General features: G+C 44.0%; 1 protein-coding gene across 1 annotated transcript; it reads right to left on the bottom strand.

The window, feature by feature from the left end:
- Positions 1-39,226: 39,226 nt before the first annotated feature.
- LOC120051195 (zinc finger E-box-binding homeobox 1-like) lies at positions 39,227-127,561 on the bottom strand. The gene is made up of 9 exons (XM_038997924.1): positions 127,497-127,561; positions 63,603-63,758; positions 54,752-54,910; positions 53,133-53,335; positions 52,680-52,785; positions 51,809-52,251; positions 49,772-51,124; positions 43,162-43,342; positions 39,227-42,260 (listed from the first exon to the last, which is right to left on the bottom strand). The coding sequence occupies exons 1-9, from the start codon at positions 127,552-127,554 to the stop codon at positions 41,356-41,358; spliced, it is 3,564 nt and encodes a 1,187-aa protein (XP_038853852.1). The 5' UTR covers positions 127,555-127,561; the 3' UTR covers positions 39,227-41,355.
- Positions 127,562-144,179: the final 16,618 nt, after the last annotated feature.

Here is a 144,179-nt window from a genome sequence, read left to right as displayed (position 1 = left end):
AATTCACCAATGGTGACTTTAAAACCGTTACAGATTTTAATGGCTGTTATAGGAGAAAACTGAGGATGGATTAACGATGTTGTAGTTACTCCACAATACTAACCTAAATGACAGAGTGAAAACAAGGAAGCCTGTACAGAATACAAATATTCCAAAGCATGCATCCTGTGTGCAATAAGGTACTAAAGTAAAACTGTGGAAAAGAAATTAACTTTAATTCTTGAATACAAAGTGTTAAATATTAAATATTAAAAATAAATGGAATAGAGCTAAGTACAGGTGAAATCCTAGAGGAAAACCTGGTTCAGTCTGCTGTCCAACAGACACTGGGAGACAAATGCGCCTTTCGGCAGGACAATAACCAAAAACACAAGGACAAATATACACTGGACATTGAATGTTCCTGAGTGGCCTAGTTACAGTTTTGACACCCTGCATCCCACTACTGGCTTGCCTCTGAAGATGAACAGGGTTGGTCCCTGGATGGGAGACCAGATGCTGCTGGAAGTGTTGTAAGGCCAGTAGGAGGCACTATTTCCTCTGGTGTTAAAAAAAGATCCCAACGTATAGGGTTCCGTCTTTCAGATGGGACATTAAACGGGTGTCCTGACTCTCTGTGGTCACTAAAGATCTCATGGCACTTATCATAAGAGTAGGGGTGTTAACCTGGTTTCCTGGCTAAATTCCCAATCTGACCCTCATACAATCGTGGGCACCTAATCATCCCCAGCTTCCAATTGGCTCATTCATCCCCTCTCCTCTCTGTGAGAATGTTTTCTCAGTCAACTTACCTGGTTAAATACATAAAAATGCAGTTTTTACTTAAATCAGCTTGAAAATCTATGGCAAGACTTGAAAATGGCTGTCTAAGCAATGATCAACTACCAACTGGACAGAGCTTGAATATTCTTTAAAATAATAATGTGCAAATATCTTACAATCCAGGTGCGCAAAGCCCTCAACATTTAACATCTCTATTATGACCTAGTTCACTGCAGGTGACAAAAGCCTTGTTTTCCCGTCCAACACACACACACACACAAATGGTGGCGTGCTAAACAGCTGGTCTCTGTCTGATGCCTAATTAATGTCTAATAAGGTGAGTAACTAGGATGTTCTTTCAAAACAGCCTGGTCATGTTGCTTCAATGAAATTTGCCAGGAGGAAGATGAGGGAGGCCTAGCAGCGTGATCATATTGGAAATCATGATGACCTATTCTTGTCCCCTCCTAATATAATTCGCCTGTACCTGAGAGAAAAACGTTCAATGTCAATATTTGAAGATAATATTAAACTTTACCAACAGTATCTCAACTGTGTAACCTACCCTTCTTGTGCTTATGCAGTCTGGCTTTCCTCTGTTTTGTCAGAACCTCTTCCCACTCTTCTGCCCTCTCCCCTCTCTCCTCTCCCATCTTCCCTCTCTCCTCTCTTCTTGTGCCTCTCTCCTCTCCCCTCTCCTCTACGCCTTCCCTCCGCTCTCTCCGACCTTTTCCCTCCAGCCTGATAGCAATATGATTTATCCTCAACACAACTGGTCAGAGAGTATACATGTATAGAAAGGCTGCAAACTCCTACTACCCATAAAAATGATTAAAGTACCTGTTGTTGCTAAATCAGTGCCCTCCCCACAACTGCATATGATTTCTGTGTAAACCAAAAACACGTGATGTTCCATGGATCCTTCAGACTCTTTTCTTCTGAGTTTCAGGAAATTAAAACCATGATGGTTAATGGGGAGGGTGCGGGCTCAGATGTGCTTTTGCTGTTCACCTCTGGCCAAGATGATACAAGATATACAAGATTATTGTAACGTGGAGCACATTTTCTTCAGTCCTCAGTCAACTTATTTTAATATCACTCAGACATTTGATATTCAAAACACCCGTAATAATAGATATCTTTAATATGGTTTATTCAGGCTATAATGCGACCGTTATCAAAAAATGCCACCATGTATTACACATGTTATTAAAGATATATCATGCCTGACCCAAGAGAAAACTCTTGGGTGATATTTACTACAAATACAGTGCTTTCAGAAAGTATTCATATCCCTTGACTTATTCCACATTTTGTTGTTTTACAGCCTGAATTCAAAATGGATTACATTTTTTTTAAATCACCCCCCTCTACACACAATACCCCATCATGTTTGCAAATGTATAGAAAATGAAATACAAATATCTCATTTACGTAAATATTCACACCCATGAGTCTTTATACTTTATAGAAGCACCTTTGGCGGCGATTACAGCTTTGAGTTGTCTTGGGTATGTCCGTATCAGCTTTGCACGTCTGGATTTGGGGATTTTGTCCCATTCTTCTTTGCAGAATTTCTCAAACTCTCTTAAATTAAATGGGGAATCTTCAAGTCGTTCCACAGATTATTTATGGTATTCAAGTCTGGGCTTTGGCTGGGCCACTCAAGGACTTTCACATTCTTGTTCTGAAGCCATTCCGGCGTTGCTTTGGCTGTATGCTTGAGGTGTTTGTCCTGTTGGAACGTCAATCTTCGCCCCCCAGTCGAAGGTTGTTTGCACTTATCAACGATTTCCCTGTATTTGGCTCCATTCATTGTTCCCATATCCAGTTCCTGCCACTGAAAAGCATCCCCATAGCATTATGCTGCCACCACCGTGCTTCACAGTAGGGATGGTGTTAAATGGGTGATGAGCTGTGCCTGGTTTTCTCCAGACATAGTGCTTTGCATTCAGGCCAAAGAGTCAAATGTTTATCTCATCAGACCACAGAATAATTTGCCTTAACCGGTTGCTCAGTTTGGTTGGAGTCTGGGTAGTTCCATATTTTTTCCATTTCCCAATGATGGAAACAACTGTGCTCTTGGAAATGTTCAACACTCTATTTTATACCCTTCCTCAGATATATGCCTCCATCTCCGAGATCTACACAGAGTTCCTTCTGCTCTAACATGCACTGTCAACTGTGGGACCTTATATAGACCGGTGTGCTTCTTTCTAAATCATGTCCAAACAATTGAATTGGCCACAGGTGGACTCCAATCAAGTTGTAGTGACATCTCAAGGATGAGCAAAGGAAATTGGATGCAGCTGAACTCAATTTTGTGTGTCAAAGCAAAGGGGTATGAATACTTATGGAAATTAGACATTTCTGTATTTAATTTTCAATAAGTTTGCAAACATTTCTAAACTTGTTTTCACTTCGTCATTATGGGGTTTTGTGTGTAAAACATCAATTGAATCAATTTTGATTTCAGGCTGTAACAACAAAATGTGGAATAAGTCAAGGTACTGTACATGCATCATGCTATTAAAATATTTAGTCAAGGGAATTAATTTCCACTATGTCCATTTCTATCAAAACTGAGCGGTGAAAAATGTTAGGGAAAATGTCTCGCTTTATTAAAAGTAATAGCTCTAGAAAAGAATACCTAAATAACATAAAGCATTTCATTTATTTAAGTAGTCTCAACGTTTTTTTTAGCAGTATTTTTTTGTCAATTTTGGAGATCAAAACAGGCATATGGAATGGAATAACCTTTTAAAACCAACAATGATTCAGTTTTCTCTGGCATAGAAAATAGTGTGCCGAGGAATCTTTAGCGAAAAGAAAAAAGAAAGAAAACAAATACTTCAGCTTTTTTTTAGGTGAGGGCCTCCGGTGCAGTGGAGGGAGTAGTATAACTTTTTCTTGTGCCGTGCAGCACTACGGCATGTCATCTCTATTTAGGTACACCTTAAAGAAAACAAACTCCTTCCAAGCACTGCCCTGTAAGAGATCTCAGGTGAGTCAGGACGTTACCTGGTGTGTTAGTTGTTTCCTATTTCCTTACCAATTTAGTTTTTTTAAGCTGCCGGTGTCATGGTACAGAAACTCGGGTGCCGCCAGCTAGCCCTAACAAGCCATCTCTCTCTTGCTTTCTACCTTTCCTTCTCTGCCTCTCTCTCTTTCTCTGCCGCTCTCTCTCTCCCGCTCTGCCTCTCTTCTCTCCCTCTTCTCTCCCGCTCTGCCTCTCTCTCTCTTGTTCTCACATGGCACACACGCTCGCACACTAGGCAGAAGAGAGTGATGAGAGAGAGTGTTGGCCCGTCTGTGCTCACAACAGGGCAGGGCAGTGCTGGGCCTGAGCCCTGCAGTATCTAGTAAACAGTCGCTCTCACACAGCCAGGGTGACCTGTTCTTAGCTAGCATGCTGGGACGACAGAGCAGCACAACACAGGAGACTCCGCCTGTCCTCTTTAGTGTCACAAAGAACACACACACTGCAGGCATGCACACAAACACACACTAACTCTTTTGACTCATCACATGCACTGCTGTAACTGTTTATTGTCTATCCTGTTGCCTAGTCACGTTATCCCTACCTATATGTACATATCTACCTCAATTACCTCGTACCCCTGCACATCGACTCGGTACTGTTACCCCGTGTATAGCAAAGTTATTGTTACACATTGTGTATTTATTCCCTGTGCTATTTAAAAAAATATATATATCTTTTTTTCTCTCTGCGTTTGTTGGGAAGGGCCTGAAAGTAAGCGTTTCACTGTTAGTCTACACCTGTTGTTTACGAAACACGTAACAAAGAAATGTGATTTGATTTGACATCCCCCCCCACACACACACACATGCTCTCTTTCTTTAGCTTCAGAGAGAACAGGAGAAATGAGGGGTTTTGCTGTAAAACCCAGGTAGCTGACACGGACAGCGCTACAGGCTAAATGATGTGAAGAGACGAGAATGATAATTCTGCTGTGTCGGCCATTTGTGTGGCTGACTAGCCGCCAGGCTAACAACAGGGGCAACCTATCTCCTATGTAGTGCACTACTTTTGACAATTTCTGTCCCAGTCTTCCCTGGCTGCAAATGAAAAACCCTGTGGCTGTAAAAACGCCACGCTCCCCTCTCTCCTCTTCTGCTCTCACACGACTGTGAAGCTGCCATCTTCTATCTACCCTTTAGAGGAGGGGGATGGCTTCAGACAACCAGCTAACCGGCAGGGATAGCACAGTCAGATAGCACAATCTATCTACCTATCCCCAAAAAGTGTCAGGAGTGCCTTCACACACGCACACTTAACCACACGCACAACCACACACACACACGGGAAGATTTACACTCGTCAGTGTGAAGGGCTGTGTGTCTCACCTAGGTGAGAGAGAATGGAGAACGGAGCAGAAGCAACATGGTTTTAAGATCTGTTTCACATTGGTTCCACCATGATTAGATCTGGCTGGAGTCTGGGTTTTCTCTCTCTTGCCAGTCAGACCTCAGTGGAACTCTACTTTAGCGTGAGTTTGGACGGTTCTGCCAGAACCTACAGTCTGAGCTGTGTGTTTTTATGATGATGTGTTCAGTGTGTGTGTGTGTGTGTTGGAGTTGTGATAGAGGATATAAGGCATTGATATTTTCCCTCGGCCGTCTGTGTCTTTGGGTCTGCCGTCTGCCTGAGCAGATAGTGGCATGAGATGTCTTGCATTTCAAAACATTTCGAGAAAAAGGCATCCGTGTCCTTGCTCAGTAGAGATGTTTTGAATGAGGAGAGACCGCATGAAACAGTAACATCAATTTGTTCTCATCTGGGAAAACCTCACCTCTGCAATTTGTCAGTGACATGGGTCAGAAAATGCAGAGACCATGCCCGACAACCTGCCCACTCAACCCCATCCCCTCCTCTCCAGACCATCTCTGGAGACCTTCTCACTTCCCTCATCAACTCACTTCCCTCATCAAAAATGGCCAGAGTCGCTCCCTTTCTCAAGAAACCAACACTCGACTCCTCTGACGTCAAAAACTACAGACCGGTATCCCTTTCTTTTCTTTCCAAAACACTTGAGCGTTCTGTCCCTGACCAACTTTCTCTATCTCTCTCAGAATAATCTTCTTGACCCTAACCAGTCAGGCTTCAAGACGGGTCAATCAACCGAGGCTGTTCTTCTCCAGACTGCCAAAGCTGACGCTCTCTCCTCTTTTTCTCATCCTCCTAGATCTATTGGCTGCCTTCAACACTGTAAACCATCAGATCCTCCTCTCCACCCTCTCAGGTCTGGGCGTCTCTGCACACTCTTGGATTGCATTCTACCTGGCAGGCCGCATCTACCAGGTAACGTGGAGAGGATCTGTGTCTGCACCACGTACTCTCACTACTGGTGTGTCCCAGGGCTTGGTTCAAAGCCCTCTCCTCTTCTCTCTGTACACCAAGTCACTCTGCGCCATCATACCCTCACATAGTCTCTCCTATCATTGCTATGCGGATGACACTCAACTACTTTTCTCCTTCCCCCCTTCTGACACCCAGGTGGTGACACGCATCTCTGCGTGCCTGGCAGATATCTCAGTTTGGATGCTGTCACACCACCTCAACCTCGACATGATGGAGCTGCTCTTCCTCCCGGGGAAGCCCTGCCCGCTCCAAGACCTTTCCAAGAAGGTTGACAACTCCACGGTGCCCCCCGACTAGCCCTGACTTTGTTGATAGCTACATTATTGAGGGAAAATTGAGTTACTATGACTAAGATATGTGGTTGTCCCACCTAGCTATCTTTAGATTAATACACTTAACTGTAAGTCACTCTGTGTGTGGTTGGCCAGTAAGTATCTGAGCGCCAATCTGCCCTCTATCTCTCTCTCTCCCTCTAATTAACCTCACACAGCAGGGGTTAGAACACAATGTCCTCTACATTTATAGAGGAGAAGAAGAGGAGAAGGGAAGGGCTGCTAAACAGAGAGAAGGATGGAGGGAGGGATGACGAGGAGTAGAGAAATGCATTCTTTGTTGCATGATTCGGTCCTCGTTCCCTATTGTAATTCTGTTGTTATTTGGATGTTAAAGGAAAGTGTTTTGCAACTTCCTTCTTCCTCTTTCTCTTTTCCCTCTCTGCTTTGTGTGATGGATGTTCCTTAAGCAGCCAGAAGTGCTGTTTATAAATGCATTGTGCCCCGAACATTTCAAAATCAAGTTAAGAGGGGAAGAAAAATTACCTCAGGAAAAGAACTAAACCTGAGCAATAAAAACGTCCTCTTAATCTTACCTTGAAAGCCGCCCGGCGATAGAGGTGGGTGCCTCCCTTTGGAAAGAAAAACAGGACTGCAGATTATTTCCATTTGAAAGAACACGCCAAATTACAGAAATGTGTTTTCAATCGCTCTTTTTCACAAGCAGAAACAGATGGATGGAAGCTGGGCTGTGTGCGTGTGCGCGCGTGCGTGTGTGTGTGTGTGCGTACATCAGCAGATCGTCTGTGTGTATGCGAAATGGAACTTTGCAGCCAGCACCTTCCTGTCTCAGTGATTATCACATACACTCAGATACATAATGAGTAAATCTCATCGACAACAGTCAGTGTCACGGAACAAGACAAAATATTATGAAATAACTATCTGTATCTCACAAATGAGAAAAAAAACTGAAGGATACATTTTTTGAGCGGATCTTGTCTTACGAAAATAAAGTCAGTGAACAGTATGGAGAACTAGATCCAGATATTTATTTATTTCACCTTTATTTAACCAGGTAGGCAAGTTGAGAACACGTTCTCATTTACAATTGCGACCTGGCCAAGATAAAGCAAAGCAGTTTGACACATACAACAACACAGAGTTACACATGGAGTAAAACAAACATACAGTCAATAATACAGTAGAAAAATAAGTCTATATACAATGTGAGCAAGTGAGGTGAGATAAGGGAGGTAAAGGCAAAAAAAAGGCCATGGTGGCGAAGTAAATACAATATAGGAAGTAAAACACTGGAATGGTTGATTTGCAGTGGAAGAATGTGCAAAGTAGAGATAGAAATAATGGGGTGCAAAGGAGCAAAATAAATAAATACAGTTGGGAAAGAGGTAGTTGTTTGTTGGCTAAATTATAGATGGGCTATGTACAGGTGCAGTAATCTATGAGCTGATCTGACAGCTGGTCCCTAAAGCTAATGAGGGAGATAATTGTTTCCAGTTTCAGAGATTTTTGTAGTTCGTTCCAGTCATTGGCAGCAGAGAACTGGAAGGAGAGGCGGCCAAAGGAAGAATTGGTTTTGGGGGTGTCCAGAGAGATATACCTGCTGGAGCGCGTGCTACAGGTGGGTGCTGCTATGGTGACCAGCAAGCTGAGATAAGGGGGGGACTTTACCTAGCAGGGTCTTGTAGATGACCTGGAGATGACCTAAGATATTGTTTAGGACCTTGAGCGTGGCTGAGGTGCACCCATGACCAGCTCTGAAACCAGATTGCATAGCGGAGAAGGTATGGTGGGATTCGAAATGTTCGGTAATCTGTTTGTTGACTTGGCTTTCGAAGACCTTAGTAAGGCAGGGTAGGATAGATATAGGTCTGTAGCAGTTTGGGTCAAGAGTGTCCCCCCCTTTGAAGAGGGGGATGACCGCAGCTGCTTTCCAATCTTTGGGAATCTCAGACGACACGAAAGAGAGGTTGAACAGGCTAGTAATAGGGGTGGCAACAATTTCAGCAGATCATTTTAGAAAGAAAGGGTCCAGATTATCTAGCCCGGCTGATTTGTAGGGTTCCAGATTTTGCAGCTCTTTCAGAACATCAGCTGCTTGATGGTCACATTGACATGCAAAACAAAAGCATAGCATGATGATGGGGTTGATGATTATGATGATGTTGATGATGACCATTGATGATGATAATAATGATGATGATGTTGATGATGACCATTGATGATGATAATAATGATGATGATGTTGATGATGACCATGATGACGACAACAACGATGATGACGATGTTGACGATGATCACAATGGTGATATTGATGGTAATGATGCGATTACACACTCCTGTTCCCCACAGAGAGAGTGAAGTAATAACAGCCAGACCGAGCATCAACAACAGTGTTAGCATGAGTCACAGGGAAGATGAGGTGAGTGAGTGGTAAATTACAGCAGTGACTGTAGATGAGTGGTGAGCTGCTGGCAGACTGAATGACTGTGAGTGGACGGTGACTAATGACCTGCCTAATCAATTTCACCTGAAAGCAGGAAAGGATGGGAGGAGGAGGAGAGGGGAAGGATGGATGGAAAGGAGATGAGGGAAGGAGAGTTTACCATGGTGGCAGGCGGCTAAGTGAGAAAAAGTGTCTCGTCTTGTTCTGTTCTCACTTCTGAGCAACCTGTCTGTCCTTTTCTTCCCCCTGAGAAGCACTGCCCAGGCTGAACTCTGACCCCCTCCCCTCCTTACCACACTCCTCTCCACCGGGTTGAGGGAGGGAGAGAGAGAGAGGAAAAAGGAAAGGATGGATGGATGGCGGGATGGAGGGACGTCAGGAAGATGGAGTGGTTTGTGAGAGGACACCTCTTCCCAGCGGCTCGTGGTCTGATTTGAATTATTCAACTTGTCATGCCCCCCTCCAATACTACGCTCTCTTGCTCCTCTCTCTCGCATCCCTCTTTTTCTCTCTCCTCGCTCTCTCTATTCACCTCTTTCTCCATCTCCCACTCTCTCTCTCACACGAGCGTTGAGCCAGGAACCGAAAGGTCGCTGGTTCAAATTCCCAAGCTGGCAAGGTGGAACAATATGCCGTTCTATCCTTGAGCAAAGCAGTTAACCCCCAACAACAACTCCTCCCCTGGCGCCGATGACGTGGCTGTCGATTAAGGCAGCCCCCCCCCGCACCTCTCTGATTCAGAGGGGTTGGGTTAAATGCAGAACACTCTTCTGTTGAGCGCATTCAGTTGTGCAACTGACTAAGTATCCCCTTTCCCTGTCACAGTCTCATGTCCAAATTAGACATGTTTCTCAAATGTACAATTTCAAAGTTGAACCAAACATAACATTTTGAAGTGTTTAAGTGGCACAGCGGTCTAAGGCACTGCATCTCAGTGCTAGAGGCGTCACTACAGACAACCTGGTTCGAATTTAGGCTGTATCACAACCGGCCGTGATTGGGAGTCCCATAGGGTGGCGCACAATTGGCCCAGCGTCGTCCGGGTTTGGCCGGAGTAGGCCGTCATTGTAAATAAGAATTTGTTCTTAACTGACTTGTTAAATAAAGGTTAAAAAAAATAAGGTTAAGTTCAGGCATTAAATCAGAATGGTTAAGGTTTGGGATGGGCTTAATTAAAAACAATCAAAAACAACTTTCTATCGCAGGATTCGAACTTGCAACCAGGGGCAGATGCTTACACCCATCCGCCATCCTTGTCCACAACTCCCAAGCAAAGCCGGAACCTACTTGAAGGTAACAGCGCTCACTGTTGCCCCTAGTGTCTGATTTCCACGTAATTTCCAGACATTCTCAGACATGGATGTCGAATGCTAACTTGTATCATGGGTGACCTGGCTGTTCTCTCTCGCTCTCTCTCTCTCTCTCTCTCTCACTCATTCTCCTCAAAAGGCTTGATTCAAAAGCGGTAATCAGTGAACTGTCAGGCTGACGAGGGCCATTAGTTCAGGTGAAGAGAGAAAAGATGGGGCCCTCCAGCTCTCCTTCCCTCCTTCCCTACCTCCATCCCTCCTTCCTCCCTCCTTCACCTCCTTCAGCTGACAAATGCAAAACATCCCCTCAGGGTTCCACTCCATAATCTCCAATCACCAACACCTTGCATGAGTCCCAAATGGCACCCTATTCCCTATATAGTGCATTACTTTTGACCAGGGCCCATTTGGGACACATCCCTTGAGGTCTGTCAGGACAGTCCTCCAACACAAATATATTCTCTCATTTGGGAGATGGATTACAGTATATTAAATGAAACCAACCTGCAACAGACTGATGTATCCAATGTGTTATAGAAACATATTTTACTTATGTCATGATGAAAGCCCTTTACAATGATGTAATATAATACATTTAGCAAGAAAGTTGTCACTTGACAGCCACGATTGTGAAACATGCTAGGGCCATGATACTATTCAGCACTTCGTCAAACAACCAGGCACTCAGGGGAATACTACCAGTGTGATGGAAATAAGAAGAAGAACATGCAGAGAAGGCCTTTCTGGACACGTCCCAAATGGAACCCTTTTCTCTAAATAGTGCACTATTTTTGACCCAGGCCCCTTAATCGATCGACATTGACATTATCAGGGGGCACAGTACTAAGTCAAATGCAGGCTAGGAAAGGTATCGCCAGCAGCCTGGCCTCTCTCCCCCTCTCCCTGTCCTCTCTCTTTCTTCTCTCTATCTCTCTCTCTCTCTGCTCTCTCTGTACCTTCTGCCAGGGGAAGAGAGAGAGAGAGAGGCATTGAAGTCGATCCCACTGTGAATAAAGCAGAGGCTCCTCTGAATCTAATTTGTGAAAGGAAACGTAGTCAGCAACATGAGGGACGTACTAAAACGGGTACAGTACAGGCAGATGAATCAAGAATATGAAGCTGCCTTCAGGTTTGAAATATCAAAGGATTTATGGAAAGGGGGGAAAGGCTGTTAGAGGTTTTTTGGAAGGTCTTCAGGGGTATTTTCCACCTCTGAGGTCCCTGGTCTGCCACTCAGTCTGCCAGTGCTGCTGCTGAAAGCCCACAACTAAACTACCAGGTTCCAGAGCCTCGGGTTCTTCTGAGGGTCATTATGCATGGTTAATTTTGAGTATTACCTTTTCCTTGTAGAGCTTTACCACATTTCCTGGATGAAGGGCCAGCGCATCAGTTTAGAAGTGATTGATTATGAACTTTCTGAGAGGTCTCAGTTATATGCACATCAAATCTACACCTCACATTCCAGGGTTAGAATGTATTTAGTTAATGATCTATTGTCTTATCAAAATTTGTGAAGTAGTGAGACAAAAAAAACAACACACTAAATCTATATAATCTGTGTTGGAGAAAGATGAGCCATCGTTCACCCCTGGTTCTGAGGAGCTATATGTAGCTGGTGATACAGGGCAGCCATATGGTCCCATGGTGCTGCCTGTCTTTCTGCCCACTACCCAGCCCTGCCCATGGCCATGGAGGAGATCCAGCCCTGTGAGGGGTGTGTCACCGTTTGTCTACCCGGTTGAGGCTGCCTGTAGCTGGGGATAATTTGTACCACCTGTGCCCTACAGGGCTCTGCCTCCACATGGGGACTGACTGACATAGGTTGTGTCCCAAATAGCACCCTATTCCTATATAGTGCGCTACGTTTAACCAGAGCCCTATGGACAAAAGAAAAGTCACAAAACTGCAAACTTGCCCACCTGGCACTGCAGACTCAAGCAAACGCTCAAAGTATTTGAAAATATTTCCATGTATTTGATCCCAGATCTGTGTCAAATATGAGGGATTCCTCAGGGTTATGTTGTGTCACCACTGGAGGTCTCTGTGGTGCTGTCTGTCTGTTTAGAAGAGGTGTTACAGTACAGGGTGTGTTGTCTACAAAGACTACGAACAGATGATTCTACTTTCAGTCAAAGAGATAGGATTGGGGTTGAGGCTAGGGTTAGTGTTACATACTGTAACACTGTTGATACTGTACACCGCCCTGCTTATTAACCTCTTTTTGTCTCTTAAATGGCACCCTATTCTCTACCTAGTGCACTACTTTTGACCAGGGCCATAGGCACTCTGTAATGAATAGGGTGCCATTTAGGATGTAGCAACTCTCATCAGAGACCAGAGGACAGGAGGGTTAGTGAGGTATTGTGGGAGTGAACAGAGCTGTCATGTCATGCCCTTTTATGGGCTTATCCCCTGACCTATAAACTGGGTGGGACAGAGATTACACGCTAAGGTCCCAGCATCCCTGAGGAGGGGGAAGATGAGGGGGAAGTGGAGGCGATGGGATTATAGAAGAGAAGAAAAAGACAATAGGTTAAATAGAAGATAGTGTTACGGAGAACAATTGATGTCAAGTAAAGGACAGATGCAATCCTTGTTGTGTGTGTGTGTATGTACTGTATGTGTGAGTGTGTGCTTGCGGAGGTATATTTAAGCAATAAGGCATGAGGGTGTGTGGTATATGGCCAATATACCACGGCTAAGGGCTGTTCTCATGCAAGGCTGATTCCAACGTGGAGTGCCTGGATACAGCCCTTAGCCGTGGTGTATTGGCCATATACCACACACCCTCATGCCTTACTGCTTAAATATACCTCCGCAAGCACACACTCACACATACAGTACATACACACACACACAACAAGGATTGCATCTGTCGTTTACTTGACATCAATTGTTCTCCGTAACACTATCCTCTATTTAACCTATTGTCTATTTAACCTATCTCGGCGCCGACCGAGATGGCCGCCTCGCTTCGCGTTCCTAGGAAAATATGCAGTATTTTGTTTTTTTATGTGTTATTCCTTACATTGGTACCCCAGGTAATCTTAGGTTTCATTACATACAGTCGGGAGGAACTACTGAATATAAGAGCAACGTCAACTCACCATCGTTACAACCAGGAATATGACTTTCCCGAAGCGGATCCAGTGTTTTGCCTTCCACCCAATACAATAGATCTGATCCCAGCCGGCGACCCTAAGCGACGCCGAAAAAGTGGCAAACGAAGCGGTCTCCTGGTCAAGCTTCGGAGACGGGCACATCGCGCTCCACTCCCTAGCTTACTACTCGCCAATGTCCAGTCTCTTGACAATAAGGTTGATGAAATCCGAGCACGGGTAACATTCCAGAGAGACATCAGGGATTGTAACGTTCTCTGCTTCACGGAAACATGGCTCACTCAAGAGACGCTAACGGAGTCGGTGCAGCCAGCTGGTTTCTTCACGCATCGCGCCGACAGAAACAAACATCTTTCTGGTAAGAAGAGGGGCGGGGGTGTATGCCTTATGATTAACGAGACGTGGTGTGATCATAACAACATACAGGAACTCAAGTCATTCTGTTCACCTGATCTAGAATTCCTCACAATCAAATGTCGACCGCATTATCTACCAAGGGAATTCTCTTCGATTATAATCACAGCCGTATATATTCCCCCCCAAGCAGACACATCGATGGCCCTGAACGAACTTTATCTGACTCTTTGTAAACTGGAAACCACACACCCTGAGGCTGCATTCATCGTAGCTGGGGATTTTAACAAGGCTAATCTGAAAACAAAACTCCCTAAATTCTATCAGCATATCGATTGTGCTACCAGGGCTGGTAAAACCTTGGATCATTGTTATACTAACTTCCGCAACGCATATAAGGCCCTCCCCCGCCCTCCTTTCGGAAAAGCTGACCACGACTCCATTTTGTTGCTTCCAGCCTACAAACAGAAACTAAAACAACAAGCTCCCTCGCTCAGGTCTGTTCAACGCTGGTCTGACCAATCTGATTCCACGCTTCAAGACTGCTTCGCTCACGTGGATTGGGATATGTTCCGCATTGCGTCCAACAACAATATTGACGAATACGCTGATTCGGTGAGCGAGTTCATTAGAAAGTGCATTGACGATGTCGTACCCACAGCAACGATTAAAACATTCCCAAACCAGAAACCGTGGATTTATGGCAGCATTCGCGTGAAACTGAAAGCGCGAACCACTGCTTTTAACCAGGGCAAGGTGACCGGAAACATGACCGAATACAAACAGTGTAGCTATTCTCTCCGCAAGGCAATCAAACAAGCTAAGTCCCAGTATAGAGACAAAGTAGAGTCGCAATTCAACAGCTCAGACACAAGAGGTATGTGGCAGGGTCTACAGTCAATCACGGATTACAAAAAGAAAACCAGCCCCGTCGCGGACCAGGATGTCTTGCTCCCAGACAGGCTAAATAACTTTTTTGCTCGCTTTGAGGACAATACAGTGCCACTGACACGGCCCGCTACCAAAACCTGCGGGCTCTCCTTCACTGCAGCCGAGGTGAGTAAAACATTTAAACGTGTTAACCCTCGCAAGGCTGCAGGCCCAGACGGCATTCCCAGCCGCGTCCTCAGAGCATGCACAGACCAGCTGGCTGGTGTGTTTAAGGACATATTCAATCAATCCTTATCCCAGTCTGCTGTTCCCACATGCTTCAAGAGGGCCACCATTGTTCCTGTTCCCAAGAAAGCTAAGGTAACTGAGCTAAACGACTACCGCCCCCGTAGCACTCACTTCCGTCATCATGAAGTGCTTTGAGAGACTAGTCAAGGACCATATCACCTCCACCCTACCTGACACCCTAGACCCACTCCAATTTGCTTACCGACCCAATAGGTCCACAGACGACGCAATCGCAACCACACTGCACACTGCCCTAACCCAACTGGACAAGAGGAATACCTATGTGAGAATGCTGTTCATCATGTTCATCGACTACAGCTCAGCATTTAACACCATAGTACCCTCCAAACTCGTCATCAAGCTCGAGACCCTGGGTCTCGACCCCGCCCTGTGCAACTGGGTCCTGGACTTCCTGACGGGCCGCCCCCAGGTGGTGAGGGTAGGTAACAACATCTCCACCCCGCTGATCCTCAACACCGGGGCCCCACAAAGGTGCGTTCTGAGCCCTCTCCTGTACTCCCTGTTCACCCACGACTGCGTGGCCATGCACGCCTCCAACTCAATCATCAAGTTTGCGGACGACACTACAGTGGTAGGCTTGATTACCAACAACGACGAGACGGCCTACAGGGAGGAGGTGAGGGCCCTCGGAGTGTGGTGTCAGGAAAATAACCTCACACTCAACGTCAACAAAACAAAGGAAATGATTGTGGACTTCAGGAAACAGCAGAGGGAGCACCCCCCTATCCACATCGATGGGACAGTAGTGGAGAAGGTGGAAAGTTTTAAGTTCCTCGGTGTACACATCACGGACAAACTGAATTGGTCCACCCACACAGACAGCGTTGTGAAGAAGGCGCAGCAGCGCCTCTTCAACCTCAGGAGGCTGAAGAAATTCGGCTTGTTACCAAAAGCACTCACAAACTTCTACAGATGCACAATCGAGAGCATCCTGTCGGGCTGTATCACCGCCTGGTACGGCAACTGCTCCGCCCACAACCGGAAGGCTCTCCAGAGGGTAGTGAGGTCTGCACAACGCATCACCGGGGGAAAACTACCCGCCCTCCAGGACACCTACACCACCCGATGTCACAGGAAGGCCATAAAGATCATCAAGGACAAGAACCACCCGAGCCACTGCCTGTTCACCCCGCTATCATCCAGAAGGCGAGGTCAGTACAGGTGCATCAAAGCAGGGGCCGAGAGACTGAAAAACAGCTTCTATCTCAAGGCCATCAGACTGTTAAACAGCCACCACTAACAGTGGCCGCTGCCAACATACTGACTCAACTCCAGCCACTTTAATAATGGGAATTGATGGAAATTATGTAAAAATGTACCACTAGCCACTTTAAACTATGCCACTTAATATAATGTTTACATACCCTACATTACTCATCTCATATGTATATACTGTACTCTATACCATCTACTGCATCTTGCCTATGCCGTTCTGTACCATCACTCATTCATATATCTTTATGTACATATTCTTTATCCCTTTACACTTGTGTGTATAAGGTAGTAGTTGTGGAATTGTTAGGTTAGATTACTTGTTGGTTATTACTGCATTGTCGGAACTAGAAGCACAAGCATTTCGCTACACTCGCATTAACATCTGCTAACCATGTGTATGTGACAAATAAAATTTGATTTGATTTGACCACAAACCCCAGAGGTGCCTTATTGCTGTTATAAACTGGTTACCAATGTAATTGGAGCAGTAAAAATAAACGTTTTGTCATACCCATGGTATACTGTCTGATATACCAACGGCTGTCAGCCAGTCAGAATTTAGGGCTTAAACCACCCAGTTTATAATTGCATTTAATCCTAAGCAAACATGTCCATTGGTTGGGTGTGGTTTGGTTGTACTGTCCTTGTGGGGACCAGAAATCCTCACAAGGATAGTAAAACAAGGAAAATTCGGACGTGTGGACATTTAGATGGTCCCCACAAGGAAAAGGGCTTTTTTTAGGCTTAAGTTTAGGGTTAGGGTTATAATTAGGGTTAAATTTAGGGTTAGGATTTAGGTTTTAGTTACTGTTTTAGGATTAGGGTTAGGGTTAGGGTAAATGGGATTTTGAATGGGAATCAATTGTTTGGTCCCACAAGGTCAAGGACAGTAAAACAAACGTGTGTGTCTGTGTGCACATGCTCAGGTGTTTCTGTGTGTGTGGGTTGGTGGCGGTCACACTTTAAAGGAGTAGTCATACCATTTAATTGAATTCTGCGGAGCTACTGTGCCTTGTTATTCCAGTCATGATTGAAAGCTCTGCTGTGTTTTCCTAGCAGTGTAGGAGTGCAGAAACAGACACACCTGGAGACAGTGACTAGCCCTAGGCGCGTACACATAGGCAGTCATAGGGCTGTTACAGTGACCATATTACAGCCACACCGGTGGTCACAAATCATGATGGCAGTCAAATTCCACATGATCGTTTTGTCACAGTAATTAGGCTTCTCCAAGCTCTGATGCTGCTGATGGTCATTAGTAGCCTACCTGTCACGACTTCTGCCGAAGTCGGGTCCTCTCCTTGTGCGGGCGGCGCTCGGCGGTCGGCGTCGCCGGTCTTCTAGCCATCGTCGATCCACTTTTAATTTTCCATTTGTTTTGTCTTGTTTTTCCTCACACCTGGTTTCAATTCCCTCATTTACTTGTTGTGTATTTAATCCTCTGTTCCCCCCATGTCTTTGTGTGGGATTGTTTATTGTAGTGCTTGTGCACATCCCCTGGAGCGCACAACGGGTTATATTACCAAGTTCTGCTCTCCTGCGCCTGACTTCTCTGCCGCCCATTACGCACCCCGCTACACTACCAAACTTGCTAACTGCCTCGTACTCAGCACTCGATTGTCCCTCTAATCACTCTGACATCAATGCAAATGTAATTGAAAATCTAATCAAACACTTCATCAGAGCCCATGAGCTCATGTTGCGCAGCATTTCTATAGGCTATGATGCAATTGCGTGAGAAAACAGAAATTTGATGGCCTCTATTATAAAGAGGAGGATCTCATCAGCTTTCTATACGCTATAGGTTATTTTTCAACTTTCCTAATATTAAGCACATTGCTTCACATTACAATATATCCTACCTGGCTGGCATGAAAACGAACCACTGGAAAAGCGTCCTCCATTCGTTATTTAAGTGCATAGATTACATATTCTTCCCCCTGCCCCTGTTCTGAAACAGGTGCATGATAATGGTCCATTCTAAATCAAAACTTATTTCACACATCTTATTTAATATATGTAAAGACAACATTAAATTAAGAATGGTCTGATGGGTGATATACAATATTAGCCTATCACTTGTGAATGATGTAGTAGGCTCTCACTTGTGAATGACGCCCAGCGTGTGCAGCAAAGCAAGAAACATTGCATGCCTTTTTTTGTGACTTTTTCAAATCATAGTAGCCCTCATGTATGTACTAGCCCATAGGCTTATGCGTTTTGATAAGGCTTGTTTCACAACTAAAGTAGCCCAAAAAACTCTTACAATTATGCACATTAATCCACTTTATAACCGGTGTAGACCCTAACTGGCATACATAGGCTACGTATGAGTTTCATGTTTGGGGAAGATAATTTTCACCAAAGAAATGTACATTTATAATAAAACGTTACATGCGTAATCGCATTTGGCGTCACTTTCGAGAACAGTGTTTTCCCGCTAATTGATTGCGTTTTGGAACGTTTGTTCTTATATCCTACTGACATGTTCGGCATCGCTGTGCTTATAATGTGAAGAAATAGCCTGATAGTTGATCAACATTTTAAACTAAACGTTCTGATCTGTTGCATCAGCCTCATTGCTTTTAAACGTTTTTTTTTTAATGTGAATGGTTGAATTAATTTGGGATATATTGCATCCCACAACTGTCCCAGAGTATGTTTGGAATATGTATTTCTTGCACAGAAGGACAAGTTGACCAATAGAATAGGTTAACTTTTGTACTGTGGAGAATAGTAGATTGTCATCTTGTTTGCTGATGAAAGTAAGCTAAATGTGGACAGTTCTAACATCTTCAATATGTGCCTTGGTGTTCGATATGAGGGACTCGTGCATTTGCGTCCGTGATGTGTCTGTCTTCATTCACTTGTAGCCTACTTCTTGTGAGAAGGACCCTATCACATGAGGGGCATTGGCTAATAAGAATTGAAATATCTGAGAGAGCCATGTGAGTGAAAGGTGCTTCGCAGTACGGCAGCCAGTAGAAGGGAATTATAATTATTATATTCAGCCTAGGGCACAACTGCCACTTTGACCACAAAAGGCATGGATTTTTTAGGGGGCATTACAGCCACACAAGGGGGATGCTGCCGGGAAATTTGAGGCCTGGTGAGAATATTATCAAGTGCTTGTCAAACTGTGAATGAGAGACTGATGAAGTGTGTGCAGCGTGCAACTTTTTTCAGATCATTATTAGAGTCCCATCATGCAGCCTTAGAATGTATTAAAAGTCTAAACATTGCCCAATGTTTGTATCACAACTAAAGTTGCATAAACAACTCTAAATATATGAGGACCAGTTTCTTTGTTAACCACTCAACACAGAATAGCCGCATGTGCGCACTTCCTTTGAAATCGATTGGAGAAAATATCCTTTCTAATTTTATTAAGCTATGTTCGATTGTATTCGTCATACTATAAAATAATAAAAAATAATTCCACGGAATTCTAAGCAAATCTTGTCTGCTAAATGAACTAGTGTAGCACACAGCCATATGGCTTAGCCATATCAGAGCCTAACATAAGGACAACTCAGAGTATGCTATTCTGTTCTTCTGAAATAGATTGCATTTTCTTCATATCATGTTTCTTTAGACCTGTCTAAAATAAATAATGGATTTATTGTGAAGGTGTAGGCTATATTAAATTGATTTATTAGACTTTTTTTTTATTGTAAATGTTCCAAAGGTGGTTTGTGTGGAAGCCAGGACATGCTACACGTGTTTATGTTAATTAACGGTCAATTACTGTGAGACAGGCAGTTATTTGCTTGACAATCAGCAGCTGACAAAATGGCATGACCTACACACACACACACACACACACACACACACACACACACACACACACACACACACACACACACACACACACACACACACACACAGAGAGAGAGATACTGAAGAGAGGGGAGTTTTGGATGGACTCTGGAGGCCCCACACCACTAGGTCAGTCAGGGCTTATAGGTACATTATGAGAGGGTTACGGGGTGGTTGTGGTTAATTGCAATGTTTTTCTAACAGATCTCAGAATCCCTGACTGGTAACTCCAGGGGAAGTGATGAAATTGAAAGCAGTAATCTCTGCAACTCTGGAAGGCTCAATTAGGGAGCATTTCAGAGTCTCAAAGTGGTAAAAGTCCAGTTCTGGAATGGAGCCCCAAAATGGCTGGAGAAAGTGAAGTGTATTAGAGGAATGGATGAGGAGAGTAATTGTGAGAGCAGAGAGGATGTGTTGTATTAGTGTCACTGTTCAGCTCTCTTAACTCACTGCATCATTTATCACACCTGGAGTACAGAAAACGGACTGGTCTGTACGCTACCACTGAAGTCCCGATGGGTTGTGTGTGCAATGTACTATGCACATGTATGTGCTGTGGTCTATAGATTTTTTTATAGATTTTTATTCAGATCCCCATTCAAGAAGCAGCAGCTATTCTTCCTGGGGTCCACACAGAACATAGAACATGACAAAATACAGATCACTAAAGGAAAATAACAGCAACACAAATTGTTACTTAGAACAATACGACTAAAGAACAATACGACTATTTAAAAAATAATAATAGGAAAGAAAAATTAAAGAAAATAAAGAAACAAATAATACTCATCTCAAACATTCAAGAATGTGTGTGTGTGTTAGTGTATGTGTGTGTTTCTTCACAGTCTGTGTTTTATCTGTTTTTTTAAAAACTATGAAATAACACATATGGAATCATGTAGTAAACAAAAAAGAGTTAAGAAATTCAAAATTAATTTTATATTTGAGATTCTTCAAATAGCCACCCTTTGCCTTGATGACAGTTTTGAAAACTCTTGGCATTCTCTCAACCAGCTTCATGAGGTAGTCACCTGGAATGCATTTCAATTAACAGGTGTGCCTTGTTAAAAGTTAATTTGTGGAATTTATTTCCTTAGAATCTCAAATAAAAAAAGTTTTTGATTTGTTTAACACTTTTTTTGGGTTACTACATGATTCCATATGTGTTATTCATTGTTTTGATGTCTTCACTATTATTCTACAATGTAGAAAATAGTAAAAAATAAAGAAAAACCCTTGAATGAGTAGGTGTTCCAAAACTTTTGACCGGTAGTGCACATGAAATATGGCATTTTGTTATTTGTTTGCTCAGTGTTAACTGGCTGAACAGACCATTTGGTACTTTCAGAATGTCAATACTTCTTACAAAGACAAACAGTGATGCAGACAATCTCTCTTCCACTGAATCAGGAGAGACTTACATGCATGTTATTGACATTTGCCCTTCATGTACATTTGAAGGCCAGACGTGCTGCCCTGTTGTGAACCAGCTGCATCTTGTCTAGGTCCTTTTTTGCCCCACCTGATCATACAACTGGGCAATAGTCAAGATGTGACAAACCAGAGCTTTCAGGACTTGTTTGTATGTGATGATATAAAAAAATCTCAGCATCTCTTTATCACAGACACAGTCCTCTCCCCATCTTTACAACAATGTAATCAATGTGTTTTGACCATGACAGTTTACAATCTAATAGAACACCAAGAAGTTTTGTCTCTTCTACTTGCTCAACAGCTACATTATTCATTACCAGATTCAGCTACCTAGGTAGTGATTTGTACCAAATACAATGCTTTTGGTTTTAGATGTCTTCAGGACTACTTTATTCCTAGCCACCCATTCTAAAACTGACTGCAACTCTTTGTTTAGGGTTGCAGTGATTTCACTAGCTGCCGGTGCTGACATGTACACAGGCTTTGTTTAACACTAATGGTAGATCACTAGTAAAAGAACAGTAAAGGGCCAAGACAGCTCCCTTGTGGAATACCACATTTGACATGTTTTACATTGGAGAAGCTTCCATTAAAGAAAAACCTCTGTATTCTATTAGATAGATAGCTCTCTATCCATGATATGGCAGATGGTGTAAAGCCATAAAACACATTTTCTTCAAAGACTACTTATGGTCAATAATAGGCTGCACTGAAATCTAACAATAAAGCTCCCACACTCTTCTTATCAATTTATTCCAGCCAATCATTAGTCATTTTTGTCAGTGCTGTACATGTTAAGTGTCTTTCCCTATAAGCGTGCTGAAAGTCAGTTGATCACCGGGAAGTAGCATTGTATCTGGTCAAACACAATATTTTTCCTAAGAACTGTCGACAAGCTGATTGGTCGGCTGTTAGAGCAAGCAAAGGGAGCCTTATCATTTTGGGGAAGCGGAAGGAGTTTAGCTTCCCTCCAGGTCTGTGGAAAAAAACTTTTCTCCAGACTCAGATTAATTTCTTGCCGCACGGATCATTTTCGTAAACAACCGCTGAATTGCAGAGCGCCAAATTCAAAAATAATACTAAAAATATTTCTAATCATGAAATCACAAGTGAAATATACCAAAACACAGCTTAGCTTGTTGTTAATCCACCTATCGTGTCAGATTTTGAAAATATGCTTTACAGCGAAAGCAATCCAAGCGTTTGTGAGTTTATCAATCACTAGACAAAACAGTAAGAACAGCCCCAAATTAGCTTGGTCACGAAAGTCAGAAAAGCAATAAAATGAATCGCTTACCTTTGATAATCTTCGGATGTTTGCACTCACGAGACTCCCAGTTACACAATAAATGTTCTTTTTGTTCGATAAAGATTAGTTTTATAACCAAAAACCGCCTTTTGGTTTGCGCGTTATGTTCAGAAAACCACAGGCTTGTTCCGGTCCTGAAAGGCAGACGAAAATTCCAAAAAGTATCCGTAATGTTTGTAGAAACATGTCCATTTGGAAGACCCATTTGCGACCAAGCTTTAACTTCCTGACTGATGTCTTGAGATGCTGCTTCAATATATCCACATAATTTTCCTGCCTCATGATGCCATCTATTTTGTGAAGTGCACCATACCCTCCTGCAGCAAAGCACCCCCACAACATGATGCTGCTACCCCCGTGCTTCACGGTTAGGATGGTGTTCTTCGGCTTGCAAGCCTCCCCCTATTTACTCCAAACATAACGATGGTCATTATGGCCAAACAGTTCTATTTTTGTTTCATCAGACCAGAGGACATTTCTTCAAAAAGTGCAGTTGCAAACCGTAGTCTGGCTTTTTTATGGCGGTGTTGGAGCAGAGGCTTCTTCCTTGCTGAGCGGCATTTCAGGTTATGTCAATATAGTACTCGTTTTACTGTGGATATAGATACTTTTGTACCTGTTTCCTCCAGCATCTTCACAAGGTTCTTTGCTGTTGTTCTGGGATTGATTTGCACTTTTCGCACCAAAGTACGTTTATCTCTAGGAGACAGAACGCGTCTCCTTCCTGAGCGGTATGACGGCTGCGTGGTCCCATGGTGTTTATACTTGCGTACTATTCTTTGTACAGATGAAAGTGGTACCTTCAGGTGTTTGGAAATTGCTCATGAACCAGACTTGTGGAGGTCTCCAATTTTTTTTCTGAGGTCTTGGCTGATTTCTTTTGAATTTCCCATGATGTCAAGCAAAGAGGCACTGAATTTGAAGGTAGGCCTTGAAATACATCCACAGGTACACCTCCAATTGACTCAAATGATGTCAATTAGCCTATCAGAAGCTTCTAAAGCCATGACATCATTTTCTGGAATTTTCAAAGCAGTTTAAAGGCACAGTCAACTTAGTGTATGTAAACTTCTGACCCACTGGAATTGTGATACAGTGAATTATAAGTGAAATAATCTGTCTGTAAGCAATTGTTGGAAAAATTACTTGTGTCATGCACAAAGTAGATGTCCTAACCGACTTGCCAAAACTATAGCTTGTTCACTTCTTTGGGGTAGGGGGCAGTATTTTCACGTCCGGATGAAAAGCGTGCCCAGAGTAAACTACTTGCTACTCAGGCCCAGATCCCAGGATATGCATATTATTATATTTGGATAGAAAACACTCTGAAGTTTCTAAAACTGTTTGAATGATGTCTGTGAGTATAACAGAACTCATATGGCAGGCATAAACCTGAGAAAAAAATCCAACCAGGAAGTGGGAAATCTGAGGTTTGTAGGTTTTCAACTCTTTGCTTATCCAAGATACAGTGGAAATGGGGTCATGTTGCACTTCCTAAGGCTTCCACTAGATGTCAACAGTCTTTAGAACCTTGTTTGATGCTTCTACTGTGAAGTGGGGGCGAATGAGAGGAGATTGAGTAAGGTCTCTCTCAGAGTGCCACGAGCTGACCATGCACGTTCATGTGAGAGTTAGCTGCGTTCCATCCCATTTCTGAAGACAAAGGAATTCTCCGGTTGGAACATTATTGAAGATTTATGTTAAAAACATCCTAAAGATTGAATCTATACTTCGTTTGACATGTTTCTATGGACTGTAACGGAACTTTTTGGACTTTTCGTCCGTACTTTCTGCTGGACATGCACGCGCGTCGTGAGTTTAGATTGTGTACTGAACGCGTGAACAACAAGGAGGAATTTGGACATAAATTATGGACAATATCGAACAAAACAAACATTTATTGTGGAACTGGGATTCCTGGGAGTGCATTCTGATGAAGATCATCAAAGGTAAGTGAATGTTTATAATGTTATTTCTGACTTTTGTTGACTGCACAAAATGGCGGATATCTTTTTGTCTTGATTGGGCTCTGAGCGCCGTACTCAGATTATTGCATGGTTTGCTTTTTCCCGCAAAGCTTTTTTTAAAATCTGACACAGCGGTTGCATTAAGGAGAAGTGGATCTAAAATTCCATGTGTAACACTTGTATCTTTGATCAACGTTTATTATGAGTATTTCTGGAAATTGATGTGGCTCTCTGCAATATCACTGCATGTTTTGGAACTACTGAATCTAACGCGCCAATGTATACTGAGATTTTTTTACCGAATTAAACATACATGTATTGTGTAACATGAAGTCCTATGAGTGTCATCTGATGAAGATCATCAAAGGTTTGTGATTCATTTTATCTCTATTTCTGCTTTTTGTGACTCCTGTCTTTGGCTGGAAAAATTGCTGTTTTTCTGTGACTTGGCGGTGACCAAACATAATCGTTTGTGGTGCTTTCGCTGTAAAGCCTTTTTGAAATCGGACATGGTGGTGGGATTAACAACAAGATTACCTTTAAAATGGTATAAGATACTTGTATGTTTGAGGAACTTTAATTATGAGATTCCTGTTGTTTGAATTTGGAGCCCTGCACTTTCACTGTTAACCCATTAACGGGATCGCAGCCATAAGAAGTTTTTGGAGTGGTTGAAAAACAAGTTTTAATGACTCCAACCTAAGTGTATGTAAACTTCCAACTTCAACTGTAGCTCCTGTCACACCCTGATCTGTTTCACCTGTCTTTGCGCTTGTCTCCACCGCCCTCCAGGTGTCGGCAATCTTCCTCATCATCCACAGTGTATTTATACCTGTGTTCTCTGTGTGTTGTCAGTTCGTTTTGTTTCGTAAAACCATCCAGCGTTTTTTCCCTTTTCTCCTGTCTGTTCTAGTTCCTGTTTTCTAGTTTTTCCCGGTTTTGACCTTTCTGCCTGCCCTGACCCTGAGCCTGCCTGCCGATCTGTACCTTGCCACACCACAATGGATTATTGACCCCTTCCTGCTCTGACCCTGAGACTGCATGTCGTTCTGGACCTTTTGAACCCTATCTGGATTACTGACCTCTGCCTGCCCCTGACCTGTCATTTTGCCTGCCCCTGTATTAGTAATTAACTTCTTTGAGATAGGGGGGCGCTGTTTTCACTTTGGGAAAAAATCGTGCCCAATTTAAACGGCCTCGTACTCTATTCTAGATCGTACAATATGCATATTATTATTACTATTGGATAGAAAACACTCAAGTTTCTAAAACCGTTTGAATTATATCTGTCAGTAAAACAGAACTCATTTTGCAGCAAACTTCCTGTTAGGAAGTGAAAAATCTGAAATCGAGGCTCTGTTCCAGGGCCTTCCTATTCATTTGCTTGAAATGTATGGATATACATGCACTTCATACGCCTTCCACTAGATGTCAAGAGGCAGTGAGAGTTAGAATGGGGTGTCTAGCTTGATCTGAGGTCGAACAAGAGCTCTTGGAATGACGTGACCCCAAATTTTCTTTGTTCAGCAAGGCGCGGGAAGGAACCCTGGATTGCCTTCTGAAAAGCTTTCGGTATAGACGGCTAATATCTCCGACTTTGATTTTATTTGATACATGTGATAATATCATCGTAAAGTATGTTTTTTCAATATAGTTTTATCAGATTATTGAACGTTTATCGGGAGTTTTGGCGTTTTCCGTTCTCTGCGTTTGGTGAAGATGGACAACTTCGCGTCACTTGGCTAGCTTTGGTTGCTAATTCGACAGGAGAAGAGGACATTCTAACACCAAACAACGATTATTCTGGACAAAGGACTCCTTGTCCAACATTCTGATGGAAGCTCAGCAAAAGTAGGAACCATTTATAATGTTATTTCGTATTTCTGTGGAAAATGTTTAGTACTATTTTCCGCCCTCATTGCAGGCGCTGTCTTGCTATAACGTAAGCTGTATGTCGTACTAAAGTTATTTTTAGAATTCTAACACGGCGATTGCATTAAGAACTAGTGTATCTTTCATTTGCTGTACAACATGTATTTTTTAGTAAAGTTTATGATGAGTTCTTTGATTAGATTAGGTGAGTGTCAGAAATATATCCGGATAATTTTGTGCAGTTTGGCTACGTATTCACATTGTAAAACCACGATTTGTACCGCTAAATATGCACATTTTCGAACAAAACATATATGTATTGTGTAACATGATGTTATAGGACTGTCATCTGATGAAGTTTGTCAAGGTTAGTGAATAAATTTATATCTTTTGCTGTTTTTTTGCGATCGCTACCTTTGCGGTGAATGAATGCGGTTGTGTGGTTGGCTATTGTGGTACGCTAATATAATGCTATATTGTGTTTTCGCTGTAAAACACTTAAAAAATCGGAAATATTGGCTGGATTCACAAGATGTTTATCTTTCATTTGCTGTACACCATGTATTTTTCATAAATGTTTTATGATGAGTATTTAGGTATTTCACGTTGCTCTCTGTAGTTATTCTTGCTGCTTCGGTGCTATTTGTGATTGTAGCTGCAATGTAAAACTATGATTTATACCTGAAATATGCACATTTTTCGAACAAAACATAGATTTATTGTATAACATGTTATAAGACTGTCATCTGATGAAGTTGTTTCTTGGTTAGTGACTAATTCTATCTCTATTTGGGGGTTTTGTGCAAGCTACCTGTGCTGTGAAAGAAATGTCTGTGTTTTTTTGTATTTGGTGGTGAGCTAACATAAATTTTCCTCACCTTTGACGATCTTCTTCTGTTGGCACTCCAATATGTCCCATAAACATCACAAATGGTCCTTTTGTTCGATTAATTCCATCGATATATATCCAAAATATCAATTTATTTGGCGCGTTTGATCCAGAAAAACACTAGTCCCAACTTGCACAAAGTGACTACAAAATATCTCAAAAGTTACCTGTAAGCGTTGTCCAAACAGTTCAAACTACTTTTGTAATACAACTTTAGGTATTTTCTAACGTAAATAATCAATAAAATTGAAGACGGGATGATCTGTGTTAAATACCGGAGGAAAACGATGTGCAGCATGCTTTCTGGTCACACGCCTCTAACAAACAGTACACTTCACTGAAGCCTCATTCTGAACATGGCTACTTCTTCATTGCTCAAAGGAAAAACCTCAACCAATTTCTAAAGACTGTTGACATCCAGTGGAAGCGATAAGAACTGCAGGAAGGTCCCTTAGAAATCTGGATCCTCAATGAAAACCCATTGAAAAGAGAGTGACCTCAAAAAAAGAAAAAATCTGAATGGTTTGTCCTCTGGGTTTTGCCTGCCAAATAAGTTCTGTTATAGTCACAGACATGATTCAAACAATTTTAGAAACTTCAGAGTGTTTTCTATCCAATACTAATAATAATATGCATATATTAGCATCTGGGACTGAGTAGGAGGCAGTTTACTCTGGGCACGCTTTTCATCCAAACGTGAAAATGCTGCCCCCGATCCTAGAGAAGTTAACTGTTGTTACTTTGGGTCTTACCTGAAACAATCCTAGTAAAATGTCCCTGTTTTAGGTCAGTTAGGATAACCACTTTATTTTAAGAACGTGAAATGTCAGAATAATAGTAGAGAGAATGATATATTTCATCTTTTCGGGGCGGCAGGGTAGCCTAGTGGTTAGAGCGTTGGACTAGTAACCGAAAGGTTGCAAGTTCAAATCCCCGAGCTGACAAGGTACAAATCTGTCGTTCTGCCCCTGAACAGGCAGTTAACCCACTGTTCCTAGGCCGTCATTGAAAAATAAGAATTTGTTCTTAACTGACTTGCCTAGTTAAATATAAAAAAGGTACATTTGTAAGTCGCTCTGGATAAGAGCGTCTGCTAAATGACTTAAATGTAAATCTTTTATTTCTTTAGATCAGGGCTTTGTAATGGCCACTCCAATATCTTGACTTTGTTGTCCTTAAGCCATTTTGCCACAACTTCGGAAGTATGCTTGGGGTCATTGTCCATTTGGAAGAACCATTTGCAACCAAGCTTTAACTTCCTGACTGATGTCTTGAGATGCTGCTTCAATATATCCACATAATTGTCCTTCCTCATGATGCTATCTATTTTGTGAAGTGCACCAGCCCCTCCTGCAGCAAAGCATTTTCCCATGATGTCAAGCAAAGAGGCACTGAGTTTGAAGGTAAGCCTTGAAATACATCCACAGGTACACCTCCAATTGACTCAAATTATGGCTATTAGCCTATCAGAAGCTTCTAAAGCCACGACATCATTTTCTGGAATTTTCCAAGCTGTTTAAAGGCACAGTCAACTTAGTGTATGTAAACTTCTGACCCACTGAAATTGTGATACTAAGTGAAATAATCTGTCTGTAAAAAATGACTTGTGTCATGCACAAAGTAGATGTCCTAACCGACTTGCCAAAACTATAGTTTGTTTAACAAAACATTTGTGGAACGGTTGAAAAATAAGTTTTAATGACTCCAACCTAAGTATATAAACTTCCGACTTCAACTGTAGTTACGAGGCAAGGTATGGATTTTACTCTGATCTAGTTTGGACAACTAAATTCACAGTTTATCTTTACAAAAACATTATCTTTGATCGGGATAATACACACAGTATGTATATATTATGAAAACTTTTCAAGTTCCAATGTTTTCGTAGACTTTTAATAACATAACAAAAACGACAATAATTTTCATATTCCATATATCGTTGTTACCACCTTTTTGGCTGATGAAATATGTTGTCCCAAAGTCCATTTATTGCATGTTACCATTCTGAGGTAGTTTCTCCATAGACCCACCATACATTTCAACCCTCCACACTGAGAGGACAAATGATTTGTTTGCTGCCTAAAGATTTACAATGGGCGTGTGGTGTCATAAACCCCCCCCCCCCCCCCCCCCCCCCCGCCTCCACGTCAATCCGGGGTTGAGAGATGTCTCTGCAGGACTGTGATCCACGGTAACCTGACCCGAACAGGCCAGTCATGACACACCACATCAAGGCCGACTGCAAATAGGAACATCGATGTGAAATTAACCGTAGCACAAAACAGCTGACTGCGAATGCAAACTATTCCAGATAAATTCTACACATGCATTGAAATAAAAGGCAAACATCAAAGCAATGACTTAGGTATACAATTGACAAGGAAGCATAAAGACAAACAAACTCAACCAAGGAATGAAGAAAAATCTGCACATTTAACACCACGATTACACCGACAGCATCATTGCATTATGGTACACCAGAAGTACATTCATTTCCAATGGGACGCTGCTTTTGCCTTGAAGCATTGCGTTGCAGAGTTAGCTGCAATGCGTTCTGTGTGGTGCAAACGTTGGATTTATCGAATGTATAAGTCAAACTGTATGCATAGACGGCTTGACGGAAATGGAAGCAGAAGTTGAATGTTTAACTTTTGTTGTACACAAGAAACTATTGGTGTGATCGAGGCGTAAGGCCGTGCCCGTGATTCAGCACAGCTGAATGGACAACGCCTCGGTACATAGAGGGCACTTGAAGCTCTCTGTCTCTTTCTCCTTCTCTCTATCCCTCTCTCGCTTTCTCCCTTTCTCTCCTCCCATCCTGCCTCAGGGAATACATGGATTGTGTAGTAGACCAATGCATTGTTATTGTTTGATACAGATACTTTGTATCTGTTAGGTATGTGGTGCTCCCAGAAATCTGATCACCTTTACGGTTCAATACAGCTGTCTGTAGCTCACCAAAAATAAAATCCAGCTCCACGTAAATCTTGTAAACCTTGTTTTAATTTTATAGCCAGGGGTTAATCTAATTGGTAATTGGGAGCTGGGGAGCCCTCCATTTTGGTGACCATTCGAAACCAAAAGCTGTTTTATTACTATTAAAATATACATTGTGATAGCTGTAAACCTTATTATTATTATTTTTGCCCATTTTGGTTTCATGTAGGCCTATTGGTATGAAAATAAACACCTGAAAAACTTGATTTTGAGAGCATTTCCCCAAAGTAAAAAAGTTTTACAATTGGCTTAAAACAATTGTTGGCTATAACAAATGTGCATTGTCATGCAGTGACAGAATGATAATTGAGATAATGCAAATAATTAATGATTACCTAGTTGGGCTAACTTTTTTAAAAGTTCGTGCTGTCGGCCTACATCATCATCCTCTGCTGAGTAGGCAACCCAATAATATCAGACAGAGACAAGTTGGCCCGGAAAAACATTTTCGCGGGCCGCCTCCTGTGTTGGCTAATATGTTGCAATATTATTTTTCTCAGAGCAGTTTTGTTGATACAAAATGTTTCAATATGCTAAATCCAGCACATTGACAATCCAATCACCGCAATCCACACATTTAGGACTTCCACATTGACCAATGCAACCAATTGACATTGGAGGTGGAGGGTCTTTTTCTAATGTTATGACGGCTATGACGAGACAACTTCTTATGGTACCTACTTCTGTTTATGGTTCTATAGTATATATGTAAATGTTCATGAACTACTCCAGCAGGTATATTTCAATGGTCATCCCCAAAGCCAACACTTACTTTGGCCGCCTTTCCTTCCAGTTCTCTGCTGCCAATGACTGGAACGAATTGCAAAAATCACTGAAGCTGGAGTCTTATATCTCCCTCTCTAACTTTAAGCATCAGCTGTCAGAGCAGCTTACTGATCACTGTACCTGTAAATAGCACACCCAACTACCTCATCCCCATATTATTACTTACCCTCTTGCACCCCAGTATCTCTCCTTGCACAGCATCACTCCAGTGTTAATGCTAAATTGTAATTATTTAGCCTCTGGCCTGTTTATTGCCTTACCTCCCTACTCTTCTACATTTCCACACACTACATAGATCTTTCTATTGTGTAATTGACTGTACATTTGTTTATGTGTAACTCTGTTTTGTTTTTTACCTTTATTTAACTACGCAAGTCAGTTAAGAACAAATTCTTATTTTCAATGACAGCCTAGGAACAGTGGGTTAACTGCCTTGTTCAGAGGCAGAATGACAGATTTTTACCTTGTCAGCTCAGGGATTCGATCTTGCAACCTTTCGGTTACTAGTCCAACGCTCTAACCACTAGGCCACCTGCAGCCTGTGTTGTTGTTTTTGTCGCAATGCTTTGCTTTATCTTGGCCAGGTCGCAGTTGTAAATGAGAACTTGTTCTCAACTGGACTACCTGGTTAAATAAAGGTGATTTTTAAAATGTTATTATGTATGTGTTTCTTATTATGGTAGAGAAGTAATGGAGGATGTGGGAGGAATTACAGCAGTAGCGTAGTAGTCTGAGTCAATGTGCTGATTGAAATATATTTTTTTATACTCTGCACACCTGAAAGCAGTAGCACTTACTGTGATGAAAGGTCTCTAGATTGATTTTCAAGCAATGGTCACTTTTTGGATATGTATATCAAACCTGACCACATGCTGTTGGCCAAAGAAGGACCATTTGTCCCAAATAAATATTCTGAATAAAAACACTTATTAAACATTTATTGCACAAACACACACTCATACATTTTTACATTGACATTTTAGTCATGTAGCAGACACTATTATCCAGAGCATACATTTTCATCCTTCTTTGGTCCACCGTGTAAATTAAACCCACAACCCTGGTGTTACAAGTGCAACGCTCTACCAACTGAGCTACACGGGACTCACGCACACACAGACACACACACACTGTATACCGTACAATCCGGTATTTAGTGGTTGAGTAAATGGCCATGATATTTTAGTGAGTGCTATTTCCTGAGCACCATTTTTTCTCTCCTATTGGCTTTTCCTCTAAATTTCCCCTGAGACACTGTCCCCTGGGTTTGGTTCCATGTCAGAGACACAGCAGCCATGATAGCTCATCAGGCTTCTGCTCCATTATTGGCACCGGTGCGTCATATCCTCTTAGCAGTTATCCTCTTAGGCTGTGTACCAAATGGCACCCTTTCCCTATACAGTGCACTAACCAGGGCCCATAGGCCCTGAAAACCTTTATGCTATTGGTCTGGAACAACCTGTTTTGACACCTTGTGATTTTACTGGCTTACATTAAAAATACCTTTTTGCTATTGATATCAAAATCATAAAACTGATAAAAAATTAGTGAAGGCAGTTGGACATGACAATGTTACAGAAGATAATGTCATTATCATAATGCTATGGTAGCACTGAAAGATTTTACCTTATCCCTCCTCCCCCACCTACTCAGCAGACACAATCACCAGCTCACTAAGTGCCAAGTGACAGATTACTCTCTCACACACACACTTTGGGAACATTCGAGCAGAGCACTTTGTCAAGTCGTTGGGCATCGTTGGTCACCGCCTTCCAAAGTGTGTTGCATTATGGGATATAAATTGTCCAACTTGCGCCTACAGACGACTGCATGAACTTTACAAAAATCATGTTATCAAAGGTCATGAAGTTTTGACTGCTGTCCACTACAAGTTTCTGCAGTTGCTCTTCACTGACTTCATCCTGCAGCAATCACCTGCATTGTGGGATGATCTTTTGTCAACCAATCAATAGTTTTTTTGGGTTTGAGTTGTTTGGATATACAAATGAATGTGATATTTGAGGCTCTCTCTCACTGATTGATTGTACAATGTACACACACATATTTCAGTTTGTGAGTGCGTGATCTGGGTTTGGAGAAGAAAACCCCCCATTAATGTCCGACTTTCGGTTGTCAGTTACACCTCTCCCTGAGTTTCGTCTACAGTCGTTTGCTTTAGCCTTACAACTCAAACACACCCATTCTCTTCTCCACATTCATCATACCCACTCTCCACATAGACAAGGGAGGCACTGCAATTGTTGAATCCCCTCCCACACAAACACACCCACACCTGCTCTCAATTTCTTTTAACCATAGAAACAGATGTATTGTATACTGTCTCAAACCTACAGACATGGACCAAATCCCTCCTGAAAGTATCCCTTTTCCAGTCCTAAGGTTGAGAAGAGTAACAGTAACTGACATGTTAGAGTATTGTATCATTTTCAGCTCCTCATCAGACTATAGATTTTGGGTCCCTTCCATTACTAATTCATGTTACGGGTCGACCCTCCTTCTCCTTGCAGGAAACCTGAGCTAGATCAATAGGAATGACCTTAGGCTGGTCTGGGCAATGTTCAGGAGAGTGAACACAATCAAATCAAATACTTTTATTTGTTACATGTGCCGAATAAAACAGGTGTAGAGCTTACTTATTTACTTAAGAAAATATTTACTAAATAAACGAAAGTAAAAAAAATACAATAAAAAGTAACACAATAGGCCTCCCGGGTGGCGCAGTGGTCTAGGGCACTGCATCGCAGTGCTAGCTGTGCCACCAGAGATTCTGGGTTCGCGCCCAGGCTCTGTCGCAGCCGGCCGCGACCGGGAGGTCCGTGGGGCGACGCACAATTGGCCTAGCATCGTCCGGGTTAGGGAGGGTTTGGCCGGTAGGGATATCCTTGTCCCATCGCGCACCAGCGACTCCTGTGGCGGGCCGGGCGCAGTGTGCGCTAACCAAGGTTGCCAGGTGCACGGTGTTTCCTCCAACACATTGGTGTGGCTGGCTTCTGGGTTGGATGTGCGCTGTGTTAAGAAGCAGTGCGGCTTGGTTGGGTTGTGTTTCGGAGGACGCATGGCTTTTGACCTTCGTCTCTCCCGAGCCCGTACGGGAGTTGTAGCGATGAGACAAGATAGTGATTACTAACAAATGGATACCACGAAATTGGGGAGAAAAAGGGGGTAAAAAATTTAAATAAATACATTTTAAAAAAGTAACACAATAAAATAACAATAACGAGGCTATATAAAGGGGGTACTTGTACTGAGTCAATGTGTGGGGGTATAGGTTAGTCGAGGTAATTTGTACATGTAGGTAGAGGTAAAGTGACAATACATAGATAACAAACAGTGATTAGCAGCAGTGTAAGAAGAAGCATGGGGGGGTCAATGCAAATAGTCCGGGTGGCCATTTGATTAATTGTTCATCAGTCTTATGGCTTGGGGGTAGAAACTGTTAAGGAGCCTTTTGAAACTAGACTTGGCGCTCCGGTATCGCTTGCTGTGCGGTAGCAGAGAGAACCGTCTATGACTTGGGTGACTGGAGTCTTTGACAATGTTTTGGGCCTTCCTCTAACACTGCCTAATATATAGGTATTGGATGGCAGGAAGCTTGGCCCCAGTGATGTACTGGGCCGTACGCACTACCCTCTGTAGCGCCTTACAGACAGATGCCGAGCAGTTGCCATACCAGGCGGTGATGAAACCGGCCAGGATGCTCTCAATGGTGCAGGTGTAGAACTTTCTTAAGATTTCAGTCTCCTGAGCGGGAAAAGGTGTTGTCGTGCCCTCTTCACGACTGTCTCGGTGTGTTTGGACCATGATAGTTTGTTGATGATGTGGACACGAAGGAATTTGAAACTTTCAACCTGCTCCACCACAGCCCTGTTGATGTGAATGGGGGTGTGTTCAGCCATCCTTTTCCTGTAGTCCACAATCATCTCCTTTGTCTTGCTCATGTTCAGAGCGGTTGTTGTCTCTGACCTCCCTATAGGCTGTTTCATCATTGTCGGTGATCAGGTCTACCACTGTTGTGTCGTCAGCAAACTTAATGATAGTGTTGGAGTCGTGCTTAGCCACACAGTTGTGGGTGAACAGGGAGTACAGGAGGGTACTAAACTCACACCCCTGGGGGGCCCCCGTGTTGAGGATCAGCGTGGCATATGTGTTGTTGCCTACCCTTACCACCTGGGGGTGGCCCGTCAGGAAGTCCAGGATCCAGTTGCAGAGGGAGATGTTTAGTCCCAGGGTCCATAGCTTAGTGATGAGCTTTGTGGGCACTGTTGAACGCTGAGCTGTAGTCAATGAACAGCATTCTCATATACAGTGGGCTCCAAAATTACTGGCACTCCTGACTGGCAATGCACAAACAATACTTAAAAAATATAAACAATATAATTACAGAGATAAACTCAAAATACCAACGTGAGAAATACTGTACTTTATTAATGTTTCAATGGAACCAACCAAAATCATACAATTATTTAATACAAAATATATTGAACCAAAATCAAGGTTTCATAATTATTGGCACTCCTCATTTAGTACTTAGTGCAACCACCTCTGGCAAGGATAACAGCATGGAGTCTTTTCCTGTAATGTTTGACAAGGTTAAGGAACACATTTGGAGGGATTTTGGACCATTCCTCTATTCAGATCCTTTCAAGATCCTTCACATTCTTGGGCTTGCGCTTATCAACTGGCCTCTTCCACTCAGCCCACAGGTTTTTGATTGGATTGAGGTCCGGCGACTGAGATGGCCATGGCAGAACATTGATTTTGTTGTCACAGAACCATTTCTGTGTGGATCTTAAGGTATGTTTCGGGTCATTGTCTTTTTGGAAAGTCCAACTACGGCCAAGTCCCAGCCTTCTGGCAGAGGCAACCAGATTGTCAGCCAAAATTGCCTGATACTTGGTGGAATTCATTATGCCATCAATCTTAACCAGTGCCCCTGGACCTCTGGAATTAAAACAGCCCCAAAACATCACTGACCACCCTCCATATTTCACCGTGAGTATGAGGTGCCTCTCCTTGTATGCATCTCTGTTTCGACGCCAAACATGCCAATGCTGTATCTGACCAAAACTTTCAATTTTGGTCTTATCTGACCAGAGCACCTTCTTCCAGTCATAATTTAAATGACATTTGGCAAACTCCAAGAGCTTGCGTCTATGTCTTGTGGTCAGAAAGGGCTTTCTTCTGGCAACCCTTCCAAAAAGCCTGTGGTTGTGGAGGTGGCGTCTGATGGTGATTTTTGAAACCTGCTGACCCCAAGACGCCAACAAGGCCTGCAATTCTTTCACAGTGATTCTTGGGGATTTTGTTGCTTCTCTCACCATCCTCCTTCCTATCCTGGGGGGCAAAATGCATTTGCGTCCTCTACCTGTGAGGTTTTCAACTGTTCCATATCTTTTGCATTTTTAAATAATTGCCCTGACAGTGCTCAGTGGTATATTCAATCGTTTGTGGATCTTCTTGTAGCCATTACCAGATTTATGAAGGTCTACGACCATCTGTCTCTTTTGAACTGCCAGTTCTTTTGTTTTCTTCATGGTGTTGGATGACAGTGGGATATTGAATGTGTGTTACCTCATTTTTTACCCTAGTGAAACAGGAAGTGATGTAATGGCTCAATATAGTTCCTTAAAACTTAGATAAACTTAAATAAGTGGCCTTAATTTGTGGTTTAATTTATTTACAATAATCTTTAAGGGTGCCATTAATTGTGAAACCTTGATTTGGAGGACATAGATTTTTAATTAAATTATTTTGGTTGGTTCCATTGAAACATTAATAAAGTATCGTATTTCTCACATGTTGGTATTTTGAGTTTATCTCTATAATTATATTGTTTATATTTGTTTAAGCATTATTTGTGCATTGCCAGTCAGGGGTGCCAGTAATTTTGGAGCCCACTGGAGATGTTTATTTTGTCCAGGTGGGAAAGGGCAGCGTGGAGTGCGATTGAGATTGCATCATTTGTGGATCTGTTGGGGCGGTATGCAAATTGGAGTGGGTCTAGGGTTTCTGGGATATGATGGTGTTGATATGAGCCATGACCAGCCTTTCAAAACACTTAATGGCCACCGACATGAGTGGTACGGGGCGTTAGTCATTTAGACAGGTTACCTTCGCTTTCTTGGGCACAGGGACTATGGTGGTCTGCTTGAAACATGTAGTCATTAGAGACTCGTCAAGGAGAGGTCGAAAATGTCAGTGAAGACACCTGCCAGTTGGTCCGTGCATGCTCTGAGTACACGTCCTGGTAATTCGTTTGGCCCCACGGCCTTGTGAATGTTGACCTATTTTAAGGTCTTGCTCACATCGGCTACGGAGAGCGTGATCACACAGTCGTCCGGAACAGCTGGTGCTCTCATAAATACTTCAATGTTGCTTGCCTCGATGCGAGTATAAAAGGTATTTAGGTCGTCTGGTAGGCTCACGTCGCTGTGACGTCTGGTAGGCTCACGGCAGCTTGTGACTAGGTTTCGCTTTGTAGTCTGTAATAGTTTGCAAGCCCTGCCACATCCGACGAGCGTCAGAGCCGGTGTAGTAGGACTCAGTCTGAGTCCTGTATCGACGCTTTGCCTGTTTGATGGTTCATCTGCGGGCATAGCGGGATTTCTTATAAGCGTCCGGATTAGTGTCCCACTCCTTGAAAGCAGCAGCTCTAGCCTTTAGGTTGGTGCGGATGTTGCCTGTAATCCATGGCTTCTGGTTGGGATATGTACGTACAGTCACTGTGGGGACGATGTCGTCAATGCACTTATTGATGAAGCTGGTGACTGAGGTGGTATACTCCTCAATGCCATTGGTTGAAACCCAGAACATATTCCAGTCTGTGCAAGCAAAACAGTCCTGTAGCTTAGCATCCGCATCATTTGAGCGCTTACGTATTTACTGGTACTTTCTGCTTTAGCGTTTGCTTGTAAGCAGGAATCAGGAGGGTAGAATTATGGTCAGATTTGCCAAATTGAGGGGGAGGGAGAGATTTGTATGCGTCTCTGTGTGTGGAATAAAGGTGGTCTAAAGTTTTTTTCCCTCTGGTTGCACATGTGACATGCTGGTAGAAATGAGATCAAACTGATTTAAGTTTGCCTTGCACATGCGCATGTTGATTTTGTCCCCCTACACCAGATGCGATCAGGACACACAGGTTGAAATATCAAAACAAACTCTGAACCAACTATATTAATTTAAGGACAGGTCAATAAGCATTAAGTGTTTCTGGTCATTTAGCTAGCTAGCTTGCTGTTGCTAGCTAATTTGTCCTGAGATATAAACATTGGGTTGTTATTTTACCTGAAATGCACAAGGTCCTCTACTCCGACAATTAATCCATATATAAAATGGTAAAAGGTTGTTTTCTAGTAATCTCTCCTTCCTTCAGGCTTTTTTATATGGCTGTTGGCAACCAACTTTAAGGTGCATTACCACTATCGACTGGAGTGTGGACCTCAGTTCATCTTTCAATCACCCACGTGGGTATATACTCCAAAAAACAAATGAGGAGATGGCATGTGAATATATGCTCCTAAAAACCAATGAGGAGATGGGAGAGGCGGGACTTGCAGCGCGTTATGCGTCACAAATAGAACCAAGTTCTATTTTAGCGCCTGGCTACTCAGACGCTCGCAAGCGTTGTGGGTGCAGTGATTGAATAATATGTATGTGTACATTTATTTTGCAACGGTCGCGACGCGAGCGGTGTGGTCAGCATGTTAGTGCCAGCATCGGTTTGTGGTGGTAAATAGATGGCTATAGCATGCTTGACATTTAAAGGTCATTTCCAATTGAGCCTACATCTGCAGCGTTTACCTTGAATACAATCTCTGCAAACTTTGAAGATGGAATCCGCAGTATGGGAATCAGCGCCACTGTCTGCCTAACGGCCGTTGTTGTCGTTTTTATTCAGTTGACAAAGCAGAGCTGGCGAATGTCTCGCATCGTGGTAAAAACAATTGTAGTACATATGCTCGCTGTTCTATCGCGCACGCAATAATGACAGAGCGGGAAAAAGCCTAATTATGCAAGCTAATATAAGAAATAGATCAACAAACAAGGGGTATGTAATTGATGTATTTTATTGTGAGATGGGGAGTCATAAAAAAACAAAAGCAAAAACTATCACTATAAAAATGATTGTGGATTAAAACAGGGACATATAAAAAGAGGTTGTGGCCTTGACGTAGCAGACATACAAAGTAACAAATTGGCACAAATAAAACAAAAAAGGTCAATATTATTTTGGCTTGGCAAAAGGACAGATTCATGGTTAAGGATCATCTGTCAAAACAACAGCACACTCATGCTATTAGACATACAGTTAGTTCTCAAAGAGTTTCAGTAGCTTCATATTAAAGTGGGCAAAAGGTCAAAACTAACATGAGAATTAATGGATGCAGGAAGGCAATATGTTCAAATTTCCTGCTTGTGGGGTGTGCTGACAACTTGAGATAGCAGTACATTTTATTTTTGTTCTAAAACATACTTCAAAATGCCAGACTCTTTTATGTTCCAGCTTTGTTGTAGTCATTTTACCTTTCAAATTATTTTCATACTAAAATATATTATTGTGTTAATACAAACTACAGTATTGTACACTACACTGTAATAAATAACCATAAAGAAATATAAAAAAATAAGACACATAAATACAAAAGTTTTCTATAACTAAACAGATAACCCATATCATTGGGAATGGTAATAATACCGACATTGCTGAAAACATACAGTACACACATTTAACATATACAAAAAAACATCAACAACATAATAATACTGACAGGTAAAAAATATTGTCTGAATAACCATTCTGGTATCATATTTGCCTACTTTTGTTACCTGAAGAGAGAGAGTTTCACAAGTGTTAAACAAGTGCACTGGGACTGGACTGGGGAAAAGGATACATTTCAAGGCAGGAAATACTTCAAAATCATGTTTCATCATCCCGTTACAAGTCCTTTTTGCCGTTGATTGCTCTGATTATAAAAGAGGCAGATTTTTATCTCAAATATATAATTCCAGTCTAAATTATAATTCATGGTAAAGCTATCTTCTACAACATCAGGACTAGTGGTAGTGAGCCAAAAACAGTATATCAACATAAAGAGTTGACATGTTTGAGCTACTATCAAATCTGGGCCTTGAAACAACCTGACAACAGCTGCTAAGGAGAAACAGCAGTATGCAATGGCACTTTTGATATGCATGGTGTATTTTTTTTATATATATTTTTTTGCATAAGGCTGGGAGTGGGAATAGGGTCCAGGGCTTAAGGGTCAAATGATCTCTACTTACTAGGCCTAGATCATGAATGTTCTTCTTTATTCCTCTGCTTGATCTGATTCAGTAATGATGAGAACAGATTTATTAAATGAACAAAACGAACTAACAAAACATTTCGAACAATGTGTCATTGCAGACTTGTGTACCTCCTTCCATACTCCCCTTGACGTCTTCTTCATCTATAAGGTAATAATCAACTACTGGAACATCATCATGGCTGAACTTCATCACCTCACCATAGTTTTCATCTTTAAGGCTCACAATCCATGTAAAACAAACAAAAGGTATGCTAACATTATCAGCTAACGTGCTGATGCTGTATACTGTAGGTCTAGTGCGATAATACTGAAGGGTAGACAACACATAACTGTTAGAGCCATAAGTAAACCAAGCCACTTGTAGTGCACAGGATCTTTTTTTCCTCCAACTTAATAAAATACTGATTTTTTTGTTCATTGGCAATAAAAAGGTATAGAAATCTCTCCCAACTGTACAGCTTTTTAAAGGTTAAAATATGAATAATAACACTGATAAAAAGAAATGACCCAAGGTTGTTTTAGTAATAAAACATTATCTAAAACGTGTCGGTTCTAGCTTACAAAGTCTGTATAATCCAATTTTTGTCTTTAAACTTTGTTTTTGATTTTTACAAATACATTTTCCAACACTGAAAATTGTTTCTCCTTCTGTGGAGTAAGTCACTAGTATTTTTTTCAGGCACACCTGGATTCATACACAGTAGTGAACTGAAATGCATCGTCCGTCAGAGCAACCCAAACGTTATCCCTTTCCTCTCCCCCAACGTCATGGGGAGAAAAAGGATCCTTCCATTTCATAGAGGAAGAAATACAGGTCTGCTTCCTCCCTGTTTTATTTTGTATCTCCTTTCGCTCTGGTCGGTGTTTGGTTCTAGTCTTCTGAAACAGTGTTCCCGTTTGTTTCACCTTCATTCTCTTTCATGACCTCCCCTGATTCTTCCTTCTCCTCTGAGGTCAACACTTCCTCTGTGTCCATTGTCTCCTCCTTCACCTCCTGAGCCTGCTCTGACCGCTCCTCCTCCACCTCCTTCTCAGCCTGCTCCTTCTCTCCTCCATGTTCCTCCTCTTTCTCACTGTTCTCCTTTACCTCCTCTTGCCTTGTATGTGCCTTTTCCCCTGTAACCTCCTTTTCTTCCTGTTCTTCCTTTACTTCAACCCCCACTACCCCCTCCTCTTCCTCTTCTTCTCCTTCCTCCTCTTCACCCCCTACCACTATTCTCTTCACTTCTTGCTCTTCCTCTTCTTCATTCTCTCCCCCCTCCTGACCAGTGTTTTCTCCCTCCTCCTCTCTCTCCTCCTCCTCGTCCCCTCCCTCATCTCCTATCCGCACCACTTGTATATCATCCATATCCAGAACGCTGTCCGGATCTCCCTCCACCGCCTCCCCTGCCACTGTCTCCATGTCCTCATCACTCTCCTCCTCATCCTCCCTGGTGCTGCTCCCTCGCTCGTCAGAGTCCAGGTGGGAGGGAGGGGAGGAGGTGGGCCTGCTGTCCGACTGCTCCTGCTGCTCCTCTCCCAGGCCCAACCCCACGGGGCTCTCAATCTCCAGCATTTCCTCCCCTACACCTCCCTGACCTCCCCCCTGCGCCTCCTTCTTGCAATAGGAGTAGCGGTGGTTCATGTGCTGGGAGTAAGAGCCTGAGTGAGAGAAGCGCTTGCCACACTTGTCGCACTGGTAGGGTTTCTCTCCGGAGTGGAGACGCATGTGTTCTATCAAGTGGTGCTTGTGTTTGAAGGCCTTCCTGCAGATGCCACACTCGTGGGGTCTCTTGCCTGTAGCACGGGAGAAAATAAATATACAGTAAATAAAAAGATATCTCAGACAGAAATTGATAAATCATTCAGGACAGGATTATTGTTGAGTGAAATCTTCTCCTGTCAAATTGTTGTAATTCCCCAGACAGGTGTGCTTGTGAAACGGTTGATTATTATAGCGCCAAAGGTCGGTGAAATCTATATTATTTATCATCACGTATCCATGGGAAATATCTTAAAACAACACACAACAAAAGAGCAATCCGACCAGAAATGCTTCAGGGTTGAAGGCTGAACATTACACCAACGAGAGGAACGGGTAGTTCCAGGCTAAGTGAAGTCACTTGGATGTAAAACGGTGGTTCTACGCCAGGTATCAAAGTCATAAAGACAGAACGCCTCAGAGTAGGTTGACCTGTGCTTGGCCACAACACTACCCATGTTCTCATGTAAAATTACTAACAGAGCTCTTTTGCAACATCCCTCCAACATTTCATATGGGAAGGTAATGTCGTTGGCAGGGGGAGCTTGGCGGCAAGCAATTCCCAGGGTTTACAGCGTGTGTGTGTTTGAATGAGTCTGTGTATGTGTATGTGTTTGTGTGTGTATTGGATGTGTCCTCCACCCTTCTGCAATACACAATAGTAATAACAACACTGCAGTCAGTCTGTGTGTGATTTCTGAAATTACCCCCTTCAGTTTCACTTTGCCTCATATTTCCCTGAGGTTTCTCTGGGGAGGTGCAGTAAGGATGATAATCAGTAGGTATGAAATGGAAGAAAACAGTCTGAAACGGGGAGGTACTATCAAAACTTAACCAATAACAAACACGCGCTTTCATTTTCAGTTGCAAAGGGATTCGCTACGTTGCACCCTAATGAACATGACCCAGATTTAATTGATCTAGTCCCCGGCGTACCTGTGTGTTCGTATTTATGTCGGAGCAGAGAGCTGCTCTTCTGGAAGATCTTGTCACACAGGTCGCAGGCGTACATCCCACTCTCCGTCTTCCTCATCTTCTTCCTGGAAGGGGTGGTGTCTGAGTCATTCTGCTCCTCCATGGTAGACACTCCCTCTGAGCTTGTGTCCTGACGCTCCTCCTGAACAACAAATATAAATACATGTGAATATACACTCGGCCATTTTATTAGGTACAACACCCCCTTCATAAAAAGGGTTCGCTCCTACAGACAGTGAGTCATGTGGCTGTGGCTTGCTATATAAAGCAGGCTGACAGGGACTGCATTTCAAACTCAAAGTAGACAACCCTCGGCCCTATAATGTTTAACATCGTCACATTCTGAGTGTACCTTAAAATGTCCCTTGCCAAGCGAGGGAGAATGATGATCGGAGAGGTAACGTCCTTGGTGGAAATCTGGAAGTTGAGCTTAAAAACAACCAACTTAAAGCTATTAATGTACCTACTAGTAAGCCAACATATCTTGCTAGGACTCCTGTCAGGTAGCTAGCTACAGTTACCCATAGCTGGCAAGCTAGTTTTATACTTTGGTCATTTATTCCAATACATTTCAGAATTCCCCAAAATATGTTTATGAATCTAGCTATGTTTTATAAGCTCCTCACTATGAGACTGAGCCAATTTGCCAATGGTAAACTCAATGTCTGTATATATTTTTTAGCAAGCTAGCTTCATTTTATTTCTGACATGCCGAAAATGCAGCCTTGTTGATTAATTTGACACTTTGCGGCCACCAGAGTTTGACATGTGACTACAGTTTGCAACTTTTTTTTTGTGGGTTTGCTACATTGAATTGCGGGTCATATCAACCCTGCAAGTGACTGAAGTTGTTCACTCGCTCCCTCGAGCTAAATCGAGGGGGCAAGGTAAGTGAATTGGACCTCCACTTAAGATGGCAATCAAACTGCATCCAGTTTCGATGGGGATTCCCCCGAGGGAAAGTGGCTAGCACAATAGCTGAGGGGGTAAAAATAAAGTGTTTGAACTCCAGCCAGGCATTTAGTTACTGTTTGATTGAACATTCGAATGAGCAGAACGAGTGACCTAAGCAACTTTGAGCATGGTATGATCGTCGGTGCCAGCCGCAAGTTCCAGTATGTCACAACCGGCCAGCCTCCTGGGCTTATCACGCACGACAGTGTCTAGGGTTAGCGAGAATGATGCGACAAACAAAAATCATCCAGTCAGCGGCAGTTATGTGGGAAAAAACAGCTTAATTATGAGAGGTCGAAGGAGAATGCCAAGAATCATGCAAGCTAACAGGCGGGCCACAAACAGGCGAATAACGGCACAGTAAAACAGTGGTGTGCAGAATGGCATCTCGGAACGTGAAACTCGTCGGTTCTTGTCATGGATGGGCTATTGCAGCAGACGACCACACCGGATTCCACTCCTATCAGCTAAAAACAAGAAGAAGAGGCTCCAGTGGGCATGCGATCACCAACACTGGACTCCCAGTTTCTGATGCGTCATGATAAAAGCAGAAAAAGGATTTGATGTAAGCAGTATGAGTCCATGGCCCCATCCTGCCTGGTGTCAACGGTACAGGCTTGTGACGGTTTTGTAATGGTGTGGGAAATGTTTTCCTGGTACACATTTGGTCCTTTGATACTAACTGAGAATCCATGTCCCGAAGAATTCAGGCTGTTCTGAAGGCAAAGGGGGGTTCGACATGGTACTAGATTGGTGTACCTAATACATTGAGTATATGTTATATAATGTATTAGAAAGACGTAATCATGTGATTATTATAACTGTCTGAGCTGATGTTCTGCCTCTCCTCCTTGGGATAGAAGGGAATAACATCAAATCAAATTTTATTGGTCACATACAAGTGATTAGCAGATGTTATTGCGGGTGTAGCGAAATGTAGTAATATCTAACAAGTAATATCTAACCAATTGCACAACATATACCCAATACACAAAAAGCTAAGTAGGAATGAATTAAGACTATATACATACGGACGAGCGATGTCAGAGCGGAACAGGACTAAGATACCGTAGAATCGTATAGAATACAGTATATACATATGAGATGAGTAATGCCAGATATGTAAACATTATTAAAGTGACTAGTGATCCATTCCTTAAAAAGCACTTCATGATGACAGAGGTGAGTGCTACTGGGCATAGTCATTAAGTTTAGTTACCTTTGCCTTCTTGGGTACAGGAACATTGGTGGCCATCTTAAAGCATGTGGGGACAGCAGACTTGGGATAGGGAGAGATTGAATATGGCCGTAAACACACCAGCCAGCTGGTCTGCACATGTTCTGTGGACGCGGCTAGGGATGCCGTCTGGGCCGGCAGCCTTGCGAGGGTAAACACGGTTAAATGTTTTACTCACGTTGGCCACGGAGAAGGAGAGCCCACAGTCCATGGTAGCGGGTCGCGTCGGTGGCACTGTGTTATCCTCAAAGCGTGCGAAGAATGTGTTTAGCCTGTCCGGAAGCAAGACGTCAGTCTCGGCGACGTGGCTGGTTTTCCTTTTGTAGTCCGTGATTGTCTGTCGTCCCTGCCACATACGTCTCGTGTCTGAGCCTTTGAATTGCAACTCCACTTTCTCTCTAAACTGACGTTTAGCTTGTTTGATTGCCTTGCGGAGTGAATAAATACACTGTTTATATTCTGCCATATTACCAGTCACCTTGCTATGGTTAAATGCGGTGGTTCGCGCTTTCAGTTTCGTGCGAATGCTACCATTTATGCATGGTTTCTGGTTAGGGTACGTTTTAATAGTCACCGTGGGTACTACATCTCCTATACACTTCCTTATAAAATCAGTGTATGCATCTAGATTATTTTCGCAAGCTACCTGGAACATATCCCAGTCCACGTAATCAAAACAATCCTGAAGCGTGGATTCCGATTGGTCAGACCAACGTTGAATAGTTCAAAGCACGGGTACTTCCTGTTTGAGTTTCTGCCAAAAGGACGGTAGGAGCAAGAGTCGTGGTCAAATTTGACAAAAGGAGGGCGGAGGAGGGCCTTGTAAGCATTCTGTAAGTTTGAATAGGAATGGTCGAGTCTTAGCAGCGCGAGTAGTACAGTCGATATGTTGATAGAACTTCGGCAGCCTAGTCCTCAGATTTGCTTTGTTAAATCCCTAGCTACAATAAATGCAGCCTCAGGATATGTGGTTTCCAGTTTGCATAAAGTCCAGTGAAGTTCTTTGAGGGCCGTCAAGGTAACGGCTTGAGGTGGGATATAAACGGCCGTGGCGATGACAGAGGAGAATTCTCTTGGGAGATAATATGGTTGGCATTTAATTGTGAGGTATTCTAGGTCGGGTGAACAAAAGGACTTAAGTTCCTGTATGTTTCTAGAATTACACCATGAGTCATTAATCATGAAACACACCCCTCCACCCTTCTGCTTCCTGGAGAGATATTTATTCCTGTCTGCGTGATGTACTGAGAATCCTGCTGGCTTTACCGACTCCGACAGACTATTCCGAGAGAGCCATGTTTCCGTGAAACAAAGGATGTTACAGGCCCGGATGTCTCTCCGGAAAGAAATCCTTGCTCCATGCTCATCAACTTTGTTATCCAAAAACTGAACATTAGCGAGTAATATACTCGGAAGTGGTGGGTGATGTGCGCACCTCCTAAGTCGAACCAGCAGGCTGCCTCGATTGCCTCTCCTCCGCCGGCGATGTTTTGGGTCGGCCTCTGGAATAAGTTCAATTGAACAAGTTCAACAGAGGGCGGCAGGTAGCCTAGTGTTTAGAGCATTAGGCCAGTAACCGAAAGGTTGCTGGATCGAATCCCCGAGCTGACAAGGCAAAAATCTGTCATTCTGCCCCTGAACAAGGCAGTTAACCAACTGTTCCCTGGTAGGCTGTCATTGTAAATAAGAATTTGTTCTTAACTGACTTGCCTAGCTATATAAAGGTTAAATAAAAATATAAAATTGCTCTGGGGAGAGTGAATAAAGGATCTTCTCCAGGGAAGTTGTAATGCTGGTAGTTCTGATGAGTTACCGCTGCTCTGATATCCAATAGTTCCTCCCGGCTGTATGTAATAAAACAAAACATTTCCTGAGCTAATAATGTAAAAATTGTACGTAAAAAAACTAAAAGTGCAAAGTTTCCTAAGAGCTAGTCGCGATCCTGCCATCTCTGTTGGCGCCATCTTACTTATAGATATGTAATTTACGTGAATCTAATTTACGTCACAATCTTTGCATTCTCTCAACCAGCTTAAAAACAAAATGGGCCAGGACAATGACCCAACACACCTCCAGGCTGTGTAAGGGCTATTTGACCAGGAAGGAGAGTGATGGAGTGCTCCATCAGATGACCCGGCCTCCACAATCACCCGACCTCAATCCAATTGAGATGGTTTGGGATGAGTTGGACCGCAGAGTGAAGGAAAAGCAGCCAATCCTCAGCATATGTGGGAACTCCTTCAAGACAGTTGGAAAAGCATTCCAGGTGAAGCTGGTTGAGAGAATGCAAAGAGTGTGCAAAGCTGTCATCAAGGCAAAGGGTGGCTACTTTGAGGAATGTGTTTAACACTTTTTTGGTTACAACATGATTCCATATGTGTTATTTCACAGTTTTGATGTTTTCTCTATTATTCTACAATGTAGAAAATAGTAAAATAAAGAAAAACCCTTGAATGAGTAGGTGTGTCCAAACTTTTAACTGGTACTGTATGTAATATAGTGTTTACTGTTTTTAAGTATCAATTCTAACAGTACAGTAATACAGTTATGGAGAAACCTGGATAAGTAGTTTCATTGTCTGATTAAAACAGCAAACAAAATGTGCAGGACAATAATACAAAACAAGTGATATGGAGCTAAAATGGATTTAACTGATTTAGTTTTAAGTGCTTCATTGGTGTGTCATTCTGTTTCCCAGGAAAAAGAGAGTATCAGGAAGGGATGGTGTAGGTAGGCTGACTAATACCACTTCCTGTTTATGGCTCTTAGGGAATCATAACCTCGCCATAACAATTTCACAGTTAGTCTTTTACTGGCTGAGTGAAAAATACCATCATGATGACATCATCCCACCTTGGTGTGTTGGCCCTGAAAACCAGTCCTTACCCTCATCATGACTCATCAATGGTGAGTAAAAACTTTTCATGAGCGTAGGCTACGGCTGAGTTGCAAATGGCACGGCATCCTATTCCCTTTTGACAAAGTAGTGCACTATATAGGGAATAGGGTGCCATTTGGGACACACTCAACTACTTTTGAGTATTCAGCAATGAGAGACAGAGAGAAAGAGGAAGTGTGGCAGGCAGCATCATCATTAAGGAACTGATATACAATAGCTTTATGGACAGTTATGGGTTTTAACAAGGCATGCTCTATGCCAATCCACTTAATAGTTCAACATAATGCAACAACAAGTCAATGGTGAGACAGGAGCCTGTGCGTTTAAACAGATTCCTACAGATCAATAGGTCTCTACAGTAAGTGCTGCCTCATGTCTTCTGGCTGGGTGACAGCAGCAGCAGCTCAGGTCTGTGCTCGGGGAGTGATGGCTCTCACACATCTATCCATCATTATGGATTCATTACATGTCCTGGCTCTGACTTTACCACTGTGTTAGAGTTTGCTGGCACTTTCTGTATAATGTAGAGTAATTTATTAGGCCAGTTTCCTCTGTTGTATAGCATTGTCAAAACATTTTGACACTAACACTTTTAGTCATTTTGAAATGTTTGGCAGTATACTCTAGCATGAATACCCACTTAATATCCTTCTACTATTTCTCCCTACATCCCTGAGAGAGAAGGGAAGAGAGAGAGAGCATGAGAGAGAGAATGATCGAGAAGAGAGGAGAGCTAGGTCTTCTCGCTAGAGTCCTGTCCACCTTTCCCCCTCTCCTCCTCCCCCCAGCGCTGAAACAAAACAGTTCATCACAGGAGACACAGACAGTGGTGCCAAAATACCACCACCTCCACCCAGAGCTACAGGAGAGAAACTCATTCAGCTGGGAGAGTTCCCAGCTCAATAGGTGGAGCTTAACCTTCTCAGTATGGCTGAGCTGTAGTGGAACAGAGCCAGAAGAATTGAAGCACTAAAGGGGCAATAGACTGACTCCTGAGTGTTGAGGCCGTGTTGTTTCACTCAAAACAAATAAGACACGGGTAGAATGAAAAATAGGAGGAATGATTACATCTCAGAACTTCCCATTCTTCCAGCACCTCCTCCCTCACTAAACCTGAGCCAAGTCAGGCATTGAGTAACAAGCAGCAACATACCAGACGAGGGACTTAAGCAAGAGAACATGATTCTCAGTCATGCACCTGCAATACCGATCATGGTAGACTGTTTCCATGTAACAGGGTAATTTTCTCTAACCGGCAAACACATTCAAATACATGTAGTTAAGGCCATACACACAGCAGATGATTTTCTTGCAACTGACTGAATAAGAGCATCTGCTATGTAAAAGACCAAAATGTAATGTAAATGTAAACGGCTGCTTTCTCTTAGCTGGGTTACTGTAAAGAACTTTGACTGTTGCTTTGAAAAGAGCTATACAAATACATTTAAATTACTGATTGATTGATCCACTGATTAACAAACCTTGATGCCGTTGATCTGCAGTGTGGTCTTCTCCTGTGTCTCTGTCCCTGCAGGGCTGCTGGCTGTAGCTGTAGTGGTATAGGTGTAGGCCAACTGCGGGATGAGGATAGTCTGGTTGTTATTGGTGGTGAGCGCCCGGAGGCAGGGCACACCCGTGCTGCCCTGATCAGTGATGGCATAGATGGTCCCGCTGGGCAGCTGAGTGGTCATGATGCTGATGGGGTTGGCACTTTGTGGGCCGGCGGTGTACAAGGACAAGGTTTGGCTAGTCACGTGGTGGCCTGCGGCGCTGGCAGAGAGCGGACGTTCTTTCTTGGTTGTGCAAGTCTTCGTCAAGTTCAGGGGTTCGTCCTGATGGGAGTAAACAGTGGCTTGGTAGGAGGCCGCGGTGGCAGCGGTCTCCTCTCGGGTGGGCTTTGGTAGCGACAGGTCCAGGGGGACCTCCGTGCTGTCTGGGGAGGAGGGTTTGGCTGGGACGGGCCCCCCGGTGGTCAGGTTTAGTGGTGTAGGGGAGGCCGGGCAGGGCCCAGAGCCGTTAACCTCAGCCGGAGTGGCCTCAGCTGGGCTGGACTGCATCAGGGTGGGGCTCTCTGTGTCCTGCTCTGATCTTACTTTAGGGGACACAACAATGGCCCCATGACACTCAGACAAGGGCCCTTCTTCCTCAGACGGAGGGGTCGGGGCCCCTAGTGAGACCTGACCGCTCTGCATCTTGTCAAACCACTTCTTGACTACGTCGGCAGGCAGGCTGACCGAGTCGGAGATCTTGCTGAGCTCCTCCTTTGTGGGCTCAACGTTTAAGGCGAAGTAGGCCTTGAGGAGGGACAGAAGGTTCTTGGGCTGGTCCCCGAACCCCTCAGACAATAATGAATCGATGGCAGACTTTGATTTGTCCCCATTGATCCTGAGGCCTGAGGCTTTCTTACAGTGCTTGAGTGTGTGGAGAGCGTCCAGACCATCGGGGCACTCGTTACAAAGCAGGCAGGTCTTAGTAGTCTCCTCTTCCATCTTCTCCTCTTTGCTCCTGGGGGGCCTGCTAACTGTCAGGTCCTCTGGGAGTTTTTGCTGGGTCTTGCTGGAGGGCTCTGTGGCAGCCTGGGCCTGGCCTGGTGTTGTAGCCAGGGTCGGGGGCTCCTTTTTCAGGTTCTGGGCAGTGAGCTGGGTGCGTGTCTGGCTGGGGTCCAGGCTGTAGTTGATGATGATCTTGGTGGCGTTGCCGTCCTGACCCATAATGGGCAGACTGATGGCTGAGATGAGCTGCTGGTGAGGAACACCTGTCGCCCCCATGCCAGTCCCCGCTGACTTAGCGTTGTTCTCCAACATCTGTCTGATCATGTTACTGTCCACCGCCACCTTCAAGATTAAGATGAAAATGGTTTGTGCATTGTTTAATAAATCATTGTACAAATAGCAACAACAAGCGCATTACAAGTATTTCATGAATTCTAAGTTGTATTTTGGTATTCTATTATGATAACCATTAACTGTTGCAAAAGCAGCAGCTGCTCTTCCTGGGGTCCACACAAAACACGAAACATGACATAATACAATACATTAATAGACAAGAATAGCTCAAGGACAAAACTACATCAATTTAAAAAAGGCACACGTATCCTACATATCAATACATATACACAAACTATCTAGATCAAATAGGGGAGAGGCGTTGTGAGGTGTTGCTTTATCTGTTTTTTTAAACCAGGTTTGCTGTTCATTTGAGCAATATGAGATGGAACGGAGTTCCATGCAATAACGGGTCTATATAATAAATACTGTGCGCTTTCTTGAATTTGTTCTGCATTTGGGGACTGTGAAAAGACCCCTGGTGGCATGCCTGGTGGGATAAGTGTGTGTCAGGGCTGTGTGTAAGTTGACTATGCAAACAATTTGGGATTTTCAACACATTAATGTTTCTTATAAAAAGAAGAAGTGATGCAGTCAGTCTCTCCTACAGTCAGTCTCTCCTGTACTTGAATTACAAATACATTATTAAATACAGAGTACTATTTTTAGTCCTATTACAAATGTACAAATCACCTTCAAGACGTTCTGTAGGTCTGCCAGGTTGATGCTGATCGGAGAGACCAGGCCCATGGTGGGGAGCATCACCGCCTGCACCGCGCCCTGCAGGGGGGCAGCCGCACCCCCGTTGAACACCCCTCCTCCGTGACCGTTCACTCCTGTTGCCCCCGCTGCTGGAGACACTACCATGGGCTTGTACTCGTAGTCCATTGGCTCGCTCTTGATCTGGTTGAGGGGTAGTTGTTCCTGCAAGGGTTTGTCTCGGATCTGGGTGCGTGTGGTGGAGGAGGGCGAGGCGGGCATGGCTGGGGATGGGCATTGGGAGGCCTTTGCGGGCAGGGGTCGGCCGTTGACTGCTGAGATCACGCCGATGCACTTCTTACTGCTGATGTGGGAGCTGTAGGAGCCGGAGTGGGAGAACCGCTTCTTACAGTTGGAGCACTCGTATGGCTTCTCTCCTGTAGGGACAGACACATACACGCACACACACACACACATACAAGACCTCCATTAGGAGCAGAAGTAAATGAATAAACCTCCCAGGGAAAAAGGGTCTAATGCATTTCAAAAATGCTTAAACGCTGAGGTAATGGCACCATTGGGAAATACTCTTTAATTGTTGGCCGGCGCGCCAACACAAACACAATTATATCACATTAGGACAGAGCACAATGCTCTGAAACTCAATCAAGGACACATAAATACACAGAGTTACTAAACATAAATATTTGTTTGACGGAAACAGAAACATCTGGGCGGATGGCGTGGCCAATAGTAACTAACTTCTACAATTACCCCAACCCTTTTCCACATTAAAGAATACACACGCACATACACAAACACACAAACAAACAGGGCTGCCATGGTGACTGAGGGGTCCACTCACCGCTGTGGATGCGTAGGTGCTCTTTCAGGTGGTGCTTGTACTTAAATGCTTTTTCACATTCAGTGCACTTGAATTTCCGGTTGCCCCCCGACTGTGTCATGTGCCTCTGTCAGACACAGGAGGAAAGGCGGGAGGGGATGGTCAGTCACACAAAAATTAACTTTGTACTAGTACAAATGTATGCAAGAGGAACATTAGACAATGGCCATTGGCCCCAAAAAATCCAATCCTTGGATATGAAATGGTCAAAATGTCTATTAAAAAATAATTAAGTTATGAGGGAATACTGATCAACACCTACTTTCCCACTTCCTGGGTTTTGGACACAAATTTCACATCACATTACCTTTTATCTACATAATCTTCATACACTATGCTGTGCTGCACGTAGTAGTTGACAAACAGCATGTATTTTTGTGTATCTATCTAGTGTTATGTTATGTTACCAGGTACCTGGTCTCTGCCAGCTTTGTGGGCACTCATGTGTCTCTCCAGCTGAGTGCGGTAGGCGAAGGTGTAGCTGCACTGGGAGCAGCTGAAGTTGTCCTCGCTCTTCTCATGGCGCAGCTTGATGTGCTCCTTCAGGGACGTGTAGCGCTTGTAGCCGCGGGCACAGTAGGGACAGGTGAGGAGCTGTGAGAATGCATCCGGAGTGCCTGGTGGGGGGGAGAGAGCGAGAGGAAGGGAGCACGTAAGCGAGCGTGTGTGTGTGTGTGTGTGTGTGTGTGTGTGTGTGTGTGTGTGTGTGTGTGTGTGTGTGTGTGTGTGTGTGTGTGTGAGAAAGAGAAGGGGGAGTCTGTGTATGTATGTGTGTGTGTGAGTGAGTGAAAGAGAAGGGGGAGTGTGTCTGTGTGTGTGTGTGCGTGCGTGTGTGCGTGCGTGTGTGTGTGCGTGCGTGTAGTATGGAAAGGGGGCTAGTCTGTAGAGTAATCAGAGGGTCAATAGATAGTAAGGGTCATTTGATTATGATGATTGATAGACACAGGAGCTCTGGACTGTTTTTTTTATTTTTTTTACCCATTTCACCAGGTACTAAGCGATCCTCTATTAAGACTCACAGTTTCCACACTAACTACATGACAGATGCAACATACTCTCACTTGCATTCAAGAGAGCTGGATACTGTAGATGCTGTTGGTAATTCATGAATAACATAGTAGGTGTTGTAAATGTGCAATCAACGGCACTAGTATACATGAGTAACACGAGTAATGTCTTTAAAATATTGGAATTCTAAGCCTATATCTTTCTCTAAAAAAACACCCACTGGTTTCAAATGAATGCCCAGACATTCAATAAAAGCCTGCTGGAAACACGGTAGAACACGGCGAGAAGACCTAATGCACACCGAGCTCCAGTTCCCCAGGGTTGTTTTGCTGCTCCAGTGGGTCCCACACAGGTAAAGTATTACCTGTTAACAGGTGATGTATTAAGCCTCCCTACTGGCCACACATAATGTCTCTCACACACACACACACACACACATTATCACCCAGGTACTAGTGAATCATCACTGACACAGGTGTGAGACATTTGCTCAGGTGTTGCTGTTTTCAAACTCTCTGGGGATGACAGGTAACCGCCAAAAGCTCTTTGGACACAGACTGGGCTTTTATGGCCTTTCACAGCTGTGTGTGTGTGTGTGTTCGTGCGTGTGTGTTAATGTGGGGGGAGTTAACACCTTTAGAGGGAGAGACAGAAGCCCGAACAACAAATCAAGGTGTTGCCTGGAGGCATAACACCTGTAGGGGATGGGGGGGTGGTGTCAAGGTACAAAGTATTTTTGGGGGGATGTGTGCTACCCCTGCTCTGTGCTGAGCTTGACTCAGAGGGGAATCTATGGCCAATCAGGGACACTATTTAATGAAAACTGGTACTTTGAACCAGTACAAAGCAGAGGAGTGATGAAGTGAGGTGTGTGTGTGTGTGTGTGTGTGTGTGTGTGTGTGTGTGTGTGTGTGTGTGTGTGTGTGTGTGTGTGTGTGTGTGTGTGTGTGTGTGTGTGTGTGTGTGTGTGTGTGTGTGTGTGAGAAAGGTGTGCAGGTGAGGTGTGTGTGTGTGTGTCTTTGTACCATTCTCGTCATGTCCGCTGGCCTCAGGCGTCCCCTGACGGGGCTCGTCCTCAGGGGCTTCTGGGTAGATGATGGTCGTGTCTCCCTGCTGCAGTATCTCCTCCACCAGAGCATCTGTACTGCCGTCATCCTCCCCATCAGAACCACACTCCTCCCTCACTGAAACACAGGGACAGGCAACTATTTGGACAAGAACATGGGGAAAGGGACATCAAAGATCCTCTCCATTGTTATAAAACATCACAATTGTAATACATTAGAACTGTGACCTACAACTAGGTGAGTTAGTAAATCTAATGTATCCCTAGAATCAACCAATCCCAATGCAATAGACTTCAAACATAAACGTCTCTCTGCCTCCTCAAACCCCAGGCCTAGATCAACCTCCTCTCTGGATAAGAAAGAACAACCTGGCCACTGTGGGAACTAATATCCTAATACAACAGTAAATGAGATCCGTTATCAGGGAGCATATTCTCTCCTCCGCATCACATTTGCTGCCGTTGCGCCACTAATGAGGGCTAATTGACGAGCTAAATAAGGCTGTAGGAAACAGCATAACTCGAGGACACATTTAGGAAGTGGAACGCTTCCGTCTCTCTGCTCGGCTTCGCTTCCTGAAGCACGTACACAACAGGGTATAGCGTGTCAGCAGTTAAAACAATAACGAAATACACCTAGTTATTATCATTATTACTAACCCTTATTTTGCCAGGTAGGTTGACAGAGTAAGAACACATTCTATTCGACAGGAAGTGAGAAAGTATGATTATAAAACACCTAACGGCATTGTTTACCTCCCTAAAGAGAGACAACTTTTATTTACTGAGCAGATGTATCAGGCTAGGGGAATTTAATTCTCCTGTTAGTTTCTTTAGTGTTGAGGTTTTTCTGTGCGTGTAAAGGTCTGTGATAGTGAGACCCAGCTGTGTGTTGCTGTGTCAGAGGGGAGCTTGTACGCTCCGTGACTCAGCCAGGCAGGCCCAGTAAATTCCAACAGCCCTCCTACTTAACAGGGCCCAGCCCTTGGCTGGCTCTCTCCTGGCTCGCTCCTTGCTCTCTCCTGTGCACTATAACAGTGGATGAGACAAGGTGAGAAATGGACGGTTCCACTACACGGAACACACATCCCTACTCCAACCACACGGTACACACACACAGTTATTGGTTACCATGGTTATTAAACACATTCAGCTGAACCTCCTCCATCCCGCTGCCCCACAGCAAAAAAGGAGAGGGAGGAGAAGGAGAGCGAGTGAAAGTGAGTGTGAAAGAGAGAGTGAAAAAAATCCAGTGGCCAACACAGTGTATGTGAGAAAGAAAACCAGAGAAAGACAGCGAGAGATACAGAGAGAGAGAGAGAGAAAAAGAGAGATGTAATCACCAGGTGCTGAGAAAGTCTGACTGCAGGATTATATCCATCCTCAGTATAGGATGGAGGGGGAGAAACAGATGAGTGCCTCCTAACCCTCACATTAAGCCACAGCGTTACTTCCCATGACCTCAATGGATCCCTCACTCTCTCTCTCAACCATTCAGAAATGTCTTAAGTTTTTCACCGTTGAGCTAGATTTGTAAGATTACATTTTTCTTGCAGTTCAACGTTCTTTTAATAACATTAAGCAGCTAAATAACAACCTATTTCAACAGTCACACATGTTGCTGTTTTCTGTATCTACAGTCCACTACCCTGGCCTGAAGTTACCTGATCCCTGCCTCACTCAGGGTCTCAGAATGATGTAACAGCCTACATCTCCAACACACACACACCAACTCGGGACACTGAATGTAGAGTGTGTGTGTGTGTGAGATAGGGTCGCTCTGGCGGTCGGCTCTGAGGTGTTACAGGTCTCTGGTTGTTACGGTTACGGCCCCATTCACCGTCTCTCTCAGACCTCTGCTACAGTAAATAAGAGCTGAAGGCCACAAGGGTCAAAGCCAGTCAGGCAGTCTATGAAAAGTCAGTTTATCAGCATGTTTCAACATGGCCAAACATGACACATGGACGTGAACTCACTGAAGCATGAGTGTAAAACTTGGACAGGTTCTGGAGTTATCTGACTAGACCCTAAAGAAGATTTATAAAAATTGTATTTTGTAATTGTCTGTGGCAGGGCTTGCAAAACTATTAGACTACAAAGGGAAACCCAGCCACGAGCTGCCCAATGACGCGAGCCTACCAGACGACCTAAATGCCTTTTATGCTCACTTTGAGGCAAGCAACACTGAAGCATGCATGAGAGCACCAGCTGTTCCGGACGACTGTGTGATCACGCTCTCCATAGTTGATGTGAGCAAGACCTTTAAATAGGTCAACATTCACAAGGCCGCGGGGCCAGACAGATTACCAGGACGTGTACTCAGAGCATGCGCGGACCAACTGGCAAGTGTCTTCACTGACATTTTTAACCTCTCCCTGACCGAATCTTTATTACCTACATGTTTCAAATAGACCACCTTAGTTCCTGTGCCCAAGAAAGCGAAGGAAACCTGCCTAAAAGACTACCACCCTGTAGCACTCACATCGGTAGCCATGACTTACATCAACATCATCATCCTGGAAACCCTAGACCCACTCCAATTCACATACTGCCCCAACAGATCCACAGATGACCCAATCTCAATCGCACAGCACACTGCCCTTTCCCACCTGGACAAAGGGAACACCTATGTGAGAATGCTGTTCATTGACTACAGCTCAGCATTCAACACCATAATGCCCACAAAGCTCATCACTAAGCTAAGGACCCTGGAACTAAACACCTCCCTCTGCAACTGGTAGACAACAACACATCTGCCATGCTGATCCTCAACACTGGGGATCAGGGGTGCGTGCTTAGTCCCCTCCTGTACTCCCTGTTCACACACAACTGCGTGGCCAAGCACGATTCCAACACCATCATTAAATTTGCTGACGACACAACAGTAGTAGGCCTGATCATCGACAACGATGAGACAGCCTATAAGGAGGAGGTTAGAGACCTGGTGCCAGGACAACAACCTCTCCCTCAATGTGAGCTTCCTGCCATCCAGGACCTATATACTAGGTGTGTCAGAGGAATGGCCCAAAAATTGTCAAAGACTCCAGTCACCCAAGTCATAGACTATTCTCTCTGCTACCGCACGGCAAGTGGTACAGGAGCACCAAGCCTAGGTCTAAAAGGCTCCTTAACAGCTTCTACCCCCAAGCCATAAGACTGCTGAAGAATTAATAAAATGGCCACCTGGACTATTTACATTGACACCCCCCCCACACTTTGTTTTTACACTGCTGCTACTCACTGTTTTATCTATGCATAGTCACTTTACCTACATGTACAAATTACCTCGGCTAACCTGTACCCCTGCACATTGACTCCGTACCGGTACCCCCTGTATATAGCCTCGCTATTGTTATTTTATTGTGTTACTTTTTATTTTGTACTTTAGTTTATTTAATAAATATTTTCTTAACTCTATTTCTTGAACTGCATTGTTGGTTAAGGGCTTGTAAGTAAGCATCTCACGGTAAGGTCTGCACCTGTTGTATTTGGCGCATGTGACAAATAACATTTGATTTGAGTCGGTATTAAAATGTCCTCACCGCGGGGGAATTCTCATGTTGCTTATGAGTGCATTTCACACTACTTTTGGATTGTAAGGCTCGTATGAATCTCCTGCTTACTCCTGCTTAATATAATGTTTGTGTCATCGTTGCCAAACAACTGCATTATACTTATAAAATACTTCAACCAGTATAAATGCCCTTTGGCTAACTTCGCTACAGCCTATGTCAATGAGCATTAGCATACTAGCTAACAACTACTGCATCAAGAATAGGTATTTTGCAAAAAATACCAACGAAATATAATCTTAGCGACTGTTCAAGCAATAATCAAATCAATGTTGTAAGCATATGAGAACCCCAAAAAGCATATGAGAACCCTAAGCGTATGTTTAGAAGTAATAACTATGTACATCTATGCTATGCTGTATGAGTGCAGATCGGGAACAGCAGCTGTTTTCCCCCATGGTGGCCGTTGTTCAGGGACTACTTGTTTATGACGCGAATAGCGACCTTGATCCTTGATATAAAAATCCTCTTTCCTTGTTGTGCTTAAATAAAGAGTTCAATTCTAGCTTACGCTAGAAGGCCAGAATCATCAGAACACCCACACACTATCTCTGTAACCTGATACAGAGGGGTCCCATGAGCGTAACTATACATGACGACCACATTAGCATTCCCTGTCCTGGGTGAGCTGGACTCACCTTTGACCCCTACTTCCTGTGGCCGTGCATCCTGCCCCTACTAGGTGTCTTCTATCGGGGAAGGAGAGGGGGAGCCAGCATGTCTCTGCGATAAGCAGTGAGTGATAGACCCAGTCTGTTAAAATAATCTTGAAACAACAGGATGCAAGCCAGTGGGATCTGGGATGAATGTGAGGTTTATCTTATCTGGGCTCGGGATGATTTACTTAACTTGAGTTCAGCATTATCACAGAGTCAGTCCCTGAGTATCCACCACACAACTTTCCCAGTGCTCTATCCCTCTGTCGGTTTCCCTTTCCTTTCCTGTTCGTCCATGGTGTCTTAACTTACTGACTGAGAAATATCATGACTTAAAGCCCTACAGGAATTTATTATGTGCTCCGCAATGCCCATGACTCCTGCTGTAGCTATTATCCTGAGTTAGGGCATTCAAATGTTTTATTGAGACTCATCTTCAGGGGAAACGCATGGCCCATTGCCGATGAGCTATTAGGTGAACGGCAGTGACCAGACAGAAGGAATTTACTCAAACGAAATCATCATACTGTGTATCGACCATATGACGTGAGCACATGCCATGCCTAATAACACACTAATCTTACAGAGTGGAAAGAACTCTGTATATTTCCATAAGGCAGGTCAGTTAAACCTGGGTTTCATGAGATCATTGTATTAGTTACCTCCACTGACTATATATTAGTGGCTACCTCCTAGTATTAAACCACACATTCTCCTTTCCTCTCCTCCCTACCCGTTCACTCTGAACTGAACAGAGAATACAGTCATTATTGAATCAGTAATGGAACAAATCCCACCTCAATAAAAAAAATTCACCTCTCCTTGGTACATTGAATCATCCGGCCTCTTCACTGAGGTGGTGGGCACGGCAATGCTTTACTCCAAGGGCTGTGGCAGTACTACAGTGGATATTCATTTAGAACGAAATGAGTAATGACAGTGAGCAGGGGGCCAGTGATACCATATGATCAGGAGAAATGATTCAGGAAGAGAGGGGGAAAACGGAGGGAGGGAGCGAGGGACTGCAGCAGGGTGAAAACCACGTCAAGACTTTAATTTGAGCCAGCGCCACAAGCAGCCAGGGTAAGGGAAAGATTAGTGGGTGGCTGCAGCTTTCAATGGTTACGCCGACCTAGAGTACCGACAACTGTTTTCCATAGAGAAAAGCAATGGGGACAGAGAGAGAGAGAGAGAGAGACGGAGGATGAGTGTGGAGGTGTGTTTGTTTTTAAAGGAAAAGGGCTGAGACTTGCAATATGTTTCATCAGTTTATTCCCACAGAGCTGGCGTTTATTAGAGAGAGAGAAAAAGAGAGAGCGAGAGGGACGAGGAGAGAGAGTGGAGGACGAGCAGGGAAAAAGAGAGAGAGAATTAGGAGGGAGAAAGGAGGAAGGGAGAAGGAATGTGCCTGATCAGGCCAGCAGCCAGCTTTCTAAAGCCTCGGCAATTTAAGTATAACTCATGCTTTTGAAGTGTTTAATGTTCTCAGAGACCAATGACATTCTTCCCCAACTTCCCCTTTAAGAGGGAGCATGCAGATGGACAGGGGTGGATATGGCATAATAGTGATGTCAATGACAGCAGGATCTGTCTGGAGAGTAGGCTACAGTATGTCAGTCAGGTGTGAGACAGCTGTTGAGAGCTTGAAACTGTCTGCATCACAGGCAGTCCACAAAAATAAATGCTCAAATCGGTTCTGTACTGGCAGCTATACTGATTACCATACTCATCTATCTAACCATGAAGAACATTCTGTTCTATAAGTCTGTTTACATACATAGTCACCATCATCTAAACACAACTCTGTCACATCACACTGTGTCAAATAACCTGTCCCTTCCATGTCATCCACCAGCTAACATACTTAGTAAATGTCATCCACTGCATATACCATAGCTAAGACACTGGGCAAACTGAACCAGCTCCATACAATATAATCAACGATCCAAATCAATCAGCCCTGCAAATGACCTGTTACATTGCATGTACAATGCATTCATTTTTCCACATTTGGTTACGTTACAGCCTTACTCTAAAATTGATTAAATAAAAATAAATTTGCATCAATCTACACACAATATCCCATTATGAACAAAGCGAAAACGGGTTTTTAGAAATTGTGTTAATACATTGTTAGAAATGTATTGAAAATAAAAAACAGAAATACCTTATTTACATAAGTATTCAGACCTTTTGCTATGAGACTCAAAATTGAGCTCAGATGCATCCTGTTTCCATTGATCATCATTGAAATGTTTCTACAACTTGATTGGAGTCCATCTGTGGTAAATTCAATTGATTGGACATGATTTGGAAAGGCACACACTAGTCTATATAAGGTCCCACAGTTGACAGTGCATGTGAGAGCAAAAACCAAGCCATGATGCCAAAGGATTTGTCCGTAGAGCTCCGAGACAGGATTGTGGCGAGGCACAGATCTGGGGAAGGGTACCAAAACATTTCTGCAGCATTGAAGGTCCCCAAGAACACAGTGGCCTCCATCATTCTTAAATGGAAGACGGTTAGAACCACCAAGACTCGTCCTAGAGCTGGCTGTCTGGCCAAACTGAACAATAGGGGGAGAAGGGCCCTGGTCAGGGAGGTGACCAACTACCCGATGGTTACTCTGACAGAGCTCCAGAGTTCCTCTGTGGAGATGGTTGTCCTTCTGGAAGGTTCTCCCATCTCTGCAGCACTCCACCAATCAGGCCTTTATGGTTGAGTGGCCAGACGGAAGCCACTCCTCAGTAAAAGGCACATGACAGCTCGCTTGGAGTTTGCCAAAAGGCACCTAAAGGACTCTCAGACCATGAGAAACAAGATTCTCTAGTCTGATGAAACCAAGATTAAACTCTTTGGCCTGAATGCCAAGTGTCACGTATTGAGGAAACATGGCACCAACCCTACGATGAAGCATCGTGGTGGCAGCATCATGCCTTGGGGATGTTTTTCAGTGGCAGGGACTGGGAGACTAGTCAGGATCGAGGGAAAGATGAACAAGCAAAGTACAGAGAGATCCTTGATGAAAACCTGCTCCAGAGTGCCCAGGACCTCAGACTGGGGCAAAGGTTCACCTTCCAACAGGACAACAACCCTAAGCACACAGCCAAGTCAATGCAGGAGTGGCTTCGGGACAAGTCTCTGAAAGTCCTTGAGGGGCCCGGACTTGAACCCGAAAGCTTCAAGTGTGCAGCAACGATCCCCATCCAACCTGACAGAGCTTGAGAGGATCTGCGGAGAAGAATGGAAGAAACTCCCAAAATACAGGTGTGCGAAGCTTGTAGCGTCATACCCCAAAAGACTTGAGGCTGTAATCACTGCCAAAGGTGCTTCAACAAAGTATTGAGTAAAGGGTTTGAATACTTATGTAAATGTCATATTTCAGTTGTTTTTTTTATACATTTGCAAAAATGTTTTTGCTTTGGCATTATGGGGTATTGTGTGTAGATTGATGAGGGGAAAAAACATTTTAATCCATTTTTGAATAAGGCTGTAATTTTTTGGGGAAAAAGTCTAGGGGTCTGAATACTTTCTTGGGGACCAAACAATTAATCCCATTCAAAATCCTATTGTCCCAAACCTAACCTTTAAGCGGAACCTAACCTTAACCTTAACCCGAACCCCAAACCCTAACCCTAATTGTAACCCTAACCCTAAACCTACTGTAACCCCTAAGCCTAAAATAGCCTTTTTCCTTGTGGGGACAGGCGAAATGTCCCTACTTGCCTGAATTGTACTTGTTTCACTATCCTTGTGAGGACTTCTGGTCCCCATAAGGACAGTAAAAACAAAAACACACACACACATATATACACACCATGAGCTAATTCTCTATGCAAGATTGCCTTGGTACAGCTGTTGAAATGTTAACATCCTTTAATAACACCTCACATTGTTGTGTTTTGGGACGTGACATCAGACCCTTCTCGCGGTGATGTCAATTTTACGTGATTGTGTGTGTGTGTGTGTGTGTATATGTAGGTTTGTGCGTGTATATATACTGTTTGTGTGAGTATGTGCGTAAGGTAAGCTCAGTTCAGTCACAGCGCGGTACATCACTCCAATGCCCACTAGCAACATAAAGCTCTCACCATGGCAGGTCTATTTTGGAAAGCTGAAGGTCTCGTGGCCCCGTGTGGCTCAGTTGGTAGAGCATGGCGCTTGCAACGCCAGGGTTGTGGGTTCGATTCCCACGGGGGGCCAGTACAAAAAAAGTATGAATGTATGTACTTGTAAGTCGCTCTGGATAAGAGCGTCTGCTAAATGACTTAAATGTAAATGTAATGTCTCTACCCTGGTGGCATTGTCCTGTTTGAATACCAGGATTCCTGTCAACCCTGCAGCCTGTAGTACCTGTTTCCTTTCACTGTATCATAGTTACACGCAGGTAGAGCTCGGTCAAGGTACTAGGTATTCTTAACTGACATCACCTTTTACTGAGTTCAGTGCAAGGAAAAATCAGTAAATCGGTACTACAGTAAACGCTCAGCAAAAAGCACACAGAGAAACAGACACGGAGAGAGAGACCGAGATCTGTCTGCGTGCGTGTCCCACTCTGTGTGTGTGTGTGTGAGACCATCACCTTCATCCCAGCGGTCTCCGTTGTGATCTTCACTGGGTACGTTGCTGTCACAGTCAGCCCCGTCTGCCAGACTCCCGTCCTCCTCCACGATGTGCAGCTTGTCCTCATCATCTGAATCTGAGCCTGGGGCCTTCACCACATTACTGTAGTTGGTTACTGCGGGCGGAGAGAGAGGAGAGGGGTTGGTCAACCGTTAATATGATAGAAGTGAGACGCGATTTAAGACAATGAAGATGGAAGGTGCTGTATTGGATGAGAGAATGGTCCCCAGTAGGGATGCAAATTTTGGTAAATTTTGCTGCCAACTAACTGACCATCATTAACCGGTAAACAATTTTTTTCCCAAACAGTATAATGACGTGGCCAGCAGAAAAAACTATCAGAGATCTTCATATAATGATGAGATGCTTATGTTTCTGCCCTAACAATGGGAGTCGTCTAAAGGCAGGGAACAAGTTTAGGCCCAAAATAAGCCCATAGAAACGCATTGGACATATTTTGGACATATTTTGGCGAGAGTGAAACCTCTCACTTCGCCTCTTCCTCTCTGATACATACAGTACATGCATACACAGACCGGACATTTTTCATGAAGAGCTTAATGGAAACATGCAACAATAGCAAGCCTATCGTCTTACAGTCAAAAGGCTATATATAGCCTATTACTGAACATGCAACTCCTGTAATGAAGCAGCTAATAAAACGTTATTTTTTTCAAACATTTGCCAAAATGCAGTTTGCGGGAAACACAGTTCTAAACAGAGCGCCTAATGCCAGCAGTTCCAAATGTGACAGAGATGAAAATCTATAGACCGATAAGCATGACCGGTCAACTGTATTTTCGGCAGCTAACCGATGAACGGTTAACCATTAACATCCTTAGTCTCCAGTCTTGGAATATAGTCAATTATGCCTGCAGATTAGCCAAATCTAGACAGAAAATACACAAACAAATCAAATGTAGGCTAAAGCCAAAGCACGGCATTACTAACAACCAAGGAAACAGAGCACTCCTGAATGGTATCTTCTCGACACAGAACGGCTTTTCTCAAACCACCTCTCTAAATTCAGTATTTTACTCCTGGAGGTGCCCACAGCCAGCGACCTCCATTCCATTTCAGCGTTAGTTTACACAGTGGAATGGGAGATAAGGGAAATGGGTTTGATTCTGTGTAGCAGCCTAAAGTCTAATTATCTGTGGTGTGCTAAGGTATATGCTAGCCTAGCCTAGCATAGCACACTGACATTCTATTATACAGCAGGAGAACAGAGCGTTCTGTGAAATGGTCATGTACTGCTTATGAATATGATATGTATGGGTTATAAATATGTAATGAAGTGTTCAGACCCATAAGAGGATGTACAGTAAAGGGAAAGATTCATATATTGGAACTCGTGTGCTTACTAATAGCCTATAGTCAACAACCTAATCCAAGGCTGACTCCATATTAAACCTTGAACTCTCCCCTCCCCCATCCATGTGTACATCTTTACCTCTACATTATTACTGGCAGAGTGAGATGTGTAAGAGTCTCTTTCGCGCTCTCTCTCGCTCTGTCTGTGTGTGTGTGTGTGTGTGTGTGCTACAGGGTTAGAGCGCTAGGAGAGCCTCAATCTACAGAAGTGATTATTAGAGACATACATAACACTGACGCTCTACAGCAGGTGTGTGTGGTTGCTTGCGAGTGCGCTAGTTGTGCGTGGGTCAGCTGTTTGTTCACCCGCACCCGCCCGCAATTGCTAATAATCTATCAGCAACTACACGACTGTATGTGATAAAGGGAAAATCTGAGGCCCGCACCTGACCCTAACCCGCTAATATAGAAAATGCTCTATAGGCAAAATGCTCTATTTTTTGACAGGGAAGGCAGGTTTTTTTTGTTGCCTGATGTAGATATGTTTCTGCTTATAATTTCCAACATTTAGATAGGCTATTTGTTAGTCAACTTGTCTATAATTAGATACATGCCGTTTCTCATCTGTCATAAAATGTTGCCCTAGAAGACTAAATAAACCCCTGCTCAGCAGAATGTAATAAATCGATAGAATTGAATGCTTCAATCTAGTTGACAGCGGTAAAGTTATCTCTGTCATCTCTGCTTCTTACACAGAGCAAAGGTGTTAAGGGACCGGGAATAAAATGCAATAACAAAAACAAAAAAAAGTGATGTGCAACATTTTCAAATGACATCAGTTTGACCGGTTGTAAGGAAATAGAAAGTTGTGAAAACAAACCAACATGTTTCTGATAAGATTTCAGTTCTGCTTGGATGCATATTTTAAGTGGTTAAAATAATCAGCTTTTATGATGCTGATATTGATGATGAAACCGTGGAGGCATTCACGCAAAACTGAAAGTGCGAACAACCGCATTTAACCATGAAAAAAGGTCTGAAAATATGGCTGAATATAAACAGTGTAGTTATTCCCTCCTCAAGGCAATCAAACAAGCAAAATGCCAGTACAGGGACAAAGTAGAGTCGCAATTCAACGGCTCAGACACGAGACATATGTGGCAGGGTCTACAGGAAATCACAGACTACAAAAAGAAAACCAGCCACGTCATGGACACCGACGTCACACTTCCAGACAAACTAAACACCTTCTTTGCCGGCTTTGAGGATAATACAGTGCCACTGTCGCGGCCCGCTACAAGGACCCCCCACCCCCTTCTCCTCCGTGGCTGACGTGAGTAAAACATTTAAACATGTTAACCCTCGCAAGGCTGCTGGCCCAAACGACATCCCTAGCCGCGTCCTCAGAGCATGCACAGCTGGCTGGTGTGTTTACAGACATATTCAATCGCTCCCTATCCCAGTCTGCTGTCCCCACATACTTCAAGATGGCCACCTTTGTTCCTGTACCCAAGAAGGCAAAGATAACTGAAATAAACGACTACCGCCACGTAGCACTCACTTCTGTCAACATGAAGTGCTTTGAGAGACTAGTCAAGGATCATATCACCTCCACCTTACCGGCCACCCTAAACCCACGTCAGTTTGCATACCGCCCCAACAGGTCCACAGACGATGCAATGCAATCGCCATCACACTGCACACTGCCCTATCCCATCTGGACAAGAGGAATACCTATGTAAGAATGCTGTTCGTTGACTACAGCTCAGCATTCAACACAATAGTACCCTCCAAGCTCATCATCAAGCTGGAGGCCCTGGGTCTCAACCCCACCCTGTGCAATTGGGTCCTGGACTTTCTGAAGGGCCGTCCCCAGGTGGTGAAGGTGGGAAGAAACATCTCCACTTCGCTGACCCTAAACACTGGGGAGAGCCCCCTCCTGTACTCCCTGTTCACCCACAACTGCGTGGCCATGCATGCCTCCAACTCAATCATCAAGTTTGCAGACATCACTACAGTAGTGGGCTTGATTACCAACAACAACGAGAAATCCTACAGGGAGGAGGTTGGGGCACTCGGAGTGTGGTGTCAGGAAAACAACCTCTCACTCAACGTCAACAAAACAAAGGAGATGATCGTGGACTTCAGGAAACAGCATAAGGAGCACCCCCCCACCCACATCGAAGGGACAGCAGTGGAGAAGGTGATAAGTTTCAGATGATAAACTGAAATGGTCCACCCACACAGACAGTGTGGTGAAGAAGGCACAATAGCGCCTCTTCAAACTCAGGAGGCTGAAGAAATTTGGCTTGTCACCCAAAACCCTGACAAACTTTTACAGATGCACAATCAAGAGCATCCTGTCGGGCTGTATCACAGCCTGGTACGGCAACTGCACCGCCCTCAACCACAAGGCTCTCCAAAGGGTGGTGCGGTCTGCACAACGCATCACCGGGGGCAAACTACCTGCCCTCCATGACACCTACAGCACCCGATGTCACAGGAAGGCCAAAAAGATCATCAAGGACAACAACCACCCGAGCCACTGCCTGTTCACACCGCTACCATCCAGAGGTCGAGGTCAGTACAGGTGCATCAAAGCTGGGACTGAGAGACTGACAAACAGCTTCTCTCTCAAGGCCATCAGACTGCCAAACAGCAATCACTAACTCAGAGAGGCTGCTGCCTACATTGAGACCCAATCACTGGCCACTTTAATAAATGGATCACTAGTCACTTTCAACAATGCCACTTTAAATGCCACTTTAATAATTTTTTACATATCTTACATTACTCATATCATATGTATATACTGTATTTTATAAGATCTATTGCACCTTGCCTATGCCACTCGGCCATCGCTCATCCATATATTTATATGTACATATTCTCATTCACCCCTTTAGATTTGTATGTATTAGGAAGTTGTTAGATTACTTGTTAGATATTACTGCACTGTCTCATGGAGTTAATATTAAAGGTATGTGAGAGGTTATGTCCAAATTTCAGTTTCCATTAAACCCATCTGAACAGTAGGCTACAGTTCCCTTGACGTGCCATAGGCCTATTTGAAATCCCGGTCTTGTGACTTGAATTTGTATAGCACCTCACAATCATCACACGTCACATTCTCTTTTACCACTTCACCAAAACATTCCCAAACATTACTTTTCTGTCCCTCCTTTGGTCAAAAATCTATTTCACTGCTTTTCTCTGATTTAATTAAACTCCGACATTGTCCTTTTTGCCTTTGTGGAACAACTTTCACTTTTCTGCCCATTCCAAAAAGCTTTTGGTGCGCGTACAGTTAGGCCCTAAAGCTTAGGATTATGCACTAATGCCAGATAGCCTAAAATAATGAAAGAAAAACAAGAATGATACATTTAGATTTATTAAGGTATTGTTTGTTCTTTATTCAACCGCCACACACCTGCCCTTCGTCCACACAATAGCTAATGACCCTTAATCCACCCGCACCTCAGATACAACCGCGGCGACTGCGGGTTAAGAGTCAACACGTGCATCACTAGTGTGTGTGCTATTGAGCTTTACAGTCATGGGAGTAATCATACTTCATACTGCCTCTCGTCTCTTTTCATTTCAACCTGTTTCTTCATCTCTCTCTATTCCACCTGTGGTCACCCCCTCTCCCTTTCTCTTTTCATCTCTTTTTCCCCAGCTCTCAGCACTGTGCCTCTCTCAGGCCAAATCAATTCTCCTCTGAGAGGCGCCCAGTCAGCAGTGGGCTCAAGCTGCAGCGCCAAAACACAGATCACACACACACTACACAACCACCCACACACACTCCCTCCCCAGCCCACGCTCTCTGGCCTTATCGCCCACATTTACATTAAGCTGATTTGGTGGTTCTCTTTCCTAACCCCACTCCATCTTCTCTCTGTCTCTCTCTCTCTCTCTCTCTCTCTCTCTCACTCCCCTTCTGGAGCATAGTGGTGGATGATGATAATGTGGAGATGCGGCAGCCTGTGGCTGGGGAATGATGTTCTGTAAGAATAGTTCTGCAGAGCTGAGAATCACGGGGAGGTTCGTTTTCTGCATAGAGTACACATGGTTGATATTCACAGAGACTCCCCATAGGCACACACACAGCTCAGGAAGAGAGGGATGGGAGGGAGGCCATTATATGGAGTGTGTTCCCAGGGTCAACACGGCTCTGCATCTGCAGAATTCCACAGCTACAGTATCATCGGGAGACTCATCTCTCTGTCTATCATCTCTCTGTTCTCCCTCCTCTTTATCTCCCCACTCCCACCCCCACCCCCACACTCCTGTCAGGCTGAGTCAGGTGATGTATAGACCCTCTGGCCGGAGTAGAAGCAGCAGTGCTGAGTGACTCTTCAATCTGAAACAAGAGCCATACAGTCAGAGGTACAGGTGCTAAAGTCAGCAATAAAAACACGTACAGGAGCATCACTGAGAGCGGATTCAGATGTGTCAGAGAAATGACAAACGGCAAGCCAGAGCCACCACAAAGTCGTTTGATGGATAGGTAAAAGTGAAAGGGGTTTCCGGCAGTGAGAGGGGGAAAAAATCATCCGAAATTATAAATCCTCACTAGACACAGCCATGTTTGTTCGCGTCACCTGACAAACTGTCAGAACTGACAAAGTAAAAGGATGGCGCTTAGCACTGACCATTAGCTGGATAGGAAGTGAATTCCTCTGGGCCACAATAGTGTGTTTCTAACAGCGGTAGGTAAGCAACACCTAGGGAAAACAAAGCAGGAACAGAGGTCCCTCTCCCTCCTCTCCTCTCCGCTCTCCGTCAGCCTGACCTGTTTAGACAGCTGTGTTCATTAGCACTAGCACGCTAACAGACACCAACACACAACAGGACTCTATTGCAACTCATCTGAGGAGAGGAGAAACCTCTACCACCCTTTAACTTGGAACACCAAAGAAGAACATTTTTACATTCATTTCCTCTAATCTTGGCACCCAGAACCAAATCGCCAAATACAGAACCAGTAGGAAATACGTTCCACTGAGAATAACTAGTTAGGCTATACAGAGGATGTAAACCTAAGCCAAAAGTCAACCACATTTTCACAGCTTATCTGGGAAGACATCCAGTTCTTTGGTCCCAATGCATACATTGGTGTTTCTCACAAACTACCTAGTGCAGGAGGTGAAGAGACCACCTAACACGGGTGTGTGAATGAAAGCCTGTTCTTTAAGAACAGAACAGAGCAGTCAGTAAAACTCTAACTAGTCTCTAGACTGGTCTACCATTACACAACAGTCACATCCGCTCCTCTCTGGTGTAGTGGCCACCAGTCAGGTATCAGGCCAACCCTTTTAAATTGTGTGTCACGAATAATGGCACCCTATTCCCTGTATGGGAATATGGGCCCTGGTTAAAAGTAGTACACTGTAAAGGGGATAGGGCAAGTCTGATAGGGCAAGTCTGGGTTGGCACCCCCCCTTGGGTTGTGCTGTGGCGGAGATCATTGTGGGCTATACTCGGCCTTGTCTCAGGATGGTAAGTTGGTGGTTGAAGATATCCCTCTAGTGGTGTGGGGGCTGTGCTTTGGCAAAGTGGGTGGGGTTATATCCTGTCTGTTTGGCCCTGTCCGGGGGTATCATCGGACGGGGCCACAGTGTCTCCTGACCCCTCCTGTCTCAGCCTCCAGTATTTATGCTGCAGTAGTTTATGTGTCGGGGGCTAGGGTCAGTCTGTTATATCTGGAGTATTTCTCCCGTCTTATCCGGTGTCCTGTGTTCATTTAAGTTTGCTCTCTCTAATTCTCTCTTTCTTTCTCTCTCTCGGAGGACCTGAGCCCTAGGACCATGCCTCAGGACTACCTGGCATGATGACTCCTTGCTGTCCCCAGTCCACCTGGTCGTGCTGCTGCTCCAGTTTCAACTGTTCTGCCTGCGGCTATGGAACCCTGACGTGCTACCTGTCCCAGACCTGCTGTTTTTAACTCTCTAGAGACAGCAGGAGCAGTAGAGATACTCTCAATGATCGGCTATGAAAAGCCAACTGACATTTACTCCTGAGGTGCTGACTTTTTGCACCCTCGACAACTACTGTGATTATTATTATTTGACCATGCTGGTCATTTATGAACATTTGAACATCTTGGCCATGTTCTGTTATAATCTCGACCCGGCACAGCCAGAAGAGGACTGGCCACCCCTCATAGCCTGGTTCCTGGTTCATAGCCTAGGTTTCTTCCTAGGTTTTGGCCTTTCTAGGGAGTTTTTCCTAGCCACCGTGCTTCTACACCTGCATTGCTTGCTGTTTGAAGTTTTAGGCTGGGTTTCTGTACAGCACTTTGATATATCAGCTGATGTAAGAAGGGCTATATAAATACATTTGATAAAGCCTTTCTTCCCCGAATATCCTCGGCCTGCTCTGCTTTGTTCTGTGAAGTGCCTATTTAAAACCAAGCCGATGGCAGCCCTGCCCAGCCAATGCCCACACCTACTGTCACCTACTGTACCATGCGCCTTTGGTACTCAGAAACCCTGTTTTGACACATGCCAAGCTGAGTCAATAAAAGCCTGTGAAACAGGAGCGGGGCGGGACAATCCTTTTGTGACAACCTAACCACCTCATTGGCCCCCTCACAAGCCCCTGTAACCTCAGTATACTGGGATCATTTCAACACTTAAATATTCTGATCTGATGTTATGTCACAGATTTACCTTCTTAGCTCAGTGACGGACGGTCAACCGGCCTACCTACTATACCTAGGACATTCTCTAGAGTGGACGTTGGGTGGGCACTGAACGGGGGTGAAAAAGTTGTGGATTCAATCAATACACAGATCAATACATTGTTGGTTCTTATTGGAGAATACTGTGCAAGAAATGGAAACCAAGAGTAAAGGAAGTCTTTAGATGAATGCAGAAACCTACAGTACAACACATACTGCACTATGGTGTCTGAACAATGCCTGGAATGTCCAACCAAAACACCTACACAGTGTTTGGGCCTTAAAGAGACAGGTAGGTGTGTGTGTGTGTGTGTGTGTGTGTGTGTGTGTGTGTGTGTGTGTGTGTGTGTGTGTGTGTGTGTGTGTGTGTGTGTGTGTGTGTGTGTGTGTGTGTGTGCTTTCTCCCTCTCGCTCTCTACAAAACGAATCACTTGCACTCGTTCAGGATCCTTTGTTGCAGCGTTTAGTTTGTGTGATTGGACAGACAGGAGCAGCTTTCACACCACTTCTATATTTAACCCACTAGGCTACACTCTCCTCTCGCTGAAGTATACCATTTACACACACACACACACACACACACACACACACACACACACACACACACACACACACACACACACACACACACAGAGGTACACCACTTATTTTAGAAAGGCCACGCAGCACAGCAACTCACAGAACAGCGCTGCCAGGCAGTCAACGGACGGTGAAAATACCACAGGCATCCCCCTCTAAAGAGAACAAACCAGCGCCGTCACAGTCTGCTGCAGAGCAAGGTACTTTGCTTTCCTCACGGAACCCACAAAAATTAAACAAACCAAACTAAAACAAAGCCGTGCCATTCAAAACCCAGTATGCAGACTCAAGGTGAGACGCCCTGTACTTGACTGAGGCAACGGTACTGTTATTTAAAACAAAACCATGCACTCCAGATAGGACTAGACAGGAAGGTCACCTAAACAGTTAGGTGACAAAACATATTTTTTTTAAATTAAAAGGCACCTTCTCACCTCACTTCAAAAAGACACATAGGTCTAACCAATATGAACCTTGATTATCCGACTTTCTCACGTTTGCTACAATAGCTGGGGCGGCAGGTAGCCTAGTTGTTAGAGCGTTGGACTAGTAACCGGAAGGTTGCAGGACCGAATCCCCGAGCTGTCAAGGTAAAAATCTGTCGCTCTGCCCCTGAACAAGGCAGTTAACCCACAGTTCCTAGGCTGTCATTGAAAATAAGAATTTGTTCTTAACTGACTTAGTTAACTGTCTAGTTCAATAAAAGGTTAAACAAAAAATGTGCTGAAGGAATGAGAATTGGAAGAGTGGCAATGCGAGACTAAACCAATGCAAATGCTTAGCTGGGTTCCAGGAATTGTGATTATGGCCATTAGAGGCTGGTGGGAGGAGTTATAGGAGGACTGGGCTCATTGTAATGGCTGGAAGGGAATCAATGGAACAGAGTCAAACACGTTGTTTCCATGTGTTTGATATGTTTGGTACCATTTCATTCTAGCCATTAAAATGAGCCTGTTGTCCTATAGCTCCTCTTACCAGCCTCCTCTGATGGCCATGTATGATCAGTCACTTTATGAACTCTCTATCAGCCTCTTGCCGCAACAAAATATTTCACATGAAACCATGTGGTTTTGGAACACTTCACGTGATATTTCACATCAAGTTTCAATGTGGATATTTTTCACATGAGATGACACAGGTGATGCCCTGCAAACACAAATGAGTCGTTAGGATGTCCCCGGAACGTCACGCAGTCAAAGTGTTTCCAACTGATATATTTGACACAAACAATTACATTGTGTATGTTTATTTATACAGCAATTATTATTCAACGTGTCCTCACCTGGGATTTGAACTCACAACCTTTTGGTTCACGGTATTCTGATCTTCCTGCTACGACGCCATATCAATAACACATTTTACTTGGATTCCTACACTTTGGACTTCAAAGTAAATCTCAGATTTGTGTGGGGGGGGGGGGGGGGGGGGGAAATAGTATATTTATCATATTGATTCAGGAGTAACATTGAAACAGAATAATATGTCCCACCAACATTAACTATACAGAAAACCCTCAAATTGCTCAAATAAGTGAATGAAATCAACGATGAGAGAATAGTCAGATTAACTGATAACTAAAATAGCAGTGCAGATGGCACTCTTTGCTAAGTGTAAAGATGTATTATAGGTAATTCATCTGTAGGGGACTTCTGAGCACAGGAGGTTGGTGGCACCTTAATTGGGGAGGACGGGTTTGTGGTAATGGCTGGAGCGGAATTAGTGGAATGGTATCAAATACATCAAACACATGGTTTACATGTGTTTGATGCCATTCCATTTGAACCGTCCTCCCCTCAGCAGCCTCCGCCGCTTCTAAACATTTTACAGACTTTGTGGCGCAACAGAAAGTTCAGCTTACCACAAATTCAGAGATGTTGAGTTCAAATCCTAGGTGGGGTCATATTAAAATATCAGGTCTAAGTGATCATGTCAAATGTAATCATATTGATTAAAGATGTTTACAATATTTTATCTTGAACAGTGTATCACTTGCTTTTCAACGCCATGCCATTTTATTACTTACATTAACAACAAAAAAACATGTGAAATAGCTGTTTTCACATGTTGAGTTGAAATGTTCACATGTCAAAACAAAACAGTTCACATGTATTACATTTACAGTTCACATGTTAACATCACCTTTTTTTTCATGAGGAGAATAACATGTTCACCTCTCATGTTACAAACGTTCACATGTGAAAATCTAACTCTCACATGTGGAATTGCATTTTCACATGTGAAAAACATTCATATGTAGCAGTCGAATTTGCAGTTTTACATGTGAAAAGCATTCAAATGTTGTCACGTGTCGTTTCATATATTTACCAATAAAAAAATTAAAAAAGGTTAAATAATTGATCTTTTGTCTCTCTGTGTTTTCATAATTTTGAATGTACATGAACGTACTGTATCCCACCGAAGAAAGCATCCGAGCGAGCAAAACAGCGCCCCTCTGTCTCTGTAAGTGTAGGACATCTATCTGATGCGGTCTGGTCATAAAGAGTATGACATTGTTCCTGCCCGTAGCATTGAATGCATGGGAAGCCAGCGTGTATTTGGCCTCCCTTGATAAAAAAAGTATAAAATAATAGCAAATCGCCTCCCGGTATCGAACCAGGATCTGTAGTGATGCAACTAGCACTGCTATGCAGTGCCTTAGACCACTGTGTCACTACAGATCCTGGTTCGATACTGGGCTGTGTCGCAGCCGGCTGCGTCCAGGAGACCCATGAGGCGGCGCACAATTGGCCCAGCGTCATCCGGGTTAGGGAAGGGTTTGGGTGGCGAGGATGTCCTTGTCCCATTGCGCTCTAGCGACTCCTGTGGCGGCCCAGGCGCATGCACGCTGACACGGTCGCCAGTTGTACGGGGTTTCCTCTGACACATTGGTGCGGCTGGCTTCCGGGTTAAGCGAGCATTGTGTCAAGAAGCAGTGCGGCTTGGCAGAGTCGTGTTTCGGAGGACGCACAGCTCTCAACCTTAGCCTCTCCTGAGTATGTACGGGAGTTGCAGCGATGGGACAAGACTGTAACTACCAATTGGATATCACAAAATTGGGGAGAAAAAGGGGGTAAAAAAATATATATTATTTTTTTTAAAGACCAATCAGAGTTGAGCTAAACTGAGTGAGCTCAACTGTGAATGGTCCTGGCACACCAAAAGAAAAGTGTCAAGGGAAGCGGATTTGGATTTGTGTTCACTCCTATCACAAAGAAATACGTCATTGAACAACTTGAATTGTTGCATTCCGTTGTGTTGTTGTCTTCCGGTGGCTAGCTAGCAGCGGTGGAAAAAGTACTCAATTGTCATTCTTGAGTAAAAATACAGATACCTTCATAGAAAGTTACTCAAGTAAACGTGAAAGTAGGCCAGTAAAATACTACTTGAGTAAAAGTAAAAGTATTTGGTTTTAAATATACTTAAGTATCAAGTAAAAGTATAAATAATTTAAGATTACTATTATTTAGCAAAGCAGATGGCACAATTGTCTTGTTTAAAAAAAAAAATGGATAGCCAGGGGCACACTCCAAACATTATTTACAAAAGATGCATGTATTTAGTGAGTCCACCAGAGCAGAGGCAGTAGGGATGACCACGTGTTCTCTTGACAAGTGCGTGATTTTGACTATTTCCTGTCCTGCTAAGAATTAAAAATGTAATGAGTACTTTTGGTTGTCACGGAAAATGTATGGAGTAAAAAGTACAATATTTTCTTTAGGAATGTAGTGAAGTAGTAGTAAAAGTTGTCAAAAATATAAATAGTAAAGTAAAGTACAGATACCCAAAAAACTACTTAAGTAGTACTTTAAAGTATTTTTATTTTAGTACTTTACACCACTGCTAGCTAAAATTGGTCCTTTCCTAAGTAAGCCATGGATTGAGATAGGGATTTGGACTTGTGGATTTTACTTAATTCTCCGTACTGGCCAATGATTATAACGGCGATTCTGATCCAACCATAAAATACATTGTGCCCCTGGACTGAGAGGATGGAAGGTCAATATGTAGCTAGATGTAGAAGGATAACGTTAACTACCTAACGTTGCCCATGAAAGGAAGTTAGGCTACCGAGCAAGCATTTTAGCCAGTTAGCCTAGGACAACAAAAAATAAAAGCAAGTACAGAGTCATAAATCGTTTCGTCAACATGAACGAGAGGAGGATGTCATTGGTATTTCTCTACAAATCAGAACCATGGACAGCCACATCATATTTAGCTTACATAGATTGGACTACATTGTTTTAGGTATCTTTTAGTTGTCACTGTATTAGATGAAGCATAGGGGATTTGATGATGTTGAATTTGAAATGTTGCTGGAATAGTGGAGGCAGCTCCTGTTTTCTTTGCGACTTGCAGTAACTCTCCGTTCTAAATTAATAGTTGTTTAGAAGTCAGAAAATTGTCTGGAACATTTACTTTTTTGACCATGCTTTAGGTCATGTAACTGTTTGTGACATGCAATATGCTTTGTGGACTTCACCATACAGAGGTTGCTCTCCGGTTTTGTGATGAAATAAAGGTCTGGTTGAATTTATTCTGCCACTGTGTCTTCTTATTGTCTCGGCCATAGGCATATACTGTATAGGTAGGCCGTCATATTAAAATAAGAATTTGTTCTTAACTGACTTGCCTAGTTAAATAATGGTTAAATAATACAAATAAAAAAATATCATGGTCGCAAGGCAAATGAACTAACAGGTTATAGAGCAAACAATGCAATTATTGCATTTTTTTCTGGCTTGGCTTCCCCAGTGATTTTACCCACGCATTGCTACTGCTACTTAGCCCAGAGGTTCTTAAACTTTTTGGGGCAGGGGACCCTTACTGTGTTAGCAAATTCATCAGGGACTCATAATGAGAACACAACTCGAGTGAGATAGAAATAGCATACAAGAAGTTTTACTATAACTTTGGCAGTGCATGACCGGACAAATCAAGTCTCGGGCCCTCTGAAGGAATTCTGTAATTCTACACATTTTGTCATGGGGCAGAGAGATGTTCTATTATTGCATCTTTAAAGATAATATCCTGCAATTCTAAAAAAAAAAAAAAAAAAAAAAAGGAGGGAGGGAGGGAGAGAGAAAATGTATCGGTTTTAGAGCTTAAATTACAGTGCATTTATGTAAAAATAAAAAAAAATTGGGGGAATACAAGAAGTAGTTGAAAAATGTATAATTGGTGGAGTACTGTTGATAGAAATGTCCCTGTGAGCCTCCCAAGCCCATGTTGTCCAGGGTTAAGAACATATATTGTAGATGAATAATATTACATTGTATAACACGCTCTGAACATATTCCATGGATCCCTTGGCTAAAATATGTTCAATCTGTTGTTAGTAATAATACTTTTTTATACGGCCGCGGACCCCTGCAATAACTCCGCGACCCCATTTTGAAAACCCCTGACTTAGCATATTCTCAGCCTAACATTCACCCATTCACCCACTTCACCATAGGTAGGCTATCCCAGCCATCAGAGCCCCCAACTCAGTGGAGATAGCCTGAGTGCAGTCATATCCAGCATCAGTTATCTTTCCGTGAATACACAACACAGAAAGAATCATACAAGTCTGAATCACTGTTCTAAGTTTAATATTAGCCCTAAAAAGGAAGAAAAACAACAACGTTGCCATAATAGTAACACCTACACCAAGGAGGCTTCAGCAGTGAATCATTCAAATCTAAGAACCAGCATAGGGCTCCTCATATTCATCAAGTGAGGAGACAAAAGACTTGTCATCTTAATGGTGCTAATCAGCTTTAGCATAGAAGCTAATGAGTCTCCCAACAGGTCACACGCTCCTCCTACAGTATCTCTTCAGGTAGAGTGTGTTGAGGCTGAGGGCTCTAACACTGAAATACAGTGGCTTGCAAAAGTATTCACCGCCATGGCATTTATCCTATTTTGTTGCCTTACAACCTGAAATTAAAATAGATATTTGGGGGGGTTGTATCATCTGATTTACACAACATGCCTACCACTTTGAAGATGCAAAATATTTTATATTGTGAAACAAACAGGAAATAAGACAAAAAAAGTGAAAACTTGAGCGTGCATAACTATTCACACCCCCAAAGTCAATACTTTGTAGAGCCACCTTTTGCAGCAATTACAGCTGCAAGTCTCTTGGTGTGTGTCTCAATAAGCTTGGCACAGCTTGGCCACTGGGATTTTTGCCCATTCTTCAAGGCAAAACTGCTCCAGCTCCTTCAAGTTGGATGGGTTCCGCTGGTGTACAGCAATCTTTAAGTCATACTACAGATTCTCAATTGGATTGAGGTCTGGGCTTTAACCTGTCTCGGACTGGGGTTCCGCCAACAGCCAATAAAATTGCAGGGCGCCAAATACAAATAAACAGAAACCTCATCAATAAAATTTCTCAAACATACAAGTATTAGGCACCATTTTAAAGATACAATTCTCGTTAATCCAGCCAGTGTCTGATTTCAAAAATGCTTTACAGCGAAAGCTCCACAAACGATTATGTTAGGTCACCACCAAGTCACAGAAAAACCCAGCCATTTTTCCCGCCAAAGAGAGGAGTCACAAAAAGCAAAAATAGAGATAAAATGAATCACTAACCCTTGATGATCTTCATCAGATGACACTCATAGGACTTCATGTTACACAATACTTGTATGTTTTGTTCGGTAAAGTTCATATTTATATCCAAAAATCTTATTTTACATTGGCGTGTTAGATTCAGTAGTTCCAAAACATGCAGTGATATTGCAGAGAGCCACATGAATTCACAGAAATACTCATAATACATGTTGATGAAAATACAGCTTTATACATGAAACTTTAGATACACTTCTCCTTATTGCAACCGCTGTGTCAGATTTAAAAAAACTTTGCGGAAAAAGCATAATCTGAGAACGGCGCTCAGAGCCCAAACCATTCAGAGAAATATCCGCCATGTTGGGTAGTCAACATTATTCATAAATAGCATTAGAAATATTCACTTACCTTTGATGATCTTCATCAGAATGCACTCCCAGGAATCGCAGTTCCACAATAAATGCTTGTTTTGTTCGATAATGTCCATCATTTATGTCCAATAGCTTCTTTTGTTAGGGCGTTTGTTAAACAATCCAAAAGCGTGATCTGGTCCATTCGGACGAAACGTTCAAAAAGTTATATTACAGGTCGAAGAAACTTGTCAAACTAAGTATAGAATCAATCTTTAGGATGTTTTTATCATAAAAGTTCAATAATGTTCCAACCGGAGAATTCCATTGTCTGTAGAGAAGCACTGGAACGAGAGCAACCTCTCAAGTGAAAGCGTGTGACTGAGAACAAGGCTGTAGGCAGACCACTTACTCAAACAGCTCCCATCCGGCCCCCCTTCACATGATAAGCCTGAAACCACGTTCTAAAAACGGTTGACATCTAGTGGAAGCCTTAGGAAGTGAAAAATAACTCATATCCCACTGTGTATTCGATAGGGGTGAGTTCAAAAACTACAAACCTCAGATTTCCCACTTCCTGTTTGGATTTTTTTCTCAGGTTTTTGCCTGCCATATGAGTTCTGTTATACTCACAGAAATCATTCAAACAGTTTTAGAAACTTCAGAGTGTTTTCTATCCAATACTAATTATAATATGCATATATTAGCATCTGGGACTGAGTAGGAGGCAGTTCACTCTGGGCACGCTATTCATCCAAAAGTGAAAATGCTGCCCCCTATCCCAAACAAGTTTAAACTAGGCCACTCCAAGACATTTAAATGTTTCCCCTTAAACCACTCGAGTGTTGCTTTAGCACTATGCTTAGGGTCATTGTCCTGCTGGAAGATGAATATCTGTCCCAGTCTCAAATCTCTGGAAGACTGAAACAGGTTTCCCTCAAGAATTTCCCTGTATTTAGCACCATCCATCATTCCTTCAATTCTGACCAGTTTCCCAGTCCCTGCCGATGAAAAACATCCCCACAGCATGATGCTGCCACCACCATGCTTCGCTATGGGGATGGTGTTCTCGGGTTGATACGAAGTGTTGGGTTTGCGCCAGACAGAGCGTTTTCTTTGATGGCCAAAAAGCATACTTTTTGTCTCATCTGACCAGAGTACCTACTTCCATATGTTTGGGGAGTCTCCCACATGCCTTTTGGCGAACACCAAATGTGTTTGCTTATTTTTTTCTTTAAGCAATGGCTTTTTTTCTGGCCACTGTTCTGTAAAGCCCAGCTCTGTGGAGTGTACGGCTTAAAGTGGTCCTATGGACAGATACTCCAATCTCCGCTGTGGAGCTTTGCAGCTCCTTCAGGGTTATCTTTGGTCTTTTTGTTGCCTCTCTGATTAATGCCCTCCTTGCCTGGTCCGTGAGTTTTGGTGGGCTGCCCTCTCTTGGCAGGTTTGTTGTGGTGCCATATTCTTTCCGTGGGATGTTCAAAGTTTCGGATATTTTTTAAAAACCCAACCCTGATCTGTACTTCTCCACAAATTTGTCCCTGACCTGTTTGGAGAGCTCATTGGTCTTCATGGTGCTGCTTGCTTATTGGTGACCCTTGCTTAGTGGTGTTGCAGACTCTGGGGCCTTTCGAAACAGGTGTATGTATACTGAGATCATGTGACACTTAGATTGCACACAGGTGGACTTTATTTAACTAATTATGTGACTTCTGAAGGTAATTGGTTGTACCAGATCTTTTTTAGGAGCTTCATAGCAAAGCGGGTGAATACATATGCACGCATCACTTTACCATTTATTTTTTAGAATTTTTTGAAACAAGTAATTTGTTTCATTTCACTTCACCAATTTGGACTATTTTGTGTATGTCCATTACATGAAATCCAAATAAGATTACAGGTTGTAATGAAACAAAATAGGTAAAACGCCAAGGGGGATGAATACTTTTGCAAGGCACTGTACACCAGGGAGGGAGGTTAATGGAGATAATTCTTCTTCCACCGTTTTAATGTTGTCAACTTGAGTACGACTTCCAACTTCATTGGCTGATCCCTCCTCGTGACCCTGTTGGAGTCATGTCCAACCGGGTCATCAGAGGGATCAGCCAACTGTAAAAAAGAAAATAGACTACTTCACACCGGGGATAGGCTCAATGGCGCTGCCCATGCTGTCACAGACGCTGTATCGGTACAGATACAAAGATGAATACTCTATCTATATCTATGGGAGAAAGGCTTTTCAATAGGGCTGTGACGATACCAGTATCGCAATATTTCTACCATGGCATAAATGAGAACACGAAACAGACAAACTTTTTGGGTCCTTTAAAAAACATGCTGTATGTAAAATAGTGTGCTATAGCTTGGAAAATAAATAAATACGACTCTGGATGACAACATGTTTGTTTCCAACACTGGGGCTTGTTTTCATAAAGAAGTTAAATCTGCTTCGTGTTTTGTTTCCGCGCCACGATACCAACGAGTATCGCGATACTGGTATCGTCCTGGCGGTACTTTTCAATAACTCCAGGAAAGGAATGGCCTCTCACTGAAGAAAGAATCCTTGTTGTTTAGGTTAGGAATACAAAAACATTACAGAACATGAGAAAACTATTTGATAAAGTGTTTAAGTTTAACCTGAAATACCTGAAGAAGACATAGCATAGGCCTAATTCGCATATAAGAAAAGCTGTAGACTACTAGTACCTGGAGATAAAACCTTTAAACCACATAGGGCTACCCAATGAAAATTAAGATGAGCCACAGCCACACATAGACACTCTTTGTCCTCAGCTAGTAGTGTTTGCCTGGCTCTCCAGAGCTCTTCTAAATAAGGCCAGGTAGACCGGTGTAAGTGATGTTAGCTGGGCTACTCCACCACTCAGAGCTCAGACACGTTCCTCAGAAATGCCCCTGCCTGCCAAGGTGTTTACACTCACACGCTACCTGTTTACGTTAGAGGTGAGACAACCCCATCCACAGCAATAACAGCGTACCTTAATAAGCTGCTCACCTCGTAAGGGAATGGAATGAGCAGTGGGTGGGTGGGTGGTTGGTGGGCAAACTCTGTGTGTGCGTAGGTGCATGTGTGTGTATATGTTTGTGTACTTCTACGCGGGCTGGAGAATGTGTGCGTATGGCAGTGCATTACGCTACACAGGCAGGGGAAAGTGTGTGCGTGCTGTGGCCTACATGAAGCTGTTAAAAGGCATGCCTGGTATGTAAAAAGCCCTCCATCACTATCAGCAGTAGATGGAGCACACTGTGTCACATGACCTCAACAAGGACAAGCTTCAAGGGAGTGGACAGTCATATACACACACACACACACACACACACACACACACACACACACACACACACACACACACACACACACACACACACACACACACACACACACACACACACACACACACACACACACACACACACACACACCTCTATAGGCCAACCCAGTCACATAGCCCAGCACTTTACATTTGAATATGAACATTCGCAACACCCCTTACCCCACACACACACACACACACAAGTCCAGCTCCTAACACTAAGCAGGTCCATACTGAGACCTGATGTTATCGTTCCATTGTTTTATCGGTTGTACTGGGTGGAGTCTAGCTGTTTTTTTATAGACTGTCTATATAAAGCCAAGGTGGCTGTGAGTGTTCTAGCAGGGCAGTGAGATGTAGAGGAGAGGAAACAGCTGGCGTAGCCTCTGGGAGGTACAGTACCTGCACCTTCGCTCCAGCAACCTCTCACGGCCTGGTCTGCTTCACTTCTCTCACCACCTCCCTTTATTTATCTTGCCCTAGAACTCTCCTTCTCTTTTCTACCTTTCATACCTCTCCAGCTGGTACAGGTTTTGTTTAGTCAGCCAGTTTGAGAGAAACCTGATGGCTCCAGTTACTAAAAAAACACACCACAACAACAACACCAGCTACACAGCAATCCAAATATTGTGATAGCAATATCACTATCACACACCTGGATAAACAACTCTTCCTCTCCTGGGGGACCGGTTTAACTGTAACACCTCTAGAGGGAAAGATTTAACTGTAACACCGTACAGATCCACATACACTGAAAAAGCAGTTAAATACATAGGCCTAACTACTTCACGCCTTCAAACCCCTCCACCCTCAGAGGTGACAGAATATGTTGTCCAGTGTCCCTCTCCACTGTCAGATCTCACTGAGAGAGACAGACAGACAGGGGCAGTGAGTGAACACCAATGTAATTTTTTTCTGTGAATTTCTCTTAATTTCCCCTTACATTTGGTTACTTTTCTCTGACATTTCCCCCCCTAACTGACACTTGATGCGAGAGAGGACAGAGGAGGTTGTCTCTGGGAGGCTAATATTAGAGCAGCTTCCTGGGGCTTTCCAGGCATGTACTGATGTGCCATTGATTGTCTGAACAAACACACACACACCATTGGGCACACGGCATCACCATCACCCGGAATCAGATCAGCTGTTTCAATTGCTGCTCTGCTCTCACCACTTTGAATAGCCTAGCTAGCTAATAATCATGATAGGACAGAAAAGAAGAAAAAAAAAGTAGTCTCCATCGTCCGTCCATACACTGTCCGTATACTATTTCTGTAGCCTAATACATGGCTAAAGTGTGAAGCCTGGCCAGGCTAGCACTCAGCTGTTGCAGTCTAGGAGCAGGAGACTGAACATTCCAAGCCCTATTATCCTTGCTAGTGTGACTGTAGACGAGGCGGAGTAGAGTAGAGTAGGGTACGGTAGAGTAGAGTAGTAGAGTAGGGCCGTGGGTGAGGGGGAAAGGCCATTGGACATCGTGCGAGAAGTACGTAGGGCAGGTGGTGTGATACTACCGAGCCATAGTAACAAACAGTAGAGTGCATGTGCACACAAACACACGTCTGTTGCCATTCTCTTTTACCTCAACAGCACCCTGTCAAGTCAATGTCCTCCTGCTAATGTAACACAACAGGTTCACAGGTGATGTGGTAAGAGTAGGCAGTACAGTACTAGACTACTAGAAGGCACTGTGGTTCTCTGCAATCCATGCATTCTCAGTCAGCAGAGCAGTCACACACTTCACATACCTGCCAGATGTAGGAAAATCCAGTGAAAAGGCATGGACACACATATAGGCATGGACACACACATGCAGATGTATACACACACACATACACACACAGTCTTGTACAGCTAACCTTGTGGGGACACACAATTCAGTCCCATTCAAAATCCTATTCTTCCTAACCCCTAACCATAGCCTGTACTCTTACCCTTATCCTAACCGTATTACTAACCCTAACCTAACCCTAAATCTAATCCTAGCTCCTAACCCTAACCCTTAACGTAATTCTAACGCTAACACTAATTCTAACCTTAACCCTAAACTCCCTAGAAATAGCATTTGACCTCCCCAGCTGGTCAAATTTTTGTTTGTTTACTATTCTTATGGGGACCACACACACAAACACACACACAAGGCAATAACAGTTTATTTCCTCAGAGCTTACACACACACACACTCCCCCCACTGTCGTTTTCTTAATATCTAATATCGCTTCCATATCACAGAGCCGAGCCCCCCTACCACCCTCGCATGTATCCCCCTCTCTCTTCTTCACCCTGTGGATCTGGCTACAGATGGAGAGTAAAGAGGGGACAGAGAGATTTTTTTTAAATGACGAGAGGGAAGGGGGGAGGAGGCAGCTATGCGACAGGGGCGTGAGGAAGGGGAGGAGGGAGAATCCACCAAGAAACTGCTAATGACTTACAAAGACAAAGCTGGCCTGTCGGATACAATGCTCATCTGTGCCTGGAACTGCCCGAGGGAGGCAGTGTCACAAACAGTCAGAGTCTGTGACTCCCTGCCCTGCCAAGCAGAGCAGGGAGGGAGGGACCATAATATACTATAACATTTGAAATGTCTCTATTCTTTTGAAACTTTAGTAAGTGTAATGTTCACTGTTCATTCTGATTATTTATTTCACTTTTGTTTTATCTATTTCACTTGCTTTGGCAATGTAAACATGTTTCCCATGCCAATAAAGCCCTTTGAATTTAACTGAATAGAGAGAGAGAGAGAGAGAGAGAGAGGACTGTAAGAACAGAAAAATATGGAAAGAGTAGACAAAAATGAACTAGAAGAAATAGAGTCAGTGAGCGAGACTTGACAGAGAGGAAAGAGAGTTAAAGGAAATCACACTACAAACTACCACCGTCAGGCACTTAAGGAAATCATGAATGTCATGGATATATTGGAATTAGCACCTGGATGTTCCATAGCGCTACTGGAAAAATATTCTGTGGACAAATTAAACTACATTTGAGTTGTTTTGGAAGGAACACAAAACACTATGTGTGGAGAAAAAAAAGGCACAGCACACCAACAACAAAACCTCATCCCAACTGTAAAGTATGATGGAGGGAGCATCATGGTTTGGGGCTGCCTCAGGGCCTGGCTTGCTATTTCGACGGAAAAATGAATTCCCAAGTTTATCAAGACATTTTGCAGGAGAATGTTAGGCAATCTGTCCGCCAATTGAAGCTCAACAGAAGTTAGGTGATGCAACAGGACAATGACCCAAAACACAGAAGTAAATCAACAACAGAAGAAAATACACCTTCTGGAGTGGCCCAGTCAGAGTCCTGACCTCAACCCGATTGAGATGCTGTGGCATGATCTCAAGAGAGCCGTTCACACCAGACATCCCAAGAATATTGCTGAACTGAAACAGTTTCGTAAAGAGGAATTGTCCAAAATTCCTCGTGACCGTTGTGCAGGTCTGATCCGCAACTATAGAACACGTTTGGTTGAGGTTATTGCTGCCAAAGGAGGGTCAACCAGTTAGGGTTCACATAATTTCCCCACCATCCACTGTGAATGTTTACACGGTGTGTTCAATAAAGACATGAAAACGTATATTTTTTTGTGTGTTATTAGTTTAAGCAAACTGTGTTTGTCTATTGTTATAACCTAGTTGAAGATCAGATCAAATTGTATGACCAATTTATGGAAATCCAGGTATTTCCAAAGGGTTCACATACTTTTTCTTGTAGATTATCGGACACGCAACAAGGTCTGATTTCATTATTACTGAAACAGGATCCAAGTGGTGTATATATAAAGATCCAGTCCATTTAAAAAAATTTAAGGCCTCATATACTTCAGTGTTGTGATGCAAAAATTCAAGGTTTTGTCAGATATTTATCCTAATCAGACAGGTTTTTTACATGGACGATACATTGGAGATAATATAAGATCATCTCCAAAATATAGTTATTTTTTTAAACAAGCCTCAAAGTTGGTTGCAATTTCAGTTTAATCCACCTTAAAAAACAGAAATAATACAACTCGAATATACTAACCATCACTCCTGTGTTCCAATGTCACGTTGTGTTAGCTAATCCAAGTTTATAATTTTAAAAGGCCAACATCATTAGAAAACCCTTTTGCAATTATGTTAGCACAGCTTAAAACTGTTGTCCTGATTAAAGAAGCAATAAAACTGGCCTTCTTTAGACTAGTTGAGTATCTGGAGCAGCAGCATTTGAGGGTTCGATTACAGGCTCAAAATGGCCAGAAACAAAGACGTTTCTTCTGAAACTCGTCAGTCTGTTCTTGTTCTGAGAAATTAAGGCTATTCCATGTGAGAAATTGCCAAGAAACTGAAGATCTGGTACAACGCTGTGTACTACTCCCTTCACAGAACAGCACAAACTTTCTCTAACCAGAATAGAAAGAGGAGTGGGAGGCCCCGGTGCCCAACTGAGCAAGAGGACAAGTACTTTAGAGTGTCTAGTTTGAGAAACAGACGCCTCACAAGTCCTCAACTGGCAGCTTCATTAAATAGTACCGGCAAAACACCAGTCTCAACATCAATAGTGAAGAGGCGACTCCGGGATGCTGGCCGAAGACGGCTAGGCGAACCGAACTAGTGTGCTCGCATACTCCCTTAAAAGACCTTCACCTGAAAAACAAGACCATTTTTGAGATGCTGTAGCCAGTATTCACTTCCTCAAAATAGTCTGAATTAATCTAAGTTTGGCGGGTCATGTTTCGGAGGACGCATGACTCGACCTTCGCCTCTCCCCAGCCCGTTGGGACGAGACAAGATCGTAATTGAATATCACGAAATTTAGGGGAAAAAGGGGGTAAAATGCAAATTATTATTAATAATAATAATATATGCACAAACTCTTATGAACTGTTTCGGCTGGGAAGCATGCGGACGACTTTAGACTGAGAGAAGACGATGTGATAAGGAGATATAGCTTACTGAAAGTGCACCCAGAGTTCCAGGGTGGCAGTAGTGATGGTAGTCCATGTAACCCTGTCTCTGTCTGTCTCAGAGGGGTTGAGTTAAATGCGGAAGACACATTTCGGTTGAATGCATTCAGTTGTGCAACTGGCACCCCCTTCACCTTTCCTCTTCTCTGTGGTTCCCTGGTCCCCAGTTAAAGGTCAGGTGTTGATGCAGTGGCAGAGTAGTAGTCAGACGGCCTAACAGATGCCTTGCTGAGCAGAGCCTCAGGGGCAGGTCAAAACCACCACACACAGGCTGCTCACACACACACATGCACGCACACACTCACAACTGGACACACGCACACACACACACTGAAACAGGAGGAAACGTTGAAATAACGAAACAGAAGTGACTTTTTGTTTGTCTGCAAAATTGTATTTCTACAACCCTTGCAACCTGCACGTTAGAATTATGATCAGAACACCTATGAAACCCCGACAACCAGGATTCATGTAGACAGCCTAGCTTGACTAATTCTGACACCTACACAAATGGCATATATAGGCCTTTTTTTATTTATATCTGAGAAACTGCTTTGTCAAATTTCTAAGGACGTTTGAGAAATCTCCCCTTCTCTCGGTTCTAGAATGTCAGCCGTCGCAGATGACCCTCCGATGACCTCACTTCCTGGTTACAAACCCTGCCTACCCCCTTCACAATGCTACAAGCTGTGCTGCTGTTCTCATGTGACATTAGCCACTTGTTACTAGGCAGAGCTGTAAGAAAGGGTTAACACCATCAACTTTAATCAACAAAGAGTCCTTCTGTCAACCCTACCATACCCCACACAGACTCCCACAACTCCCTACCCCTCACTGGGCTTTCAAGCAGGGTTAAGCACCCCCAGACACCAGCCCTAGCCCCAGCACCAGCGTATCCTTCAGCCCTACCCCGATCATTAGAGCGGTCAGCCAGCACAGCTAAGACCATTACACTGCTCCTAAATGACCAGGACAACCATCACTTAAACCCTCCGTCGGCCGGCTGGGGAAATCTGTCTTGTTAAACCAGGTGAGGGGGGAGATGGAGAAAGTGAAGACGAGGTTGACTTGAAAAAGCCTTTCCCTGATGACACCTTCAATCACTGTGCTGTTCTGTGCTGGGAGTGACTGACAAACTCTATGGGTGTCTACTATAGGATCTTAATTTGAGCCAGTTTGCTACAACATGAAAATAATCCTGCAGCAACAGGAAATGTGAATTATTATGTGCATTATAATTAATGGACATTTTTGTAGTAATTTTTTCCTAATTACAAAGTAGAAATGACAAACTTCAGAAGGCTTTGTAAACCTCAAATACACTACAAGATTTAAATGTCATGCATTGCAGGAAGGTTCTCCTGCAACAGGGTGATTCAATTAAGCTCCTACATCTGTATAGGAGACAAACACACACATTAACCCCATAATTTCTTAACATTAGAATGACGAATGAAAAATAAGAAATCGTACCTCAATGAAACACGATCTTATATTAGCCTACAGTGCATTTCGGAAAGTATTCAGACCCCTTAACTTGTTCCACATTTTGTTACGTAGCAGCCTTATTCTAAAATGTATTAAAATCGTTTTTTTTCTCATCAATATACACACAATACCCCATAATGACAAAGCAAAAAAAGGTTTTTAGAAATGTTTGCAAATGTATTAAATATATAAAACTGAAATATCACATTTACATAAGTATTCATGCCCTTTACTCAGTACTTTGTTCAAGCACCTTTGGCAGTGATTACAGCCTCAAGTCTTCTTGGGCATGGAGCTACAAGCCTGGCACACCTATATTTGGGGAGTTTCTCCTATTCTGCTCTGCAGATCCTCTCAAGCTCTGTCAGTTAGATGGGGAGCGTCACTGCACAGCTATTTTCAGGTACCTCCAGAGATGTTCGATTGGGTTCAAGTCCGTGCTCTGGCTGGGCCACTCAAGGACATTCAGAGTTTTGTCCCGAAGCCACTCCTGCGTTTTCTTGGCTGTGCTTAGGGTCGTTGTCCTGTTGGAAGGTGAACCTTTCATCAAGGATCTCTCTGTACTTTGCTCCGTTCAAATTTCCCTCGATCCTGACTAGTCTCGCAGTCCCTGCCGCTGAAAAACATCCCCACAGCATGATGCTGCCACCACGATGCTTCACCTTAGGGATGGTGCCAGGTTTCCTCCAGACGTGACGCTTGGCTTTCAGGCCAAAGAGTTCAATCTTGTTTTCATAAGACCAGAGAACTGGTCTGACAGTCTTTAGGCAAACTCCAAGCGGGCTGTCATATGCCTTTTACTGAGGAGTGGCTTCCGTCTGGCCACTCTACCATAAAGGCCTGATTGGTGGAGTGCTGCAGAGATGGTTGTCCTTCTGGAAGGTTCTCCCATCTCCACAGAGGAACTCTGGAGCTCTGTCAAAGTGACCATCAGGTTCTTGGTCACTTCCCAGACCAAGGCCCATCTCCCCAGATTGGCCAGGCGGCCAGCTCTATGAAGAGACTTGGTGGTTCCAAACTTCTTCCATTTAAGAATGATAGAGGCCACTGTGTTCTTGGGACCTTCAATGCTGCAGACATTTTTGGTACCCTTCCCCAGATCTGTGCCTCTACGGACAATTCCTTCGACCTCATGGCTTGGTTTTTGCTCTGACATGCACTGTCAACTGTGGGACCTTAAATATTTTTTAATTTAACCATAATTTAACTAGGCAAGTCAGTTAAGAACAAATTCTTATTTACAATGACGGCCTACCGGGGAACAGTGGGTTAACTGCCTTGTTCAAGAACAGAACATCAGATTTCTACCTTGTCAGCTAGGGGATTTGATCCAGCAACCTTTCGATTACTGGCCGAACTCTCAATCCACTAGGCTACCTGCTGCCCCATAGACAGGTGTGCCTTTCCAAATCATGTCCAATCAATTGAATTAACACAGTTAGACTAATCAAGTTGTAGAAACATCTCAAGGATGATCAATGGAAACAGGATCCACCTGAGCTCAATTTTGAATCTCATAGCAGAGGGGCTGAATACTTAGGTAAATAAGGTAAATCCATTTTTCATTTTTAATACATTTGCAAAATCTTCTAAAAACCTGTTTTCACTTTGTCATTATGGGGTATTGTGTGTAGATTGAGGAGGAATATTTTATTTAAGTACATTTTAGAGTAAGGTGTCGAGCCGGCTGCTCCGCGCCTCAGCCGGCTCGTCAGGTTCCCGTGCCCCAGCAGAAGTGTCCGGCCCACTCCTGGTCCCAGGGACCGTCCCTCTGGTCGGCGTCCTGCGGCTGGAGCCACGCGTCAAAGCGGGGGTACTGTCACGTATACTCCCTTTCCGGCGTTTGAGGTCAACAGGCTGCTCATTATTACGCACACCTGTCACCAGCGTTACGCGTCCCAGCACCTCATCAGACTCACCAGGACTCCATCACCTGCCACCTTCCCTATATATGTCACCCCATTTGGTTCTTTCCCTAGGCGTTGTTGTTTCTGTTCCAGTGTTCATGTCTGTACGCTACCTGTGTGTTTGTTCTATGTTAATTAATTTATTAAATACACTCCCTGAACTTGCTTCCCAACTCCCAGTGTACACATTACATAAGGCTTTAACATCATTTTGGGGGGAAAAAGTCAAGGTACCTGAATACTTTCCAAATGCACTGTAAATGCCCTTTCCCTGCACTGGTGCTGATGTGAACAACAGAGTCAAATAGCTGTCTTAGCAGGTAAGCTCTGTCATCAGTTATTGACGTATTAACAGCCTTCTTTTGTCTGTTACACACCAGAAGTGCTGCACTACACAGTGGAGATGGAGGTGTGTGTGTGTGTGTGTGTGTGTGTGTGTGTGTGTGTGTGTGTGTGTGTGTGTGTGTGTGTGTGTGTGTGTGTGTGTGTGTGTTGTGGAGCTGGAGGGGGGGTCATTACCACTGGCAGAGGGACCATTAGCTTTCTGTGGCAGAAATCGAAGAGAGCATCAACACTCTCTGGGGGTAGTCGATAGGCACAGATCTCTCATTCCCTCTCCCTCCCTCCCTGACTGCCTGCCTCTGACCCAGCCAGTACTAATAAGAGCATAGCCCTGCTCTATCTAGGCCTCACCCATCTGATATAACCTGACACAAACACAGAGAGGTCAAGGATACGAACTATGAATACTTATCTTGCCTCAATTTCTCCATATCATCTGTCCTACAGTATAGCAGGAGTTCAGTATGGTGGCTGCACAGGGACCAAACATAGCACTGACTGTGTGAACTGAACTTCCCTGGCTGGGGGAATTCCATGAGGCAATGTGACCGTGAACAGTGGCCTTCCTGTTTACCACTTATGATGCTCTCATCGACCAATAGAAAGAGGAAATAAAGAATGTTCTATGCAGAGTGAAGGATGAGCAGCTACTAGACTGGTCATATCAATGTGAGATTGACTAGAAGTGACGGGAGTCTAAGGATTTTTTGTGACTTTGTGGCTGTGCTATCTAGTGGCTACTCCTGCCTGCTGGAAGGCCAAAAATTTTCTGGTTTTGGATTTTTGTTTGCTTCTTCAAAGATCTGTAAGTGTTGCTACTGCTGGGTGAGGTGTGAGTGTGATGCTCGTCTTTATCTGTGTGTGTGTGTGTGTGTGTGTGTGTGTGTGTGTGTGTGTGTGTGTGTGTGTGTGTGTGTGTGTGTGTGTGTGGTGTGTGTGTGTGTTGTCAGCCAGATCAGCGATCACACTCAGGCTTTTAATAAACCCAGCAGATGGGAGTGGCCGGCCACGAGGTGTGCTGAAAGGCCATGGTGGTGTGATGGATGGCAAGCCTAGCACCGATCCTCCTTACTGTAAACACGCACACACGGGTACACACACAGAAAGAAGAGGAGAGGGGGAGGGGAGGTATACACTGACGATCTGATAACATTATTCATCCCTCTGCTCATCCATGCGAGCGAAGCCCCCTGTCCTGTCTTCCACATTGATGAGCTGTGTCTGGGAATTAGTCATTTTATTTACATGGAAACACAGGTTGGAAACACACACTGAGAGAGGGACACTACCTAGTGGAAACCCTATCTAGGGTTTCCACTAGATAGCACAGCCACAGCCACAAAACCAAAATGGCTATTTCATAAAAAGTTATAAAAAAAACATTTGCTTTTTGGTCTTAATTTAAGGTCAGGGTTAGGCATGAGGTTAGCAGTGTGGTTAAGGTTAGGTTTAAGGAAGGTTAGGGTTAAGGAAGGTTTAAAATCACATTTGAAGATGATAAATTGTAGAAATAGGCGGGGTTTATGACTTTGTGGCTGTGGGAACTAGTGACGAACCTGCTGTGGGGTTTTGACAGCCAGCATTGGGAAGACTAAGATGTGAGACTACCTTAAACATATAAAGTTGAACAACCATTTCAGTAACAGGTGCAATAAGTCCAAGTAACAGATTGGAATAGTTTAGAAAAATGTATCTTATTTATAAGACAGTAAAAATGTGTACTGTTGGGGTACTGGAGGACCAGGAGTTGGGAAAACACTGGTGTAGAATCATCAATGACAGTTTTAGTTAGCCAGGTCAAAAGGGCATGTTCGTCAGATTAAGGAATCAATGTACATGCAAAAACATAGATATTGAAACAAACTATTCTAAAAAATAAACCTGCAATAGAGCATGCTGGGAAATATGATAATGATGGGCGTGGTTTTGGTTCAACCCTGGTAATTAACACAAACACTGGGGTTCTTTTACACCACTGAGTGTTAAATTTAACTCTTGAATCAACACTAACACACTCTTGAAAATTCAATACTAGTTAACACTGGCCAGTTTACTGTGTGTTATGAAAGGGATACATCTACAGGCTTCCATACATTTCAGGAACCTTTCGGAATTCTTAAGAACCGTAGATGCTATGTCAAGAACCCCACACTTAACTCAAAGACTCTTTATTTGGCAAGAGTTGTTCAAGAAACCTTAAGAGTGAGGAATAACCATTTAAAAACGTAAACATTTTTCGGAGTAGACAGACAGGCAACGAGATATGAGTATGTTTTGGTGTGATGACTAACCTCATGGTTATTTATTCCTTCCTGTCTACAGGTTTTTTGGGGGGAAGTAACGAGTGGCTCTAAGGAATGACGAGGATAATAGGAAACCTAACACACTATTAGACAACGTGACCTGCAAGAAAACAAAACTGAAAGACGTAAGAGACACGCCGGGCAGGAGAAGGAGAAGTGTAATCAGAACCTCCAGTGGCTTCCTGAGGTGGGGAGGGAGGGAAAAGGAAAAATTAAGACAGCAACAAGAGTCACATTAAGAACCGGGTACATTTTAGATAGATTGCCTCTGAAAGGACCAATTGAAGTGGAAGTGGGGATTTGGGAAATTGGCTGTCATCATGTCAACTCACAGACACTGACCCAAGATATTGGTACAAAAAAAAAAAACAGTAGGCTGGCCTATCATATGAACACAGCCACATTTTTCCCACAGCCACATGGTGCCTTGACATAACATTGGTGTGCTAAACACATAGGCTACCGTAGGCCTTTAGATGTGCAAGGTCAAGGTACTGTACCGCTGATTGAAACGCCATGACACACACGCACAAGGACACTAACACACAGACACTAATGCACGCACGCACGCACACACGCACACACACCATACACACTAACACAAGTACACTAACACACACAGAGTGAGTGGTGCTGCAATACATTTTTCCCACAGGGGAGGGCAGGGTGCACAACGGTGCGTCACAGTAACTCATCCTCCTATTATTGTCACATAAAAATGCTGCCACCCATGAGCCATGTCACCAGCCACAGCTAGTCAGCCGCCCCTGTTCCGCTCACTCCATTTTCAGTCTGTACAGCACTTTTACTAGCCAGCCACATCCACATCCACCAGTCATCCCGAGCTCACTGCTACGCTACAGTAAATATAGGCCTGGCTAGCGGATACCATACAGTACTGTATACACAGCCTGTTACCTTATAGACCATGTCACTAGCCTATACTGTACCTTTACAAGGCCCCGGGTTCACAGCTGTAGTGTGGTGTTCCATCTATACACTACATTGTGCGGATATGGACAGTAAATCTGGTGCTTGTTCACCCCTGCTCAGGTCTGTAATCTACCTATAAGCTATAGTTATAGCTACAGAGTCTAGCTAGAGTTCACAGTGGTTGATGTTTTTTTAAGTGTGTCTAGTGTGATTCGTTCACTACAGTTTGTGGACATGCCTCTATACGCAAGAGTGGAGGCTGTTTCCGTGAGCAGGGATAAATCTGGCCCTTATCCTTGCCCAGGGCTATAGTCTAGCTCTATAACTATAGCCATGGACATGCACACTAAAACTCTTGGCTTAGAGCTAAAACATAGCCTAGCTATAGCGTAGACCCAGTAATTGCACCCGTCAGCAGATCTCAGGCCTGTATTTATGGTGCTGGTGATGGAGGCTTTGTTTTATGAATTGTTGGGATCAAACTTGTAACTGTAACTCTTCTGGCTGTACTGGTTATTATAGACACTGTCAGCGATGTGTTGTCTATACTATTAGGAGTGTGTGTGTGTGTGTGTGTGTGTGTGTGTGTGTGTGTGTGTGTGTGTGTGTGTGTGTGTGTGTGTGTGTGTGTGTGTGTGTGTGTGTGTGTGTGCCAAGTCACCAGGCTCCACTCGACCTTGTTTCCCTACTTAATATATTAAAAACACTCCATCCCTTTAAGTGTTCAGGACTGTCTCACCCAGCAACACACCAGCCTCTGTACCAGTCAGCCATATCATCTTAAACAAACAAGCAGACACTGAATAAAAGGTTCCACTTTGTCACTGATGCAGAGGACCGCTTTAACCGTGAAGCGATCATGTTACTAATGTGGCAGATGGCTACCTGCTCTCTCTCGCACACACACACACACACACACACACACACACACACACACACACACACACACACACACACACACACACACACACACACACACACACACACACACACACACACACACACAAGTTCATAGTTATGTAGCCATGCAGAGCAAAGATCAACACAGTAACATAAAATGCTCAAAATGACTGAAGGTGAAAGGTTATGTATGACACAATGTCATCCTCTTTAAGCTGACAATCAGGTTGTTACAGAATCAATCCTGTCTCCAAATAAGCCGTAGGATCAAAGCCCGAACACAGCCTGCCTGTTTGTGTGCTGTATTGTGACGGCCACACATCTGCTACTTTGCTGTAACACCCATAGGATTCTGATTAGGGCTCCAACAAAGGGACATGTAGGTGCATAGAGGTTATATTTCACCTATATTTAACCAGGTAGGCTAGTTGAGAACAAGTTCTCATGTACAACCGCGACCTGGCCAAGATAAAGCAAAGCAGTTCGACACATACAACAACACAGAGTTACACATGGAACAAACACACATACAGTCAATAATACAGTAGAAAAAAGTATATATAGTGTGCGCAAATGAGGTAGCATAAGGGAGGTAAGGCAATAAATAGGCCATGTTGGCGAAGTAATTACAATATAGCAATTAAACACTGGAATGGTAGATGTGCAGAAGATGAATGTGCAAGTTGAGATACTGGGGTGCAAAGGAGCAAGATAAATAAATACAGTATGGGCATGAGGTAGTTGGATGGGCTATTTACAGATGGGCTATGTACAGGTGCAGTGATCTGTGAGCTGCTCTGACAGCTGGTGCTTAAAGCTAGTGAGAGAGATATGAGTCTCCAGTTAAGTGATTTTTGCAGTTCGTTCCAATCATTGGCAGCAGAGAACTGGAAGGAAAGGCGGCCAAAGGAAGAATTGGCTTAGGGGGTGACCAGTGAGATATACCTGCTGGAGCGCGTGCTACGGGTGGGTGCTGCTATGGTGACCAGTGAGCTGAGATAAGGCGGGGCTTTACCTAGCAGAGACTTGTAGATGACCTGGAGCCAGTGGGTTTGGTGACGAGTATGAAGCGAGGGCCAGCCAACGAGAGCGTACAGGTCGCAGTGGTGGGTAGTATATGGGGCTTTGGTGACAAAACGGATGGCACTGTGATAGACTGTATCCAATTAGTTGAGTAGAGTATTGGAGGCTTTTTTGTAAATGACATCGCCGAAGTCGAGGATCGGTAGGATGGTCAGTTTTACGAGGGTATGTTTGGCAGCATGAGTGAAGGATGCTTTGTTGCGAAATAGGAAGCCGATTCTAGATTTAATTTGGATGGGAGATACTTAATGTGAGTCTGGAAGGAGAGTTTACAGTCTAACCAGACACCTAGGTATTTGTAGTTGTCCCCATATTCTAAGTCAGAACCGTCCAGAGTAGTGATGCTGGACGGGCGGGCAGGTGCAGGCAGCGATTGGTTGAAGAGCAGGCATTTAGTTTTACTTGCAGTTCGAGGCCACGGAAGGAGAGTTGTATGGCATTGAAGCTCGTCTGGAGGTTAGTTAACACAGTGTCCAAAGAAGGGCCAGAAGTATACAGAATGGTGTCGTCTGCGTAGAGGTGGATCAGAGAATCACCAGCAGCAAGAGCGACATCATTGATGTATACAGAGAAGAGTGTCGGCCCGAGAATTGAACCCTGTGGCACCCCCATAGAGACTGCCAGAGGTCTGGACAACAGGCCCTCCGATTTGACACACTGAACTCTATCAGAGAAGAAGTTGGTGAACCAGGTGAGGCAATCATTTGAGAAACCAAGGCTGTTGAGTCTGCCGATAAGAATGTGGTGTTGACAGAGTCGAAAGCCTTGGCCAGGTCGATGAATACGGCTGCACAGTAATATCGCTTATCGATGGAGGTTATGATATCGTTTAGGACCTTGAGCATGGCTGAGGTGCACCCATGACCAGCTCTGAAACCAGATTGCATAGTGGAGAAGGTACAGTGGGATTCGAAATGGTCGGTGATCTGTTTGTTAACTTGGCTTTCAAAGACCTTAGAAAGGCAGGGAAGGATGGATATAGGTCTGTAGCAGTTTGGGGCTAGAGTGTCTCCCCCTTTGAAGAAGGGGGATGACCGCGGCAGCTTTCCAATCTTTGGGGATCTCAGACGACACGAGAGGTTGAACAGGCTAGTAATAGGGGTTGCAACATTTTCGGCAGATCATTTTAGAAAGAGAGGGTCCAGATAGTCTAGCCCGGCTGATTTGTAGGGGTCCAGATTATGCAGCTCTTTCAGAACATCAGCTATCTGGATTTTGGTGAAGGAGAAATGGGGGAGGCTTGGGCGAGTTGCTGTGGGGGGCGCAGGGCTGTTGACCGGGGTGGGGGTAGCCAGGTGGAAAGCATGGCCAGCCGTAGAAAAATGCTTATTGAAATTCTCAATTATTGTGGATTTATCGGTGGTGACAGTGTTTCCTAGCCTCAGTGCAGTGGGCAGGTGGGAGGAGGTGCTCTTATTCTCCATGGACTTTACAGTGTCCCAGAACTTTTTGGAGTTTGTGCTACACGATGCAAATTTCTGCTTGAAAAAGCTAGCCTTAGCTTTCCTAACTGCCTGTGTATGTTGGTTCCTAACTTCCCTGAAAAGTTGCATATCACGGGGGCTATTCGATGCTAATGCAGAACGCCACAGGATGTTTTTGTGCTGGTCAAGTGCAGTCAGGTCTGGAGAGAACCCAGGGCTATATCTGTTCCTGGTTAAAAAAAAATTGAATGGGGCATGCTTATTTAAGATGGTGAGGAAGGTACTTTTAAAGAATAACCAGGCATCAACTACTGACGGGATGAGGTCAATATCCTTCCAGGATACCCGGGCCAGGTCGATTAGAAAGGCCTGCTCGCTGAAGTGTTTTAGGGAAGGTTTGACAGTGATGAGGGGTGGTCGTTTGACCACCGACCCATTACGGATGCAGGCAATGAGGCAGTGATCGCTGAGATCTTGGTTGAAAACAGCAGAGGTGTATTTGGAGGGCAAGTTGGTTAGGATGATATCTATGAGGGTGCCCGTGTTTACGGATTTGGGGTTGTACCTGGTGGGTTCATTGATCATTTGTGTGAGGTAACGTTAGGATCTAGTACAGTCTAGGGATCTATTGAGGTAGATAGATATTTTTACTCCTTTTCCATCCACTGTTTGTTTGTTTCCAATTGGTCACTGGATTGTGTGTGTGTGTGTGTGTGTGTGTGTGTGTGTGTGTGTGTGTGTGTGTGTGTGTGTGTGTGTGTGTGTGTGTGTGTGTGTGTGTGTGTGTGTGTGTGTGTGTGTGTGTGTGTGTGCCTGTGTGTGTGCCTGTGTGTGCATCCATGCGTGTGTGTTCCCATGTGGAGCATTAAAAGGTGTGTGCTACCCCTCTAATGGTATAGGCCTACTCCCTGTTGGGTTTTAACAGGGCACAGATCCAAAGTAAGCCCCCAAATAATCTTGCTACTCTACTGCCAGGAGAGGAAACGAGAGAGGGATTATGGAAAACATTTACCTTTATGCTTTCTGCTCACTTTAATGGCCTCTCTCTCTCGCTCTAGAAATATCTAGCCCAGTGGTTCCCAAACTTTCTATAGTCCCGTACCCCTTCAAACATTCAACCTCCAGCTGGTACCCCCTCTAGCACCAGCGTCAGCGCACTCTCAAATGTTGTTTTTTGACATCATTGTAAGCCTGCCACACATACACTATACACCACATTTATTAAACATAAGAATGAGTGTGAGTTTTTGTCACAACTCGGCGCGTGGGAAGTGACAAAGAGCTCATTATAGGACCAGGGCACAAATAATAATAAATTATTTTGCTCTTTATTTAACCATCTTACATATAAAACCTTAATTGAAAATTGTGAATAACTCACCACAGGTTAATGAGAAGGGTGTGCTTGAAAGGATGCACATAACTCTGCAATGTTGGGTTGTATTGGAGAGAGTCTCAGTCTTAAATCATTTTCCACACACAGGATGTGCCTGTATTTAGTTTTCATGCTAGTGAAGGCCGAGAATCCACTCTCACATAGGTAAGTGGTTGCAAAGGGCATCAGTGTCTTAACAGCGCGATTTGCCAAGGCAGGATACTCTGAGCACAGCCCAATCCAGAAATCTGGCAGTGGATTCTGATTAAATTCAATTTTCACAGAACCGCTTGTTGCAATTTGGATGAGGCTCTCTTGTTCAGATATCGGTAAGTGGACTGGCGGCAGGGCATGAAAGGGATAACGAATCCAGTTGTTTGTGTACTTCGGGAAAGTACCTGTGTAATTGCGCACCCAACTCACTCAGGTGCTTCGCTATATCACATTTGACATTGTCCGTAAGCTTGAGTTCATTTGCACACAAAAAATCATACAATGATGGAAAGACCTGTGTGTTGTCCTTGTTAATGCAGACAGAGAAGAGCTCCAACTTCTTAATCATAGCCTCAATTTTGTCCCACACATTGAATATAGTTGCGGAGAGTCCCTGTAATCCTAGATTCAGATCATTCAGGCGAAGAAAAAAACATCACCCAGATAGGCCAGTCGTGTGAGAAACTCTTCATCATGCAAGCTCTTCATCATGCAACTCTTCATCATGCAATGGTCAGTAAAGAAAACTTTAAGCTCGTCTCTCAATTTAAAAAAACATGTCAATACTTTGCCCCTTGAGAACCAGAGCACTTCTGTATGTTGTAAAAGCGTTACATGGTCGCTGCCCATATCATTGCATAATGCAGAAAATACACAAGAGTTCAGGGGCCTTGCTTTAACAAAGTTAACCATTTTCACTGTAGTGTCCAAAACGTCTTTCGAGCTGTCAGGCATTCCCTTGGCAGCAAGAGCAACTTGGTGGATGCTGCAGTGTACCCAAGTGGCGTCGGGAGCAACTGCTTGCATCCGCGTCACCACTCCACTATGTCTCCCTGTCATGGCTTTTGTGCCATCTAACATGAGCAGCAGCTACGTTAGTGGAATTCCCGCGAGAGAGTAACGGTTAATGTGATTGGATGTTAATTATTTGACTAGGCTACCGGTATTTGACATTGTTGTTATTTGGTGAATCACATTTTTATTTGGCGTACCCCCGACGGCATTGGGAATACCTGATCTAGTCAATGGCACAACTGAATGCACCAAAATGTATCTTCCGCATTTAACCTAACCCCTCAGAGAGATAAAGACTTAAAGAGTGAAAGAGGATGGATATCATCCTGGCAGCATCAGCGTAGCTTGCAGTGAGCCCACAGGAAGTGCTGATTCAATTTACCTCAAATTCCAGTAGCCAGAGGAACTTGCTCTGGGAGAATTGCTGGCTATGCACTTTTTCTAAATTCATCTACATTTTTCTTTACCTTTTCTGTTCTTTTTTCCCACCTCTGTCCTTCTCTCTCTCTCTCTCTATGTCTCTGTTTCGCAGTCCCATGGCACACTAAACTGTGGAGGAGAAAGGTAGGTAGAGGCTGATCTGATGTTGTCTGGTAGGCCCTATTTGTAATATGCAGCCTGGGGCTAGGGCTGACTATGGAAGCCTTTTGGTTTGACAGGCCACTAGACACAGACAGCGGTGCCAATGCCGATTGAAACAGTTTATCCATTTGTAAGCTGAATATACACAATATTGTTTATTGTATTCATAGGCCTAATTAATTCAAAGATTTCAAATTTGGCCAAGTCATGCATAGAGTATGTTGGTATGGGAGTTGGAAGGTGGGAGGAGGATGCCTGGCTCTCTCATACCATAACAAACTCTGTCCATCTAACACCAGTGTCCACCAGTATATGGCCCGCCCGAACCAATATGATTATTATTTCATCATCCCCATCCAATAATGTACTTCGCCGTGTGCATTTTCCTATCTATTGGAGAGAGGTACAGCAACAACTGGCAAAGGCAATTCTCATGCTGTTTTAATGGAGATGAATAAAGGATGACGTCTCAGGGACCGACAGATCCGACAGTAGTATTTATCTTCCCCAACACACACATACGCACACACACACACATACACACACACAGGATGGATGGGAGAAAAGAACCGAACAAGGTTTAATGGTACATCAGACTGAAGCAGAAAAATTACTCTTTTTGCTAGCCTAAACTTTTAAGGACACCTTTTAAACTCCCCCCCCCCACCCCCCCCAAAACTTCACATCGACGTATAGGCATATGTGTAAAAGGCTGTCACTTTTTAAATGTAAAGGAAACTTTTTCAACTTCCCCAAAACGTCACAAATAAAAGTTATTACGTGGGTAAAGATGGCTGTGTGACGCCACTTCCAAAGAAACCATGGCCAAATACGAACATTACAAGAGAATGCCCTTCTAGAAAAAGGAGAGACAGAGAGAGGGTGCTTGTTGTCACTGGGTCTATACTTTGTTCGCCTCCACAGGCCTTTGTCTTTGATCTACCTTGGGAAGAAGTAAAAAGAGCTCCACATGGAAGGGGAAAGAAAAAAGGAAGAAAAATAACAGAAAAAGAAAAGAAAAACAAAGTGAAATACCTCTGTTCCATTCCCAAGGTGTCTTTCTGTCAGTTTCGGAAGGTGGGGGGGGGGGGGTGGTTCTGTAGAACACTGCACAGAGTAGCTTAGTCAGCTAAGTCAATAGCTACACCTCAGAACCCATTGCGGGCAGAGAAAGCAGAATGGTCTGCAACATCTCTGGCGGCAGAGTAACCTCACCTCTGTCTTTTCATGTAATGGCTGCCAACTGCTTCTGCTGCCCAACCGACCAGGGCTATCAAAAGACGGTTAGCTGAACTAAAGCGTAGCTAAGTCTTCAGGTCTCAGGCATGGTCAGGCCTACTCATCAAGCTAGCATGTTACATGACAGTAAGACTACTGTATACATTCTACTTCTGTTTAAGGAAGATATATAAACTATAATTTTTGGGAAACACGTTTTAACATATGTGAGAGTTGAGGATTAGGTGTTTAGAGGAGGGGGGGGGGGCAACTAGTTAGCGCTCTCTGCTCTCCCTCTACATGCCCCCTGTTCCTCTATCTATCTATCTATCTACTCCTCCAGTTCTCTTTAACCTAACTTGACTCTTGCTCTCTGTTGCCTGAGGTACGTAGAGTCAGTGGTTCTCTCCAGTTGGGCTCCCCACCCTCTATCTCTCCTTCCCTCTTAAGGCGTCTGCATGCTTCCCAGCTGAAACAGTTTGGAAGAGTTTGTGCATATATTATGACGACATTTTGTGACGTTTTTGTTTGTTTTGGACTTCGGTAAGGTTTTTTTTCGGTTGTTCGGGCACACAAAATGTTTTCCGAAGTCTACGCCTCTTCATTGGTGATTGGTCAACAGTAGGGATTCTTCACTAAAGTCTTTGTCATTCAACGAGAGATGACTTGTTTTCATGCACATTTGTCATTGAGAAATACTGCACCAAACATCTTAGTTAGATGTAAAGTTGCTGTATGGGATCTCCTCGGGCAAAAACATCAAAATGAATGACAGATTTCTTTTTTAGGAAGTGTATAGCCAATGCACGGCATCTCAAAATGGACAAACAGTACTATTGCCACTTTTTTCACGTTTTTCAAGCGAAGGCCTTTTCAGGGAGTAGTAGAGCACACTCGTTCGGTTCGCCTAGCTGACTTCGGGCTAGCCGCCAGCTGAACTGAAGTATGGTGACGCCTTTACCCTCTGTCTCTCTCCCCTTCTTCTCTCCAGAGCACTCCTCTGCCCCATACAGCAGTTTATTTAGCTCCCCTGTTTACACTCCAGAGCAGCCAGACATGCTTCTCCCTCTTTGGGAATGACTGACTGGACCCTCTCTCTCTCTCAGTTCACTTCCTCTACGAACCTCTGCTGAGGATTTCTGGGAGACACACCAACCCACACACAGCTTTTACACCAATTAATGCTTAGCAATTAACCGAAATGTCTGTTATTTTTTGTTTTTTAAGCTACTAATTGACCAACATTGGTTAAATGATTTGAATTCCATTTTATTCTTTTTTTTCCTGTGAGCTCAATGCGCACATTGCAGTTTCTCTAGAGATAAATCAGATCAAGCCCGGACTGTGTGATGTAGTAGGGAGTTGTAGTTTCCAACAGGCCAATATTTTACATAGTTTAGCACAGAAAATGTGGTAATTAAATACAATGACCATAATCGATTGCACGCCTCATTTACATTTGCTATGTTAAGTTAGTGTGGTGCAGACACAGAGATCGAGATAAGAATGCACGTTCGAGAGAGATACGAGTAGTTGCTTCGTGAGGTATCTCGACCAGACAATACATGATCTAAGTGATTGACAGATGGTATTCAGCAGTCATAAAAGTATGCCTTATTTACTTTGAAGAACTACTAAAATTGTGATTTTGTCAGACAGCATAGGCAGCAGCTCTATAGAGATGAAATGGAATTAAATAATAAAGTAATCAAATTAAATAAATTAAATTTACACAACAACTAATCAAAACACAGACAGACGAGCGGCACACTTTATAAAAATAACATGTAAAGCAGAATCTCCCAAGTCTTACGTGACAAAGGCCACTGTATTTCTCAGTGCAGGGAGGCTAAACGGTACAGACATAGCGGCGATGGTACAGCTGTCTACCTGTCACTCAGGCCTGGCCCAGGTTAATGGGAGCTGACACACTGGCTAAACTGGCCCGCTAGGACGTTCTGAGCATTTAAACCAAGCTCTTTACCAACCGTCCTCAGACTGACTGACTGGCTGGCTTCCTCTCTGGCCTCCAGGAGAATGCTGTCTGGCTGTCTGCACATCTAATGAATGCTGAGTCACAACCCAGTTAGCACATTTGGTTCTTTGGAAGTTGTGGGAATGTACGTTTTTGGTTTCCCATTGGTTCTGGGAACGAAGCCATGAACCAAAATGGAACATTTTGTAAACGTTCTGGGATCTTAGGAACAATTTCACCTGTTCTGGGAACGTACATTTTAAGGTTGCAGGGAGGTTCTGATTATGTTATAATGTGGTTCCCTGAAATTCTTCCTGGGATGTTTTATTAACGTTCTTAGAACAGAAATTATAGGTTATTTGAAGGTAATTAAATAACATTTTGTTATTAAAATACACTTAATAACGCTGCTACTAGCTTAGTTTAACTGTTTTTTCCACATGGAAATTCATTCTTAGGTATTAATCATGCAAACACATTTCTGTTTTATTGTGGCATCAGTGAGATTCAAACCTATGATCTTATGTTCTCTATCCATGGAATTAGTCCACTGCTTCACCAGGATGGCGCTAGCATGCTATGTTTTTTTTTACTCATACAAAGCTGTCATTTTAGTCTATTCAAACAGGAAACAAAGCACTCATTAAGATCAGGTGTGGCCAATTATTGGGCACGGCCAACACACCTGAACACACTTAACAAGATAGAGGATAGAGAGAGCTTTGTTGAAGCAGAGAACGGAATGTATATGTTTTTAAATAACATTCTTAGAACATTCTTTGAACTAGCGTTTTCTTGTGGTGTTTATGAAAGGTTGTCTTAATGTTCTGATAACATGACTTTAAATAAAACCATAAGGAAACTCGCAGAAAACGTTTTGCTGAAGTACTGAAATTCCCACAGAATGTTGTTTCTTAACGTTCTCTGAACATTCTAAGAACATTACTTTAAATTGAACCTTGAGGAAATGCTATGCTGAAGTCCCACAAAAGAAACATATGGTTCTCAGAGCATTGTGCACTAGCTGGGAAGGTTGTATGCAAATAACCTTTGGACAGCCTTGCTCTCACCAACCTCTAAGAAACATATGGTTCTCAGAAAGTTATGTGCTAGCTGGGACAGATTTTCATTAAACAGGACTTTGGTTTACTGAGCTGTAGGTCCAGAATTCTCACTGCTACAATGTGTACTTTTACTCCAGTCTCTAGGGGTAACTCTCACTATAACTAACCTCTCTAGTCATCACACCAAGCTCTCAACATTGGTGTGGAAGTAGCCTAAGTGTATTGGGGGCTGGTATTCAGTTCAGCAGTCATGGGTTAACAGGGCAGGGTCACGCCTATCACACAGATGAGCCCCGGACAGAGAGCTGCTCTGTCTTCTAGTCGAGTGTAGTGTGACTGGGGGGGGGGGGGTGAGGAGCTAGAGACAACTCCTAATCTGGGAGAAGGGGAAGGAGCTTGTGCTGCTATCTCCTGCATAGCTGGGCTGTATCAGGGGTGATCATCACAGTAGGCCTGTGTTAAGGCTAGCAGGAAATCCCGTCTTTGAGTGGTACACAAGGGAGTACTTCTGCCTCCTTAGCCTCAATTTCCATGCTTCTCCGCCTCGCAAAGCAAGTCTGCCTATGTGTCATGAAGTTCTCTCAAAACAGAGATATTTTGAAAGTACAAGACTGCAACGTCAGTCAAGCCTCAACACACCAGATATTGTACAGAAAACTCCCCAACTGGGAAGACCCATTTATACCAAGTTACAGAGGCAAACCCAGGAGAAACCTAGGTTCCCAGGGCTGTATTAAAAGGTATAGCCTAGGCCTCCTACTCATTGTTCCCCCATGCCCCTCCAGTTGCCAACCAGGCTGTTGTCTGGCAGAGTATTGCATCCCTGACGGGGCTACACCATTCCTCCATTAGACACTGTCACAGTGTCCTATAGCCTAGCACTCCGCAGCCAGAGCAAGAGCCAGGCGTGACCATAGCACTGGGTGTGGGAGAGGAGAGACATCTGGTAGGGATTTGAGATTGGGCAAGATGATCAGTGACCCTGTCCTGCACCCTCTGCTCTACAGAGAGAGAGGGGGTGGGGGGGGGGGGGGTAATCTGGTTTACACTGAAAGAAGATACCACGAGGGTGTCAACTTTCAAGTCAGCCAAACACACTGCAAACTATTCAAAAGTTGTAGGCCTATACACTGCCAGCAGCTAATTATGAATAGGATTTAATCTATAGGCCTACAGTACATCATGATCATTGCATTTACAGCAAATGCCTTAAATCACTGGGTCTGGGCAGGGCTGGTCTGGTCGAGTGTCCCTCTATTCTAGTTAAATGGGAAAGCAAAATCTCCATGTATGCCACAGCCCCGTGAATCCGGCTGAACCATGTGAGTTAAGGCTGTGGGAACACCCAATGAAACGTCTCAGCACACACCCTTATATAGAGACACAGACTGGAGAGAGGGAGAGAGTGGGGAGGAAGAGAGAGGGGGGAGGGAGGGGGAGAGAGAGAAGAGAGAGAGAAAGATAGAGAGGGGGAGGGAGAGAGAAAGAAAGAGAGAGTATTTGGTACAGAGAAGAGTAAAGAGTAAGAGGACTAGGGCCTTTGAGCACAGATGTAAACATGTTTTTGAGCCCCTCTTCAGAGACAGAGAGCAATGCATCACTCCTCCTCTCCTTGTAAAAGGACCAGTACCATCTCCACTGGGAACCCTGGTTGCTGCATGAGCTCAGAGATGACCGTTTAATCAATAACGCCAGGTTGCCACGGCAACCTTGCTATCCTGTTGCTGGTTCCTGGTATCTGATGATTGCACTCCCCGTTAGCTGCACCTGCCTCCCATCTCTCCCTGTCTCATCCACACCTTATCCATCAACCCATTGGCTTTGTCTTCATCTCAAATGGCACCCTATTCCCTATATTGTGCCATGGTCAAACAAAGTACATCCCATGGGCTTTGTCACATAGGAAACCTCACTTAGTAATCAGCACACTAGATACATATAAAGCAAAATTATATTAAACAATAGACAGATAGGATTTTCATTCAACAATACTGAGAGAGAGATGACTGTAAGAACAGAAAAATAACACAAAGAGAAAGAATAGAGGCTTTGATCCAGACAAAAATACAGTAAGGGCTGTAATACCCAGACACACCCTCTCTGTCATGGATAATAAACACAGAGCTGATAGATATCATATCTCCCTCAGAGAGTGATGTCATTCTACCTGGAGAGTGCTCAGTGCTTCGCATCATATTTCTGTCCCCCCCCTCCCTCTTTCTCTCTCTCTACAGTATCTGTTCCTCTCTATCCCCCCCTCTCACTCCTTCCCTCCGCCCTCTCTTGTACAGGCTGGTGTTAAACGTGTGGAGGATAGCACATCCTGCTTTTTTCATTAATGGAGAGCTCATTAATCTAGGGTGATAACGAGGACATGTGTCAGTGAGATGATTAAACCTCCCCTGCTTTACAAATAGGCACCCTTGGGGATAAACAAGCTAGGGACAGACTCAGGCAAAAGGTTTGACTCACATACACATACACACACACACACACACACACACACACACACACACACACACACACACACACACACACACACACACACACACACACACACACACACACACACACACACACACACACACACACACACACACACAGATAGCAAATACTCACACATCAACAAACAAATATGCACGTAAGCACACACACACGCGGTGTGTATCTCTTAGGACACATATTGCCTATCTGGAGGACATCTGGGTGTTGTGATACTACATGTGTATGTACTTACACACCCTCACTACCTCCACCTAACACTACGTCTCTCAACAGCCTAAAATCTTTTATCAAATCAAATTGTATTTGTCACAAGCGCCGAATACAACAGGTGTAGACCTTACCGTGAAATACTTACTCACAACCCCTAACCAACAATGCAGTTTTAAGAAAAATAAGAGTTAAGAAAAGAGTTACTAAAGTTTAAAAAAATAACAATAACGAAGCTATATATACAGGAGGTACGGGTACCGAGTCAATGTGTGAGGATACAGGTTAGTCGAGGTAATTAAGGTAATATGTACATGTAGTTAGGGGTAAAGTGACTATGCATAGATAATAAACAGTGAGTAGCAGCAGTGTAAAAAAGAAAAAGCGAGGGTCAATGCAAATAGTCCGGGTAGCCTTTAAATTAACTGTTCAGCAGTCTTATGACTTGGGGGTAGACGTTGCTAAGGAGCCTTTTGGACTTACACTTGATGCTCCAGTACCGCTTGCCGTGCGGTAGCAGAGAGAACAGTCTATGACTAGGGTGGCTGGAGTCTTTGACAACTTTTAGGGCCTTGTTCTGACACCTCCTGGTATAGAGGTCCTGGATGGCAGGAAGCTTGGCCCCAGTGATGTACTTGGCCGTACGCTCTACCCTCTGTAACGCCTTGCGGTCGGATGCCGAGTAGTTGCCATACCAGGCGGTGATGCAACCAGTCAGGATGCTCTCGATGGTACAGCTGTAAAAGTTTTTGAGGATCTGAGGACCCATGCCAAATCTTTTCAGTCTCCTGAGGGGGAATAGGCGTTGTCGTGCCCTCTTAACAACTGTCTTGGTGTATTTGGTCCATGATAGTTTGTTGGTGATATGGGCACCAAGGAACTTGAAGCTCTCGACCTGCTCCACTACAGCCCCGTCGATGAGAATAGGGGCGTGCTCGGCTCTCCTTTTCCTGTAGTCCACGATCATCTCCTTTATCTTGACCGTGTTGAGCGAGAGGTTGTAGTCCTGGCACCACACTGTCAGGTTTCTGACCTCCTCCCTATAGGATGTCACAACACATACTACCAAAAAAAAGAAAAGACACACATCTTCCCTGATTGATCTGTCTTTCCTCAAAACGTCCCTGGCTATAGCAAGATGAGGGGGTAAGAGGATGGAGGCCCAGTAGAGAGGAAGGGCCTACAGCAGAGCTGGGTGAGTAGATAGGAGAAACGAGGGAAAGGGCAAGTGGGTAGGTCTAGGACACTCACTGGGAGGAAGCAGGACTTACAAATACATCTCTGGAGGTTATTTTCTCTATTTTCAACAGGATGTAGGGATGATGAGTCACAGGCATTATTCAGGAGTAACCAGACCAAACCGAACCAACACTGGGCTCCCGAGTGGCACAGTGGTCTAAGGCACTGCATCTCAGTGCGAGAGGTGTTACTACAGACACCGTGGTTCGATTCCAGGCTGTATCACAACCGGCCGTGATTGGGAGTCCCATAGGGTGGCGAACAATTGGCCCAGCGTCGTCCGGGTTTGGCCGGTGTAGGCCGTCATTGTAAATAAGTATTTATTCTTAACTGACTTGCCTAGTTAAATAAAGGTTATCTTTTTATTTTTTATTGCCTTCCTCCACTGCATCCTTTACACACTTGGATGATTCTCATAAAACCAGTTTTAACCATAGCAGCAGCATATTGAGTTATAAAACCATTATGCATCTGCAACAATCAACTATGATTCTGAAGACTAAGATGCCTAGTTAATGGCAGTGTCTTATTTATTTATTTATTTTTATATTTTCGCCTAAATTTTGTACATTAAATTCTCTGGTATTTTTATACAATTTATACAAAAAAACGTAACTTATTCGAATAAAATAAGCTGTTGTTTGTTCATAAATCTTTCAGAACATCAGCTATCTGGATTTGGGTGAAGGAGAAATGGGGGAGGCTTGGGCAAGTTGCTGTGGGGGGTGCAGGGCTGTTGACCAAGGTAGGGGTGGCCAGGTGGAAAGCATGGCCAGCCGTAGAAAAATGCTTATTGAAATTCTCAATTATTGTGGATTTATTGGTGGTGACAGCGTTTCCTAGCCTCAGTGCAGTGGGCAGGTGGGAGGAGGTGCTCTTATTCTCCATGGACTTTACAGTGTCCCAGAACTTTTTGGAGTTTGTGCTGCAGGAAGCAGCAGGAACCTTTGCTTTCCTAACTGCCTGTGTATATTGGTTCCTAACTTCCCTGAAAAGTTGCAAATCGCGGGGGCTATTCGATTCTAATGCAGTACGCCACAGGATGTTTTTGTGCTGGTCAAGGGCAGTCAGGTCTGGAGTGAACCACGGGCTATATCTGTTCCTGGTTCTATTATTTTTGAATGAGGCATGCTTATTTAAGATTGTGAGGGGAGCAATTTTATTAAAGAATAACCAGGCATATTCTACTGACGGAATGAGGTCAATATCCTTCCAGGATACCCGGGCCAGGTCGATTAGAAAGGCCTGCTTGCTGAAGTGTTTTAGGGAGCGTTTGACAGTGATGAGGGGTGGTCGTTTGACCGCCGACCCATTACGGACGCAAGCAATGAGGCAGTGATCGCTGAGATCCTGGTTGAAGACAGCAGAGGTGTATTTGGAGGGCAGGTTGGTTAGGATGACATCTATGAGGGTGCCTGTGTTTACGGATTTGGGGTTGTACCTGGTAGGTTCATTGATCATTTGTGTGAGATTGATGGCATAAAGCTTAGATTGTAGGATGGCCGGGGTGTTAAGCATGTCCCAGTTTAGGTCACCTAACAGCACGAGCTCTGAAGATAGATGGGGGGAAATCAATTCACATATGGTGTCCAGGGCACAGCTGGGGGCAGAAGGTGGTCTATAGCAAGCGGCAACAGTGAGAAACTTGTTTCTGGAAAGGTGGATTTTTAAAAGTAGAAGCTCAAATTGTTTGGGTACAGACCTGGATAGTAAGACAGAACTCTGCAGGCTGTCTCTGCAGTAGATTGCAACTCCGCCCCCTTTGGCAGTTCTATCTTGTCGGAAAATGTTATAGTTAGGGATGGAAATTTCAGGGTTTTTGGTGGCCTTCCCAAGCCAGGATTCAGACAAATGCATAATATCTGATCAATAAACAAAATAAATACTATGAAATAGAGAAATACAGATCCTAATCTTAATGCTCCAAGTGTAATTATGGTGGAAAATGCATTTCTTTTTTTTGTCAGTTTTATGAGAATCACCCACCTAGGCTAACCATAGCCTCCTCCACTAAACAGCTGGGACTTGTGGTGAAACCTCTGAAACCTCTGGTTCTGTTGGGGGCTGAGCAGGAAGTTATGCTTAGTGCCTACTACTGTATGTCTAAGCATCATGAGGATATTTTCTGTCCTGACAGACAGACTAGTCACGCTCTTGTTGTGCTTCCTAAAGTAGGGACCCTGTGATGCTGTAATTATCACCCATGCATGAGGGAGGGAAGGGAGGTGTGTGTGTTTGTGTGGTTGCGAGCGTGTGTGTATACCATGCAGGGGGTAAGGGGTAGACTTGCAGAGATCATTCCCTACATGAAGGCTTTGAGATCCGTCAGCAATCATTTAGTCGAACACACACATTAAATCCAATCTGTCTGCCCTCCACCACCTAATCCTCTTTCCACGGACAGACAGACAGAGACCGTAATCCTCCATATCTGTATTTTAATAGCAAGCTAGGCCCCCCCACTTTCCTATATCATGATGTATGCTTTATTGGTATGTTAATCTGGTTGTTGATCACACAACCCCATTTAAAGCAGGCTTTAATATGCATCTCTAGGGGATTAGATTAGCAATCCAGGGATAGGACTATAGGATAGGAGCATGATTATGATTTGGCTCAATGGACTCATCATCTACAACAGCATCTACAATTGGGGCACATATACATAATCTTACATTATTCTAATCTTACAAGAGACGTGCATTAGGAGATCCTCCTCCCCCAGTTAATGCAAAAGGAAACATTTCATTTTGAGAACTTGTTACTGTTACGGCTACCTTAAAAAGTATCCTTGTTTTCAGAGGTTTAATCGGACCTGTAATGCCCGGGGTGTCGTGGATGCAAGGAGTCAAACGCAAGAGACAGAGAGTTCAGAGTAGCGTTCCAAATTTAATTCCCCACACGGGTGAAAACACGATGCTCCTCTAAACCAAATGCTTCACCACAAGCAAAGTGAGAAACACGAATAAACATAAACCAACGAACACGTATCCTGACACACAAGAATGTACAGACTGTACACACAACAATCCCGCACACCCAGCAGGCCGGGCTGCTGGGTAATAAAGCCCCACAAATCACCCTAACCACAAACAGGTGTCAATAATCAACAAAAAGGGAGGGGGAGGAAAAGTCAGTAGCAGCTAGTAGGCCGGTGACGACAACCGCCGAGCGCCACCCGAACAGGAAGGGGAGCCACCTTCGGTGGGAGTCGTTACAGTACCCCCCCCCTGACGCGCGGCTCCCGCAGCGCGTCGACACCGGCCTCGAGGACGACCCGGAGGGCGAGGCGCAGGGCGATCCGGATGGAGGCGATGGAAATCCCTCAACATCGATGGATCCAGAATGTCCCCCACCGGTACCCAGCACCTCTCCTCCGGACCGTACCCCTCCCAGTCCACGAGGTACTGCAGGCCCCTCACCCGGCGTCTTGAGTCCAGAATGGCTCGTATCCTATACGCCGGGGACCCCTCGATGTCGAGAGGGGGAGGAGGGACCTCCGGTACCTCACCGTCCTGCAGGGGACCAGCTACCACCGGCCTCCTTACGGTAAGCAGAGGGAGTTGGCTCAGGTCTGACTCCTGACTCTGCCACACTCCCCGTGTGCCCCCCCCCAAGACATTTTTGGGTGAGCCTCTCGGGCTTCCAGCCGCTCTGCCTTGCTAGCGCCTCATAATGCCGCCTCTCCGCTTTCGCTGCCTCCAGCTCCGCTTTGGGGCGGCGACACTCCTCTGGCTCTGCCCAGGGTCCTTCTCCGTCTAGAATCTCCTCCCATGTCCATTCCTCCTTGTACCACTGCTGCTGTCGCTGCTGCCCGTTAACCCGCTGCTTGATCCTTCGTTGGTGGGTGGGTGATTCTGTAACGGTCGTCTTTCGGTGAGAGAGTGGACCAAGGCGCAGCGGGTGATGAATACATAATGATTTATTAAAACAAGACGAAACACGATGAACACTTGAATAAACTATAAAACAACAAACGACATTAAACAGACCTGAACATGAGAACTACATAAAGCGAAGAACGCACGAACAGGAAAAACGAATGAACGAACGAGACAGTACCGTGTGGTGCAACAAAACACAGACACAGCGACAATCACCCACAAACAAACAGTGAGAACAGCCTACCTTAATATGGTTCTCAATCAGAGGAAACGTCAAACACCTGCCTCTAATTGAGAACCATATCAGGCAACACATTAACCCAACATAGAAACACATAACATAGACTACCCACCCCAACTCACGCCCTGACCAACTAAACACATACAAAAACAACAGAAAACAGGTCAGGAACGTGACAGGACCCTCCTATATATAGGATATAAATACCTTTTTGTGGAATTGATTGAATTACAACTCATGCCATGCCTGCAGATGGAATCAAAGCCTACTGTCTGTAGTCAAGATTCCTTCTGTTCTAATTCTAAAATTGATTGACAACTCATTCCATGTTTCCTGACAGAGAGGATACAGTAAGACGACTTCAGTTGTGACTCTACAACTGCGTAGCAACATTCTCTCTCCCTGTCTAGACGTTCTGTCCCCACGCGCCAGCCAGAGTGAGGAGATTCCTTTTGATCTAATAGATTTATTAGACAGACATTCGATTAGGAAGCCACTGCTTTAAATTAGCCAGCCAGGGGGAGGAAACAGGGGCTGCTTAACTCAGGGAATTAAGGCCTAAGTGGAGAGTCAGTGCCCTCTATGCTTTACCTTGCCATGGCCTTTACCATGTTAAGACATTTCCATTTGGGGGAAATAACATCACGTAATCATTTCCATTGCCAGATTCAAAGGAAAATGTAATCTTCCTGAGTCGTAGATAGATCACTCTGAATCTGATCAAGCAAAGCATTCTATTATTTCAAGTATGATGGTATTTTACATGAGTGGATAATGTAAAACAATGTAACAGTGCCCACAAAGTATGTGTATCCATTCCAGAAAGACAGGTGGGGGCCAAAATACATGCCCGTGTTATTGAGTGGCAAAGCAGCCGTGGTCCAAACATCCGTTAGTAACAGCCCCCCCCCCATGTGAAACGCTTCTCTGTGACTCTTTTTAAGGTTTACTGCCTGGGCTGGATGGGAGGGGGGCACAAGGCATGAGGCCTCCGAAAGAAACGGTTCACTCACAGGTTAGCATTCAGGTGGAGGTCAGGAATGCATTAGCAAACTAACACACACCTACAAACACGCACGAATGCAAGCACACACACATGCACATACACACACACAGCCTTAGACCCATGCAGAGAACACTATGATTCTCATGAGGTAATCTCATGGGTGCATCTCAATCCTTTACCTTCCTTCCTAACCTCGTTCACACAACAGCTACAGCACCGTTCACCGACAGGAAGTGAGCTTCCACTGACCCTGACCCACCTCTCAGCCCTGTTAGCTACAAGGACTTGCTAGGTAGAAAGGATCAGCTTGCACAAATCCTAAACATTACTGGGGGAAACGTAAAACTGACCCAAGACCAGTAGCTAATTTAGTTTCTACACTCACCAGAGATACATTTATCAGTTAATGGTACATGGTACAGGGCAGATGGTCGAGGGCACCGTGCCACGAGACGTGCTACATCCTGGCACTAGAACAAGGAAGGCACAGTCGCACACTGTTTACTGGTTGAATGAAGCTTCTTTATCCTCCAGACTTCTACAGTGAAGGGGGGCAGTTAGCATAGCTGCCAGAATAAGGACCGGGTCATTTGTATTCAAGGCAGGTTGGTGTTTGGGAAACATTGGATGCCAGTGGCACACACTCAAAAGGTGAAAGCGTGAAGATTTGACTTGATACAGCATTGGGTGACAGGGTTAATAGACAATTTTCTATCAATCAAATGAGTACCAACTTTGAATGACTCCTCCAAATGAACCATTCACCTTAAGTCAGCCCACCGGGTCTATCTAAGACAGAAGGGAAAATCACTTCAACAATGCATGCATTGAGACTGGGATTACAGGTGGCAGCTCTATACATTCTGCAGTTTGAGGAGCCAGACCTCCTTTATGAACCTGTGTCTGCTGCTATTTGGAAAAAATGCCCTCTCATTCCTGCAGTACCCCTTAATTTACACAACTAAAATTGTAATACTTCTGTTATGACAAAAGTTATTTTCTTCTGCTTTGTTCACAAGGCTTTTAAAACTAGCCTAAACGTGCAGCACAGCTATTCCTCCAAACTAAAGGCTTTTATGCTGTTCCCAGTCTGGGGTGCCCACTCCAAACAAGAAACCTTAAATAGCCTGCTTCACAACAATACACACAAATCTAAAAGTAAAATAATGGAATTAGGAAATATATAAATATTAGGATGAGCAATGTCGGAGTGGCATTGAATAGAAGTAGAATACAGTATATACATATGGAATGAGTAAAACAGTACGTAAACATTATTAAAGTGACCAGTTGGGCAGCCCGAACCACCCTCTGGAGAGCCCTACGGTTGCGGGGTGTGCAGTTGCCGTACCAGGCGGTGATACAGCCCAACAGGATGCTCTCAATGGTGCATCTGTAAAAGTTTGTGAGGGTCTTAACGGTCAAGTCAAATTTCTTCAGCCTCCTGAGGTTAAAGAGGCACTGTCGCACCTTCTTCATCACACTGTCTGTGTTGGTGGACCATTTCAGATTGTCAGTGATGTGTATGCCGAGGAACTTGAAGCTTTTCTCCTTCTGCACTGCGGTCCCGTGGATATGGATGTGGATGGGGGCATGCTCCCTCTGCTATCTCCTGAAGTCCACAATTAGCTCCTTTGTTTTGTTGATGTTGAGTGAGAGGTTATTTTCCAGGCACCACTCCGCCAGGGACCTCACCTCCTCCATGTAGGCTGTTTCATCATTGTCGGTAATCAGGTAATTACTCTTGTGTCATCTGTAAACTTGATGATTGAGTTGGAGGTGTGCAAGACCACACAGTCCTGGGTGAACAGGGAGTACAGGAGGGGGCTGAGCACGCACCCTTGTGGGGCCCCTGTGTTGAGGATCAATGTAGTGGAGGTGTTGTTTCCTACCTTCACCACCTGGGGGCGGCCCATCAGAAAGTCCAGTTGCACAGGGCGGGGTTCAGACCCAGTGCCCCGAGCTTAATGATGAATGTGGAGGGTACTATGGTGTTGATAGCTGAGCTGTAGTCAATGAACAGCATTCTTACATACTGTAGGTATTCCAGATGGGATAGGGTAGTTTGCAGTGTGCAGTGCGATGGCATCATCTGTGGAACTGTTGGGGCGGTATGCAAATTGAAGTGGGTCTAGGGTGTCAGGTAAGGTGGAGGTGATATGATCCTTTACTAGCCTCTCAAAGCACTTCATGATGACAGAAGTGAGTGCTACAGGGCGATAGTCATTCAGTTCAGTTACCTTTGCTTTCTTGGGTACAGGAACAGTGGTGGACATTTTTAAGCAACTGGGATAGGGAGAGATTGAATATGTCCATAAACACTCAGCCAGCTGGTCTTCGCATGCTCTGAGGACGCGGCTAGGGATGCCGTCTGGGCCGGCAGTCTTGCAAAGTTTAAAACGCTTGAATGTCTTACTCATGGCTGCCACAGAGAACGAGAGTCAACAGACCTCGGGAGCGGGCCACGTCGGTGACACTGTGTTATCCTCATTCCCTTTGTAATCTATGATTGTCTGGAGTCCCTGCTACATAAGTCTCGTATCTGAACCGTTGAATTGCGACTCCACTTTGTCTCTATACTGATGTTTTGCCTGTTTGATTGCCTTACAGAGGGCATAAACTGCACTGTTTGTATTCAACCATATTCCCAGTCACCTTGCCGTGGTTAAATGCGGTGGTTCGTGCTTTTATGGCGCAAATGCTGCCATCTATCCACGGATTTTGGTTTGGGAAGGTTTTAATAGTCACAGTGGGGAAAACATCCCCTATACACTTCCTGATGAACTCAGTCGCCGTGTCAGTGTATACGTCAATGTTATTCTCAGAGGCAACCCAGAACATATCCCAGTCCTTGTGATCAAAACAATCTTAAAGCATGGATTCTGATTGGTCAGACCAGCGTTGAATAGACCTTAGCACTGGATAGGCCTATGGAATAGGGCGCCATTTGGGAAACATCCCCAGGCCAGGAAGACTGTTGTTTTGACAGAGATAAAGCCCTTTCAGGTTGTATCCTGAGCTGCAATCTCACACAGACTTCCTGGTTGTGTTCATAGGGTTGTGATTCAGAGAAGTGATTGACTGAAGTGGCTGAAGACAGACTAAAGACTTGAAGTAGCCTAGGGTATAAACACATGTTCTTGCATTATACTTTTCATTTCATTAATGTTAATTAATACTCTTCCATTTAGATTTATTTATGGGGTTCAGTTCTTTGGGGAACAGGTTCATTATTGTGGGAGATTATTAAAGTGTGCATTAAATGTAATTCCTTTCTGACCACTTCATTTTCTTGTAGAGCACTGGGCAATTAACATTGTTCAGAAGCTCTTAGATTCTTAATGACAGCAAAAGATAACTGAATGACAATACTTTACGTCTTTCTTTCTACCAACTTCCTCTTTGTGTGTTCACTAAGTGGTGTCCTTTTCATTTTAAAAGTAATTTTTTGGGACTAATTTGATGTGGCATGAAAGAGTAGGCTATAGCTGAAACGTTTTATGGGTAGTTGGTAGAAAAAGGGAGGGAAAGCAGTGAACAAATACATTTGAGAAGGGCAGGCACTTCATTCAAGCTGACAGAAGATATTAAGAAGCTCACATTGCTCTCAGTGAGCAGCAGCATATCCTTCTGCAGGAGGACTGAGGAACTGCCTGACCATGAGATGAGCCACACCCTGCTTGGTCTAGGCTAGCTCCACTGCCAGACAAAACTTTAAATCTCTTTCCCCATCGCTCTCTCTCTCTCTATCCCTCCTTCCCACTCTCTCATACTTTTGTTAGGTGTTATTTATGAGTGCTGAAGTGAGTTTCTGGTGCCTGCAGCACCTGCTCATGTTGGAGTAGGATAAACCTGGCAGTTGCCAGAGAGAGGGAGAGGAGGAAGAGAGAGAGAAAGAGATAACAGAGACGGAGAAAGAGAGATGGAGAAAGACAGACACACACACAGAGATAAAGATGGGGAAAGAGAGTAAGAGAGCAAGATGGGAAAAGAAAGAGAGAAAGAGAAATTTGGAAAGAGATCGAGAGATGGTGAGAGAGAGAGGTAGTGCAACACCAGGCATGTTGTGATGTTAACTCAGTGCTGCGCAGCTAACAGATGAGACACCTAATGATGCCTGGTTGTAACGTGCACGCTAAGAATCGGGACGCAAGCACAGGGAGTGAATTTAATAAATGAATGAAACAAAACAAGAAACACGAGTAGAGTACAGACATGAAACACAGGAACAGAAACAATAACGCCTAGGGAAAGAAACTAAGGGAGTGACAGATATAAGGGAGGTAGTGGTTAGAGCGTTGGGCCAGTAACCGAAAGTTTGCTGGATCGAATCCCCGAGCTGACAAGGTAAAAGTCTGTCGTTCTGCCCCTGAGCAAGGCAGTTAACCCACTGTTCCCGGGCGCCAAAGAAAATGAAGGCAGCCCCTCGCACCTCTCTGATTCAGAGGAGTTGGGTTAAATGCAGAAGACACACATTTCAGTTGAAGGCATTCAGTTGTACAACTGACTAGGTATCACCCCTTTCCTAATCAGGAAGGTGATGGAGTCCAGGTGAGTCTCATGAAGTGCAGGTGCGCGTAACGACGGTGGCAGGCGTGTGTCGATCAACAGCAGGAAACTAACAAACACACAAACAAACACCCAAAGACTATTAAGCACTAAATAAATGGTGTCATATGACTTTAAACATGATCAATTAGAACCCACAGTTCATTGGCTCTCCCTCTGTCTAAATGGGACAGGAGGCTGGGTGCCAGTCTGCCAGAATAATGAGCACGACCAGGATGATATCTCTATGAGTAAGAGGAGGACAGATGAGGTACTGTCTGGCTATATGGCTGACCTCGTTTTTACTCCTATTCTCCGTCCACCCCAACTCTGTGGGTGAAACGTGTGTAGCGAGGCTGAGGCCAAGGTGTGTTTTGATGGCCAACACCTGAACGATAGATACAAAAAAAATTATCAACCCCTACAAAAATGTCCATTAATATAATCCACATAATAATTAACATTTCCTGTTGCTGCAGGATCAAATAAAGATCCTACATCTGTAGTGGTTCATGTAGGGTTCTCTGTTCCCGGAGTTGGCAGAGAGAGTTGGAGGGGTTGGAGCTTGGACAGACTAGGTGTACTTTGCTCTAGTCTCGAGTCAATGACATAAGGTGAGTATTAGGTCGGTAGTTAGACACACCAAAACCTGATCAAATTAAGGACCGTAAGCAAATGAGACGATACAGCCTCTGATCAACAGGCATAGTGGTGAATGAAGCTTATAAAGCTGTTTATAGACCAAACTCATTCATCAACCGGGCTGCATCCCAAATGGCACCCTGTTCCCTATATATTGCACTACTTTTGACCAGGGTTCATAGGGCTCAAAGGTAGTGCACTCTATAGTGAATAGGGTGCTATTTGGGACGCAACCCAGAGGGATGTGTGTATCCAGAGCCATCCTAATGATATGAAAATGTTGACAGAGACTAAAATGGCCCCTGTGATGTCCCTGTCCCCAGGATACAGTGAGTGACTAACACAGGGCCACACAGTCACACTGTGATAGGTAGCTAGCCAGCCTACAGCTTTAACAGAAACCCTGAGTCACCTTGTTTATAAGTCAGGCAGAGAGGAGAGGAGTGGAGAGGAGAGAGGCTGGCTGCTATGCTGAATGTCAGAGTCTGTAAACATCACAACACACAGGACTAATGAGAGTGAGATAAAGTAAGTTGAGTAAGTTGAGTGAGTGAGTGAGTGAGTGAGTGAGTGAGTGAGTGAGTGAGTGAGTGAGTGAGTGAGTGAGTGAGTGAGTGAGTGAGTGAGTGAGTGAGTGAGTGAGTGAGTGAGTGAGTGACTGAGTGACTGAGTGACTGAGGGAGTGAGTGGCTGTGCCGGCCCGGCCTGGCCCTGCCAGTGCGATAGAGATATAGTGAGTGAATAGTATTTTTCAGCAGAGCTCAATGCTAGGTGTAGTCAGTGTGTGAGACAAGACTGCTCTCACATTCTGTCATTAAAGCTTCCTCCCAAATGGCACCCTATGCCTATAAAGTGCACTATGGGCCACTATAGGCCCTGGTCAAAAGTAGTACCTAAATAGAGATTATGTTGCCATTTGGGACTCCCGTTATCAGTCTGCTTCAGGAAGAGAAAAGCAACAAACGGTTTTGTTATATTTCAGTCTTCTGTGATGTATATAAAGTGTAATATTGGGATGCAAACTCAACAATGAATACATGTCAACTCTACATCTGACATGGTACAGGTGTGTTATTTTCTGTAAGCCCATAACCATGTGTGTGAGATGTATACTTTTGTTTCAAAGTAGATTTGTTTAAGACTACCAAGAAACACTCCGTGTGACCCTGATTTAGCCCACTGCAGTAAAGGTTCATGATATAGTAACTAAAACAAATGTGATGCAGGTACAAAACCTTATGATCTCTGCATACATACAGCCGCCATTTTGCTTCAACAGTTGTGCATTGTCAGGTTTTGAGGAAAAAATGGTAGTGAAATGTCAGGTTAAATGTGAGGAACAAAGATCCCACTGATGAGTTTGTGGCCCAAACACAAGCTGGCATGATGAGGGCTGGCGGCCCAGCGCCTGCTGCCTGCCTATTGTTAACACAGGCCTTTCATTAACCGCTCCACTGGGGAACAGGGGAGGAGAGGAGGAGGGAGGAGAGGCTGAGGCAATACATAGTGAGGAGGAAGGGAGGAGAATGGGAGAGGAGGAGGGAAAGAGAGAGAGGGAAGAGAGGCTGAAGCGAAAGACACTGAGGAACAGGGGATAAGAGGGAGGACAGGAGGGTAGAGTAGAGGGAGGAAAGGGGAGGTTGAAGCTACAGACAGTAGTGTCAACACCCAACAGGACTAGCCCAGCCTAAAGATCAGCCACCAAACACATGATTAAAAAAGACACATAAACCTGCTCACAATGAATAACCCCCAAAGGATGGCAATTTAGAGCTGCCATCTCCCCCAGGTATAGGCTATACACAACGGTACACTATAATTTCAGCTCCCACCTGGCGTGGGATGTTCCCCAATGATGTAAGGGGGGCCCTGAGTGAAAAAGTTTGGGAAACACTGGTCTGCGGAACAGGCTTAATTTGTTTTTGGACTATCATTTCAACTCCCACCTGTTTCTATGTAATATGGAACAGGTAGGAGGAAAAAGAGAACAAAAGAGAAAGAGGGAGGGTCGGGAGAGAGGGAGGAGTAGACACTTAATATGTTTTTGGACTGTAATTTCAACTCCCATCTGTCTCAATATCCAGGTAGAGAGGGAGAGAGGGAAGAGTAGACATTGAATTTATTTCCCTAAGAAGCGATACACAACAAATCCTGAGGCCTGTGGGCTGGGTGAGGTCATCTTATCAACATACCTGTCTGGCATGTCAGAGTGGAGGAGAGGAGGAAATGTCATTGGTCAAATCAATGCATTTTTTTCAATTGCTGATGGACAAAAATAGGAAATAGGCCTATATGAATCACTCAATAGTGTGATAGCAGGGAGCTTGACAATATCTCATTGCTTCCTTCAAGGTCCCATTCTCAGTCCTCTGAGTGCATCTGAAACCACTGAGGAAGGCTCCTGACCTGATCTAGCTACAAGGAGCTATCCTATTCTATTCTGGAGCCCAGTCTCCCTCTCGATCCTTCTGAGCCCCCCCCCCTCCCCCCCCCTCCCCGGCATGTTTTTGTTCAGTTCAGTGGACCTGACGCCTCGCTGCATAGCCTACTCCCCCTGATACACACACACACAGCTCCACCTCCCCCTCCCCCTCCCCCTCCCTGTCCCGCCAACCCCCAACTGAATAACTACACAATATTTCTCTCCTTTCAACAACAGTGTTGACACTCCGTTGCTTATTCCTCCTCATTCATTATGTCAGCCCCCGCATTGCCCTCCGGCACCTCCAGCCCTGGCAGCCCAGTCACGCTGCTCTGTCGTGGGCCCTGGGTTATAGAGAGGGGGACTCCTGCCTGCTGCTGGAGCACATTATAGGACTCATCCTCAGTTTAACGCACTCTAAATACGTGGCTTAGACAACACGCAGGAAAAACAAAACACAAAATGACAGTCAGGAGGCATCGGCAGTAGACACAAACAAGCCTTCAGCAAAAAATGTGCATGACACAAACAAATAGCCTAAACACATTCTCAAAACAAAAGAGGGGTGCGCACATCCCCCCAAAAATGCACACGCACACGCAAACGCAAGAACCTGAGCATTGCGTGTCGGGAGACTGAGGAAGATTGTGATGAATTCTCAGAGTGTTCCACAGATTCCTCCGTCAGTCTTGGGGTCTCTGGGAAGAGAATGGGTCATATGCAAATGGCCATGCCCAGTACAGATAGAAGTTTCCCACAAGCAGAGTGTGAAAAGGTCTTTCCCTCCCCACGCCAGCCCCACTCAATGGGCCTTTTCTTCTTCCACTGAAAGTGTATGAAGTATAGCAGGCAGACTGCAAAGGTAACTAGGCTCTTTCTCCTCAGGCTTTCTCCAACCAAAGCCTTAACACACAATGGTTCATTTAAGCATTCATCCACATACAACCCCAATAAAGCACATTCAAACACAGTTAAGGGGGTTAGTGAAACTGACTTGGGTTTTAAAACGGCTTTTCTAAGGCAAGAGAAAGCACCTTTTTATAGGGTAATGCAATGCCTCTACAGGAGCTTGCTAATCATTAAGCTCCCTCAACAACAGTGGGAAAGGGTTTGAGTGCGTTACCTCAGATTATGGGCACAAACAGAATTGTCTGCCGGGAAATCATTGAAATGTGTGACATGGTGAATTGAATGGTGTAAATTAGAATTTCATATCATACATTTTAAAAAGCCTGGAGATACATAAAAGTGACAAACAATAACAACAAAAAACGGATTATTCAAGACACAAGACAGAACCTCGGAAGTCTATAAAGCCAATACCTAGGCTATAGTTTGCCTCGCTAACCTAAATTAATCCTCTCCATTCCGTTCCATAGGAAACACTCACACGATTCTAATGTAAAAGGAGCTGTCATGTTTGACAGAGTGAGGGAGTGTCCACCTTTCTTCCCACTGGCTCTCCTCTCCAGCAGCACCTCAGTGTCACTCTGCCAGCTCTCACAGCCCCTCTCCCCCCTTATCCTTCTCCCTTGTCCCTCTTCCTCCCCACCAAACTCCACAGGACTGAGGGGCTGTACTGGTCAGGGGGATGGAGGGAGACAGAGAGGGATTGAGGGAGTAGGGACAAGGGACAAGGGTTTTTACCCCTCAGGATCCTTTTATTGAAAGGACTTAAACACAAACGCAATTGGACATGCTGGAAGGAACCCAACAATGGCACAGGGGGGAAAGTGAAGTCATAGTGGAGGCACGCATGGGTGCCTAGGTCAGGGGGCAATCAACAGCACCCCTGGCTACTGTGTCTTCCCCCTGGAATAAAGGACTGGTGGAGGAGAGGGGGGGGGGGGGGGGGGGGGGGGGGTGAGTGGGGATGAGAAGAGGGGGCGGGGGATGAGAAGAGGGGGCGGGGGATTTTCCTCACACTTGGCACTTTCATATGCAGCAGAGGAAGTTGCTCCAAAGCAAAATAACTGATAAATGAAAATTTCCTCTACTGCTAAACTCCACTCACCAGGGGTAGTAGACCTTTAAATGTTAACAGCTGGCTTTTAAAACACTAAAGCAGCATGCCGGCCCACAGAACACCACCCCTCTCCCCCTGAAGCCTTTGGAATGGCCAAAACATCTTATTTTCTTAAGAGTGTTAGCTTAACCAGTGTTTCTTTATTGTTCTCACACAACTTTACAGCATGTGGTTACATTCAATATTATTTAGAGGGAAAAATGAGTCCAGCACACTAATTATACTTTTGCCAGCCAAATAAACATCCTCTGTTACATCATACAGCTTTACAGAAGCCAAAACTAGACCCACAGACCCATTCTTCTTCTTCTGTAGCATTGAGACAAAAACCTTCCAAAACTGTTTTGTACTGTATGTGTGTGTGTTACAAAGAGACAGACAGACAGACAGACAGAGAGACAGAGACTCCTTTGATGAATTCAAAGAAATATAAATCCAACCTATATACAAATACTGAGTGTACTAAACATTAGAAACAATATTGAGTTGCACCCCCTTTTGCCCTCAGAACAGCCTCAATTAATCAGGGCATGGACTCTACAAGGTGTTGAAAGCGTTCCACTGGGATGTTGGCCCAATGCTTCCCACAGTTGTGTCAAGTTGGCTGGCCGTCCTTTGGGTGGTAGACCATTCTTGGATCACACGAGGAACTGCTGAGTGTGAAAAACCAGCAGTGTTGCAGTTCTTGACACATTCAAACCGGTGCGCCTGGCACTTACTACCATATCCCGTTAAAAATCCTTCGTTAACCCGTCTCCTCCCCTTCATCGACACTGATTGAAGTGACATCAAGTGACATCAATAAGGGATCATAGCTTTCACCTGGATTCACCTGGTCAGTCTAGGTCTTGGATGTTTTGTATACTCAGTTCCTTTGAAATGTAGGCCCAATACCCTCCACTCATCTACAAAGACGGGCCAAAAGTGTTAAGGTTAATACCATGCCACATTCCTCTTTTCCCAAATTTGAAGTGTTAAATTGCCATTCCAGGAAATGGCCACTGCTATTCCTGAGGGGAGCTGGACTAGACCTGGACAGGATAGGAGAAGTGACAAAGGAAGCCAATGGAAACACTAGTATCCCACAGATTGCAAACACCTGTCGTCCTGCCAGCTGGCCGGCTGTTAGCACCTCCATGTTTACAGCTGTGACAGGAGCTCACCTTGGTCTTAGCCTGCTCTGCCCGACCCAGGAAGACAACCAATACAGGACAGGGGAGGGCCAGCCAACTAAGTACCTTTTGGCTTCAGTAACCAACACTACAGACCCCTGCCCCTAAAAGGCTTTTAACCTGATGACAAACATAACACCCCCGCCAAATATGAGGTATTGGATCAACCCAGGTTCTCTCTGTCTCACATTGTATTGGTACAGTATATTGAGCCCTTCCACCCAGCAGGTTGATGCACCCATATCACATGATTAAGACATCACTATGGTCTCCTGAACTTTATGTCCGATCCCCCCCTCTTGATGTATTATATAGTAGTCTATGTATTTGAAAACATATAACATTTCAAATTGATAACATGAATACAAAGAATAAGGTATAAAACAGAACTCAATTTATTTCTGAAACGAACATCAGATGGACAAAGTTTACAGTGACAAAATGTCGTAAATGTAGCCTAGGCTATAAATAATGTAGGCCTACCATGACAGATGCAAATGCGCTAGAACAGGTCCGTTATAAGGTGTGTACCTTACAGAATGCACAAAATTAACCGTCGTCAATCAAGAGCGGACATGATATGGACCGGTGACCAACACCTTTTCAGCCAAAAAGCAATAAGGAGCACACTAAATATGTCCATGTCATACAATGACAGTAAGCGAAAACAAACAAGGAGAGTAAGCACAACAAGCATATCCAAGAGAAAAATCACATTAAATTCACTCATGATGACAGCATGCAGCGCCTACAGACACGGTTGCCTTTTCTACCTGCACAAGTTGCCATTTGTTGCGGCGCACGGCACAGGGACCGCTCTCCGCTGCTTTGGAAAGGGAAGATAGAGAAGGAATCGTCTCACGGGAATCTAACAGCGTATTCAGTCCCCCGAAATCAGACTCCTGGTTTGTTTTTATGTTTTGACAGAGAGGTGTTTACAAAGACCAAAGACCCGTTTTCCGGTTCAGGCAAACATGTTCTCAGTTCCTGCAAGCTGTGCTGGGTGGCTCGACCACTTGCGATGCTGTGCTGGTGACTGTTCTCACGAGGCTGTAAGTAGACTACGCATGTTGTCAGCTAGCCTACAGGAGAAAAACCCATATGCCTCCAAACAGCCTACAACACAAACATTATTCCTATGTGTGAGAAACTACCACCTCCGATGTTGAAACAAAAGTCACAAGTCCCTTAACTAAATAAAATGAGAACACACGAGACTAATAAAATGCACAAGGCAAAGACAAGCAACCCGAAGATCATGATCTTTGCAAGTCAAATAGGGTTTAACATGATTTCCCGATAAAAGCCTTCCACTATTAAATTGATTAAATTACTGGCGAGAAAGAAAAAAAAATATTCCGAGAAACGCACTGGCTACCCGGACAACTCTACAATGCAGCCTTTTAACACACACACAAAAGCACAAACAAAAACAAAATAACAATTATTTAATTAAGTATGAAAACTCTGGATGAACAGATTGGCTCCAACTTCAAGTTTCGCTCCCACGCCACCAAACCTTGAGTGTGTAAAATCAGAATTCCCAGCGCAGGACTGTGGATGTAAACCCACACTCCTTATATAGGCTGTGCCTTGTTTATATAGGCTGTGCCTTGTTCACACAAACAGCGCTTGATATATTCATCCCATTCTCTGAAACGTTACCCAACAATGCATGCTACAGAAACAACGTTTTTCGTTCGAAGTTCATTTGCATTTATGTTTATTAATTATAGCTACTTTACCTTGTTCTGCATATTTCTACTTATCTTAGCAATAACTTTTCGAATTATTTGTAATGCACACTTGCCATTGTCAATTGTGAAAACGCGTGCATCACGCCTACACATCTTTTACAAATAAAAGTAGTGAGAAAATAGATGTTTAGCCTATATAAACATAACAGCATGCATTTTAATATAATATGAAGCAGCAGAACAGCACAATTTCCACAGTAAAAACATTTCCTAAAGCCCGAGCCCTCAATGTAGCAACAGTGTCTTGTCATGGCTCGCGCTACCTGCTACGTTGCGACAAAGAGAAAAGCGACAGAAACAGTTATTTTTCTCGAAAGAGCATTGAAGAAATAAACCGTATACACATATTCACTCATTTCAGAACATCAATCTATATTCCATATTGATGGAAAAATACCGCAGTCCGCAAAAACAACCAGGTAACGTTATTTTCCCAGGCACAGGTTTTAAAATGCTACCCAAAGGCGAGAGACGGTGAAACAAGCTATCAAGTTGAAAACTAAAAAACAATGGAAAAGTGAATTTAAATAGAATGAAAAGGGACTGGACGGGAAACAAAATCCAAAAGCGAGTGAAGTGACGGGATTAGGTGCGTATAACGGTCCAGGGTGGTGCACTCAACCGCTAGGCGGAGGGAGAGTCGCGAGACAGGTATAACGGTACGCCACATAGGGCTATAATGGTGCGCTTACTTGCTACTTTCCAGCACTTTGACCCACTAAAACCGGGACTCCGGAGGTACTAAAGTCTTCGGAGAATAGAGCATTCAATAGAACACATTCTAGTCCACTTCACCACACGAAAAGAAGGGACATCAGAGTAGTTTTACATACCGTTATTCCTCCTCGGATTTGCCTGCTTTCTGCGCTTACACCTGGGGCCATCCGCCATGATCCTTTCGCTGTGTCTAAATGCTGCTGGAGAGTCACCTCCTCTCTCTCCCCCACTCCCCCCGCTCCACCTCCCCTCCCTGCACCTGGTTTACGACACTCTGCTTTACGACATTACCTTCTACCTCCCAAACCCTAGGGTGCGTCCTATGGTATCCGGGATCCTTGGGACGCCCCTATCCCAATGAAGTTTACAGTTAAAAGAGTAAAGGTAAGGGTTAAGGTTAGGTACGGGTTATGGTAAGGGTTAAGGACCCTAGTGACCCAAACCATAGGACCAAGAAAACTAAACTCCTACTCCGTGCTTTCTTTCTGCCCGTGATCATCGCACTTTTCAACATGCTTATATATTTAAAAATATATATATATATATATATAAACTTCTGAGTTTATGGTAGGGTTGGGGCCATGTCATTATGGAAGCTTAAAAGTAATTGACCAAGACTAGTGAGTCTTATGGTTAAAAACAATTCCTTAGTAGAGCTTATGTTTTAATTTAGGTTCATTATGACAGTGACACAGCTGGTACATGTAGTGGTGGGTGGAGCTTAGCTATTTGCACCTGTTATATCACTCTGTGGGTGTTGTTTTTGGTTGCATGGAGTGAGTAAGGCTATAACATGGAGCAAGATTAATCAATCCAAAAAACATTTTAAAATGCAAGTCTTACAAATATATATATATACATTTTTACATAGAATTATTGTAAAAAAATTACAAAAATAATAATATAAATGAAGAATGTTTCAGAGGTTTTTCACCAAATTTGGAATACATTTGCTTAGGATACCATCAAATGTATGATGCATCTAAACAAGCTTTTCTCTCCACAAATCTCATAGCCTACTCTCTGGGAGAAGAGAGGGCACGTGTAGGATGAAGGAATGCGATGTGATTGTTCCGAGACTGCAGAGAGGGAGAGAGAGAGAAAGGGAGAGAGAGGGTCATGAGACCGTCAGCCAGCCAGCCAGTCAGCCCAGCGGTGATTCAATCCTCCTGCCTCCTACCTAAAGAAAGGCCTGGCTGTTCTCCTGTAGCACCAGGGTTCACTGCAGCGCTGGGGACGACAGGGCCCACACCTGGTTTCAAATACTATTCAAAATCACCTCAACTACTTTATCTATGCTTGATTGAGTTTGCCTGGCTAGTTCCAAAACTGCAAATCCCACCCATCTTGCACTCTATGTTCAGACTAGCACAAATGCTCAAAGTATTTTGAAAAATGTTGAATAGTGTTTGAACCCAGGTGTGGCGTACGGGAGGAAGACAGTGCCATGCCAAAACAATCTGCAGATCCAACTGTGTCTAATCAAACCTGACCCTCCACAGTCACACAATGGAAACCATTTGGGATGCAACATGTGGGTGATAAGAGTTGTGTGACTGTGCACCACTTTTGATCAGAGCCCTAAAGGCCCTTGGGTATGATGCTATAAGCTTGGCACACCTGTACTTGGGGAGTTTCTCCCATTCTTCTCTGCAGATCCTCTCAAGCTCTGTCAGGTTGGATGGGGAGCGTCGCTGCACAGCTATTTTCAGGTCTCTCCAGAGATGTTAGATCAGGTTCAAGTCCGGGCTCTGGCTGGGCCAGAGAACATTCAGACACTTGTCCCGAAGCCACTCCTGAGAGTCCTTTATGTCCCTTTTAGCATATTCCAAGCAAGCTTTCATGTGCCTTTTACTGAGGAGTGACTTCCGTCTCGCCAATCTACCATAAAGACCTGATTGGTGGAGTGCTCCAGAGATGGTTTTCCTTCTGGAAGGTTCTCTCATCTCCACAGAGGAACTCTAGAGCACTGTTAGAGTGCCCATCGGGTTCTTGGTCACCTCCCTGACCAAGGCTCTTCTCCCCCGATTGCTCAGTTTGGCCAGGCGGCCAGCTCTAGGAAGAGTCTTGGAGGTTCCATACTTCTGTGCCTCGACAGAATCCTGTCTCGGAGCTCTACGGATAATTCCTTCGATCTCATTGCTTGGTTTTTGCTCTGACATGCACTGTCAACTATGGGACCTTATATAGACAGGTGTGTGCTTTTCCAACTCATGTCCAATCAATCAATTTTACCAGAGGTGGACTCCAATCACATTATAGAAACATCTCAAGGATGATCAATGGAAACAGGATGGACCTGAGCTCAATTTCGAGTCTCATAGCAAAGGGTCTGAATACTTATGTAAATATGGTATTTCTGTTAATTAATTTTTTCTAAATTTGTAAAAAATTCTAAAAAACAATTTTTGCTTTGTCATTATTGGGTATTATTGGGTAGATTGAAAAGAGAAAAAAAATATTACATCCATTTTAGAATAAGGCTGTAACGTAACAAAATGTGGAAAAAGTCAAGGTGTCTGAATACTTTTCGAATGCACTGTAGCTGAATAAAATACATTTCTGAGGGAATACCCACACTATTCTGCATTGAGCGGTTCACAAAGAAAGAGGTCCTCTTACAGTATATGCTTAATTTAGAGTATTTTTTTTTTTAATTATGTATTTAACTAGGCAAGTCAGTTTAGAACAAATTCTTATTTACAATGACGGTCTACCGGGTAACAGTGGATTAACTGCCTTTTCCAGGGGCAGAACGACATATTTTTACCTTATCAGCTCGGGGATTCGATCCAGCAACCGTTCGGTTACTGGCCCAACGCTCTAAACACTAGTCTACCTGCCGCCCCAAGTTATGCAACTTTAGTTGTGATACAAATGTTGGGCTGTATGTTTAGATATCCACCATAAACTTTTTTTAATTTGGGCTGTGACAGTTTATTACAAATCAGTCTGACATTACTTTTGACAGTATTTCAATCTGAAGACAGTATGGTTTTAAGTGACTGAAATGCATCAAAAAGGTATTGTCACACCCTGACCATAGTAAGTTGTTTATTCTCTGTGTTGGTTGGGGCATGATAGTGACTTGGGTGGGTCATCTAGGTGAATTTGTATGTCTATGGTGGCCTGATATGGTTCCCAATCAGAGGCAGCTGTTTATAGTTGTCTCTGATTGGGGATTTAGGTAGCCATTTCCCCATTGGTATTCGTGGGATCTTGTCTATGTTTAGTTGCCTGTCAGCGCTAGTTGTATAGCTTCACGTTTCGTTTGGTTGATGGTTTGTTGTTTTGTTCAGTTAGTTTCAGTTTATAAAAAATATTTGGAACTCTAAGCACGCTGTGCCTTGGTCTACTCATTTCAACGATCGTGACAGGTATTGGGAAGTTCAGAAGATCATCAGGCAATAATGTTGTATAATCTTCTGTGTAAAAAAGAGCCTCATCTTTGATGATGTTCTTTTCCCCCTAGTTTGATTTAGTGCCTGGTTTTGTCCACTTGGTCCTAACGGCTTGTGGGAAAACAGTATGTACCTGAGAGTCTTATCTTTCAGTGATGGGGTCATTTTATTGTTCAAAATATGGAGCTACATTTGTAGGAAGACAACAGAAACCACTCAGTTTATTACAACTGCATCTAGCGGCTACCAGAGGTTACTGACATAAGTGATGTGGGTGATTGTGCCGGATCCCAATGGTTGATTATCCAGGGCTTGGACCGGTAAAGGAGATGAGTGGGTACGAGGTGATGTTCAGGGAGGAGGCAAGGGCCTGGTCGATGAAATTCCCGATGAGTCCACTAGAGCTGTAGAGACAACACCTGAGGGACAAGACAGCCAGTAAAATGGAAACCAGGAAGGGTTTGGAGGAAAAAATTATGATGGAATACTCACGCCTACCTATTATCATGGGGCCACACCGCTGAAGCTGGTGCCCCTACTGGCCGCAATAGGAACACAGCCCCAACTGTCTCTGGTGACGCCGCTCTGCCGTGGAGAGGTGTGTGGGCCCTACCTCCATGGGTTCAGACTCTGCCTCAGGTAAGCGAGGGGTGAGGGAGGTGCCAGCGCTCTTGAAAAAGGTTGTCCAGACGGATGGCCATCGCGGTGAGCGCGTCCAAGAAAGGTCGTCGTCCCGGCACACCAACTCTGTCTGGACCTCCTCGCGCAGTCCTCTTTGGAATGGGGTGCAGAGCGCCGGTTCATTTCATCTGCTGCAGGCTGCCACGGTCCGGAAGTTGAGGGTGTACTCAGCAGCGGTCTGGGCACCCTGCAGGAGTTGGAATAGTCGCTCACCTCCCTCTCTCATCCGGTGGATGATTGAAGACCACCCTGAACCTCTCATAGGAACTCAGCTCTTCCTCTCCTCTCTCCCAGACAACTGTAGACCACTCCAACGCCCTCCCGGTCAGCAGGGAAATGACTGTGGCCACCTTGGAGCTCTCAGTGATGGGGGCTCCCGTCTGACGGCCGAAATAGAGGGAGCACTGGAGTAGGAAGCCACGACATTTGGATGGCGTCCCGTCATACTTGTCTGGGAGGTACAGTCAGGCATCGCCTCCCTGGGCAGATTGCTGGGTGGGTTGGGGGACTGGCTTGCTGGGACGACTCCGTGGTCCTCCGCAAGTTGGAGGCAAATCCTCTCGGGTGGACGATTCGTAGGACCTCACCCATAGCCGCACCCAGTTGCGCTAGCTGATTGTGTTGTTGGCGGGGTAGGTGTCCCTGTTCTCCGACCATCTGGGAGATGTCTTTCTCTTCTGCTGCCTCCATAATTTGTGAGGCAGTATTCTGTAACGTATACGCTGGGAGTCAGGAAGCAGGTGTAGAAGGTGAGTTTAATAATAATAAAACGCAGATAAACAAAACAGGAGAAGCATACTAAACAAGACCAAACCAATACTGCCTGATGACTGAGGCTACTGAGGGCTAAATAAAGGGAGAGTAATCAAGGTGATGATGAGGTCCAAGTGTGCATAATAATGGGGATCAGGAGTGTGTAATGATGGTGCCAGGACTGGTGGTCATTAGACCGGTGATATCGAGCACTGGAGAGGGGGATAGAAGAGGAATTTGAATTGAATTGAATTCAATTATATTTCCTTTAATTCAAATTCGAATTGCAATTCTGTATCCTGTTTACCACTTAAATTCAAATAAAATTCAAGAATTGAATTGGAATTGATGAGGCATTCTCAATTCAATTCTGAATTGAGCACAATCCTGCTTGCTAAGGTCAAAATGAAATTCTTCTTCTTGAGGTCCCATGATAGGCAGGCAATTATAGGTCACACACAGGAGCAACTGTTGCTGTTTGGCCAAGCTATTCTTATACCTACAGACTATAGGGTTTCTTGTACACAGACTTGAGGCGTTCCTTTTGTGTGGAGAGAGAAAGCTTGGCATTATGTCTTCTTAGTATATTTGAGCCAAGAGCCAAAGGGTAAAAAAACTACATTTCAGCTTTTAAACTTAAGACAGATTTTACACTCAGATTGTTTTACAGCAAAGATATTTTACCTGTTCAGCTTGTATGTCACGTTCCTGACCTCATTTCCCTTGTTTTGTATTTATTTAGTATGGTCAGGGCGTGAGTTGGGGTGGGCAGTCTATGTTATTTGTTTCTATGTTTAGGTTTGTTCGTTTGGCCTAATATGGTTCTCAATCAGAGACAGGTGTTTGTCATTGTCTCTGATTGGGAGCCATATTAAGGTAGGCTGTTTTCACTGGTTGTTTGTGGGTGATTGTTGCCGTGTCTGTGTTTGTTCGCCACACGGTACTGTTTTCGTTCGTTTGTTCACGTCGTTTATTGTTTTGTAGTTGTCAAGTGTTCTTCGTGTTCGTCTTCGTTTAATATATTAAAGTATGTATTCAAACCACGCTGCGCTTTGGTCCGATCCTTGCTCCTCCAGACGAGGAGGATTACGACGAGCGTTACATTGTAACTAATAACACATCTATTATCATGTTACCTATATCATTCACTGTTTGGTCAAACACCTCTAGAAGGGTCCCCTCTCACCTGCATACATTAATTAGAAAACTAGAGAAAACTGACTGTTGATGGGACTGCAGGCTAAATAATTCAGCAGAGTGGTCGGTCGGTCGGTCCACAGTGAACGGCCATGCGGTGGGGCCTGGGTTGTCCTGACAGGGAATAATAGTTTTAGCATACCCAATGAGTCCCTCCTAACCTGTTTCAGTTTCCCACGGTAGTCAACCCGCCAGGCCATGTTGGATGGGGGGAGGTGAGAGAGGAACGGTTTCACCCACGCCCCACCCTCCCTCCCTCCATCTTTGATGAAAAAAAGGCCCAGAAACAGTCTACATCAGCAAAGATCAATGATGAGGCGTTTAGCTAAACCACGTTCTGTTCCTGTTCATACCCTGCTCGTGCTATTCAAAGACGACTGACTGGAAAAAGAGATGGTTGTTATCCAATGGAAACTCTCTCAAATCTTTCCCATTTTCCTTGGATTATGCCACTGTTAGCGTGAAGTCATTTTTAAAACGAAACGTCTGTGGAAAACAAAGAATAATAATAATATGACTACCAATAATGAAACGGTCTGAAGAGAGGGAGAGTGCTCTCTGGTGTGTTTAAAAGCAACTAGAATAAAACAGCTCAATTTATTTTCTTTGGCAGAACTATTAGGATAAATTCATATACTGGGGGATGAAGACTGATGGTTATGCTATTATATACATACACCTTTCAAGTTGACCCTACAGCTAGAGTAAGATGGTTCAAAGAAGTCAATTACAATGCATTGACTTCATTTATAAAAAAAATTGGCACCAAGGACCAAAAGCAATATTGTAGCTAATAATACAGATATTGAAAGATACAGCATTCTCATGAATCTAAAATTCACCAACATCCTCCCAACACGGCATAACCTACTACAGATGTTCTCAAAGCGGCACAATTCACAGAAATAATGAAATCAGCAATAAAAGAGGATATTGTCTTTAACTAACTAACCCCATCCCAGGAAGTGAGAGAAATGAAAGGATGACTAGAGCTGCTTGCGATGGCTCCTGTCGAGAGACAGAGGCAGGGGATGGGGGAGAGGAGGCGAGGGGAGGAGGGGATAAGAAGCCATCCTCCTCCACTACATTAAGAAATCATGCTCCTCCCTTAAAATGAGTATTGATCCTCTTATGGCTGGGGTCGTTTAGGAGTTTTATGTAACAGCGGCGTGGTGCAGTGGAGCTCCTACCGGCCTAGCCAGAACAGGAGGCAGGAGACAGGAACCTAGCTAGCAGCCTGCCGGTGGGCCTGGGGATCTGTGGAGGAGGGCTCTGCACTATATATGCAATAGGGTGCCATTTTGGGATAGACCTGTAGTAGAGGGCTCTGGAGCAGAACAAGAGACCTGGTGTGGGATTGGGTTGCAGAGAGGGGCCCAGTCTGGGCCTGGACCCCACCAAGCCATCTGGGCTGTCAGTTAAGAGCATCAGCTTTGCTGGAGAGAGAGAGAGAGAGAGAGAGAAAGAGAAAGAGAAAGAGAAAGAGAAAGAGAGAGAGAGAGAGAGAGAGAGAGAGAGAGAGAGAGAGAGAGAGATCAAATGAGAAAGGGGTAGTGTTGGCACACTTCAAGATAACAGAGAGCGAGGGAGTGAGCGAGAAATAGACACCGAAAGGAAAATAGAAACAGTTCAGGTTGAGACAGTGACAAATGAGGATGCGTGATAAGAAGGAAAGCAAGAGCAGAGGAATATAGAGCAAAGAGGAGAGAAACAGAAAGCACAAAAAGAGAGAGAGAATAGAATAACACACCATTGGTTCCAAACAAAGAGAGGCCAGCAGCAGTGAGCAGTCAAAGTGTGGCAGTGTTAGAGAGAGAGACACCAGAGCCTAAACAGGCTAATCTCTCCCAGGAGAGCACAGCTAAATGTGAGGCCCAGGCCTTCCTCCACACATCCCTTACATCACCACACCAGACTCAGAGTTGTAGTGATAGATGATAACAAACTAGAGGAGAGTGTACTACACACCCACAGCTGCCCGGGTGGGGCAAAGAAGGTTATTGATAATAACAGAGAGATACATTACCAATAACAGGCAAGACAAACTCATTTTCAAGACTTCACTAATATCATCAAAATCAATCAATCACAGCACATATTTGGGCTCCTTCTGTAGATTTGACCTGATTAAGTAGAATCCTGTTGAAAATAATGTTAAAGTACCAATTATATTCCTATATTCCTTTTTATTTATAGCCGAGTGTCAAAACACTGGTTTTAAATGTCCAAATGCATAATCAATATGCTGAAATGTCTTGATATTTTGAAGACCAAGACATAAAAATGACTCCCTACACACATGTCACACTTGTGTTCAGATAACTTGTATTTTGCTTAATTAGTACATTATAAACTGCTCAACATTTACCAGGCAGTCACTCAAGACTGGAATTGATTAGCTTGTTCTACTGCAATCAATAGCGTGCGCAAATTAATCACTCACGTCAATATTTGTATTGAAATCAATGAGGGGATTCGATTAATCTGGCCCGGGCGCCCCTGATAGACGTGTTTTGCACCGGGTGAAAGTTGATTCCATTCGTTTTTTGGGACCGTGTGGCGAAGTCGGAACGGAACAAAACAAAAGCGACGTAATTAAGCTTGTGGAGTAATGAGTAGGATTCTGATTTTAAATAAAAATGCTTTATCTGCCTTCAATGAAAACTATTATGAAAATTCAAACAAATATTTTATGGAAAATAGTTATGTTTCTGGACCACGCACCTTGCTGCCTTGTTGACAACATGACTGAGTGGCGCAGACTACTGTTTGATTCGAAAAGAGCGCTCCTCCCTCACCACTTTTGCCCGACAAACGTCTCTGGCCTTAATAACACATACGGATTTGAGGGTCAAATTATCACTCAAATGAAAGCCAGCCCCTATCGCTATTTAGAAATCGACGTGAGAATATGATTTGCTGAAGTTAACCAGTAGAACAAGTCTTACAGAAGGAAATACAACACTTTTCTACTGGTCAATTCCGACGAATTCAAAATGTCAGCCTGCGCATTGTAGTAACACGTTCTGTCCACCATGGGGAAATTAATGTAAAATAAAATAATACAATATGTCAAAATAATGTTTACAACAATGACATATTTCGTACTACTTTAACCATGGAGTGAGTAAAGAAAATGCTCCTAAATACAATTTAACCACCGGGGGCTCTAGACTAGAGCATCCATGGTGACTATAAACCTTTGACGTCCCTACTAATAAGCAATAATAGTTACTACTACCAAAATACCAATGTATATTACCGGATAGTTTGTCATAAACAAACAATAAATGACACAAATAAACAAATGATATTGCCACATTTTTCTCATACATACTCTTGCAAATGTTTCTCATCCATACTCTCCGACCGAAATTATCACACACACACACGCACGCACACACACACACACACACACACACACACACACACACACACACACACACACACACACACACACACACACACACACACACACACACACACACACACACACACACACACACACACACACACACACACACACACACACACACACACACACACACACACACACACACACAAAGACCCTGCAAACCCAACAATGTTTGAGGACTAGATTTCAATCTTAGTCCGTTTCCCTCCTAAACACCAGGTCATTCTGAACTCACTTCCTGTTTGCTATGACCTAATTCTATTTATTGTTACATACACCAAATAGGTGCAGTGAAATGTGTTGTTTTTAAAGGGTCAGCAATAGTAGTACTGGAGCAAATGAGGGTTAAGTGCCTTGCTCAAGGGCACATTGACAGATTTTTCACCTTGTGGCCTCAGGTATTCGATCAAGCGACCTTTCGGTTACTGGCCCAAAGCTCTAACCGCTAGGCTACCTTCCCATCTGCTCTATGGATTTTTCTCCTCACCAGGAAAAATTTGACTGACACAAACAATCCGAGTCAGGACAGGGGGAAAGATCCAGGGCATTCACACATTGTTGTGAAGTAATGCAGGACAGCACTGGTCATCTGAGTGCACCACCTTCTTTTGGGAATCACATTCAAATGGCCTCATATTTTTCTCTCTGTATAAGATGAGACCTGAAAAGGTTTTGGATAAGGGCCCAGTATCACCCAACTAGACACACACATGCAAGCGCGTGCACACACACACACACACACACACACACACACACACACACACACACACACACACACACACACACACACACACACACACACACACACACACACACACACACACACACACACACACTTAAATTAACAAACACAAACTCACTCATATGAATTTACACTGACTGTGTCATTAGCTGGGGGACTGAGGTCTTCTAACCTCAGGGTGAATACAGTAACGTCTGTCAGCCCAACTATCCAAGATACATACTTACCTTGGCTGCTCAGTACAGCGCTCTCTCGCTCGCTCCGTGAGAGTGTGTGGTACATGCGTGTGTGTCACGAATGGAGACTTTGGAGCTTTCGAGTATGGCAAGGAAAGCATACGTGTTTTTGTGTGCATACATATGTGTGTGTATGTGTATGCATGTGTGTACGTGTGCCTCACACGCTGAGCCCCAGACAATCTTTCCTTCCCCAGTCTTCCCCCTGTTGTGATTGTCAAAAGAGACAGCCGTCCCCTGGAAACCACTGTTTTAAATTTATGCTGTGTTTATTGGAGCGCCTGTTGTATTTTACTGCTCATTTGTTTCTGTTGCTGGAACGGCCACCCTTACGTTTTGCAAAGACGTCAAGCTCAGTATATCAAGGTGTTATTGTTGGAGGCATCTTCTCACATTTTAAAATCGCTCTGCGATGAAATAATACCTGTGTGGTGAGATGTAGTGAGAAGGAAATTATTACTCAGGTGTTACAGGCAGAAGGAAGGATATTTTTCCAGACCACTCTTCTCTTTCTCCCTTCATCCTTACTTTAATATTGATCTACCGTGCTGAATGAGAGTCTTCCAAATGGCGTATCTGACTGCAGCTCCATTCTTTTCTATTGTGGCGATGGGAAAGGGTTTTCCACAATGGTTTTACAGTCAGTTACCATGGTATAAGCATGTATGACCACACAAAACAACCAAATGTATGATTATGATGAGTAGAATAAAACAACTTCCACTGACATTTCAAATCCATTCCTGTGCCACAAGAGTAAGACATTTCAAATACATACCCGTGCCTTCATTGCATGTTACTCTATATGCTGTTGTAACGGAGGTAGTGTGCCGTGTCATAAAGTATGTGTTCATCTTAGATGACAATGGGCATAACTGCATGTGAATGACTGCAGTTTCCCTCCATTTAACTTCCCCCTTATAAATCCCAGTTGCCAAACTCCAACAGACCTTCTCTGGTCCTCTACTCTGTAAAGTAACTTAGGTTTCATAAAAGGGAGGATTGCCTGGGCTCCTCGCCTTACCATTATGACTTTAAAACTGGCGACTTAATGCAATTTCACATCTCAAAGTCCACGCGTCCGCTACAGGGTCCAAACCCCTGACTAAGACTGAGCCCGACCACCCACACCTTTACAAGCACCGACCGGCGAGGTGCTGAAAGGGTTACGGGACCGCCGGGGAGTATGGGTAGTAAGGGAAACCAGAAGCCACAGTTTAAATTCCAGAACAGGAAACGACTGTAATAACACAACATTGTCAAAGGGCTAGCTGGAAATAAACATCCTACAATGATATTCTCGTTTATTATTCATAATAAAGATGGTAAACGGGGGGAAAATAGAAGTTCAGCAGTGCATGAATTCTATAATTGGTGCCTAATCCGGCCTCTCCCAATAACTCATGGATTGGTTGACAGGAAGTGGGATAGAAACCTACAGCACTAAATTCATTTTTTGAGGTTTCAAAATGATCACTTACAGTTTGTAATAAGTTGTGTGAAACACTCCCTCAACATAGACCTGCACCTAAAGAGTAAAACCATGACCACCAACTGAGTATACGTAGACTCCGTGGAGTTACGCAAGCCATACACCAAAAGTCACTCCATTACGGCACACTGAAAATGTCAAAAGTTGAAAAGAGTCAAGCGTTTAATTTTAATGTTTTACAGCTCTGGAGAGTGCGATCGAGGGAGGGCATACTGCCTTGCCTTGATCGTTGAAGAAATAGAGGTGCAGAAAGAGAGGGACAGAAAGAGGCGGGGGCGGGGGGACAAAATCGAATTTTGTTCATCCCTCCAGGTCCCAGATGTTTGAGCCTCTCGGCCATAGAAATATAATTTCTAGAATGGACATCCCCATTCGAGTCAATGGGCTGTGGGTGAGTATTTCTATGCTGTTTCCTTCAGTGCCTCTAGATCTGTTATTGAACATGGCCCCACAGAAAATATCTAATACTCAACCCACCTTAACAGCATGGCTTGGATGGGACAAAACTGTCCATAGATAGAATATGTTTGAAAAACACCAATGAGGTGTGTTATATACTCTCCTCATTTCCATAGGGTTGCATACGAGTGTACCTAAGAAATCCCTATAATAAGGGGGAAATGTATTCCGCACCATTGGCATAAAGGTGCGCTTGAAATAACACCATCACAGGAGCATGAGTTTCAACTTGACAGTGGACACATACATACATAATTAACCAATCTAAAAAAATGCATATTTAATCTCAAAGCATTTCATCTCCAAACATCAAAACACCCTCACTACACTGACATAATGAGCATGGTACTGGAGCCTAAATTATTTGTATTTGTGGTAAGAGAGAATTGGCATGGGAATCTTTGCAAGATCATCCTCTACCTGCATAAAGCTGCAAAAAAATTGCTATGAAAAGTAACTACTTGTTTTGGTTTTGGGTCAAATTAAATTATATGAATGGCTGATTGCATATAAACAAATCAAATCAATTTTATTAATTATTATTTTATTTTATTTGTCACATACACATGGTTAGCAGATGTTAATGCGAGTGTAGCGAAATGCTTGTGCTTCTAGTTCCGACCATGCAGTAATATCTAACAAGTAATCTAACCTAACAATTTCACAACAACTACCTTATACACACAAGTGTAAAGGAATGAATAAGAATATGTACATAAAAATATATGAATGAACGATGGCCGAACGGCATAGGCAAGATGCAGTAGATGGTATAGAGTACAGTATATACATATGAGATGAGTAATGTATGGTATGTAAACATTATATAAAGTGGCGTTGTTTAAAGTGGCTAGTGATAGATTTATTACATCAATTTTTCATTATTAAAGTAGCTAGAGATGAGTCAGTATGTTGGCAGCAGCCACTCAATGTTAGTGATGGCTGTTTAACAGCTTAACAGTCTGATGGCCTTGAGATAGAATACAAAGTGTTGTTTTTCAGTCTTTCGGTCCCTGCTTTGATGCACCTGTACTGACCTCGCCTTCTGGATGATAGCGGGGTGAACAGGCAATGGCTCGGGTGGTTGTTGTCCTTGATGATCTTTTTGGCCTTCCTGTGACATCGGGTGGTGTAGGTGTCCTGGAGGGCAGGTAGTTTGCCCCCGGTGATGCGTTGTGCAGACCTCACTACTCTCTGGAGGGCATTACCGTTGTGGGCGGAGCAGTTGCCGTATCAGGCTGTGATACACCCCGACAGGATGCGCTCGATTGTGCATCGTAAACACACCAGCCAGCTGGTCTGCCCATGCTCTGCGGACACGGCTGGGGATGCCGTCTGGGCCGGCAGCCTTGCGAGGGTTAACACGTTTAAATATTTTACTCACGTTGGCTGCAGGGAAGGTTTTGGTAGCGGGCCGTGTCAGTGGCATTGTGTTGTCCTCAAAGCGAGCAAAGAAGTTGTTTAGTTTGTCTGGGAGCAAGACATCGTGGTCCGTGACGGGGCTGGTTTTCCTTTTGTAGTCCGTGATTGACTGTAGACGCTGCCACATACCTCTCGTGTCTGAGCCGTTGAATTGCGACTCTACTTTGTCTCTATACTGACGCTTAGCTTGTTTGATTGCCTTGCGGAGGGCATAGCTAAACTGTTTGTATTCGGTCATGTTTCCGGTCACCTTGCCCTGATTTTAAGCAGTGGTTCGCGCTTTCAGTTTTGCGCGAATTCTGCCATCAATCCACGGTTTCTGGTTGGGGAATGTTTTAATAGACGCTGTGGGTACAACATCACCGATGCACTTGCTAATAAACTCCCTCACTGAATCAGCGTATTAATCAAGGTTATTATCCGACGCTATGCGGAGCATATCCCAGTCCACGTGATCGAAGCAATCTTGAAGCGTGGAATCGGATTGTTCGGACCAGCGTTGAACAGACCTGAGCACGGGCGCTTCCTGTTTTAGTTTCTGTCTATAGGCTGGGAGCAACAAAAAGGGATGGTGCCAGCAACTGCATTCAGCATGAGTAGCAGGGCTGCCGTTGGGGTGAGAAACACTCCAGATTGGAGAGAGAAAGAGTATTGGTAAGATAAAGAGAAGAGAGCGGTACACTGCCAGATGGTGCCCTATCAGTCAGCTAGGCATGTACAGTGCCTTCGAAAAGTATTCAGACCCCTTCAATTTTTCCACATTTTGTTACGTTACAGCCTTATTCTAAAATTGATTACATTGTTATTTTTCCTCATCAATCTACACATAAATCAAATCAAATCAAAAATGTTTTTTCACATACACATGGTTTGCAGATGTTAATGCGAGTGTAGCGAAATGCTTGTGCTTCTAGTTCTGACAATGCAGTAATAACCAACGAGTAATCTAACGTAACAATTCCACAACTACTACCTTATACACACAAGTGTAAAGGGATAAAGAATATGTACATAAAGATATATGAATAAGTGATGGTACAGAACGGCATAGGCAAGATGCAGTAGATGGTATCGAGTACAGTATATACATATGAGATGAGTAATGTAGGGTATGTAAACATAAAAGTGGCATAGTTTAAAGTGGCTAGTGATATATGTATTACATAAAGATGGCAAGATGCAGTAGATGATATAGAGTACAGTATATACATATACATTATATTAAGTGGCATTGTTTAAAGTGGCTAGTGATAAATTTTTGATCAATTCCCATCAATTTCCATTATTAAAGTGAGATGGAGTTGAGTCAGTATGTTGGCAGCAGCCACTCAATGTTAGTGGTGGCTGTTTAACAGTCTGATGGCCTTGAGATAGAAGCTGTTTTTCAGTCTCTCGGTCCCTGCTTTGATGCACCTGTACTGACCTCGACTTCTGGATGATAGCGGGGTGAACAGGCAGTGGCTCGGGTGGTTATTGTCCTTGATGATCTTTATGGCCTTCCTGTGACATCGGGTGGTGTAGGTGTCCTGGAGGGCAGGTAGTTTGCCCCCAGTGATGCGTTGTGCAGACCTCACTACCCTCTGGAGAGCCTTCCGGTTGTGGGCGGAGCAGTTGCCGTACCAGGCGGTGATACAGCCCGACAGGATGCTCTCGATTGTGCATCTGTAGAAGTTTGTGAGTGCTTTTGGTAACAAGCCGAATTTCTTCAGCCTCCTGAGGTTGAAGAGGCGCTGCTGCGCCTTCTTCACAACGCTGTCTGTGTGGGTGGACCAATTCAGTTTGTCCGTGATGTGTACGCCGAGGAACTTAAAACTTACTACCCTCTCCACTACTGTCCCATCGATGTGGATAGGGGTGTGCTCCCTCTGCTGTTTCCTGAAGTCCACAATCATCTCCTTTGTTTTGTTGACGTTGAGTGTGAGGTTATTTTCCTGACACCACACTCCGAGGGCCCTCACCTCCTCCCTGTAGGCCGTCTCGTCGTTGTTGGTAATCAAGCCTACCACTGTAGTGTCGTCCGCAAACTTGATGATTGAGTTGGAGGCGTGCATGGCCACGCAGTCGTGGGTGAACAGGGAGTACAGGAGAGGGCTCAGAACGCACCCTTGTGGGGCCCCAGTGTTGAGGATCAGCGGGGTGGAGATGTTGTTACCTACCCTCACCACCTGGGGGCAGCCCGTCAGGAAGTCCAGTACCCAGTTGCACAGGGCGGGGTCGAGACCCAGGGTCTCGAGCTTGATGACGAGTTTGGACGGTACTATGGTGTTAAATGCTGAGCTGTAGTCGATGAACAGCATTCTTACATAGATATTCCTCTTGTCCAGATGGGTTAGGGCAGTGTGCAGTGTGGTTGCGATTGCGTCGTCTGTGGACCTATTGGGGCGGTAAGCAAATTGGAGTGGGTCTAGGGTGTCAGGTAGGGTGGAGGTGATATGGTCCTTGACTAGTCTCTCAAAGCACTTCATGATGACGGAAGTGAGTGCTACGGGGCGGTAGTCGTTTAGCTCAGTTACCTTAGCTTTCTTGGGAACAGGAACAATGGTGGCGCTCTTGAAGCATGTGGGAACAGCAGACTGGGATAATGATTGATTGAATATGTCCGTAAACACACCAGCCAGCTGGTCTGCGCATGCTCTGAGGACGCGGCTGGGGATGCCGTCTGGGCCTGCAGCCTTGCGAGGGTTAACACGTTTAAATGTTTTACTCACGACGGCTGCAGTGAAGGAGAGTCCGCATGTTTTGGCAGCGGGCCGTGTCAGTGGCACTATGTTGTCCTCAAAGCGAGCAAGGAAGTTATTTAGTCTGTCTGGGAGCAAGACATCCTGGTCCAGCAGTGGTTCGCGCTTTCACTTTCGCGCGAATGCTGCCATCAATCCACGGTTTCTGGTTTGGGAATGTTTTTATAGTTGTTGTGGGTACGACATCGCCGATGCACTTTCTAATGATTTCGCTCACCGAATACCCCATAATGACAAAGCAAAAACAGGTTAAGACATTTTAG

Source organism: Salvelinus namaycush, chromosome 7 (genome assembly GCF_016432855.1).
Source record: "Salvelinus namaycush isolate Seneca chromosome 7, SaNama_1.0, whole genome shotgun sequence".
Classification (NCBI taxonomy): Eukaryota; Metazoa; Chordata; class Actinopteri; order Salmoniformes; family Salmonidae; genus Salvelinus; species Salvelinus namaycush.
Note: the sequence above shows the minus strand (reverse complement) of the source record. Positions and strands in the feature narration are given on the sequence as shown.

Bases quoted from the DNA above. Each gene is read 5' to 3' on its own strand.
- LOC120051195 (XM_038997924.1), bottom strand. From the start codon at position 127,554: ATGGCGGATGGCCCCAGGTGTAAGCGCAGAAAGCAGGCAAATCCGAGG. The intron at 63,759-127,496 runs GTATGTAAAACT...CTCCGCCCGCAG, and splicing joins AAATCCGAGGAGGAATAACG to TAACCAACTACAGTAATGTG. The intron at 43,343-49,771 runs GTTTGTTAATCA...TTTGTTGTTCAG, and splicing joins TGCAGATCAACGGCATCAAG to GAGGAGCGTCAGGACACAAG.